The sequence below is a fragment of the Orbicella faveolata genome, unplaced genomic scaffold (assembly GCF_042242905.1).
Source record: "Orbicella faveolata isolate gen_17 unplaced genomic scaffold, um_ofav_v1 contig_47, whole genome shotgun sequence".
In the NCBI taxonomy this organism is placed as follows: domain Eukaryota; kingdom Metazoa; phylum Cnidaria; class Anthozoa; order Scleractinia; family Merulinidae; genus Orbicella; species Orbicella faveolata.
In genome coordinates this window covers 25223216-25367394 of record NW_028301577.1, presented here as the reverse complement: position 1 = coordinate 25367394, position 144179 = coordinate 25223216, and the positions used below count along the sequence as shown (strand labels likewise).

Here is a 144179-nt window from a genome sequence, read left to right as displayed (position 1 = left end):
GGAACACGGTCTGATGAAGTCAATGATGTTACAACATCAGATTAACCGCATTGGTTTTTTAAGTTTGTATCTAGCTTACGCCCGAAGAAGGACATGTGTTTCCAAACTTGTAACTCGCGCTAGCTGCTAAAAAGAGCTCATCAGTATTCAAGCGTGAAACCGATCCATTTGGATGTCTCATGAATCTTGGAACTGTCTTTCCAAGCAATACTTAAGATGTTTTGGATGAATTCGTTCTCCGTAAACTTATTTTGTTCATCAAAGATTGATACAACTTTTAAAAATTTTACAGAAGAAATGTGTCATTGCTGGCCAATTTATCTCTTGATTTAAATCTTAGTAGCTAAAAGTATCGAGAAACAACATCTTCAGCGTATCAAAAATGTTTCGTCAGATCCCGGCATGAAGACTCTTCTTCTCATATATCAGTTGTCATGGTCTAATGTTTTCAGGGCTGTGTTTCAAAAAGCTTTTGCTCTGTTTACCGTAATGTTTGCTAAGTGAGAGCCACGCCCCAGAAAGAGGAATAGTGATTACATGTCAGTCTAATTCTTGACAACTTGTTCCTGTTTAATAGCGGCTTTCTTTGAGAAACGTTCGAGCGGAATCTTCTGATTGCCAAGGAGACAGCAAAATAACAAAACATCTTTAGTTGACGTCATCCGCCCATATAGGCCAGTCGTCTCTGGCGTTGCCTTCATTTTCAGTCTCCAAGCTAGTACTGCACTTCTTTTCTTGCTGTGAATCTCCCAGTGTATTGCTGCTGTCTTACATTTCTTTGACATTTGTGAATGCAGGTTTGTTTGTCTTTATTTTAAAATGCAGAGTGCTAATCTGGATAGAGTTAAAGTGTAGCGTTTTAGTGCTTCAAAAGCGTTGCCGTTTGGTAATTTTTGGACGTCGATCAAACGTGATTGTTGACTCGAGAAGTTTTCCGTTATCACTTACAAACATTGGCATAATGGCTACACCAGTTGTTAGCTCTTTTATTAAGCATTGCTGTGCTATTACATTGGTTGTGTTTGCCCATCCGCTATCAACACTACTCTTCTACAAAGCTAAGAAAGTTGTTTTAGGCTTTATCGATCACTTTTGAATGCTCATAAAAGTTGAGTTCGAAAAACGCCTAACGCTTTTAGAATTGGGGAGAATATATTCTTTAGAGTCAAGCAAAATGAACAGTAACCGATAGCTTTTGATGTTTAATCTAGCGGTTTTTATAATCGGGGATCACTATCTCAGCAAATGAACATGAAGACAGACCAGTTCACACTGAAGACAGTTTGTGATTTGTTGGTAATAACTTTCACCCCTTTACTGCCAGTCATTGACTTTCATTTCTGTCAATCGCCATGGAAATCAGCGTGACCAACACCGCTGAGCAGAGAAGAAACTATTTCTCAAAATTCTTGATTTCATCTTAACGACAGTTTTCTGTGACTGGTTTGGCGTCGCATGATAAGAACTTGAAGGAGTAATCTATTTCTTAAGTACGGGTGGAAACTACTGCAAAACTACGAACGTCGAAAGTTTAACATGATTATGATTGACTCTTAGCTTACATTCATTGGCATTTCATAATACTCCAGGAAATGCGGTTAAAACTGAATAGTCTCAAAAGCAAACATTTGGCGAAACTTCGATTGCAGGTTAATGCGAGTAATATTAGACTTTAAAACTAAGGCGCTCTGTTCAAAACCACAAGTGGAAATCGAACCAACATAACTGAGTTCTTAGGAATTACCCAAAGTGAACTCCACCACCGATAAATTTTATTTCATCGTATACTGCTTCATTTCAAAAGAAAAACAGATCATAGACGAGGCCAATATAATGGGTCCAAAATTGGTGTAGCATGTCTAATTTAAGTGTTTTAAAAGTAGTTGCGAAATTACAGCAGTTCAACTCAAGAGACACTATCTGATGAAGTCAATGATGCTAACTAACTCGGTCTCTATGTTATGTATCATTATCACGGTTTTTAGTCACCAGAACTGTGTTTAAAAATAGCTTTGTTTTCTTTACCGTACTGTTTGCTACGCGAAAGCCACGCCCCAGAAAAAGTAGTAGTGGTTAATTTTCAATTAATTTCTTGACAACTGGTTCCTTTTTAATAGCGGCTTTCTTTGAAAACCTTCGAGAAACTTCTAATTGCCAAGGAGACAGCAAATAACAAACCATTGTTCAGTTGACGTCATCCGCCCCCCGCCTCAGGCGGTGCCTCCATCTTTAGTCTACACGAAATCCAATTACTCTTCCAAGTTTATTGCTGCAATTTTTCTTTTTCTGACTTGTGCGAATGCAGATTTTTTTCTCTTATTTTGAAACGATAAGTGCTAGTCTGGATAGAGTTTTTTAAGGTGTAACCAACATGCTTGATTGGAGAAGAAGGTATTACACAGAGTTCATTCTGTTACCACCAAGCGACCCAGCTGATGGCATCATTTAATTATTGCAACAACGTTTTGATTGATTAAATCATTGAAACGTGAAAGAGTGCTCTAATTCTTCGGTATGGGCTAACATTCTTGCAAACTACATACATGATTATGACTGACTCTTGGTTCGTATTCATAGGTAATTGGTAAGGACTAGAACTTGAGAAAAATTAGTCAAAAAGCTACACTTGCTCGGTGAAAATTTCATTGCAGTTTTATGCAATTAACGATCAGGTTTTGTCTCTGCAACAAATAAACTGAAGCACTTTGTTCATAGAAAATAGTGAAAGACAAATGGACACAAAAGAGTTCTTAAGAATTAGCCAAAGTGACCTAGAGCGTAATAAATTTTGTTTTCTCGCATACTGCTTCATTTTAAAAGCAAAACAGATCATAGACGAGCCCAATATAATGGGTACAAAACTGGTGTAGCATGTCTAATTAAATCGTCAGTAACACTGTTGCCAAATCTTGGCTTAACGTAAAGGAACACGATCTGAGGAAGTCATGATGTTACAACACTAGATTAACAGCATTAGTTTTTTAAGTTTGTATCTAGCTTACGTCCGAAGAAGGACATGCATTTCCAAACTTGTAACTCGCGCTAGCTGCTAAAAAGAGCTCATCAGTATTCAAGCGTGAAACCGACCCATTTGGATGTCTCATAAATCTTGAAACTATCTTTCTTAGCAATACTTAAGATGTTTTAGTTGAAATCGTTCCCCGAAAACTTATTTTCTTCATCAAAGTTTAATGCAACTTTTAAAAATTTTACAGAAGAAATGTGTCGTCATTGCCGGCCAATTTATCTCTCGATTTAAATCTCAGTCACTAAAAGTATCGAGAAACAACATCTTCAGCGTATCAAAAATGTTTCGTCAGATCCCGGCATGAAGACATTAACTCGTTCTTCTTCTCATGTATCAGTTAACAAGGTCTAATGTTTTCAGGGCTGTGTTTCAAATAGCCTTTGCTCTGTTTACCGTAATGTTTGCTAAGTGAGAGCCAGGCCCATGATAAAGGAATATTGATTACATGTCAGTCTAATTCTTGACAACTTGTTGCTGTTTAATAGCGGCTTTCTTTCTTTACATGCAAGGAATTGACACCTTTATCCAGAATTGATTTGCGTCAATAACGTTGTTAGTATTTGAAAAGCATATTTTCACTTTTTTCCATTGAAAACCTACATTGCCATCATCGTCATCATCATCATCAAACTACACAGTGAAACACTAATAGTGAGACACCTATGTTGTGGAAATATATTACGCTGCGCCTTTATCTTAATTGTTTGTTTCAAGGTATTCCTTTGTTTGATTTTTTCTGATCTTTGAATGTGGGTCAGACGAATGATAATTTTTATATATTCAAAACTTTTGGCTCTGTCGGAACTCTGGTGGATGCTTTATGTGAAAAACCTCTCTTTAATCTCTAATATAAGATCGTCGCGAATTCGCCTTTGACAGAAGCACCCGCAGAGACACTCACTGACAGAGTTGTTGGAAATTAGCCAAAGTGAAGTTGAACTCAAGAAAATTTTGTTGGAAAACATATTGCTCCATTTGTTTGGCATGTCTAATTTAACCGTCACCAAGTTACACAGTTGTAAAATAATTTTTAGAGAAGGAAAGTGTAATTGCCTGTCAAATTTACTATCTTTAAATTTCTTGAGCGTTTTGCTATGGCACATTTGAGTATTTTTTCCATGTGTTCTGGTTCAAAATCTCAGTAGCCAAAACTATCGAAAAGCAACATCCCTGGTATCAAAAAAGCTATGTCAGATGCTACCATGTCTATGTATTATGGTCTAAAGTCCTCAGGGTTGTGGTGTAATTACAAACTTTGCTTTGTTTCTTCCTGATGTTTGCCGCACAAGAGCCGCGCCCCCCAAAATAAGATACTGTCTAAATGTCAATTTAATTCTTGACAACTGCCTTCTAATTATTTTAGGCTTGCTCTAAGGTTAAACAGACCGTTCTTGATAAGAAGAAGTCATCCGCCTTTCGGTACAGACGTTCCTTGTATCTTCAGTCTTCAAGCACTTGAATATTCCTGTCTCGTTGTGAATTTACCAGTGAATTGCTGCTGTCTTTGATATCTCTGGATGCAGGTTTGTGTTTTTGTATTTTAAACTGAACGTTTAGTGCTAATCTGGATAGAGTTTGTATAGCGTATTATAGTGCTGTTTTGGAATATTTCCTAATATTTAATTTAGACGTTTTCCCGTTATCGCTTCATTCACTTGCGAACATATTTTGTTCTTTTATCTAGGACTCTCGCTGTTGTAAGCTTTATTGATCTTGTTTGAATTCTAATAAGAACCGAGTTCCAAAACCATCTGACGCCTTTAGATGTTTTCAGAATACATTTTTTTCAGAGTTGAGCAACATTAAAACGGTAACAAGTAGCTCTTGATTTGTCAAAGCGATTTCTGTATTCCGTGTTCACTATCCTGACAATTGTGAACATGAAGGTAGACTAATTCACCAACAGATTGTCATTTGTTCGTAATCAGTTTCTTCTTTACCACTTATCTTGTAACTTCGCATCAAAATCAGTGTAACCAACATGTTTGGCCAGAAAACAAGCTATTACATAAAATTCCTTCTTTTCAGTTCCCAACTAGTCGGAACTTGATGACATAATTTCATCATCCCAACGATTCAAGTCGAACGATAGCACTCCGCTAATTTCGGTTTGGGCGGAAACTACTGCGAAACTACAGTACGTCGATTGGTCTTGGCTTCACAGTATTCATCAGCAATTGATAAAGACTGGAAAATGTGATTAAAAATTCGCCAGAAAGTTTAGTTTTGAGCAAATATAATTTAGTTTCACGTAATTAACACTTGGACTTAAGGCTCGGAAAGACATAAACTGAAGAAAGCTGTTCATGTAGACGCAAAATTCTTGAGAATAGTTAAAGTCAATGATTTGTTTTAATAGGATACTGCTCCCTTTTTAAACCAAAACATATAACAGAGTGTCCCTGGCTTATTTGAACTGTCGCTTACAAAGTTGCGAAATCATGGCAATTCAACTGGAGAAATACTATCCGATGAAGTCAGTGATGTTGAAACTTTGGATTATCAGCATTTATTTATTAATTTTCTTTCTAGCTAACGCTTGAAGAGGGATGTGTGTTTTTGAACTTGTAAACTCGTACTAGCTGCTAAAAAGAGGCAAGTGACAGATCAGAATCACCGCTCGAAAGTGAATTAGATCATTTTCATGCCTACCTTTTTAAGCTATCACTGAGATTCTTTTGAAACCTTTCTCCAAAGACGTCATTTTCCCCATCAGAGTTTGATGCAACTCTTAATTATTTTACAGAAGGAATGTGTTATTGCTGGCCTACTTATTTTCGTATTTCTGGAGGGGTGTAGTTAAACTTTTTGTTTTTTTGAAGTATTCCGCCGCCAAATCTCAGTAATCAAAACTATCGAAAAACAAATCATCCGAGTATCAAAGAAGATTCGTCAGATTGCAAAAAAATACTTACGATGTGGCAATTAAATTCTTGACAACTTGTGCCTGTTTGATTGCGGCTTTCTTTGAGAACGTTCGAGAAACTTCTTATTGCCAAGGAGACAGGAAATACCAGACATTATTTAACTAACTGCATCCGCCCATATAGACCCTTCGCCTCAAGCTGTCCCTTCATCTTTTACTATTCCTTCCTCTCTTGTGAATTTCCCAGTGCATTGCTGCACTTTTCCTTTCTTTGAAATCTCTTAATGTAGGCTACTTCTATTTTTTTAAGAAAGAGCTAATCTGGGGAGTTTAAGTGTAGCGTTTTAGTGCTTCAAAAGCGTTGCTGTTTGAGAATATATGGACAATTAAACGTCTTTCTTGTTTTAAGTAGTGCCGGGTAGAATGGCTCAAATTAATAGCTGTATCAGTTCTAAACCGTTTCGTGCCTGGCTGTTTATTTGGCATGTTGATCCTGCCAAGCCCATTCTACGACAATCGATTAAAACCGTTCGCCTTTAACCTTTGCAATTGTTCACTATCAGTTTAAAACAACGCGAAGGTATCTATAACAGCGTCTCACTCCTTGGCATTCCATTACACGCAAGGAATTAGCACCTTTATCTAGAATTGATTTGCGTCAATAACGCTGTTAGTATTTGAAAAGCATATTTTGACTTTTTGCCATTGAAAACCTACATTGCCATCATCGTCATCATCATCATCAAACTTCACAGTGAAACACTAATAGTGAGACACATATGTTGTGGAAATATATTAAGATGCGCCTTCAGCTTAATTCTTTGTTTCAAGGTATTTCTTTGTTTGATTTTCTCTGATCTTTGAATGTGGGTCAGACGAATGATAATTTCTATATATTCAAAACTTTTGGCTCTGACGGAACACTGGTGGATGCTTTATGTCAAAAACCTCTCTTTAATCTCTAATCAGTAAGATCGTCGCGACTTCACCTTTGACAGAAGTACCCGCAAAGACGCTCACTGACAGAGTTGTTGGAAATTAGCCAAAGTGAAGTTGAACTCAAGAAAATTTTGTTGGAAAACATACTGCTCCATTTGTTTTGGCATGTCTAATTTAACCGTCAGCAAGTTACACAGTTGTAAAATAGTTTTAGAGAAGGAAAGTGTAATTGCCTGTCCAATTTACTATCTTTGTATTTCTTGAACGTTTTACTATCGTACATTTAAGTATTTTTTCCCTGTGTTCTGGTTCAAAATCTCAGTAGCCAAAACTACTGAAAAGCAACATCCCCGTATCAAGGAAGCTTTGTCAGATGTTGCTATGTCTATGTATTATGGTCTAAAGTCCTCATGGTTGTGGTGTAATTAAATAGCTTTGCTTTGTTTCTCCGTGATGTTTGCCGCACAAGAGCCGCGCCCCTAAAAATAAACTGTCTAAATGTCAATTTAATTCTTGACAACTGCTTTCTGATTATTTTAGGGTTGCTCTGAGGTTAAACAAACCGTACTTTATTAGAAGAAGTCATCCGCCCTTCGGTACAGACGTTGCTTGCATCTTTAGTCTTCAAGCTCTTGAATATTCCTGTCTCGTTGTGAATTTACCAGTGTATTGCTGCTGTCTTTGATATCTTCAGATGCAGGTTCGTGTTTCTTTATTTTAAACTGAACTTTTATTGTTAATCTGGATAGAGTTTAAGTATAGCGTATATTAGTGCTGTTTGGGAATATTTGGACCATCGAGCTAGGAGTTTTCCGTCATCGCTTGCGAACATTCTTAGCTCTTTGATCTAAGACTCTTGTAATAAAGCCGCCGCGTTGGCTGTGTTTCTGTATATCGCTATAAACGCAAGTATTCTACAAAGCGAAGGAAGCAGTTAAAAGCCTTAATATCGATCGCTTTTGAATCCTTTTAAGAACCGAAACGTTGCCAAACTAAAGCTTTTAGAAGCGTTCAGAATATATTCTTCAGAGTGGAGCAACATTAACATGGAACCAATAGCTTTTGATACGTTATCTGGCAACTTCTGTATTGGCGATCACGTTATTTTCCTCATCAGTGTTTGATGCAACTCTAAATAATTTTACAGAAGGAATGTGTAACTGCCAGCCTACTTATATTTGTATTTCTGGACGGTTTTATATTACAACATATTTTTTCATGTGTTACCGCCCCAAATCTCAGTAACCAAAACTATCGAAAAAAAAAATCATTCGCGTATCAAAGAAGTTTCGTCAGATTGCACGAAAGACACTCACCCTTTCTTGTTGCTGTAGTCGTAAATAGTTTTTCCTTCGTTTCTCCGTGATGTTTTCCGAGTAAGAGCCACGCCCCAGTAAAAACAGTACTTACGATATGTCGATTTAATTCTTGACTGAGAGACAACTTGTTCCTGTTTAATTGCGGCTTTCTTTGAGAACTTTCGAGAAACTTCTTATTGCCACGTGAAGGAGATAGGAAATAACAGACATTCTTTAACTGACATCACCCACTCATATACACCCCTCGCCTCAAGCTGTCCCTTCATCTTTTAGTCACTTTTCCTCTGTTGTGAATCACACAGTTTATTGCTGCCGTTTTTCTTCCTTTGACATCTGTAAATGTAGGTTTGTTCTATTTTGAAACGTTCGGGGCTAGTTTAAAGAATTTAGGTGTAGCGCGGTTTAGGTGCTTTAAAAGCGTTGCTGTCTGACAATATTTGGACCATCAAACATGTTTGTTCCGTCAAGAAATTTTTCGTTATCACTTCCAAACATTGGCATATTAGCAACATCAGTTGTTTTCTCTTTTATTTTGCATTCTTGTGATACCACATTGCCTGTGATTACCCATCGCTATAAGCACAAATCTTCTGCAAACCTTTGGAAGCTGTTGTGAGTTTTATCGATCACGTTCCTACAATTGTAGCTCTTAGACGTTTTAAGGATACATTTCTAGAGTAGAGCAAAATGATCAGTAACCAATAGCTCCTGATATGTTAATCGTTCAGCTTTTGAGTACTACTCTCAGAGGATTTGCTGGAAGACAAAAAAACTCAGAGATTTAGTGTTGACCGATTGTGGTAACTAGTTTCTCCTTTACTGACTACCAATCATCGACTGTAATCTTCGTTACTCATCGAATTCAATAGACTCAGTACAAATAACATCTTTGACCAGAAAAGAAACTATTGTATAAAGATCATTCTCTTTCCTAGTCGCTATCTTGATTCCATTTTGCGAAAACTTTGCCTAATTTAATGGAGTAACATAATGAGCGTAACTAACTACGCACTGATTCTTTAACTGGGAGCATAAGTGACTAATAAGGGCGAAAATCTCTGCTGCAAAAACTACGCACTTTGGTACTAAGGCATAAGCAATTGGTTAAGAACTCATTTGAATTACAGTTTTATGTAAATGATATTCTATATATTACTGAGGCGGAACTATAGAACTTAAGATCCTGTCTATTTAAATCATATGACAACTGCTAGATGTGCAGGAATTTTATTAAAAGAAAGCTAAATGATTCCGATAGCTGTGTAGCCTACTGCACAGACCTTCTTTGGAAAGGAAAGATTGAGTAACCCGCCCAAAGAGAGGCTAATCAGCGGGAGTAACAATATAACTGGCAGCTGTTCTATTGTCCGCTTTTTCAAGTAGTTAGTAGAATGGTTCAAATTAATAGCTGCTGTAACAGGTCTAAACCGTTCCGTGCTTGGCTGTTTATTTGCCATGTTGATTTGGCCAAGCGCATTCAGCGCCAAGCCATTAAAACCGTGAAACTTTAACCTACTCAATTGGTCATTATCAGTTTCAAGCCACGTAATGGTCTCTATAACGGCGTCTCACTCCACGGCATTCTATTACACGCTAGGAATTGACGTCGAAAGTTTGACATGATTATATGATTGACTCTTAGTTTTTATTCATAGTTATTTCATAATACTCTAGAAAATGCGATTAAAAATTACTTTGAAAAGCAAACGTTTGGTGAAAATTCAATTGCAGTTTTATGCAAGTAACAATTAAGCTTTTAAGGTTTCGCCTCGGTAAGGTATAAACTAAAGCGGCGCTCTGTTCAACTGAAAACACAAGTGAAAATCAAACCAACATAACTAAGTTCTTAGGAATCAGCCAGAGTGAACCCTAACGCCGATAAATTTTATTTCATCGCATACTGCTTCATCTCAAAATCAAAACAGATCATCGACGAGGCCAAAATAACGGGTACAAAATTGGTGTAGCATGTCTAATTTTAAGTGTTGCTAAAAATAGTTGCGAAATCACAGCAGTTCAACCAAAGACACCATTCGGCTGATGAAGTCAATGATGTTAACTAACTCGGTCTCTATGTTATGTATTATTATCACGGTTTTTAGTCTTCAGAACTGTGTTCAAAGATAGCTTTGTCTTCTTTACCGCACTATTTGCTAAGCGAAAGCCACGCGCCAGAAAAAGTAGTTGTGATTCTTTTTCAATTAATTTCTTGACAATCGGTTCCTTTTTAACTTGAATTTTTATATCAAAAACCAGGGGTTTGGTATTTCGAAAAAAAAAGCACGACGTGTTTTTAAGTTTTAAATACATATAACTCGGATTTATACCGTAAGAATAAGGATTTTAAACACCACATTGTGTACAGCTCATATTTTTACCACAAAATTGGACTTGTTTTCTTTCTAAAAACACAAGGATTTTTTACTGCAAATATCCGAAATTTTTAATTTCTAAATACGTAATTAACTCTTTCCTCTGATAAATATTGAAACTCACGATGAGCTTGTCTTCTCATTACGGCACAGTTCAGTGTGCCAGAACATCTTCGGTTGTATTGTTGTTTGTATCTTTTCATACTACGAAAAAGTTAAACAATAGAATTAAAAAACCGGCTTTGGACTCAAATGACTAAAATAAAAACAACAAAAACAAAAAAACACTCTAAGAGCGTTTCGCCTCAGTCTAAAAATAAGACTCTCTTACAGAAAAAAGACAGAGAAAGAGAGAGAGAGAGAGAGAGAGATTAGGTGAAACCGGCTTCGTGACTAAATACAATGCAATAATATGCGATGTTCAATTCATTTCCACGCCTCATTCTAATCAGTGATGTTACTTTCAAACAGATCCATTGAACGAGAACTCTCATATACAAAATGGAACACCTCAAGGACCTACTGACGCCTAAAACCTTCAACAAGATCAGTTACGTAGCAGTTATTTGTTGGATCGTTTATGGAGTAATCCTGCTTGGCATCTTTGCAGAAATGGAGAACAGTGACAGTTTTCGCTGTGAGGCGAAACTTGAAAAGATGGACGTCGTCCGAGGAAAATGTTCGGATCAGTACAACAAACAATACAACAAATCTGGTATTCCTGTATATGGATTTGTGATTGCTAACTTTTCTCTCATTGGCATTGTATGTGTGATCTACTCCCAAGTTGTAAAGTCAAGAGTCGATGAGGTGAGAGCCAATCGCCAGAGACCCGATGCTGAAGGACAGAACAGACCTAAAAGACACAAGGTGTTTGTGGCCTATTTTTGTCAACTTGCCACCAGATTTGCGATAGGAATTATTTTTATAGTCCTACAGACTCGAGTTCTTTATCCTGACAGCTTTCCCTCCGACTTTCATTGCCAAACAGCAGGAGGCAGTCAAGCGGCGAATGCGTCATCAACCAGCAACATTCAGAACAGCACCACGTACGAGTGTCACAATCAACAAGCAACAAAGAAAACCTCCTGGATGAATGCGGTGACTGTCGGCAATGGTGTGTTAGCGCTTATTATTCTAATTGAGATCATCTGTATCTTGGCACTACGAGTGAAAAGAAGAAAGAAATTTCTCGAAGATTTGGAGTTTGTGAAATATTATCTTTCCTCTCAAGAGCCTCAAGAGCCTCATGAGCCACAAGAACTTGTATTACTTCCGGAACCTGAACAAGAGCAACCAGAACAACCTTCATCGGTCGATGAATTCATCAAAAGGCAGCGGGAAAAAATCATACAAAGCACGGAGAAAGATCGAGGTCTCAAGGCCCCGTTTAAAGGAAAACCCGGTGAAGACAAAATAAATAAAGATCACAAGTTAGATGACCTGTACACAAACTTGAGTCTTATTAAAGATAGAGCGCAGTATAAAATCACCGGTAATAGACAGGAACAACTGAAAGTGTTCCCAATGCCGCAAGAAAAATTCCAAGAAATAACACGAGAAGAAATTGTTGACGCCGAAAACAAGAAAATTCTTATCGTTGGTCGTCCCGGAATAGGCAAAACTCTGTTTTTAACAAAGTGGATAAGGGACTGGGCATCCTGCAGCCCGTTAAGTGGTGAACTTCATTTTGCCTTTTTCCTGAAGTTCCGCAAATTCAACTCCGAGGAAAAACCGCTCAGCCTTCATAATCTTCTCTCCAGGTCAGAATATCCACTGACACTGAGTGATGACGTTTGGGAACACGTCCGCACAAATCCCGAGAGAGTTCTGATCTTTTTTGACGGCTTGGACGAGTTTCTCTATAGGTCAAGTGTCGCTAGTGAGAGGTCCGACTGCAAGAATTGGCAAAAACCGTGGGAAAAACCAATGCCTCTCTCTGCTCTCTTCTACAACATAGTGAAAGGCAATCTCCTCCCCGGAGCAAGCGTTCTGACCACTACCAGACCCACTGCCGTGGCAGACGTTACTGATCTTTCTTTCGACAAAATAATTGAAATTCTTGGCTTTGCACCCGAACAAGTTCAAGAATACGTGGAGAACTTTGCAAAAGATGCGGCGCAAGATGTAGCGGACGCAGGAAAGAAAATATGGGAGCACATCAAGACGAATATGAACATATTTTCACTTTGCTATATTCCTGTCAACTGCCTGATAATTTGCTCATGCTTGTTGCAAGTTCTGAAGTTCCACAGCGAAAAGGGTTTAACTGGTGTTGGCCTCCCAACAAACCTCACAGAAATCTACCAAATATCCATGAAATTTTTCTTCTTCCGGCACGATGAGCAATATCGCGACAAATACCTCCGTCGAGAGGACATTAACTCAAAACATTTGCCTCTTGAAGTGGAAAAGAAAATCAAGCCACTGGCCAAACTTGCTTTCGATGGGCTGACACAAAAAAGACTAATCTTTGGACAAAAAGAAGTCCCCAAGGATTTGGTGGACAGCGCCCTTTTTCATCGGCTACCAGATCGTAAACCTGACCCCTTCACGGACGAAGCTCAATACTGTTTCATTCACCTCACCATGCAAGAGTTCCTCGCAGCCAAGCACATAACCGAAACCATGAAAGGAGAAAAATTGAGAAGATTCGTTGCTGACCACATCGACAATGGTGAATGGCAACTCGTTTTGCAGTTTGTCGGTGGTCTACTTGGTGAGCAGTCTATCGACTTATTTACCGACCTTCTTCCTAAGAACACAGAGGAGAAAGATGAAGGCGAGCTGATGCTTGACGGTGCATTGACGGGACGCACAGTTACCTGTTGGCCGACTGACAGCGAAAAAGATTTAGCGGTAACATTAATGAAGTGTATGTACGAAACCAATAAATCAGGTTCAGTTGTTCAAAGTAAATTACAAGAGATTAGCTTTAATGCTGTAGATTTTAGTGAATGTCACCTCGCACCTGCTGACTGTACAGCAGTGGTTCATTTTCTTAACAGCGTTCAACAAATTTCGCTCATAAAGTTGTCCCGTAATAACATTGGCTCGTTGGGTTGTGTAGAGGTTGTAAAGTTGTTTGACAATAGTAATTGTCAATTAAGCAGCTTAAACCTCGAGGCAAATAACATAGATGATGAAGGTGTAAAGCAGTTAAGTAATGCTCTTGTAAATAACAATAAGTTACGCAGCTTAAACCTCCTTTGGAATCATGAAATAACAAATGAAGCTAAAAAGCGAATTGAACAGGCTAATCCCAATTTCGAGGTCTTCATTTAAATTGTTTTGAAATGATTGCCATTGTCTTTCAAAAAACTTAATCGAATAAACAAACTGCTAGGATTGTAGTTGTTGTGTAACCGAGTGCAGAAAACAAAACAGAAACTGTAAAATACAAAATTCCATGTAAAACAGTTTTTCATCGCAGTGACTTGTGCTTTAGGATACGAATCATGTTAAATGAAGATTTTCTGAGCTTAAATGAAGTAGCCTGACAACTTCATTACAAGGTGCTTAGATAAGATGTATTTTTGTGTTTGTAATTTGACATGGAAACACATCTTGTGTAAGATGTGGTTTTACGGAGTTTTTGAAAAAATAAACGTCACTCGCTACTAAATAAAAGAGAATAAGCTTAAATGTAACTCAACTTGAAAACAGCACAAATTTCTCAGGCAAAACACTTTAATGAGCTACTAAAGTCAAAGGAAAAATGACACAAAAAGAAAGATAAATGACATGACGGTTAGTCTTAGCTGTTTTTTTCGCCGGTAAGAATTCCAGTGCTTCGGCTTATCTTCATACGCCATGTTTACAACAAAATTGTCTTTTAACTCCGAGGACTTCAAGCGGACGTAGCTTTCACCTTTGAAAGTATTACTCTCTTAACAAACACGGCTCAAACAAGCGCGAACATAATTTTCTGGTCTTTCCCACAAGCGTGAAACTGGCAAACTGAATGAAAAAACAACAGTTGACAACACTTGACTGAGATGTAGGATCGAAATTAACCAATCAAAAACTTGTTGTGTTTCCTGAGAGGTCCTCCTCGAGAGTTGAAAAGCAAATGGCGCGCTCAAAACTACACAAAATAGCTGGACCATTAAAAATCAAGGGAGGGGATAGTTCAGTGAATTCATGAAGTTTTTTCTATCCTTAGTTCTGTGTACAGGAATGTCTTTTTGAGAGCAGAAGCTCTGCAGAATCTTTATAAAAGTGAGATAAATTTAGATCTAAATATGATCCAGTTTGCTTGCAAGCGAAATTACAAATTTTGTACCTTACTTTTCCTTACACCTGTCCTCCCTTTGTTTCTAATGGTCCAGCAAGCCAATCTCTTTCTATTAATTAGATAAATATGCCTGATATGAGGAATCAACTGAATTTGAGACATTAACAGTAGTTTAAATTATCTTTAATTATTAATATTAGATCAAGGCGACATGTTTGTCTGACATGTAAATTAAAATCACCAGATACATCTCTTATTTACTGACTTAAATTAATCAAACACAGTAGGCAAGAGAGCCGGTGGGGCAAAGCTGTCCCCTCATAGCCTTTCTTAACTATTTTGGTGAAAAAACTTAAATGGTGTTCTCTGATATGAGCTGATTTGCACCATGTTGTCGTTAATGTGGTTAAAATAGTCTAAGTCACTGTGTTAATGTGACATCCTTGTATTCAAATATATATATTTCAACTGTATAATAGTTATTGTAGAATAGTGATGAACTTTTAGTACCAAGATGAACTTTTAGTATCTCACAATTACTTGATGAAATTTAGCTTAAGTCACCAACTATATATGTAATTAAGTGGAGCCAAGCTCCTGATTTTTCTTGTTTAAATTAAATGTTTATAAGGAAGCTCTGTGTTGTGGTCACTTAACAAACAGATCACACTTTTCTATAGTTTACACTTTGATAGTTGTTAAATGTTCAAAACTGAAGTGGAACCACAAGCCACAGTTGAGCTGTTTCATTGCTAAGCTTTGAACATTTCATGACATTATCTCTATGGTCTATAGATAAGAGTGTAGACTATGGAAAAATGTGTTCATTTTGCTTTAAGAATGAACAAAAATCTTGAGCAAATTTGAGTGAAAATCGGTATGAAATTGCATACAAGGGTGATAATTTTATCAAGACAACCTCCAGTCAGTTTTCTTTCTTTTCACTCCCATGTTGGCCAAGATGATATATTGAAATCACACCAGAATGAAAATCATCAGAATACCCTTGTTCCCTCCTGGGTTACTGTCTTAACTCAACTGAGCACTGACCCCTCCACCCCCCCCCCCCCCATCTGACTTGTTGCTGCCTCCAATTGATGGCCACAGACAAAGGCAAAAATACCAAAGAGCACTGCCCTTGAATAAGCATCTCTTTCATTCACAACAATAAGGTGCTTATTAATGAAGCTTCATCAGACTGAATTGTTCTAGGAGTATTTACTGTCCAGTGGCCCGGGTTGTTTGAAAGATGGACAATGCTATTCCAGATAAATCACTGTCCAGCGGATAGCGTGATTTGTTTTCATATCACTTATCCATTGGATGATTTATCTGGTGGGTAGTGCTATGCAGCTTTCGAACAACAGGGGCCCGTTTCTTGCAGGTCCTGAAACGTTTTTGCACCCGAAAAAATGTAGCAAAATCTCCAACCGTATAACTTTAGAGCTGTTTTATGAACAAATTCTTATTATGAACAGAGGTTCCCTTCATACAAGAAGTTTCAGGCGTATACACCTCTTTGTCTTAAAATACCGGTTGACTAAAAATGGCTTTGTGGGCCTGAAAAGTTTCTGAGGCTTTCGAGAAACTGGCCCTTGGGCCCTGGATTACAATGATTTTCAGTTCCTAGTGACTATATTTAGCTGTTAACTTTATCTTGTTTCCATTTACAAAATTGTCATCAGGTTTTTTGAAGAGCACCACTCTCAAATAAGTGCTGCCCCTAAATACTAGTTTTCAGTAGCGATGAAGTCAGAGTCGTAATTCGAAGTGTAGAGCGATATGATCCAGTGAATATCAAACTGACAGAGTTGGAAGCAGAACTCCCATTCTGCTTATGGCTCTGTCACTTATGATCCAGTCAAAACTAGATTGTCAGAGTCAGAAGCAGAAGCGGTAGAATAAACCAAAATTCCATCGAGCTTATGACTCTGCTTATGACTGATTTTCAATTTTCACTTGGTCATTTAATAAGCCCTCTTAGAACTCTGGCTACGACTCCGACTCCGTCAGTATTGAAAACCAGCCTTAAAATACACAGCAACTCTAACACTAAATATTTAAAGAGTGCTGTGGAGAGGAAATAGAGGAAATATCATAGTCAGTGTCTAACATAACAGAGATATTGAGAGAATAAAATAACTTCATCAACTACAGTTTATCACTGGCATCGCTCAGCTTTATTCTGTTACAACATGTTTACACATTTGAAGATTTCAAAAGTAAATGCCAAACAATAAAACAGTATACTCTACTTTAGTGGAGTCCCAATTTCTCAAATCCTAAGTTTATTAAATCTGTTGATTAAATTACTTGAAACAAAAAGCCTTTTATCACACTCAAATTTTAAGAAAGGTGTAATCCACGTTCAAGCCTAGTGGTCCACATGGCTGGTGCTATTTTAATTTCTGTAGCACGAAGCAAGTAGGAGTAGTTCTACCCCAAATCTTAGATGCGATGATAGTCCTAAATGGGGTTACCCCAGCACTAGTTCATCAGGACCCATTTATACTTGCTGTTTAAAGAGAGGCAGCTGAGAGACTACGGTGTTTTGTCCAAGATAGTCTGCACAGCAAGCGCTCCCATACGAAGGCCTTTGTCTACATTCTGGCCACACACAAATTGGAGTGGGAGTGAAAATATTGATGGAGAAGACCAACCCCTGCTTCTTCAAAGATTTTTGCTCCCACTCCAATTTGTGCACAGCCAGAATATGGAAAAAGCTTCTCGCATGGCAATGCTTGCTTCGCAGGCCAGGTTCTGTTCTGCTGATAAATTTGGCATGATATCTTGAAATAATACCTTGTTTTGATAAACAAAGATCTGTATCTGTAATGAAATGGGTGTTGTACAAAAAAACTGTTCACTTAGTAGCGATAAAACAAAACCTTAGGTTCATATTATTTAATGTACCTCATTGCCACTTACAGTTTTTCAAGCTTTAAATTTCCAAAATAATTTTTGTCTGCCTAACTGGATCAAGAAATTGGAATTCCATTGTTCATTTTAGTTAATGTGTACTCAAATTCATCACATTTGTTAACAAGGACAGTATCAGCTTGAATCACAGACAGGCCATAACAAGTGTTGCCATGTTCCTTGATTAAATTATGCATATTGTCTTTAGATTAATAAGATGATTGTGTCTGTGGCTGTTGGTAAGGCCGGTCATACTGGCACCCATATCTCTCCTGCCAGTTGTACCGATCTTGCCTGTCCTGTTTTTCTGGCCTGTACTTGTCGATCATAATGTTGCTGATTTGTCGACGATAGCGGCCTTGACCTGGAAATTAGTAGAGAGTGGGTAAGTCAAGCAATTAAAAAATTAAAAAGGCTTCCTAAAATACTCATTGAGTAATACGGGTTATGCCTTTTGCACTAACAGTCTCCATTTATCTGGAAATAACACTGGCCCAGAAAGGGGTCTTGCGTTTCTCAAGCCTTTTGTCACACTAGCAAACTGTTCACAGGCAAAATAATCAAACATTAAGCACTATATGTAGACTTAGTGTGAGAGACACCTGTAAAAGTTTTCCCAAGAGGAAAAGAAGTACTCTAAGCAGTTCATACCTTGTCTGTCCTTGAACTGAACAAATCCTCCATGTCTTGTGTCATAAATATGCTCATTGTTTTCTACCAAAGAGCTGACCTGAAAACAAGTCGTAAACACTCTGTATTAAAGTTGTTTGATAAGCTGTAAGTTGAAAAGCTAACAGAAGGGGTTTCATTAATGTTTTCAACAGGTCAGGGCAACTGGCTTTCACAGGTGGGCCAAACTATTTGATCTGAAATTCTTTATAAGAAATACTTTCCACTAAGTGATCAAACCAGCAGGTCAAAATAGTCTTCACAGCTGGTCAATTTGCCGGTGCCCAACCCTTAATGAAACACCTGGCTAATAGACTACAGTATTTCAGATTTTACCTTATCAGCTAATTGCAGTGCCAAGCTCTGAAGGAGAGAAGGCTCGGCTCCTCGGCACATTACAACTGTCTGAGTTGGCTCATCCCAAGAGGCCTGGAGTGAGAACACAACCTTTATTAGACTTGAAATTTGAATTCTTAATGACCACTCAACAAAGCAATTAAAACAAACAAAACAAACAATTTTTAATAGTTATGATATGAGCCTACCCTTACCAGCATACGATCAGTGACATTGCTGGCAAAAACTACGGGCTTGTGAAGCCTGTTGGTGCGGGTTAATATGTCAGAATTCCACTGATAGCATGGTTTTATAACAATTCCCCAGAAACCTGTTTTGATTTTCTCTGGTGAATTCCATTTAAACTCCAGCTTTGAAGCACAATAATCACATTTGATAGTTAGACACAGAGGAAAATTGTTTTATATTACAATTCTCTGACATCTTAGGAAACTTTGCAGTTAAGTGGTGGACTGCAAAACCTTAAATGGTTATCACAGAGGGCTCTAAGCAAGATTAGAAGACATGGGGTTCAGACCCTGATCCCAAGCGGTAAGTCTTACATGTGTAGCTTTCTCTGTGCAGATGTAAAGATTGATTTATAGTTACAAATTACTTATTAAACTGCTTGACTGTGAAAATAATAATAACTACTTCTAATCCGAGAGTGAGGTCTTTACGGGAAAATCTCAGACTGAGACCTTGCTGTATTGACAAAGCAATAGCGAGATCTACACAACAAAGTCAAGGTAATTCTCGTGGGCATTACAGGAGAATAATGCCCTATGATTAGCCAATCAGAGCGCCTGTAATATTGGATACCAGAACAAGTCATATAATAATATTAATAATTAAAAACGAAACAATATCACAAACCTGCAGTTCTTCATTGATGATCACCCCTGCGAAATAAATTCCCAGTAGTCTGGGAATTCCTAGGAATTCCTAGGAATTCTTAGGAATTCCAAGTTATTCCAAGACATGTAAATTATGCTTTATCCAAGACCTTGGAATTTCTGGGAATATTTGGGAATAGTGGAAGTATGACTGGGAATTATTGGGAATTCCTAGGAATTCCAAGTTATTCCAAGCCATGCAAATTATGCTTAATCCAAGACCTTGGAATTTCTGGGAATATTTGGGAATAGTGAAAAGTATGACTGGGAATTTTTGGGAACAGCTAAAACACATGAAATATTGTGTTTGAAATTTCTATAAATTTCCCAAAATGTCAAAATTAAAGATGAACTCAGTGCATGAATCAGTTTCTGTGAATTAGTAAAAATCAACAGGGTCATTTCCCTGGAGTTCCATACCTTTTTATTGTTGTCAAGCTCCAAGGTAATTATTTCCAAACAAATGTTACTACATTAATTCCAGTTTAAGTCTGACAACTCAACATAAAACTATAGCACTCATAACATTGCTTTTTAGATCCAACCTGATTTGTTAGTGTATATGTGCCCGTATGGACCCTTAAATCAAACACCCAGAGTTTAACTGATAGAAAAATGGATGCTCTCAGATCTGATAAATAGATTAGGCAAAAAATTCCTGTCAGCATAAATGTATATATATTATTTACAATTTCAATAAAACCAAAAGTATATATATGCATGTATATATTTAATATAATTGTAGATTCACACACATACCCATCACAGCCCACTGTTGAACAATTTTTGACTTGATCCATTATGACTTTAGGAAAAAGAGGAAGACATCTCTCACAGATGTCAGAAATGAAAAGCTCACAGTTTCCACACACTTGCTGTAAATTTGCAAAACTGTACTGTGACATTCTCTGGACAAATTACCCGTAGTTTCATTAAAACAAGGATATCTTTAGCAGCCTCTCATTGTCATACAATGTCTTGAAATTAAGGCCAGAATAGCCATACAGGCATATTCTTTGGCAGAAAATGTTCTTTTCTTGTGAACAATTAGTTTCACTTTCATCAGGGGAGTCCAGTGAATGGCCGTCAGTGTCAGAGTTCTCAATTTCTTCAGAGGAGTCAGAACTAGAAACTTCAACATCATTATCTGAATCACTGTCTGTGGACAAATCTGAGTTGTTGTGTGTATTACATCAATTGGTATTTCTGTGGTCTTTTCAGGTACAGTGTATAGGTAACTCAATTTCATCAAATGCTTCTGTGAAGTTTCAATTCTTGCATAAAGGTTGACTCCATAGTCCATCAAAGTCATCCACAACATTTCTGTCAACAGCCATCTCACTCAGGCAAGCCGAAAACTCTGAGGTGTTCTGTTCATGGTGCTGGAAATGATCTCCAGGAAAAAGTGATGCAAGAGAGGGAGATGACATCAACTGGTCAAATCTTGTAGATTTTGGTATCGGTATAGTGGGATTATCAATATGTTTCTTGTATTTCCTTGTCCTCGCGGTCACTTTAATTCATGACACAACAAAATCAAAAGAATAAAAAAGATTATGAGTCAGTGGGAAACAAATAAATAACTGACGTAAATAAATGACAAATAAAAAAAACCTACATCTTGATGTATTGAAAAGACTATAGATCTCATATAATGTTAATCCTTATAAATAATTCAAAGGAAAAAATGATAAGCATTCAAAATTTCTACTTGCTGCATCGTGCTGACTGGGTGTTGAAACACGTGGGCTCTCAAAATAGATTTGGTGGACTTACAACAAGCTTAAGCTTATTTTGCAGAATTTATCTCGTTTTCTCCGGTCGATCTGAAACCTTTTAGGTGAATTTCGGCTTTTGGGGTTTTTAAAGAGCACACAATGCATTGCTTAGTTTGATTTATTTAGAATTATAGCTTATCATAACAGAAAATCCCTATAAAATTGGATTCCTTACCTTTGCAGTGAACTTGATTTAAGTGCCTCACGATCCTTTGTTATCTTGACAACCGTCGGGAACAGATCAACTAGTTAAAGTACGTTCCAGTTTCCTCGATTTCTTTGTAAAAAGTTTGTGTAGTTTTTTCCTTTTGAAGCAAGACCCATCTTTCAAAAGACCACCAACACAGCGCGGAAAGGGAAGCAGAGTTACTATCGAAAGCGACTGGTCTGGCAACCTTGTTGCCAGTCTCACTCTCCTTCTTCTCCAGTTTCCATTCTCTCCTCAACTGATCAACTGAACCAATCACAGCACGCGAATTTTCACGTGACTATCCTCGTGACTGAGCGTGACAAAGATCGCGCGCCCATCTTTGAATTTAGCGTTAACGGTTGATCGCTCGTGCGTATTAATAGATTTCACTTCCAAAATTATATCAAAATGTTTTTTTCTGCGGTCCTGTGACTAGAAGAAAACAGCGTGAGTGTCATTAATGAGAAACATGTTATTCTTGGCAAAGATTTGGAGTTAAAAGAAAGTCTTACTGTGGATGTTTCAACAAGGAAAAATTCAAAGGGCAGATTAGCTGTATACAAAATTATTTGGTGAGTAATCAAATTCAAGTAACCCTATATTATACAAAGTAACTTCTTTTATTTAGACAAAAGCTTTTGAATGAACTTTGTCATCGCGAATCATACACGAGTGGGTCACTCAGTCATGGCATGAAATGAATTCTGGCTAAAGCAAGGTTGAAACAATTTAGGTTGCCCAGAGGGCATGCCTAAACAATTTGATTTGCGAATAACAAGTTGTTTCTCTCGCCACACTTGTTCAAACGAAACAAATATAGCAGTTCTCGCTGATCCCAGTCAAAGTTCTTGACAAAAACTCCTACGAGGCAGCCACAGTCTGCATGAGTTTGATATGTCTCCTGTGTGTTTCAGCCTGACTGTATGGCAATCCGTGTTGATCTTCAATTTTGTCCATCCGTATATTCTTTTGCGTTTACTCTATTATTTCAATGTTCCTTTAATGTTTTAAGTGTCTTTTTTAATATTTGTAATGTCTAAATTTGGCTAAAAACCGTGATATATATCCTCCAATTCGAGAGTTGTTGATACACTTATAGAAGAAGGAAAACCTTGATTTAGTCTACTGTAAGCTAAAGATTTATGTAACATATTTATCAATAGTATACAAGCGCCTTCACAATCATCAAGTCTTCTCTTTTAACATTTCAACCAGCTTACAGTCAGGCCTCAATTAGCTGCATGTATTAAACTGTGAGCACATAAATATTTGGATCTTAGTCTTACAGTACCTCATATATATCGCAGTGTAATGTATTTTTTGAAATTTTGTTTTAGGTGTCATACAACAAAGATGAAGATGAAGAGGCTAGCTGCAGAATCAACAGAAATAACTGAACAGCAGCTAAGTTTGCCCAAACTCAGCCTTTTTTTAATTTTAAGGAATGTCTCAGTTTTGTTCTTATCTTTGATTCCTTACAATCATGAAAATCCAGATATGTTTCACACAATAACAATAATTTAAGGTAAAATCTTGTGTATGGAAAATTGTTGGATTTGTAAAGTAAAAAAGTATATTATCTGAAAAAGTTCTCTTTTTATCAAACATGTAAAAGTTTGACCTTCATATCTGTTTTCGGTTTTACTTTTGATTCTTGATGTAATGAAAAAGAAACAGGATGATTATTCTTATGTTTAAATTCATGAGAGCCAATGTAATAAACCATTCATTTAAAACCTGTTTGATGTGATATCAGTGACTTTATTTGTTATTTTAATGCTAGGCATTTATCATCAAAATTTTGTCTGGCCTACAAATGATACAAAATTCCCAGTTTTTCTCAGATTTTCCCAAAAATTCCAACCTATTCTCAAAAAATCCTACAAATTCCAAGTTATTCTCAGAAATTCCTAGGAATTTTTGGGAATTTTAAGGAATTTTCAAGGTGAGTATATTTCAGTTGGAATTCCTAGGAATTCCTAGGAATTCCAAGTCAGCTCTATGTAAACTTGGAATTCCTTGGAATTCCTAGGAATTCCGAGTCCGAATTACCGTGAAAATTCACACCTTAGATTCCTAGGAATTCCTAGGAATTTTTTCCTAGGAATTCCTAGGAATTCTTAAAGTCATCTCACAAGGGCATTTTGCTGATAGTGCTGTGCACCACAGACGGAGGCAAATCAAACATTTCAGCCAATGTATACAAACTACAAGTAAAGACAACAAATAAACACTTGAGCTGACACTGGCACACCAATCACAAATAGACTGGATAAAGATTGTTGGATAACTGGCCATTTATACGAGAAAAATAAACCTCGGCTTCCACAAGCTGCAGCTTACATAAGACGTAAACTGGACCATTTATACTAGCGGGGCTTATATAAGATGTGAAGTGCTCCTATAAATGGATCACAGCTTATTCATGACTAATGCCTTGCTTTTGTGCTGGTTGTCATAGGAATCACAGAATTGTACCGGCTGTGACACAAGTGGAAAAATTGGATAGAAATACACCTTTATGAGTGATATTCAGAGCAAAATAAAGCAAACAGGATGCTTTCAAGAAGGAATGCTAATTTTGATTTTGACATTACCTAGTGAAAGTCATGCATAACAATTAACAGAGATTTTCATCAAGAATATGGTGCACAAGTTTTTCCAGTGGAGGTAGTGTGTATTGTAAACATTGCATGCATTGCTACTTTTCCCCATTCTTCTAAATGTTTAAGTACCTCAATGAGTCATACACGCTGTTATATGTGAACAAATATGTTCTCAGGCTTTCCTCTTGAATTTTCCTGTGAGAAAAAAAGAAAAGCCAATTTCACATTATTTGATGATCGATGTCACTTTCATATCTACTATGCACTTGATCATACATCCGATTTTTTACATTGAGACCTAAAGGCGGAAGCTAAAAACAGACTTTACCTTAGCAACATTTCTTGTACTTGCTCTGTTTGGCGAAACAATTTCCATACCTATCATGCCACAGAGAACGGTTTTTAACTTGGTGTATTTTTGCCTTAATATGTATCTTATTTTATATAATTATTATCTCAATAATTCTTATTTATTAGTTTTTTAATTCTTAGTCAGTCAGGACCCCATTGATAACAGTACTTTGTAGTGAAGGGTTATCCTGGGTATAATAATAATAATAATTATTATTATTATTATTATTATTATTATTATTATTATTATTATTATTATTATTATTATTAACAGTAACTGGACCAGGTCAAAAAATCTGATGATCGGATGAGCGCGAAGCGCAAGGCTGGTTTGAAATCACGAGCATGAATTTTTCTTTATTGTACAGCACGAGGTCCAATTACTAATTAATAATTGTATCTATCACAAAGTTTTGCAATTAAAAATGTCTTTTGAGAAATTCTTTTGAGCGAACACGTCTGTAGCGCTTTTCATGAGTTTGAAAGCTGTGGGAAACTTTGCAAAGGAAGGCATTGAAGCAAACATAATTGACGTGCAAATTACTTGGGTATCCAATTACAAAAAGTTCAAATTGGATACCTGTAATTGGACATCCACATGATTCCGTGCCAGTTACGTGACAAATTGGTGCACGGAGAACCAATCACGATCACGAATTTTGTTATGGATATTATTATTTCTATTACTACTACTATTATTACTATTATTATTATCATTATCATTATCATTATCATTATCATTATCAATATCATTATCATTATCATTATTATTATTAGAAAGAAAGATAATCTAACATTCACCAAGCAATCCAGGCAGCCAAACAACCAACAAAAAAACAAGCACAAAGTCAACTAGAAATGAACTTTTACAGGACAGTGAAATCTGGTTTTGTTTGAGGCGGGTCACACTGAATGTCACGTCTGGTTAGTTTTGTGTGGTAGTTCACACAAAATAATCACTACAACATTAGTTTGTCCTGCTGAGTCACCCATAGAAGAACTGGTCTTCCTGAAAATAACTTATAAACTGAAGGGATGTAACAAATAAAGCCCTAAGTGACTTTTGGAAAACTTTGAGGTAACCAGCATTGAAATACCTCCCAGCCATGGTTGCAGTTTACTCTTGTCTTCATTACTGTCTAAAAGGAACTCGTAATAATAATTTATTACTAGTTCTTTTTAGGCAAGGCTAGAGTAAACTATGAAAATTGCTGGTAGGTATTTCAATCCTGGTTGCCTCAAAATTTTCCAAAAGTCACTTGGGGGCTTTATTCCATGCACCCCTTCAAAGAAAACATCTGTCATATTTGAGATTCCCGCATTCTTTCCCGACCAATAATTAGTTTTTTTTAGGAGAAGATTGGTTTTAAGTTCACTTAGTTCCAACAGTTTCATGTTACCTTAACAGCTAATATGTAGTCCTTGCACTGTTTCCAGTCTCCCTTCTTCATGGCTTTGGATGCAGCCACTACATGTTCACGCATGCTCTCTGGAGGACCTGGAATTAATTAAGAAGTATGTAAGTCAGTGGCCTGTTAAATACCATGAAAATAGACTGCAAAACATCCAACAACTTACCAACATGAACACGAAAACAGAAATTAAGAAGTGTCTTTTTCATAATATATCAAACACAAAAGACCATGTTTGACCACATTTCCAAACACTGAGAAGAGAGTGGAAAATATGACGTGTAGTGGAGTATTTTTGATGAACTTCAAGGTGTTTAAAAATTTGGTCTAATACTGTCTTAAGTGTTTGATATAATCTTCTCAATTGAAACTAAAACTAAGGAGAAAACAAAGAAATGAAATCGTAAAAATCTATGCTAATAAAGATCAGATATCCAAACACCATCATGGTCATGATTTCCTTTATTTAAACTTGATGAATTATTTCTATTTTAAAACTCATTACAATGAGTCTGAGAATTAATTTTCAACAAACATAAGCATGACTGATGTTCTCCAAAATAAAATAAGACTTCAGTTTATTTATTAGATTGGTCATACGGTGACGTCAAGGGAAAACACTTATCACGACTGTTTCCTGTAGTGACAAAACATTTTCCATTTAAGGAACAAATGGCCAGCAAATTTACAAGTCAAGGAAAAACAGCTTCATGTACTAACCAACTAAAGTTTGCTTTTCTCTTTGTCGTAACTGATAGTGGAAACTCTTGCTAAAAATACATGGTCTGTAGTCATATGCATGGGCTGAAAGAAAAAAACCAAGCAGAAAAGTTACGCTAGTCTTGCAAGTCCCTTCTCATGCAGTGTAGAGTAGATATAATATAATACACCAAACTTCAAACAAAAAACAGAAGAGATCTTCCTGATATCAAAGCCAGATTTAGTGAGAGGGCTGATAGGGCCACAGTCGTTTCGTTTGTCTAGTAAATCTATCCCACAATGCAGGAAATAGAATATTACAAAGTCTACATTTTTACTTCTTGCCCCTAAGTTGTTGGACTTGTACATAACAATACTTGGAATGTTTTGTTTTGAATACATACCGGCCATCCAAGGGATTTCCATAAACATTGCTGAAGTAAGATAGACACACTCCAACAGCTCAAGGTTTATATGCATGTGGAATGGAACCTGGAATTCAGATAAAACAACAATGATGGGGATCAAAAGGGATACTGTTGAATCATTCAAGTAACTACCTCCTTTAAAAAGAGGATAGGTACCAGGGACAAAACTAGTTTCACACCACTACACATAATAGGAAGGCACAGTGACCTCATGGTTAGTGCGCTTGTTCTCGGATTGAGTAGTCTTGGTTCAAGCTCTGGCTGGAGAAATTGTGTTGTGTCCTTGGGCAAGACACTTCACTCTCAGAGTTCCCCTCTCCACCCAGGTGTATAAATGGGTACCGACAAATTTAATGTTGCAGGGTATTCCTTTGATGGACTAATATCCTATCCAGGGAGGAGTAGAAACACTCCTAGTCTCTTCATGCTACAGGAACCAGAGATAGGCTAAGGTCTGATGGGCTACTTAGTTCATATGCAGACTTCATCTCTTTACACACATTACTTCTCAAAACAGTAACACTAAGTAACAAAACAGCGACAACATAGCATCCAAGCATGACTTTCCTGCACAACATACACTGTATGACCACTGTAGAGGTACAAGACCACTCAGATTGACCAATCATAAACATTTACCGCACAGAGCATTTGTTGAACTGCAATAAAAATGTACGCAGCATTTTTTTTAGATCTCCATGAATGTGATCACCATTTGATTTCATCCATGCCTCCCCCCCCTCCCCCCAACAAACCCCTTCACCACCTTCTATTCCAGGAGGTCCATCCATCTGCCAACAGAAATTATTCTGGTTACAATACCTGTCTTCTCTTCTCAATCTTTTCTTGTTCTGGGGTTCTCTCATACTGTCTCTACTGCATTAAACCCTGAAAAGCAATTTCAAAAAATGCAATGCAATTTTTAGAATGATGTTGCGCTCTGTTAGAAACATATATCTTATGAGATGTTTTGGTGTGTAGTATTGCTGTATAGTTTTACAAGTTGTGCTACAGGCTCGTCAAAATACAGCACAACTTGTCAAAATACAAACATCGAATAAAAATATAAAGCGACACTACATGTACACACCAAAACATCTAATAAGAGATTTGTTATCCACCTGCTGTAGTCAAACAATTCATCAATGAAAGAAGGAGAGTGTGACAGTTTTGGGTGTGTGCGCCGACCTGTATGGCAAACAGGTTTTCTACTGTAAAAATAACTGTACAAAATCGCTGTATATTTGTACTGTTATTTGGATAGTATTTGCTGCAGTTGGATAATAAATATGGGTTATTGACCGAGCATGAAGTCAAGATGGCTGGATATTGGCCAAGTTCTTATTTCGGATGTTTATGGACTGAGACGGAGTGAAGGTCGTAAAGTTGCAAAAATAGAACAAGGCCAATATCCAGCCAGCTTGATCGAACAAGCTTAGGCAATAAAGGATTCATTATATGGCTTTCAGGGAAATTTTCTAGTGGGACATGGCACGTAGTCCCCAGCAGGCAAGATAGCCCCATCTTGCCCACTGGGGTAGCCAATCACAGTGTAGGATTTGGTTCATCTTGCCCACTCTTGGAGCTAGCCATATAATAAGTCATGATATTACTGGTATCTGTCTGTTCTGCATTTACTAAAAAGGCATTATATCACACAGACCTGTGCAAGAAGCTCTTTAGCCCTTCCACTTGACTGGACATCATGCAGTGCATTGTGGGCATCCTTGATCATGCCATGCCTGAAGGTACACAGGCCAAGTTGTACCATGGTCCTGTTGTAGAGAATCTGGATGGCGCAAAAACAACACAGATCATCAGAGAATAAAGACAATCGTCAAATAGTTGATTTTGTCTTGATGAACTACATGTATCAAATTCTCAGCAATGGCATTAAGAAATGTATTAATAAATTAACAAATAAAAAATATATGGAATTCATACAACATTTCAAACTTCTGACAAAAGAGAAGAGCTCCTAAATTTTCCTAAAATTTTAAATGTTAACTTAGCTAATAAATGCAGGTATCTTCAAGAGTATGGTAATTAATAATGAACAAAACATACAGAAAACAAGAGAAAAAGAATAAAATATATTTACTGCAAAAAAATCCTAAGAACAACAGTGAAAGAGAAAAGCAAACAAATAAATGACTGTAGGAGTTGCTTTTATTACAATACTGGGCAAGAAATTCTACACTGTATGTTTCATTTACTAAGGCTTAAGACAAAAATATTGACTGTGGCCAACTCTCATGAAACATGCAGCAGTATGAACATCAGATAGTCTTAACACAAGACTAGTCTGATATCACTTCTTCTACTGCTTTATCTACCACATGTGTAAAACTCAGCTCAGTAACCACAAATACTACGCTTGTGGAAAACATATGGACACAATGAGATATAAGTTTCTAGTTCAAGTAAGCTTAGAATTAAAACATACCAGTGCCACTTACTTACGTCTTTCGATAAATTTATGATAATTTTTTGGCAAATTGTCAATGGTTTCTAAGCTAAATTGCAAGACCTTTTGGAGACAGAGATGCCATTTTTCAGGTTAGTGTGGCATTTGACAATGCTACTTCCAATGGTTCTTCCATTTTGATTGCCCATTTGAAATGGGGATCAGGGTTGGCGTAGCAGTGAGAGTGCTCCCCTCTCACCAATGTGGCCAGGATTCAATTCTGGCCCGGTACCATATGCTTGCTCCGAGGGATTTTCTCCTGGTTCTCCCACTCTCAACATTTCCAATTTCCAGTTCAATAAGGATAGAGGATCATCTGCATGAAACCCAGCTTGGACTGATGAGGCTTCCTCTCTAAATATTATTATTTATTTCAAAAGTAGTCCAATATCAATCAAAGGGTAGCCAAAATGTTGTTACACAAACCTGCGTTGGAATGTCAGAATGTTGGATGGTCTCCTGTAAATGTGACATGAGCATCAGATCACGAGCCTCGAACCAGCGATCATGTAGAGCATGGTGATACACGTGACAGAGCATGGCTCTAGTTCGGATACGGTCTGAAGTGTTGTGTGAGTAGATGAACTTGCACATCTTATCTACCTTCTCAGATGAACTGGGTCCTTCTTTCTTTTGTTTTTCAGCTGGTTGTTCCGTTTCTGTTTTCTCACCCTCTGTTGAGTCCTTATCTGCTTCTGCATAAATAAGGACCAAATTAATTACTGAGTACATTGATGCACTATGATAACAGGGTTCGTACCCTTTTTCAGAAACAAATTTCCAGGACTTTTCCAGGACCTTTCCAGGACTCAGATTGATTTTTCCACGACTTTTTCACATTAACCCTTTCACTCCCATTATCTTAATGTTAATTCTCCTTACTGTCTGCCATACATCTCATATTTTTGTACTTGAGCTAACAGATTTCCAGAACTTTCCAGGACCAGTAGCCCTTTTCCAGGACTTTCCAGTCCTGGAAAATGCCACAATAAAATTCCAGGACTTTCCAGGTTTTCCAGGACCCATATGAACCCTGTGATAAGTTTAGCTCCAAAAACTTAAAGTTGGTCCCCCCTTCACTATAGTCCATGGCTCTGGTCTAGGAAAAATTACGAGGGGCCCAACTGAGGTTGCTAACCATGAACTCTAGGTGCCCAGCACTTACGCTTACAGTATATGACAAATGTAAGTTTTTCCAGTCACCCTGAGGTAAAGTTAGTAACCTGTGGCACCCAGGCACTTCTGGAGCACAGCCCTGATAGTCATTGACAGCAAGCATTACAATATTTTGCACCTTTCCTTTCCTTTGATACATTTATTTGTGAGCTAAAAATTTCTTCAGATGTGCCTGCAAAGTAAACCCTTGAAATGATTTCACAAAACACACTGCAACTCACAATCCACACACAACTCCCCCCCCCCCACCCCCCCCCCCGTCCAAAAACAAAGAAACAACAGAAAAGTATCCAAGGATAACTTTCACATGGTACTAACCAGTTTCCTTGTTTTCCTCATCATTTATAAGCTCAGCATCAATCTAGAAACAGAATGACAGTCATAATTTATTCTATGTAAAGCACTTCGCAAGTACATGTACTTTTCATCCCAGGTACTTATCATATGGCCAGTCAGAAGCCCGGCAGTATTTGCTTGAGTGTCATATATTAATAATTATTGGCTTTGCATTACTACACCACATAATTGGCTTAAACTCAAGGAACTTTTTCATCCCACTATGCGTCAAGCTATGTGTATTTACTTTGAGTTTTGATTGGTTCATTGAATTGTCTGTGCTCTTAATCTGTGGTTGGCTGCAGTAATTTCTCTGGTTTTGGTTTTCTGACACTCAATTGAAGGGGTACATGGAATAAAGCCCTGGGTGAGTTTTGGAAAACTTTGAGGTAACCAGCATTGAAATACCTCCAAGCCATGGTTGCAGTTTACTCTTGTCTTCATCACTGTCCAAAAAGAACTTGTAATGATAATTTATTGGTAGATAGTTCCTTTTAGGCAAAGCCATAGTAAACTATGAAAATTGCTGGTAGGTATTTCAATCCTGGTTGCCTCAAAATTTTCCAGAAGTCACTTAGAGCTTAATTCCACGCACCCCTTTAATTGAAAACTGCTCTAGATATAGTATCAAATCAAATGTGCATAAGGGGTAAAGTCTGCAAGTGAGACTTTGAACCCATCAGGTCAAAATTGTCTTAAGGCAAAGCTAGAGGTATTTCTATGTCCCCCTAGATGGGATTATAGTCCAGTAAAGGGTTCCCCACCCACCTTGTATGGTGAAGACAGGCCCCAAGAGAAAAACATGTCTTGCACAACAACCAGATCAAAAACAACACGGTGAAATTATTTTATATTATCAAATTTTAATCAGCACGATAAGACACAACTTTTAGCAAAGTTTAAAAAAAATTCTGTACATAGGGTTCAGAGCCCCCTTAAACTTTCAAAAATTTAAGGTGGCTCTGAACCCCATGAACAGATCTTTTTAAAACTTTGCCAAAAGTTTCGTCTTATTGTGCTCATTACAATTTAATAATATAAAAAAATTTTACCATGCCATTTTTAAATTATAAGCCCCTAAAGCTGTAATTAAGGGTGTTTTTAGTAGGTCACACGATTGCTATGGTAACCTATTGTGTCACAAAAATGATAACAATGTGTTAACCAATAATTGAGCAGTTTTTTTATTTCATGATTGTAGCATTCAGTGATAAAGAGTGGTTAGAATGACCCATCCAAATCTAACTGCTGGAAACTGTTTTGAGAAACCTTAATGCTAACCCAGGATTAAAAGTTAACCGAAGTATTCATTTTTCTTGCATAAAACTGTTTTTACTGCTTATGTTTTGTGTAGTTTGAGGTTAGTCAAGCTCAAAACTGAAGGACAAACAGTATAAACAGAAAACCCCACCAAAAAGTTACAAAACTCAAATCAAGATTCTCGCTAATCCTGGGTTAGCTTAATCGGGCTTTGAGCAACCTGGCCCTGCAGTCCAGCCCACTTATCCTTAGGCCACTACACCTCCCATTTAGGAATTCCTTTAAGTTTACAATACAAACCTTGTAGTAAAGATGCTCAATGTGGCGCAAGTAAACTCTGCAGATTTCTGATCGTGACCCATTTACTTCCAGGTAGCTTTGTAACTTTGTAATGAGTTCACAAACTATTTCTTCATCCCTCAGTCTAAATAAGAGAAAGCAAAAATAATGATTATTACAGGATTGTCAACCAGCAAAAATTACCAACTACTTCACCATCTCGGCCAGATAAGCTGTTGGGCTATTTTCATGGTTGTCACAGACATCACATTTAAAAATTCCCTGACTTTTCCCTCATAAAAATTAAACAATTTCCCTCACCAAATAAATAAAAAATGTCACATGTAAATTAGTAGTGGCTTCTGACCTCAACTTACAGCCATCCTTTCTACTCGTTCATTAAGACTGATAAGTTTGCAACAAATTTTCCCTCTTCATAAAGGAAAAATATCGCTGAGATTACAATGACCCCGAATGTTTCCTCTAGCCTTCAAAGGTATTAAAACAGCCGTGTGAAATTATTTCAATTTTCCCTGACTCAAAATAAAATTCCCTGACTTTTCCCTGACCTTGAAGAATTATTTCCCTGACCATTTCGTGACCTGTGGCAACCCTGATTTTTGTGATTTTTTAGGAAAAAAAAAAACAATCTGCCTACACCAACAAAACCACCAACGAGAACATTTTGTTACAACCCTGCTTGTCCCAACTACCCCAAGTGTAAATCTCAAAATACCTCCCAAGGTGGTCAAAACTCTCAAAATCAAGTTTCTCACACGAAAATAAAAATTATGGATGCTGTTGACTCTGAATATTGGAAGATAATTAGTTAGATACCTTGTCACATATTCAGTGGAATGGCAGTCACATCCTTGAAGCATTTTTGTGAATTCATCATCCATACGCTCAACAGTAATCAGGGGACAGCCTTGTACTTTCAAGGGTTGATCCAAATGCTAAAGGAATCATCACATATTAAAGAATTACGCTTAAAAAGACTAAATGAGGTTATGAGAACATCTCTATCAAGAAAACGCAAAGAAACTTATTTAAAAATCTTTCTATCCAATTATTGATGGCATTGAATGCAGTTAATGTAATTTAACAGAGTTAACAACAAAGAGCATCTGAGTTCCCATAGTTGTCAGCAGTGTTTTGATATGTGCATGCACCAGGACTCTATGTGCTCCCGACTGAGACTTGTGTTGGCAGCCTTCACAGTGATAGCGTTTACAGTGAGTATTGTTTTGCATGGGAGCATGTCTTGAAGAATTCCCCCTCCCTTCCCTCCCTCTTTCCACTATTAATTCAGTGTGACAGGTGCCTGTCTCCCCTTCCGGGTGGGGGTTCAGTTGCCAGGATTTGCCAGCCATGGGAGCGGTCTTTGTCTAGGAGCTGGCTTCCAACAGTGGAAGCTCCTGGATGTCTCAGGCACACAACCTCCATTCAGCAATGCAGTTGTTAATTTTTTGCAATATGATAAGGAAATTTAAGAATGACAAATTTCAACAATCAGCCAGCAAAATATTCCTAAAAGACACTTTAAACTTGTGTCTATTACATGTAGGATCAACTGTTTTATGCCGCTTAAGTTTCAAAGAAAGTGGTTGTGTACGAACCAAACCACTCTTAATAAGGGTGTGTGTACATTATACCAGGGCGACTTTCATTTCAGTACAAGTTCAATCCACATCCCTCTTGTGGTTCAGTATTCGTTTACATGATACCAACACAAACTGTCATACCAGAGTGAATCATACCTGTGTGATTTCACCCCAATTCCTGTTGGAATGGAGTGACATTTTCATTCTGATATGAAAATTTACTCATGTCTCATGTAAACATAGCATAACTGTTCTACTGGGATATCCTTTGAAGTGTCATCAATTTTTTTGTGTGGCAGTTAAAACTCACACTGCCATAAAGATGTCTTAATTATGTAAACACAGTATGACTTTTTCATCTCATAACAGAATGTAAGTCATGCTGGTATCGTGTAAATACCCCCTAAGAAAAAAGGAGTCCACAAATCTTACATCTACGTTCTCTGACTCTTCAGAGATGTTCTCTCCAACAGTTACTGTGTCTTGATTTTCAATGAGAATATTTATCAGTTCATCAATCTGCTTCAAACATCTGCAAATCACAACAGGTTCATTCAGGATTACTCAACATTAATATGCAAACTCTGAGGTTCTAAACCTTGCATTTTTCACTGCCATCAATCATAATTTAATGACAGACATTCAACAAATCATGAAAAAAAAAAAACATAAAATGGATTGAAAACAATAGTTCCAGTACTTCAATTTTTAGCCACAAGATGGTGTTATCTAAAACAGAAAATCAAATAGGGCTCATTACGTTTGGTTGTGTATCTGGGACAGATTCAATGATTTTCAATTCAAATGACCCAAAACACAACAGTCAAAACCATTGATAGTTTGCTACACTATCGCAATAGTTATTGATGTTTCATTTTCACTATCAATCCATCGCTATCACAGCATTAATATCGCAATTCAGCGATAGTTTGATATATTGTTACAGCCTTATTTATTAGTCTATCTGGCTCTACTTCCTACTTACTCCTGCCACATCTCTGATTTCATACATGTCGCCACGTTCGGATTGTAGTCGAAGATGGAGGAGATGATATTAAACAGAAGCTTCACAGTCATCCCAGCACCTACAATAAAGAATTTTACTTCCACTTAATCTTATGCACTCCACCTTGATATATCAATTTTTACTGTGCAAGTCAAAAAATCGTGAGTACTTGGATATGATTTTGACCGGTCAACCGTGTACTGACCAATCACAGTTAAGTTCCAGACACACGAGTAAACCTAAAAACCACAAACTTATTACTTAATTATATACATTTCACCAATAAAAGTAAAATATAAAACTTTAAGGTAAAAGCTGTTAAAAGCTGTTAAAAATTATGAGATATAAAATTATAGTTTTCTGATGTCTAATTGACTTTTTCTTTGCTCACAACAACATTCTATAAAATATATATCTGGTGTTCACAGTTATCCGAGTTTCACAGCAATGGGCAACTCATCATCTTTAATAATTTTATTAGTAAGCTCTTTATCAGCCTAGAATGACTGACATCTCATTTCTCTGTATAAATATACAATAAAAACCCGGCTATAAGAAACTAGAATTCTCAAGGTCAGGCTGAACAGGTTCTTTTATTTTAAGGTAGTTTTTCACAATTCAGCCTGATTAAGTATTTAATAGGTTCTTATTAACTTTTTCAGAGTTTGAATATGTCCATTTTTTTATTTCACATGGACAAAACTGGGTGTTTGTTAACGGCATGGCTTAGATGATCAAACAATCAAGGTCCAAGAAGAACATCAATACATTTCTATATTTTGTTATAAGATATTTACATTTTAAATTGAGGATATTGCACTGTAGCTTTATGGAAAACATAATCAGTGAAAATCCAAAAAAAATGTAAATCAAAGCAAACATATACACAATAACTCTTTTGTCAGAAGTTTCTCACACAATTAAAATCCAGAATTTAGACCATCAAATTTGGAGTGATTTTTGGTATAAGAACATATTTTCTTTGCCAGGCTGAACAGGCTCCTATATTTTTGGGTATTTAAATGCCAAATTTCAGCCTGTAGGTTCTTAAAACACTACATGTAAGTTCTTATAATTATCCGGGTTTTTACTGTATCAACATCCCAACATGTAAACTTCTAAGGAAAGCAAGGTAAAATTGTCAGCTACAGAATATTGTCTAACAATATACATATCGCTTGTTTGACACTTGTCAAGTGTCCAGTATTAATCGCTACATATTTTTACCAGACTTGACTTTTGATAGGCCAGATGCCAAAGAATGGACTTGTATTTCCCCTCATATAGTCTAGTGAGCTAAAAGCTTGTTCAAAATACGTATGTGCTGATAAAAACGAAAATAAATTACTGGCAATATGCCCATTTCTATTCTATTCTATCATGATCATTTCTATTATCACACAATAGCAGATATCCCAAACTAAAAATTATCCCAGAGATCACCACTTTTATCTTCTCTGTTTACTATAGTGGCACTTTAAACAATAATTAAATACTAGTGACAAAAGTGTACCCACCTAACTTGGCATTGTCGGAAATAACTCTCAACTGCTTAAGGAATTCAATCTGGTCTGTGCGGTCCGTGCCCTGAGAAACCACAACAACAAAATGCCCCTTTTAGTGAATACAAGAATAGGCCCTGTGCACTTACATGTACTAGGTCACATAGTATAAAATAAACCATGTAAAAAAAAACCCTAAGTTACACACTGGCAGGCAGTCAAGCTTGACTGTAGAGTGTTGGATGCCCCACTGAATAACTTGAGGCTCCAGCATGGCTGATTTCATATTCAGGTGATGTAGCAGCTCTCGTAACGTATAATATGATTGGCTTGCTACCCTAGCCAAAAACAAAAGACCAAACAATTGAAACAATGACTTAGACTTAAAAACAATAGAAGCTGCTTACAATACCAAACAAAAGCAGGTTATGAGAGCCGCTACACTACTGTCGTATTCTGCCCAGATCAGGAAAAGGGCCTATCAGCCAAAAAGAGATAGCTATCAATAATTTCGTTCCATAAAAACAAACCTGCCATTTTTCCTCACCCCTATTGCAAATCGCAGTTTGGCCTTACATACTTTCCTTTAAAATCTTTGGCTTTTTGAAAAAAATTTATCAGGTTTGAACAATAAAAGTCACAATCATCACTGTGTTTGGATCCCTGAGGCAGGGGGGAGGTACTCTACAAAATTCTATATGGGAAGGCTCTGCTCCAAGGTCAAGCCCCTTAGTCTTTTCCGTACCATTTTGACAGAAAAGGTACCTCTTTCATCTACTTTCTTCTGACCCATATTATGAATAGATTGTAGAAAAAGGAAGTCTTCTCGTCATTTTCTTGTAGTGCATAATAAATGAAATGATACAGCCATAAGGTGCATCTGTTTGAAATGTATTAATTAAAAGTCCCTTAAAACAAATAAATGATGATTTGAAGACCCTTTCATACACCTCAATTTGTGATATCCCCACCGTTTTATATACCTGAAACTTGAAAAAGGTACCCTGTTTTGGGCGGAGCCTCCCCTTATAAGCCATTATAGGAAGTACCTCCCTGCTAATTTTTACAATTTTATTGATCTTGTTTCTCCTTAGTTTTATTTTCAATTAAGAACTTTAAAATATATCAAACACTTGACGCAGTGTTTTAACACCTTGATGTGCTGAGCACATTCCTTGTTAAGCCTTAGTTCCTATCTATATACATGTAGCATTCATTCCTTTGAGTATCTCTTTCACTCACCTTTTTTCCTCTAGCAGAGAGTATCTCATGCAGTTTCTTTAATACAACTGCATAAGTGATTTCTGTGTCCTTTGGAAAGAGCTACTTGACCTTTTCCCAAAGAATACATCATTAAAATGGTTACAACCATGAGCATGTCTAAAACCAAAAATACATTTGGCTTAAAATTTATGTTAGTGAACAGAGGCTATGAAAGGCTTTCACAAGTGGCCCATGCATAAGGTTTTGACCTTTATTGTACACATAATATGACCGAGAAAATTACTTCATTGTGATTGGCTGAGAGAAGGCCAATTAACTGTTAATTTTGAATTTGCACTGCAGTGCAAATTAACAAGAAAGCTTTTGTAACTTTCTCAGTCATATACATGTAATAAATGAGTTATGGTGTGAAAGCTCAAGCAATAATTAAGGACTTTCAAATTGCTCCTGCCTAAAGGTTCATGCAATTTTGAGAGAATTTTCAAAAATCACTCGTAGTTTAAATCCTTAAAGTGCCACTAAGCCCCCAAATTTTTATTCCTTTAATAAAATCTACTAGTTTCCCTGATTACTTCAGCGAAAAAATTATTTCGATTGATAAAATCCCTGTGTTTCTACAGGCGTTTGAACATGTAATTTCTATGCTCACGACTTCACAAAGTGGGATCTGGGTCGGGCTACTAGTGACGTCACCTTGGGAACTGACCTAAAACACTCAAGAGATTTTGACTGAGCTTCGAGCACTATCAAAACATTTTTGGGTTATTTGTGATTCATATTTTATCAAAACTGGACAAGATTTTTGAGTGAAAGAACTGTATCACCTAGCATTACAATTCAGAGTCAAGTTACGATTTGGACGGCTGCAATATATATTTTTTTTATTTCTAGGTGCGGGTCGAGATTGCCGCATTGTAATGTAGGCCAGGATCTACAATTTGCCGGTCCATTTGGGTTATAAAGGTACAAATAATGGCTGAAGAGTTAAGTTACAGCTCTGAAAGAGTTATAAAAATGTCAATGAACATGAAGAGTTGGTAATTTGACTTTATGGAGCATGAAGATTTCCGCGTGTCAAAACATTTTTAGATTCAAACATAAATTTCCCTTGAAATACAAATTAAAATGCGATGCAGTCATAGTCCACTCCTGCCTACTTCTCGGGATCAATGATTGAAAATAGTTTTAACATAATAAGCAGAGATATATTCTCAGAAATGGAATAAAAACAAAACTGATAACAAAGCTTTTTTGCCTAGTACATGTATTGTTTGGCAGTATAACAAAATAATATATTTTTCGTTTAGCAGAAATGCCCAGTCAGAATGTCCAACCAGGCTAAACTTTTACCTGTCAAAACCTCAAATTTACCGCACAATTGTCTGTTGACCGACTGTTATTTGCAGGCTTGATATAGGATTTATTATATGGTTTTAGAGAGAATTTTTCTTGCAGGACATGGTGGGTAATCCCAAGCGGGCACGATAGCGCCGTCTTGTCCGGTTGGGTAGCCAATCACAGCATAGGATTTGGTTCATCTTGCCCACTCATGGAGCTAGCCATATAATAAGTTATAATATTACTGGTACATGTATCTGTCTGTTCTGCAATTGTCCTAGCCATTTACCAAAAAGGTATTACATCACACAGACCTGCGCAAGAAGCTCTTTAGCCCTTCCACTTGACTGGACATCATGCAGTGCATTGTGGCATCACTGACAGGCCAAGCTGCACCATGGTCCTTTTATAGAGAATCTGGATGGCACAAAAACAACACAGATCATCAGAGAATAATGAAAATTATCAACTAGTTGATCCTGTGTTGATGAACTATCAAAGTCTCAGCAATTGCATTAAGACATGTATGGAGTTCATTAATACATTTAATAAATATTTAACAAATTAAAAATACCGTATTATTCGATTAAGTGCCCAACCTCGAATAAGCGCCCACCCTGAAGGTGGAAAAAGTTAATAAGCATCCAGCCTCGAATAAGCACCCACCCCCAAAAAGTTCTTTTTGAACGCCCAATCTCGAATAAGCACCCACCCCCAAAAAGTACTTTTTGAATGCCCAATCTTGTATAAGCACCCACCCCCAAAAAGTACTTTTTGAATGCCCAATCTCGAATAAGCACCCACCCCCAAAAAGTACTTTTTGAATGCCCAATCTTGTATAAGCACCCACACCCAAAAAGTACTTTTTGAATGCCCAATCTTGTATAAGCACCCACACCCAAAAAGTACTTTTTGAATGCCCAATCTTGTATAAGCACCCACACCCAAAAAGTACTTTTTGAATGCCCAATCTTGTATAAGCACCCACACCCAAAAAGTACTTTTTGAATGCCCAATCTTGTATAAGCACCCACCCCCAAAAAGTACTTTTTGAATGCCCAATCTTGTATAAGCACCCACACCCAAAAAGTACTTTTTGAATGCCCAATCTTGTATAAGCACCCACACCCAAAAAGTACTTTTTGAATGCCCAATCTCGAATAAGCACCCACCCCCAAAAAGTACTTTTTGAACGCCCAATCTCGAATAAGCACCCACCCCCAAAAAGTACTTTTTGAATGCCCAATCTTGTATAAGCACCCACCCCCAAAAAGTACTTTTTGAATGCCCAATCTCGAATAAGTACCCACCCCCAAAAAGTACTTTTTGAATGCCCAATCTTGTATAAGCACCCACACCCAAAAAGTACTTTTTGAATGCCCAATCTTGTATAAGCACCCACACCCAAAAAGTACTTTTTGAATGCCCAATCTTGTATAAGCACCCACCCCCAAAAAGTACTTTTTGAATGCCCAATCTTGTATAAGCACCCACACCCAAAAAGTACTTTTTGAATGCCCAATCTTGTATAAGCACCCACACCCAAAAAGTACTTTTTGAATGCCCAATCTCGAATAAGCACCCACCCCCAAAAAGTACTTTTTGAACGCCCAATCTCGAATAAGCACCCACCCCCAAAAAGTACTTTTTGAATGCCCAATCTTGTATAAGCACCCACCCCCAAAAAGTACTTTTTGAATGCCCAATCTCGAATAAGTACCCACCCCCAAAAAGTACTTTTTGAATGCCCAATCTTGTATAAGCACCCACACCCAAAAAGTACTTTTTGAATGCCCAATCTTGTATAAGCACCCACACCCAAAAAGTACTTTTTGAATGCCCAATCTTGTATAAGCACCCACACCCAAAAAGTACTTTTTGAATGCCCAATCTTGTATAAGCACCCACACCCAAAAAGTACTTTTTGAATGCCCAATCTTGTATAAGCACCCACACCCAAAAAGTACTTTTTGAATGCCCAATCTTGTATAAGCACCCACCCCCAAAAAGTACTTTTTGAATGCCCAATCTTGTATAAGCACCCACACCCAAAAAGTACTTTTTGAATGCCCAATCTTGTATAAGCACCCACACCCAAAAAGTACTTTTTGAATGCCCAATCTCGAATAAGTACCCACCCCCAAAAAGTACTTTTTGAACGCCCAATCTCGAATAAGCACCCACCCCCAAAAAGTACTTTTTGAATGCCCAATCTTGTATAAGCACCCACCCCCAAAAAGTACTTTTTGAATGCCCAATCTCGAATAAGTACCCACCCCCAAAAAGTACTTTTTGAATGCCCAATCTTGTATAAGCACCCACACCCAAAAAGTACTTTTTGAATGCCCAATCTTGTATAAGCACCCACACCCAAAAAGTACTTTTTGAATGCCCAATCTTGTATAAGCACCCACACCCAAAAAGTACTTTTTGAATGCCCAATCTTGTATAAGCACCCACACCCAAAAAGTACTTTTTGAATGCCCAATCTTGTATAAGCACCCACACCCAAAAAGTACTTTTTGAATGCCCAATCTCGAATAAGCACCCACCCCCAAAAAGTACTTTTTGAACGCCCAATCTCGAATAAGCACCCACCCCCAAAAAGTACTTTTTGAACGCCCAATCTCGAATAAGCACCCACCCCCAAAAAGTACTTTTTGAACGCCCAATCTCAAATAAGCACCCACCCCCAAAAAGTACTTTTTGAACGCCCAATCTCGAATAAGCGCCCACCCCCCCCCCCTCCTCCAAAAAAAAAATAATAATAAAGTGCACAAGATGAATATGTGTATTGATTATTACGGTATTTCTTTAATGGCTTACAATCTCTAGTTGCATTGTCTGAAAATTTTATGACAACGTTGGAATTTTTCTCAGTTTCAACTGAAATGTCCATGTGGGCGCAAAGTTCTTTCAGCCTCAACATCTTCCGCTCAAACTTCATGGCAATAGCCCTTCTTGATGTCCGCACTTTGATTGTTCCTCACACAACAAGTCTGTTCTCATGCCTTCTTGACCCTGTTACTTTAACAGAAACCTCATTATTGTCGTAAGCTCTCAGAAATGTATAGAAAAGATAGGACAGTTCCATTGGCACATGTCCTACAAGCTCACTGCCAGCATTAGCTTCCAAATATGTCCCAATTGCATATTCATCATGTTGTTTGGCTTCCTTGCGATCATCCTCGTGGCAGTTAACTTTCTCTCCCAAAGTTGGAGTCCACGTAGATTTATAAATATGATGACCTCATATAACGGCATTAAAGTGGGTTACAAACCTTTCAATGTTTTGCGCACGTGTTTCCCGAGACCAAAGGACAAACCTTCTGCCTTGCAGTGCAGAGGTGTTGTTTACAAGGTCAGCTACGTTGATTACAACTTCGTGTACTATGGACAGACTGACAGAGCCTTGGAAACAAGGTTAAAAGAACATAAACAGGCAGTTCAGGTTGGAGACAACAATTCCAAAGTTGTGCAACACATGAACCAATTTTTCCATAGTATAGACTTCGACCATGCGACAACTGTAGACAAGGCTCATAATTTTTATGAGAGACTTCTTCTCGAGGCTGGGTATTCGCAGAGAGACAACAATGTGGGAAACAAACATATCGCTGTCCTGGACGTTTACAAATCCCTCGCGTAATCACGCGCAGCAGTCATTCGTTATGATTTTTTGCTAGCGTAGCGTGAGCAGATCTGTGAACCATTAGAAAGCTGTCACTCAGTTGGCTTTTTAAAAAACTGATGAAGACTGAAGTTGTTTGATCGAAACGTCCTTGAAGTTTTATTAATGTTGTTTCTAACGTTAACAAGAGTTAGTGTCAAGCACAAATTTTAATTCTGATGTCCATCCCTGATTGCACTTTTAGTATTTTCACCAAAATCCAGTCCTGGTACTAATTTTAAAAACGTATACAGTCCTGTGTACACAAGTTATCGCCATAATATTTATTGCAGCATTGTACAAGACAAAAAACAAAACAAAAAATAATTTGATGCTATTGTTGCATTCTTAATGTTTATTGTAAGCTGGGCAAGCTCCTGTAGGCAGCCATCTTTCCTTTACCACTCTAGCGGGTGCTTACGAGAACTATTCTCATAAGCAGCTAGATCTAGTCATGGAGAGCTTATTTACATCACCAGGGTGTCCACTTATGAGGGTTTCCACTGTACTTTTCTACACCATTAATTACCAACAGCAGACTGTTATTTCACTGTGACATCACAATTACTAATAATTGATAAAAAATTGTGATAAATAATAATAATAACAATAATAATAATAATAATGATAATAATAATAATAATGAACAAAGACTTCTGGTCTGACAATTTCATTGTGCCACAACAATTGCAAAAGGACCTCTGGTAACTGTAATAAAGATTGCACAAACTAGAAATGATAACACTATAATTACGGTTCAACCCCTAGCTATTAAATAGCCACACTCAAGCTCCAGAAAATGGATAGTGCCCGTTTAACAGAGGTTATAAAAACAACAGAAAAGCCTAGCCTCCTTGGGACTTTGGTTACTGGCCACCTAATAGGAGTGGCTATATAGGTGGCTGCTTAATATGGGTTTGACCATATTATACATGTATATATGTCATTGAGCTAGCATGAGGTCTGTATTGGGGAAATATTGGTCAAATTCCTTTTTTGCAGGTTTATAGATTCTGCCATAGGCTTTATTTAACTAACCCTTGAGGTAAATTTTGTTGTTATAATATGGCTTTCATTATAGTCATGCCTTTGTTCTGTATCTGCAAAACCCAATCAACCAGCTAGGATAACTTATTTTGTGCCTTGGGAGGGAGGTACTCAACAAAGTTGTATACCTGCAGGGTCTGCACCAAAGTCTTGAAAGTTGGCGAACAATTTGTTTGAAACTCCCCCTAAATGTTCTCCACCAGGCACTGTATTGAAAAATCCAATAAAAACGATAGGTCACCTTCCTCGCTAAAGAGATGTGATGGGCCGATCTTGCCCAATTTATGCCTAATCACACGCGTTATCTCATCAGTTCAAGCTACATTTTGCAGTAGCTGGAAGCAACGGTTATTAAAGCAATGCTTGAAAAAATCTTGATAGGTACAGAATATCGGGCAGATGGAACAATGAAATATATAATTTATGGCAAACTCACACAATTCTAAATGACACTGACTTAACACATTCCTTGAAACGTTGTTTTCGAGGTCATAATTCGCATCCTCGAGTATCAGTTTCATGCACTCTTTTAGCTACATCTTTTTTTCCTTCTGAACAATTTTTTCTTAATTTTTGAGTTATTTTTTTGTAAAAAAATACCTCTTAGTCGGCGCGTCGGGTATGTTATGGACGGGTCAATGGGTGAGTGAGTGAGTGAGTGAGTGAGTGAGAGATGTATGTATGTCACACCAATCAGATTGGATCTACTATGAACAGCCAATCAAATTCCTTGTTGTAAAGGTAAATGGTGCGTGAGAAACACAAGGTATGTATAAACACAAGGACTTTGGTAATTGAAAAATAAAGAGAGACGTGTATGTTGCCGTTTCTTGATTTTTAGTTCGGTTTGGAGGGGAGTGTGACAGTTACATACGTACATTGGGTTGTTTTAGAGTGCATAATTTTCAGTGTAATGGTGGCTAGTTATGAACGAGATGAGTCTTGAGTTTTGAAGCAGTTCATGAGTAGTAGGCAAATGGCACGAGATATTTTTATTTTTAATTACAAAGGGTAACTCGATACTTTTGTTTTTCACAAGGAGTTAATTCAATTAGAGGTCACGAATCGTCGGTTCTAGTTCTTAGGACATGTTTTAGAGGAGACGAGACTATTTAGATTTGAAGCAGTTCTAACGTTTACAATAGTAAGTGCAGGTAACGATTGTTTTGCTCTTATTGCATGCAAATATAACGAGATATTTTTATTTTTTAGTTACAATGGGTAATTTGACACTCTTGTTTTTCACAAGGTAGTAAATTCAATTAGAGCTGACGAATCGTCGCCACTTGTTCCTACGAGATGTTTGCTATTTTTAGTTTCAAATGGTAACTCGACACTTTTGTTTTTCATATGGGAGTAAATTCAATTAGAGCTGACAAACAAAAAAGAAGCTTTCATTTCTAGAGTACGTCTCTGCAGTAGCAGTTTAATATTTTTATTTGATGGGCATTTTATGACATTCTTTTCAGTCCGATATTTTTAAAGGTAAAAAGTATGAAAACTGTTCAAATGTTCTTTGAAGACTGTGTGGCACCAAGTTAAAGTGCAATTGAATGAAATCAGACTTTCAACGTGTCAGAGAGGTTTTTTCTCTTTCTTTAAATTTTCGGTGAAGTAGTGTTGTTGCGTTGTGTTGTGTAAAAAGGGTAAACTTACTACTCGTATAAAATGCGAAAAGTTCTCTTAACTTGAGTATTTTTGAGCAAAAATTCCTCATGGGGGCTGGAAGGGCTCCCGAGGGGGTACTCCCAGAAAAATTGGTTGGGGGTGTGCGGCCCGCTTCCCAAAACCCTTACCGTATTTATGACCAAAATCTGCGATATTCCTTACCCTATTTATGACCTGACCAAAAATTCGAAACCCCATTTACGACCTGACCCTCAAATCAAAACCCTGTTTCAGACCTGCGTTACAATTAGCTCCCTAGTTCAAACCAATGTTAAATTACCGTAAACATATAAATTTGTGAAGGGCTTTTGTTGATTTTCTTTTCGATAATGATGAAAAAGTGGCTTCTTCTTAAAACATACCCATATCAAGGCTAAAGGGCAGAAACCGTACCCTATTTATGACCAAAATGGGCAAAATCAGCTAAAATCGATACCCTATTTATGACCAAAACGGCTGAAAAACCATACCCTTCGGGTCCGCACAGACCTATATAGCCCATATAAGGGAGTCCCCCCCCGAGGGAAGGGCTACGTGATCGGTGAGTGAGGGAGTTATGCATGTGCGCGAGTCAGACCAATCACAGTGTGGGTTGTATCAAAGAACGAATAAAATTGCCTGTTAGAAAATAAGATGGTATCTACATTAATGTGGAGACGTGTCAGATTACTGTAGTTCGTTCAGTCAAACATTTTATGGCTTACTATTTAGTTATCTTACCATTACCGATGTAACATCGTATGTAGATCATAAACTCCCAGTTTCTTTCTTGCTGTACATCGCAACCAAAAAAAATTGTCAAATCAACCAAATCATTACTGTAAACAGTTCCATTAATGCTCCTATCTCCGAGACTTATAGTTCACAAAAAAATAACTCTTGCACGCCTTGCGTGCCTATGTTTAACTTTAAGACGGTAATTTGTACACCAAACTTATGCAATAAAAAATATGTCACCATACAATTCATTTTGCAACGATTTATTTCACTGTCATGAGGGAAATCTCTTGCGCTGTGTACGTGCACACCCTCATTTGCACGCGCTAATGACACAAAAGTCATGCGCAGTAGGGATGCGCAATGCAATATATATACCACAAGGAATAAATGCTCGTTAGTTAGTTGTATCAAAACTGGATAATCTGTTCCATGAAAATAAATTTGATAAAGATGGAATTACTTGTGCAGAATTTCACGCATGAAAGGAAAACCTTTGTGTTTTCTGCCACGTGTAGCATTTACTGAATAAAACGTTGACGCAAAATTAAAAACTCAGAAAAAACAACAGCAAAAACCTGCAGTGGCTTGCAAAACTAGGCGAGTTACATTAGTTACTTTCAACCCGCCGGTTATTGCAAGCAAAAACTTCAGAATTGACTTGTGTATCCTCTGGATGAAAAAAGGAATGGCCCTTTACCAGCCATATCAGGCTATTCCATTTTAATATCGACCCCTCTCCCTCCCCCCAGCCCCATATTGAGGGACTTTAAATCATATGCCCTCAGAAAAGTAAATGTTTTACCCCCAAGAAAGGAATCTCAAAGTGCCGACACACTTCCCTTCAGAATTTATTAACAAATAAAAGGTGCCGACACAGTTCCCACCAAAGAAATAGCCTTGAAAGGCTCCCCCTCCCCCTCAGATTTCCTAGACCCTCAATAGGGGGAGGGGTGCAGATAAAAAGCTTTGATCTTAACTGTTATGCACCAGTCAAAGTAAATCCCTACCCCTCCCCCCCCCAACCCGGGAAAGGCAGGGACATTAGCAGGACAAAAACTGATCGTTGACTCTCAAACCTGCCCCAGTACGCAGGGTCTTAGACGAGAATAGGCCTTATTCACGATAACCGTCATGTTTGTTTTTACATCATAATGCAAATCAGGCACGTGATTTCTGAAGAGGCAAACAAGCTAATATCAGCAAATTTCAGCTGGTGTCTTATCATGTCTGATACTTTTTTTCATATCCATGCTTTGGTTTCAGTATTGGGGTGAAAACATTCCAAGTTTTACAGAATTTCAGCACTTCTATAAAAAGAAAACGGCTTGCGTAGTTAATAAGTCAAGTTATCAAGAAACTTTTGCAAACTTAAATTAATAATAAAATCATTATTCCATAACTTGGCTCCCAAAAATGATTTTGGTGCAGATACTTGACCATTTAGGCGAGCCAATTTTCAGAAAAATGGGAACCATTTCAATGTTTGCCCCCTGGTGGACAACGTGGCTAATTTGCATTATAATACGAAAACCATCATGGCGGCTATCATGAATATGGGCTATTGCTTCCTCGGCATCCCAATGTATCAGAAACAGGCAATTGAGTCTAGAACTGTGTGTTGCAAAGAGACTGGGACCAGCCTAGAACGCAACCAAAATGGCGGAGAGAAACATGAGTAGCTAACTTGTTACTTTTTAATTTATTTCATCCTTAGTTCTTGCTTGCCATCCCAAACCGGTTTGAAACATTTTGAACCAAATAAAATTGGAGCCTCAGCATATACTTTCGTTGGTAGGCGGGGACAAGCGAGGAAATTGGAATGAAAATACTTCCCTGGGGGTAAGGCCATTGGCTCATTTTTTCGAGTCCTTTTGTCCAAGTCCCCGCCTATTCCCGGGTTGGGGGGGGGGGGGGGGGGCGGGGGTTACTTTGACTGGTGCATTACAAAATAAACAGTTGGCGGACAATAGGGTTGGCCATATCATACTACGGTAAAGAAAATCAGACGACAATTACAGTTAACGTTCCATATATCCAGTGCTTGAACTAATCTCGCCGTCTGCAGATCAGACCGTACACCAACAACACCCAGATCAGAATTGAATTTCTTACCTGATTTAGAATATTATACACCTCTGTGCACTCAGATATAATAGTTCCTGTTGATGACATCTGGTTTCTTCGGAGAGGAGATATTTAGTTTCAAGCTTTGTTGTTCAAACCACGCACCTAAAGTTAAAAGTTCCCAAACATCGACGCTCAATCCGCCATCTTTGTTTACGCTGCTCTTATTGCTTAAGCCGCTAATTTTTGACTCGCTGGCTCAGGAGATGGTCTTTGCCGGGGCTGGTCGGGGGATGGTCGTGGGATGGTGGGGGCATGGTGGGGGCATGGTGGGGGGTGTTACAAAAACAAAAATATCTACAAGAAATCTCGCAACACGTAATCGCAGGGAACAGAGGAGTCTTACTTTAACGTATTTCCATCTTAATTCACCGTGCAATTGCACCGGAAATCAATCTCGTATTTTTAAGCACATTGTAGATGAGAAAACTTGGCCTTTAATATCGCGTTACGCATCTGTCGAAACTCTATCGCCGCAAGATGCGCGAGAGTTCACTGTACTGACATAACGTCAATTTATTCTTGACAACTGGTTCCTGTTAAATATGCGGCTTTTCAGAACATTCGAGAACCAACAGACTATTCTAAAGAAGTAGCGTCATACCAGCGTCTTGTCTCCAAAGATTCGAATTGCTCTCTCACTGTGAATTTGCCAGTGTATTGCTGTCTTCTTTTCTTGACATCTGTGATTGCAGGTTTGTTTATCCTTTTACAAACGCTAATGGCTAATCTAGATAGAAATTACGTTTTTGTTGTGGCGTTGTCGTTTGGGACATGACATTGGCTCTGTTTGCCCATCCTATAAACGGAGTCAAGAAAGCTGTTGTAAGCTTTATCACTGAATCGTTTTTGAATGTTTCCGAGAACCGAGTTCCAAAGTCATTTTTAGCTTTTAAAAGTTCTCAGAATATATTCTTGAACATCAACCTATAGCTTTTCATATGTAATCTAGCGTCTTCTATGTACGGCGATCGCGAGCAGAGGAACTGCACATGAAGGCAGACAAATCCATAAACAGTTTGTCATTTGTTCGTAATCAGATTTTCCTTTACCACTAATCTTGTTACCTCGCATCAAAATCAGTGTAACCAACATCTTTGGCTAGAGAACAAGCTATTACACAGAATTTAATCTTATTGCCACCAAGTGAACCTGATGGCATGATTCATCTAACTTTCCGTGATTTGATCCGAGTCTCATCTTGGTTTGTGTTCATAGGCAACTGATAAAGACTAGAAAACTGTGGTTAAAATTAGACTGAGAAAGTTAACCGTTTGAATAAAATTTGATTTCAGTCTTATGCAACAGTTAGACATAACTAAGGCATCGCCTCGGTAACACATCAACTGAAGCGGAAAACAAAAAGGGACAACAGAGTTCTCGAGTATCAGCCAAAGTGAAGTCGAGCTCAAGAATTTTATACTGCTCCATTTAAAACCAAACAGAGAACACGCCCAACTGACCTTGGTTTAGCACGAGAAATGTTTGAAAACTGCCACTTTACACGAATAGCAGCGGTTGAACTAAAGAAACACTGTCTGATGAAGTCAATAATGTTAAAACATTAGCTTGCGAAAATATATTTCTTAGGTTTCTTTTCCAGCTTACGCTTGTAGAAGGACATATGTTTTCAAACTTGTAAACTACCGCTAGCTGCTAAAAAGAGATAATCAGTATTTAAGCTTCAACTCCATCCATTTTCATGTCTGATAAATTTTGAAACTATCTTCCGTTCTGTTCATTTACTTTTGCCTTTCTAGCGTGGCTCATTAACTATTATTTCCATGTGTTCCCGTCCCAAATCTCGGCAGCCAAAACTATTGAGAAACAAGATCTGCTTCTCAAAAAATTTTGTCAGATAGCATGCATGAAGTCAATACCTCGTCCTTGTTGTTATGTACTATTCAATGGCGGATCCAGACCTTAAGCTAAGGGGGCAAGGGACTGCTTGCCTTGCCGGCTTTTCTTCCTTCTGCGATTTGCTTTTTACACATAAACATAGGGGGCCCGGGGCCCCGGACCCTTCCCTTAGATCCGTCACTGTTATTATCATGGTTTATACTGAATCCTCAGTTGAGAATGTGGTTTTAATAGATTTGCTTTGTTTCACCGTGACGTTAGGTAAGCAGAAATTATCTAAACGATAAAACGTGTTTATTGCCTCGAGAAGTTTCCCAATAACCCCTCGGCAACATTATCTTACAGGCAATACTCGTTCGGTTAGCTCTTTTATCAAACATTCTTGTGTTATGACATTGGCTGTGTTTGGCTATCGCTATAAACACAACTCTTCTACGAGAGAAAGGAAGCTGTTGTAAGCTTGTGATCTATGTTTTCTCTATTGTACATTAAGATCAGTTCTTTTTCTCAGCTGACTAGCATGACTTCCATCATTGAGAAAACTCATGAAAACTTTGCCTGATTTTAATTGCGGGTAGTATGTGATGAGGGTAAATGAATGCTGCTGATTCTTCAACTGAGCATAGCCGACTGCTAAGGGCGGAAATCACTGCAAAACCAAGCGCCTGGGTTCAAAATCAATGTCAATCTTAGTTCTAAGTCATGAGCAATTGTTAAAGTACTGGGAAATTGTGTTTAAAAGAACCTGGAAAGCTAACCAAGACACGAATCACAATTCTGTAAAATGACAGTATATTTATTACCGATGTTGAATTGTCCAATTTAATATTTTGTTTACCACACCGGCTGAATTACCCATTTCATAGAACAACTGGTAAATGAGTTATAATTGATGAAAACAAAGTTAAATGATTCCTATCGCTGTGGAGCCTGCTGCTCAGGCCTTCTTTGGAAAGGAAAGCGATTGAGTAACCTGCCCAAAGAGAGGCTCATCAGCGGGAGTAACAATATAACTGGCAGTCGTTTTTCTTTGCTTTCTCAAGTAGTTGGTAGAATGGTTCAATTTGATAGCTGTATCAGTTCTAAACCGTTTCGTGCTTGACTGTTTATTAGGCATGTTGATCCCGTCAAGTGGATTCAGCGCCAAACCATTAAAAACGCGCACCTTTAACCTTCGCAACTGTTGACTATCAGTTTTAAGCCACGCGATGGCACTGATCTATGACAGCGTCTGACTCCACGACATTCCATTACATGCAAGGAATTGACACCTTTATCAAGAATTGTTTTGCGTCGATAGCGTTGTTAGTATTTGAAAAGCATATTTTTACTTTTTGTCATCAAAACCTGCATTGTAATTATCATGATCATCAACTACATGGTAGAAATATATTACGATGCGCCTTCAGCTTAATTCTTTGTTTCAAGGTATTTCTTTGTTTGATTTTCTCTGATCTTTGAATATAAGTCAGACGAATGATAATTTCTATATATCCAAAAGTTTTAGCTTTGACGGAACACTGGTCGATACTTTATCTGAAAAACCTCTCTTTAATCTCTAATATATGCAATATATGCAATATATGTCCCGACTTCGCCTTCGACGGAAATACCCATAAATTGGAAATTGGCCAAAGTGAAGTTAGCCTCAAAAAATTTAATTCGAAAACATACTGCTCCATCTTAAACCATAAAGAGATGATAGACCAATCTAAGGCGTACAGACTTTGTTTTAGCGCGTCTAATTAAACCATTACCTAGTTAATACACAGTTGTAAAATCATTTTAGAGAAGGAATGTTGAATTGCCTGTCCAGAGGGGAGTTTTATTGTATATTTGAGTATTTTTTCCATCTGTTCCGGTTCAAAATCTCAGTAGCCGAAACTGTTGAACAACAGCATTCCCGTATAAAAACGCCTAGTCAGATCAAATGAAGTCACTAACTCACTCTTGTTGCTGTGTACATTTATTATGGTCTAAAGTCCTCATGGCTGCTTAACTTGGTTGTTCTGTGATGGTTTCCGTTCAAGATCCACGCCCCCAAAATGAGATACTGTCTAAATGTCATTTAATTCTTGACAACTTCTTTCTGATTATTTTAGGCTTGCTCTGAGGTTAAACAGACCGTTCTTTATTAGACGAAGTCATCCGCCCTTCGGTACAGACGCTCCTCTTATCTTCAGTCTTCAAGCACTTGAATATTCCTGTCTCGCTGTGAATTTACCAGTGTATCGCTGCTGTCTTTGATATCTGTGGATGCAGGTTTGTGTTTTTGTATTTGAAACTGAACGTTTAGTGCTAATCTGGATAGAGTTTAAGTATAGCGTATTAGTGCTGTTTTGGAATATTTGGATCATCAAACCACGAGTTTGTCTGTATCTCTTGGGAACATATTTTGTTCTTTTATCTAGGACTCTTGCCTTTATTAATCTTGTTTGAATTCTGATAAGAACCGAGTTCCAAAACCATCTCACGCTTTTAAAAGTTTTCAGAATATATCTTTCAGAGTGGAGCACCATTAAAAGTAACAAGTAGTTCTTGATATGTCATAGCGACAGCGACATCTGTATTCCGTGTTCACTCTCCGAGCAACTGTGTACATGAAGGCAGACCAATTCACAAACAGTTTGTCATTTGTTCGCAATCAGTTTCTCCTACGCATCAAAATCAGTGTAAACAACATCTTTTGCCTGAGAACAAGCTATTACACTGAATTCATTCTTTTGTTCTCCCAAGTGAACCTGATAGCATGATTTCATCTCTGCAACAACTTTCCGTGATTGGATTCGAGTCGCATCCAGTGATAGAAACGTGAAGGGGTAATCTGACTATTTCTTGGGGATGGCGAAAACTACCGCAAAACGACGTATGTCGAATGTTGAACATGATTATGATTGATTCTTGGTTTGCGTTCATAGGCAATTGATAAAGACTAGAAAAATGTGATTAAAATTAGAGAGAAGGTTAAACGTTCACAGAGAACGTGCCCAACTGATCTAATGTGGAAAACTGGTTTAACACGAGAAACGTTTTAAAACTCCCACTTTACACAAAGTTGCGACATCATAGCAGCAGTTGAACTAAAGAAACACTGTCTGATGTAGTTAAAACATTGGCTTGTAGAGATTAAGTTTCTTTCCAGCTTACGCCTCAAGAAGGACATCTTTTCAAACTTGTACGTAAACTCGCGCTAAAACTTGAAGAGATATCAGTATTGAAGCGTCAACTCAATCATTTCCATGTCTGATAAATTTGAAGCTGTCTTCCAAGTTCTAATTCAGATTTTCTGTTGAGACTTTCTCCAATCAACTTATTTTCTTCATCACAGTTTGGTTTAAATAGCTTTGGTTTGTTTTACCGTGACATTGGCTAAGCGATATGTATGAACGATATGAACCTTTTTCACGGTTGCCTCGAGGAGTTTATCGCTTGGAAACAGCTAGCACATATATTGGCAACATTCGTACGGTTAGCTCTTTTATCAAGCATTCTTGTGTTATCACATTGCCTATGTTTGGCTATCGCTATAAACGCAACTCTTATATGAAATTATCCGAAACCAAGGAAGCTGTTGCAAGTTTTATTGATCACTATTGAATCCTGGTAAGAACCGAGTTTAACTGAAAACCATCTCCAGCTTGTAGAAGTTTTCGCAATATATTCTTTAGAGACAGGCAAAATGAACAGTAATCAATATGTGATGTAGGGGCATTTTTATTACGCATTCAGGGGCCGGGGCTTTTTGCAGACATGAGATAAAACTTGCAAATAGTTTTCCTGGTTACAGAGTTAGTAATCAGTTTCTTCTACATCACCAATCGTCAATAGTTAATTATGTTTTGTTACTCATCGAATTCAGTACAGTGCAGCCAGCCTCTTTGACCAGAGAAGAAACTATTGTATAAAGATCAATTCTTTTTCTCAGCTACTAGCATGACTTCCATCATTTAGACAACTCATGAAAACTTTGCCTGATTTGCAAGTAGTATGTGGTAAGTGTAAATGAATGCTGCTCGATTCTTCAACTGAGCATAACCGACTGGTTAGGGCGGAAACCACTGCAAAACCAAGCGCTTGGGTTCAAAATCAATTTGGATTTTGGTTCTAAGTCATAAGCAATTGATAAAGTACTGGAAAATTGTGTTTAAAAGTATCTGGAAAGCTAAACATATCACGAATCATAGTTCTGTGAAATAAAATTATACTGATTTCTTACTGATGCTGAATTGTCCAACTATTTTGTTTACCACACCGGAAAGATTGAGTGTCCCAACCAAAGAGAGGCTAATGCGGGAGTAACAATATAACTGGCAGTCGTTTTTCCACGGGCTTTTTTCAGTAGTTGTTAGAATGGTTCAAATTAATAGCTGTATCAGTTCTAAACCGTTTCGTGCGTGACTTTTTGGCACGTTGATCCTCCTAAGCACATTCAGCGACAAGCCATTAATTAAAAGCGTCTCAAAGCGTGCACCTTTTAACCTTGACAATTGTTGACTATCAGTTTCAACACACGCGGTAGCACTGATCTATAACAGCGTCTGACTCCTAGACATTCCATTACATGCAAGGAATTGATACCTTTATCAAGAATCGTTTTGCGTCGATAGCGTTGTTAATATTTGAAAAGCATATTTTTACTTTTTGTCACCCAAACCTACATTGTAATTATCATGATCTTTAATTAGACATACCAAACAAAGTTTGTACGCATAAGACTCTTTTATCATCTGTTTTTGGTTTAAGATGGAGCAGTGTTTTTTGAACAAAATTTATTGAGCTCAGCTTCGAAGCCACATTCGAAGACTAGAAGAAATTAAACATAAAAATGCCTTAAAACAAAGAATTAAGCTGAATGCGCATCGTAATATATTTCTACCATGTAGTTGATCTGCTAACTTCTTACACACTGAGTTGCGAAATAGTTTTAGAGAAGGAATTTACAATTACCCGAGCATTCGTCTTTGTATTTCTTGAGGGTGTTATTATTGTATATTTAGGTGTTTTTTCCATCTGTTGTAGTTCAAAATCTTAGTAGCCAAAACTATTGTAAAACACCATCCCCGTATCAAAAAAGCTTTGTCAGATGACATGAAGTCACTAAATCGCTCTTGTTGCTATTTATAATTATTATGGTCTAAAGTCCTCAGGGCTGTGATTTAATTTTTTAAAAGGTAGCTTTGCTTTGTTACTCCGTGATGTTTGCCGGAGAGGCGCCGCGCCCCCAAAAATGAAATACTATCTAAATGTCAATTTAATTCTTGACAACTTCTTTCTGATTATTTTAGGCTTGCTCTGAGGTTAAACAGACCGTTCTTTATTAGAAGAAGTCATCCGCCCTTCGGCACAGACGCTCCTCTTATCTTCAGTCTTCAAGCACTTGAATATTCCTGTCTCGTTGTGAATTTACCAGTGTATTGCTGCTGTCGTTGACAGGTTTGCGTTTTTGTATTTTAAACTGAACGTTTAATGCTAATCTGGATAGAGTTTAAGTATAGCGTATAAGTGCTGTTTTGGAATATTTCCTAATATTTAATTTGGACGTTTTCCGTTATCGCTTCATTCGCTTGCGAACATATTTTGTTCTTTTATCTAGGACTCTTGCTGTTGTAAGCTTTATTGATCTCGTTTGAATTCTGATAAGAACCAAGTTCCAAAACCATCTGACGCCTTTAGATGTTTTCAGAATACATTTTTTTCAGAGTGGAGCAACATTAAAAGTAACAATTAGCTCTTGATATGTCATTGCGACTTCTATATTCCGTGTTCACTATCCGGGCAACTGTGTACATGAAGGCAGACCAATTCAAAAAGCGATTGTCATTTGTTCGTAATCAGTTCCTTCTTTACCACTAATCTTGTTGCTTCGCATCAAAATCAGTGTAACCAACATCTTTGGCCAGAGAACAAGCTATTACATAAAATTCATTCTTTTCAGTTCCCACCTAGTCGGAACTTGATGACATGATTTCATTATCTCGACTACATCCCTGATTTGATTCAAGTCGAACGATAGCTCTCTAATTTCAAGTATGGGCGGAAACTACTGCGAAACTACAGTACGTCGAATGTTCTTGGCTTCACAGTATTCATGAACAATTGATAAAGACTGGAAAATGTGAGAAAATGTCAGAAAGTTTAACGTTTTGAGAAAATATAATTCAGTTTCGCGTAATTAACAGTTGGACCTAAGGCTTGGAAAGACATAAACTGAAAGAAGCTCTTCATGTAGACGCAAAATTCTTGAGAATAGTTGAGGTCAATAATCTTTTTTAATAGGATACTGCTCCCTTTTTAAACCAAAATAGATTACAGTGTCCATGAGTTATTTTAACTGTCGCTTACAAAGTTGCGGAATCATGGCAGTTGAACTGGAGAAACACTATCCGATGAAGTCAGTGATGTTGAAACAGTGGATTATCAGCATTTGTTTATTTATTTATTTTCTTTCTAGCTAACGCTTGAAGAGGGATGTGTGTTTTTGAACTTGTAAACTCGTACTAGCTGCTAAAAAGAGACAAGTGACATGTCAGAATCACCACTCAGAAATTGAATTAGATATTTTTCATGCCTGCCTTTTCAAACAATCACTAAGATTCTTTTGAAACCTTTCTGCAAAGACGTCATTTTCCCCATCAGAGTTTGATGCAACTCTTAATTATTTTACAGACGGAATGTGTTATTCCCGGCCTACTTATCTTCGTATTTCTGGAGGGGTGTAGTACAATGTATTTAACTTTTTTTTTGTTTTTCAAGTATTCCGCCGCCGAATGTTAATAACCAAAACTATCGAAAAACAAATCATCCGAGTATCAAAGAAGTTTCGTCAGATTGCAAAAAAAATAAACATACTTACGATGTGGCAATTTAATTTTAAACAACTTGTTCCTGTTTGATTGCGGCTTTCTTTGAGAACGTTCCAGAAACTCAGTTCTTATTGCCAAGGAGACAGGAAATAACGGACGTTATTTAACTGACCGCATCCGCCCATATAGACCCTTTGTCTCAAGCATCGGGTCAAGCTTTTCCTTCTCCTTTTACTCTTCCTTCCTCTCTTGTGAATTTCCCAGTGTATTGCTGCTCTTTTCCTTTCTTTGAAATCTCTGAGTACAGACTACTTTTTTTTTTTGTTTTAGTTGGTAGAATGGTTCAAATTAATAGCTGTATCAGTTCTAAACCATTTCGTGCTTGGCTGTTTATTTGGCATGTTGATCCTGCCAAGCTTATTCAGCGCCAAGCCATTGAAACTGTGCACCTTTGACCTTCGCAATTGTTCACTATCAGTGTAAAACAACGCGATGGTATCTATAACAGCGTCTCACTCCTTGGCATTCCATTACATGCAAGGAATTGACAACTTTATCTAGAATTTATTTGCGTCAATAACGCTGTTAGTATTTGAAAAGCATATTTTTACTTTTTGCCTTTGAAAACCAACATTGTCATCATCGTCATCATCATCATCAAACTACATAGTGAAACACTAATAGTGAGACACCTATGTTGTGGAAATATATATATTAAGATGCGCCTTCAGCTTAATTCTTTGTTTCAAGGTATTTCTTTCCTTGATTTTCTCTGATCTTTGAATGTGGGTCAGACGAATGATAATTTCTATATATTCAAAACTTTTGGCTCTGACGGAACACTGGTGGATGCTTTATGTGAAAAACCTCTCTTTAATCTCTAATATAAGATCGTCGCGAATTCGCCTTTGACAGAAGCACCCGCAGAGACACTCACTGACAGAGCTCTTGGAAATTAGCCAAAGTGAAGTTGAACTCAAGAAAATTTTGTTGGAAAACATATTGCTCCATTTGTTTGGCATGTCTAATTTAACCGTCACCAAGTTACACAGTTGTAAAATAACGATTTTAGAGAAGGAAAGTGTAATTGCCTGTCAAATTTACTATCTTTAAATTTCTTGAGCGTTTTACTATGGTACATTTGAGTATTTTTTCCATGTGTTCTGGTTCAAAATCTCAGTAGCCAAAACTATCGAAAAGCAACATCCCTGGTATCAAAAAAGCTATGTCAGATGCTACCATGTCTATGTATTATGGTCTAAAGTCCTCAGGGTTGTGGTGTAATTACAAACTTTGCTTTGTTTCTTCCTGATGTTTGCCGCACAAGAGCCGCGCCCCCCAAAATAAGATACTGTCTAAATGTCAATTTAATTCTTGACAACTGCCTTCTAATTATTTTAGGCTTGCTCTAAGGTTAAACAGACCGTTCTTGATAAGAAGAAGTCATCCGCCTTTCGGTACAGACGTTCCTTGTATCTTCAGTCTTCAAGCACTTGAATATTCCTGTCTCGTTGTGAATTTACCAGTGAATTGCTGCTGTCTTTGATATCTCTGGATGCAGGTTTGTGTTTTTGTATTTTAAACTGAACGTTTAGTGCTAATCTGGATAGAGTTTGTATAGCGTATTATAGTGCTGTTTTGGAATATTTCCTAATATTTAATTAGACGTTTTCCCGTTATCGCTTCATTCACTTGCGAACATATTTTGTTCTTTTATCTAGGACTCTCGCTGTTGTAAGCTTTATTGATCTTGTTTGAATTCTAATAAGAACCGAGTTCCAAAACCATCTGACGCCTTTAGATGTTTTCAGAATACATTTTTTTCAGAGTTGAACAACATTAAAACGGTAACAAGTAGCTCTTGATTTGTCAAAGCGATTTCTGTATTCCGTGTTCACTATCCTGACAACTGTGAACATGAAGGTAGACTAATTCACCAACAAATTGTCATTTGTTCGTAATCAGTTTCTTCTTTACCACTTATCTTGTAACTTCGCATCAAAATCAGTGTAACCAACATGTTTGGCCAGAGAACAAGCTATTACATAAAATTCCTTCTTTTCAGTTCCCAACTAGTCGGAACTTGATGACATAATTTCATCATCTCAACGATTCAAGTCGAACGATAGCACTCCGCTAATTTCGGTTTGGGCGGAAACTACTGCGAAACTACAGTACGTCGATTGGTCTTGGCTTCACAGTATTCATGAGCAATTGATAAAGACTGGAAAATGTGATTAAAAATTCGCCAGAAAGTTTAGTTTTGAGCAAATATAATTTAGTTTCACGTAATTAACACTTGGACTTAAGGCTCGGAAAGACATAAACTGAAGAAAGCTGTTCATGTAGACGCAAAATTCTTGAGAATAGTTAAAGTCAATAATTTGTTTTAATAGGATACTGCTCCCTTTTTAAACCAAAACATATAACAGAGTGTCCCTGGCTTATTTTAACTGTCGCTTACAAAGTTGCGAAATCATGGCAATTCAACTGGAAAAATACTATCCGATGAAGTCAGTGATGTTGAAACATTGGATTATCAGCATTTATTTATTAATTTTCTTTCTAGCTAACGCTTGAAGAGGGATGTGTGTTTTTGAACTTGTAAACCCGTACTAGCTGCTAAAAAGAGGCAAGTGACATATCAGAATCACCGCTCGAAAAGTGAATTAGATCATTTTCATGCCTACCTTTTTAAGCTATCACTAAGATTCTTTTGAAACCTTTCTCCAAAGACGTCATTTTCCCCATCAGAGTTTGATGCAACTCTTAATTATTTTACAGAAGGAATGTGTTATTGCTGGCCTACTTATTTTCGTATTTCTGGAGGGGTGTAGTTAAACTTTTTGTTTTTTTGAAGTATTCCGCCGCCAAATCTCAGTAATCAAAACTATCGAAAAACAAATCATCCGAGTAGCAAAGAAGATTCGTCCATCCGCCCATATAGACCCTTCGCCTCAAGCTGTCCCTTCATCTTTTACTATTCCTTCCTCTCTTGTGAATTTCCCAGTGCATTGCTGCACTTTTCCTTTCTTTGAAATCTCTTAATGTAGGCTACTTCTTTTTTTTTTAAGAAAGAGCTAATCTGGGGAGTTTAAGTGTAGCGTTTTAGTGCTTCAAAAGCGTTGCTGTTTGAGAATATATGGACAATTAAACGTCTTTCTTGTTTTAAGTAGTGCCGGGTAGAATGGCTCAAATTAATAGCTGTATCAGTTCTAAACCGTTTCGTGCCTGGCTGTTTATTTGGCATGTTGATCCTGCCAAGCCCATTCTACGACAATCGATTAAAACCGTTCGCCTTTAACCTTTGCTATTGTTCACTATCAGTTTAAAACAACGCGATGGTATCTATAACAGCGTCTCACTCCTTGGCATTCCATTACATGCAAGGAATTGACACCTTTATTCAAAATTGATTTGCGTCAATAACGTTGTTAGTATTTGAAAAGCATATTTTCACTTTTTGCCATTGAAAACCAACATTGCCATCATCGTCATCATCATCATCAAACTACACAGTAAAACACTAATAGTGAGACACCTATGTTGTGGAAATATATTAAGATGCGCCTTCAGCTTAATTCTTTGTTTCAAGGTATTTCTTTGTTTGATTTTCTCTGATCTTTGAATGTGGGTCAGACGAATGATAATTTCTATGTATTCAAAACTTTTGGCTCTGACGGAACACTGGTGGATGCTTTATGTGAAAAACGTCTCTTTAATCTCTAATCAGTAAGATCGTCGCGACTTCGCCTTTGACAGAAGTACCCGCAAAGACGCTCACTGACAGAGTTGTTGGAAATTAGCCTAAGTGAAGTTGAACTCAAGAAAATTTTGTTGGAAAACATACTGCTCCATTTGTTTTGGCATGCCTAATTTAACCGTCAGCAAGTTACACAGTTTTAAAATAATTTTAGAGAAGGAAAGTGTAATTGCCTGTCCAATTTACTATCTTTGTATTTCTTGAACGTTTTACTATCGTACATTTAAGTATTTTTTCCCTGTGTTCTGGTTCAAAATCTCAGTAGCCAAAACTACTGAAAAGCAATCCCCGTATCAAGGTAGCTTTGTCAGATGTTGCTATGTCTATTTATTATGGTCTAAAGTCCTCAGGGTTGTGGTGTAATTAAATAGCTTTGCTTTGTTTCTCCGTGATGTTTGCCGCACAAGAGCCGCGCCCCCAAAAATGAACTGTCTAAATGTCAATTTAATTCTTGACAACTGCTCTCTGATTATTTTAGGCTTGCTCTGAGGTTAAACAAACCGTTCTTTATTAGAAGAAGTCATCCGCCCTTCGGTACAGACGTTCCTTGCACCTTCAGTCTTCAAGCTCTTGAATATTCCTGTCTCGTTGTGAATTTACCAGTGTATTGTTGCTGTCTTAGATATCTTCAGATGCAGGTTCGTGTTTCTTTATTTTAAACTGAACTTTTATTGTTAATCTGGATAGAGTTTAAGTATAGCGTATATTAGTGCTGTTTGGGAATATTTGGACCATCGAACTAGGAGTTTTCCGTCATCGTTTGCGAACATTCTTAGCTCTTTGATCTAAGACTCTTGTAATAATGCCGCCGCGTTGGCTGTGTTTCTGTATATCGCTATAAACGCAAGTATTCTACAAAGCGAAGGAAGCAGTTAAAAACCTTAATATCGATCGCTTTTAAATCCTTTTAAGAACCGAAACGTTGCCAAACTAAAGCTTTTAGAAGCGTTGAGAATATATTCTTCAGAGTGGAGCAACATTAACATGGAACCAATAGCTCTTGATAGGTTATCTGGCAACTTCTGTATTCGGCGATCACGTTATTTTCCTCATCAGTGTTTGATGCAACTCTTAATAATTTTACAGAAGGAATGTGTAACTGCCAGCCTACTTATCTTTGTATTTCTGGAGGGTTTTATATTACAACATATCTTTTTCATGTGTTACCGCCCCAAATCTCAGTAACCAAAACTATCGAAAAAAAAAATCATTCGCGTATCAAAGAAGTTTCGTCAGATTGCGCGAAAGACACTCACCCTTTCTTGTTGCTGTAGTCGTAAATAGTTTTTCCTTCGTTTCTCCGTGATGTTTTCCGAGTAAGAGCCACGCCCCAGTAAAAACAGTACTTACGATATGTCAATTTAATTCTTGACTGAGAGACAACTTGTTCCTGTTTAATTGCGGTTTTCTTTGAGAACTTTCGAGAAACTTCTTATTGCCACGTGAAGGAGACAGGAAATAACAGACATTCTTTAACTGACATCACCCACTCATATACACCCCTCGCCTCAAGCTGTCCCTTCATCTTTTAGTCACTTTCCCTCTGTTGTGAATCACCCAGTTTATTGCTGCTGTTTTTCTTCCTTTGACATCTGTGAATGTAGGTTTGTTCTATTTTAAAACGCTCGGGGCTAGTTTAAAGAATTTAGGTGTAGCGCGGTTTAGGTGCTTTAAAAGCGTTGCTGTCTGACAATATTTGGACCATCAAACATGTTTGTTCCGTCAAGAAATTTCCGTTATCACTTGCAAATATTGGCATATTAGCAACATAAGTTGTTTGCTCTTTTAGTTTGCATTCTTGTGATACCATATTGGCTGTGATTGCCCATCGCTATAAGCACAAATCTTCTGCAAACCTTGAGAAGCTGTTGTAAGCTTTATCGATCACGTTCCTACAATTGTAGCTCTTAGACGTTTTAAGGATACATTTCTAGAGTAGGGCAAAATGAACAGTAACCAATAGCTCCAGATATGTTAATCGTGCGGCTTTTGGATAGTATTCTCAGAAGCTGGGGACTTTGCTGGAAGACATAGAAAACTCAGAGATTTAGTGTTGACCGATTGTGGTAATCAGTTTACCACCAATCATCGACCGTTATCTTCGTTACTCATCGAATTCAATAGACTCTGCACAAATAACATCTTTGACCAGAAAAGAAACTATTGTATAAAGATCATTCTCTTTCCCAGTCGCCATCTTGATTCCATTTTGCGAAAACTTTGCCTAATTTAACAGAGTAACATAATGAGCGTAACTAACTACGCACTGATTCTTCAACTGGGAGCGTAAGTGCCGCTAGTAAGGGCGGAAATCTCTGCTACAAAAATTACGCACTTTGGCACTAAGGCATAAGTAATTGGTTAAGAACTCATTGGAATTACAGTTTTATGTAAATGATATTCTATATATTACTGAAGCTGAACTATAGAACTTAAGATCTTGTCTATTCAAATCATATGACTGCTAGATGTGCAGGAATTTTATTAAAAGAAAGCTAAATGATTCCGATCGCTGTGTAGCCTGCTGCACAGACCTTCTTTGGAAAGGAAAGATTGAGTAACCCGCCCAAAGAGAGGCTAATCAGCGGGAGTAACAATATAACTGGCAGCTGTTCTATTATCCGCTTTTTCAAGTAGTTAGTAGAATGGTTCAACCGTTTCGTGCTTGGCTGTTTATTTGGCATGTTGATGTTACCAAGCGCATTCAGCGCCAAGCCATTGAAACCTTGCACCTTTAACCTACTCAATTGTTCATTGTCAGTTTCAAGCCACGCGATGGTCTCTCTAACAGCGTCTCACTCCACGACATTCTATTACATGCTACGAATTGACGTCGAAAGTTTAACATGATTATATGATTGACTCTTAGTTTTTATTCATAGTTATTTCATAATACTCTAGAAAATGTGATTAAAAATTACTTTGAAAAGCAAACGTTTGGTGAAAATTTAGTTGCAATTTTATGGAAGTAACAATAAAGCTTTTAAGGTTTCGCCTCGGTAAGGTATAAACTAAAGCGCTCTGTTCAACTGAAAACACAAGTGGAAATCAAACCAACATAACTAAGTTCTTAGGAATCAGCCAGAGTGAACCCTAACGCCGATGAATTTTATTTCATCGCATACTGCCTCATCTCAAAATCAAAACAGATCATAGACGAGGCCAAAACAACGGGTACAAAATTGGTGTAGCATGTCTAATTTTAAGTGTTGCTAAAAGTAGTTGCGAAATTACAGCAGTTCAACCAAAGAGACACCATTCGGCTGATGAAGTCAATGATGTTAACTAACTCGGTCTCTATGTTATGTATTATTATCACGCTTTTTAGTCTTCAGAACTGTGTTCAAAGATAGCTTTGTTTTCTTTACCGCACTGTTTGCTAAGCGAAAGCCACGCGCCAGAAAAAGTAGTAGTGATTCTTTTTCAATTAATTTCTTAACAATTGGTTCCTTTTTAACTTGAATTTTTATATCAAAAACCAGGGGTTTGGTATTTCGAAAAAAAAAGCACGACTTGTTTTTAAGTTTTAAATACATATAACTCGGATTTATACCGTAAGAATAAGGATTTTAAACACCACATTGTGTACAGCTCATATTTTTACCACAAAATTGGACTTGTTTTCTTTCTAAAAACACAAGGATTTTTTACTGCAAATATCCGAAATTTTTAATTTCTAAATACACAATTAACTCTTTTCTCTGATAAACATTGAAACTCACGATGAGCTCGTCTTCTTATTACGGCACAGTTCCGTGTGCCAGAACATCTTCGGTTGTATTGTTGTTTGTATCTTTTCATACTACGAAAAAGTTAAACAATGGAATTGAAGAACCGGCTCAAACTCAAATGGCTAAAATAAAAACGACAAAAACAAAAACAACACTCTAATAGCGTTTCGCCTCAGTCTAAAAATAAGACTTTCTTACAGAAAAAAAAGAGAGAGATTAGGTGAAACCGGTTTCGTGACTAAATACAATGCTATAATATGCGATGTTCAATCTATTTCCACGCCTCATTCTAATCAGTGATGTTACTTTCAAACAGATCCAGTGAACGAGAACTCTCATATACAAAATGGAACATCTCAAGGACTTGCTGACGCCTAAAACCTTCAACAAGATCAGTTACGTAGCAGTTATTTGTTGGATCGTTTATGGAGTATTCCTGCTTGGCATCTTTGCAGAAATGGAGAACAGTGACAGTTTCCGCTGTGAGGCGAAACTTGAAAAGATGGACCTCGTCCGAGGAAAATGTTCAGATCAGTACAACAAACAATACAACAAATCTGGTATTCCTGTATATGGATTTGTGATTGGTAATTTTTCTCTCATCGGCATTGTATGTGTCATCTACTCCCAAGTGGCAAAGTCAAGAGTCGATGAGGTGAAAGCCAATCGCCAGAGTCCTGATTTTGAAGGACAGAACAGACCCAAAAGACGCAAGCTGTTTGTGGCGTATTTTTGTCAACTTGCCACTAGAATTACGATAGGAATTATTTTTATAGTCCTACAGACTCAAGTTCTTTATCCTAACAACTTTCCCTCCGACTTTCACTGCCTAATAGCAGCAGCCAGTCACGCAGCGAATGCGTCATCAACCAGCAACATTCAGAACAGCACCATGTATGAATGTCACAATCAACAAGCAACAAAGAAAACCTCCTGGATGAATGCCGTGACTGTCGGCAATGGTGTGTTAGCGCTTATTATTCTGATTGAGATCATCTGTATCTTGGCACTACGAGTGAAAAGAGGAAAGACATTTCTCGAAGATTTGGAGTTTGTGAAATATTATCTTCCCTCTCAAGAGCCTCACGAGCCACAAGAACTTAGTCGTCCAGTGCCACTGAGAGTATTATTACTTACAGAAACTGAACAAGAACAACCAGAACAACCTTTATCGGTCGATGAATTCATCAAAAGGCAGCGGAAAAAAATCATAGAAAGCACGGAGAACGACCCAGGTCTCAAGGCCCTGTTTCAAGGAAAGCACGGTGAAGGCAAAAGAAATAAAGATCTCAAGTTAGATGACGTTTACACAAAGTTGAGTCTTATTAAAGATAGAGCGCGGTATAAAATCACCGGTAATAGAGAGGAACAACTGAAAGTTTTCCCCATGCCGCAAGAAAAATTCCAGGAAATAACACGAGAAGAAATTGTTGAAGCCGAAAACAAGAAAATCCTGATCGTTGGTCGTCCCGGAATAGGAAAAACTCTGTTTTTAACAAAATGGATCAGTGACTGGGCATCCAGTAGCGCGTTCACTGATGAACTTCAGTTTGCCTTTTTCCTGAAGTTCCGCAAATTCAACTCCGAGGAAAAACCGCTCAGCCTTCATGATCTTCTCTCCAGGTCAGAATATCCACTGACACTGAGTGATGACGTTTGGAATCACGTTCTCACAAATCCCGAGAGAGTTCTGATCTTTTTTGACGGCTTGGACGAGTTTCGCCATAGGTCAAGTGTCGCCAGTGAGCGGTCCGATTGCAAGAATTGGCAAAAGCCAATGCCTCTTTCTGCTCTCTTCTACAACATAGTGAAAGGCAATCTCCTCCCCGGAGCAAGCGTTCTGACCACTACCAGGCCCACTGCCGTGGCAGACGTTACAGATCTTCCCTTCGACAAAACAATTGAAATTCTTGGCTTTGCATCGGAACAAGTTGAAGAATACGTGGAGAACTTTGCTGAAGATGCGGCGCAAGACGTTCCGGACGCAGGAAAGAAAATATGGGAGCACATCAAGACGAATATGAACATATTCTCACTTTGCTATATTCCTGTGAACTGCCTGATAATTTGCTCATGCTTGTTGCAAGTTCTGAAGTTCCACAGCGAAAAGGGTTTACCTGGTGTTGGCCTCCCAACAAACCTCACAGAAATCTATCAAAGATCCATGAAATTTTTCTTCTTCCGGCACGATGAGCAATATCGCGACGAAGACCTCCGTGGAGAGGACATTGCCTCAAAACATTTGCCTCCTGAATTGGAAAAGAAAATCAAGCCGCTAGCCAAACTTGCTTTCGATGGGCTGACACAAAAAAGGCTAATCTTTGGACAAAAAGAAGTCCCCAAGGATTTGGTGGACAGCGCCCTTTTTCATCGCCTACCAGATCGTCAAACTGACGCCTACACGTACGAAGCTCAATACTGTTTCATTCACCTCACCATGCAAGAGTTCCTCGCAGCCAAGCACATAACCGAAACCATGAAAGGAAGAAAATTGAGAAGATTCGTTGCTGACCACATCAAAAATGGTGAATGGCAACTCGTGTTGCAGTTTGTCGGTGGTCTACTTGGTGAGCAGTCTATCGACATATTTACCGACCTTCTTCCTAAGAAAACAGAGAAGAAAGATGAACGCGAGCTGATGGATGACGATTCATTGAAGGGACGCACAGTTACCTGTTGGCCGACTCGCAGCGAAAAAGATTTAGCGGTGACATTAATGAAGTGTATCTACGAAACCATAGTCTCCTCTACTAACTATGACGAAACCAATCAATCAGGTTCAGTTGGTCAAAGTAAGTTAGAAAAGATTGGCTTTAATGCTGTAGATTTTAGTGATTGTCGCCTCGCACCTGCTGACTGTACAGCAGTGGTTCATTTTCTTAACAGCGTTCAACAAATGTCGCTCATAGATTTGTCCCTTAATAACATTGGCTCGTTGGGTTGTGTAGAGATTGTAAAGTTGTTTGACAATAGTAATTGTCAATTACGGGGCTTAAACCTCATGGGAAATAACATAGGTGATGAAGGTGTAAAGCAGTTAAGTAATGCTGTTATAAATAGTCAATTAAGCAGCTTAAACCTCGCTGTCAATAAAATAACAGATGAAGGTGTAAAGCAGTTAAGTAATGCTGTTATAAATAGTCAATTAAGCAGCTTAAGCCTCGCTGTCAATAAAATAACAGATGAAGGTGTAAAGCAGTTAAGTAATGCTGTTATAAATAGTCAATTAAGCGGCTTAACCCTCATGCACAATAAAATAACAGATGAAGGTGTAAAGCAGTTAAGTAATGCTCTTGTAAATAACAATAAGTTACGCAGCTTATACCTCTTTGGGAATGATGAAATAACAAATGAAGCTGAAAAGCAAATTAAACAGGCTAATCCCAATTGCGAGGTCATCTTTTAAATTGTTTAGAAATGATTGCCATTGTCTTTCAACAAACTTAATCGAATAAACAAACTGCTAGGATTGTAGTTGTTGTGTAACCGAGTGCAGAAAACAAAACAGAAACTCTGTAAAATACAAAATTCCATGTAAAACAGGTTTTCATCGCAGTGACTTGTGCTTTAGGATACGAATCATGTTAAATGAAGATTTTCTGAGCTTAAATGAAGTAGCCTGACAACTTCATTACAAGGTGCTTAGATAAGATGTATTTTTGTGTTTGTAATTTGACATTCAAACACATCTTGTGTAAGATGTGGTTTTACGGAGTTTTTGAAAAAAAAAACGTCACTCGCTACTAAATAAAATTGAGAGAATAAGCTTAAATGTAACTCAACTTGAAAACAACACAAATTTCTCAGGCAAAACACTTTAATGAGCTGCTAAATTCAAAGGAAAAATGACACAAAAAGAAAGATAAATGACATGACGGTTAGTCTTAGCTGTTTTTTTCGCCGGTAAGAATTCCAGTGCTTCGGCTTGTCTTCATACGCCATGTTTACAACAAAATTGTCTTTCAACTCCGAGGACTTCAAGCGGACGTAGCTTTTTACTTTTGAAAGTATTACTATCTTAACAAACACGGCTCTCTTAACAAACACGGCTCAAACAAGTGCGAACAGAATTTTCTGGTCTTTCCCACAAGCGTGAAACTGGCAAACTGAATGAAACAACAACAGTTGACAACACTTGACCGAGATGTAGGATCGAAATAAACCAATCAAAAACTTGTTGTGTTTCCTGAGAGGTCCTCCTCGTGAGTTGAAAAACAACTGGCGCGCTCAAAAATACACAAAATGGTTGGACCATTAAAAATCAAGGGAAGGGATAGTTCAATGAATTCATGATTTTTTTCCTATCCTTAGTTCTGTACAGAAATGTCTTCTGCAGTGCACAAGCTCTGTACAATCTATATAAAAGTGAGATAAATTTAGATCTAAATATGATCCAGTTTGCTTGCAAGGAAAATTACAAATTTTGTAGCTCACTTTTCCTCACACCTGTCCTCCCTTTGTTTCTAATGGTCCAGCCCTTTATTAAGATAGTGCAACTTAGTTGATAATAACAAGCCAATCTCTTTCTATTAACCAGATAAATGTGCCTGATATGAGGAATCAACTGAATTTGAGACATTCGTAGTATTTTAAATTATCACATCTTTGTATTCAAATATATATATCTCAACTGTGTAATAGTTATTGTAGAATAGTGACGAACTTTTAGTACCAAGATGAACTTTTAGTATCTCACAATTACTTGATGAGATTTAGCTTAAGTCACCAACTATATATGTAATTAAGTGGAGCCAAGCTCCTGATTTTTCTTGTTTTAATTAAATGTTGATAAGGAAGTTCTGTGTTGTGGTCACTTAACAAACAGACCACGCTTTTCTATAGTCTACACTTTTATAGTGTTGTTAAATGTTCAAAACTGAAGTGGAACCACAAGCCACAGCTGAGCTGTTTCACTGCTAAGCTTTGAACATTTCACGACATTATTTCTATGGTCTATAAATAAGACTGTAGACTATAGAAAAATGTGTTGATTTTGTATTAAGAACGAACAAAAAATTATACAGCAAATTTGAGAGAAAATCTGTGTGAAATTGCATATCAAGACAACATTACCTCCAGTCAGTTTTCTTTCTTTTCGCTCCCATGTTGGCCAATATGATATTATGTAATGAGATCAGACCAGAATGAAAATCATCAAAATACCCTTGTTCTCTCCTGGGTTACTGTATTAACTCAACTGAGCACTATGCCCCCCTCCCGAATGGTTGCTGCCTCCAATTGATAGCCACAGACAATGGCAAAAATACCAAAGAGCACCGCCCTTGAATAAGCATCTCTTTCATTCACAACAATATGGTGCTTATTAATGAAGCTTCATCAGACTGAATTTGTTCTAGGAGTATTTACTGTCCAGTGGCCTGGGTTGTTTGAAAGGTGGACACTGCTATCCACCTGATAAACCACTATCCAGAGGATAGCGTGGTTTGTTTTCTGATCACTTATCCATTGGATAGCGATTTACCTGGCGGGTAGTGCTATGCAGCTTTTGAACAACAGGGACCCGGTTCTCGAAGGTCCGGAGACGTTTTCGCACCCGAAAAGCTGTAGCAAAATCTCCAACCTTATGACCTCAGAACTGGTTTACGTGCAAATTCTTATTATGCACAGAGGTTCCCTTTGTACAAGAAGTTTCAGGTGTATACAACTCTTCTTCTCTTTAAATATAATATCGGTTAACTAAAAATGGCTCTGCGGGCCCAAAAAGTTTCCTGGGCTTTCAAGAAACTGGCCCCTGGGCCCTGGATTACAATGATTTTCAGTTCCAAGTGACTATATTTAGCTGTTAACTTTATTTTGTTTTGATTTACAAAATTGGCATGAGGTTTTTTGAGGAGCACCACTCTCAAATAAGTGCTGCCCCTAAATGCTAGTTTTCAGAATCGATGAAGTCATAATCCGAAGTGTAGAGTGATATGATCTGGTGAAAATCAAACCGACAGAGTCAGAAGCAGAACTCCCATTCCGCTTATGACTCTGTCGCTTATGATCCAGTGAAAACTAGATTGTCGGAGTCAGAAGCAGAAGCGGTAGAATCAACCAATCACAATTTTTGATTCCAGGCCTTGTAGTTGGTTGGTTCTTCCTCTTCTGCTTCCAACTCCGACAATCTAGTTTTAACTGGATCATAAGCGACCGAGTCAAACATAATCTGAACTAGTGAAACAATCTCAGATAGCGCAGAGTGTAATGTATAGCTCTGACGCAGTACTCATAACACAGTTCCTGTATAACCCTTACCATTCACTCCTGGTTTGTATTGACCTTGTTAGTCAGCTAGGGATTTTGATGAGACATAATCTTAGCAGTGTGTATGTTTGATGTGAGTATTTTTATTCACAGTCCAAGGATAACTTACAGTTAATTACTGTTTGTTAAGACAGTTTTCAAATTTTACTGTAGTGTTTTACATTGATTTTTGCCCATTTCAAATTAAATAATACATGTAAGTAGCGAACGTGACAATTTTACTCTTCATGCAAACGTTTGTAACTTGATACGTTCGTTTTCCTCGCAAAGGTATGTAACCTGATACTCTTGTTTTCTCGAAAACACAGGGAAGATGTGCTTGTATTCTTTTCACAGCTGGAGATATATGGAAGAAAGTTGAATGTCAGATGAAGAAATGGAAGAGGAATGATTTGCTTTATTTAACACGCAAATTTTCTTGGCCAATTAACAAGAACTAATCTAATTATTAAATTGTCACAGCACAGCATGTTCTGTTGCCACCTTTGGCGTTAACAATAAAACCACTTAAATTTAAAATACACACTGATATCGAAGTAAACAGCACTACTTGACCGACGTCGGTGAACGAGTGTCCTCAGAGACTGATAAAATTTATGCTTTCAGTAGGTGCCACAGAGTCTGCAGCAATATTTGAGCAGTTTCCTGGGTTTTTGTACAGTTTGACAGGTTTTAATGCCACTTACTCGGGAGAGGTTCAGCTGAGGGTATGAACTTTTTGGTCTCTTTGATAAAGACAATTAAAGGATGAAATAAACGCACTAGTGTAGTTTGGAAACAACAGATGATATTTCTTGAACCAAGTTAAGCGTAATTCCAAAAGACATGCAGTCACAGTAGCATTCTTGTATCGCGCTAATGATGCTAGAACGCATGCGTATGATATATTAGGGTTCTACCACAAGGAGAAGCACACAATGGTAGTGTGTGATCTTGTATGAAATGTATCTTCCATCTAATATGTAGCTGACACTAACGCTTATTAATCTGCGCATGCGTTCAGAGCAAATATTGGTTTTGTTCTAAAGAGAAAAGTACCACAAGGAGAGCAAGGGGCTTTCTGAAACAAATATACCGGTATAGCCTTTTAAAGTGATCCAAAAAGTAATGTAGGTACATATGCCACCCATTTTACGTAGTGCTCACAAGTACCTACACCATCCTACCCCCCTTGCTGCAAGCCAAATTAATTGAAATTAATTAATTGTACTAACGTTAAAGTTTACACCTTATTTCCATAGTGCCTTATTGCAATAGTGCTTTAGCAAAGTCAACCCCTAAACCATCCCAATAGTGCACTCTGCACTAAAAAATGATTCTTAAGACTCTAATTCCATCAAGCTTATGACTCTGCTTATGACTCTGATTTTCAATTTTCACTTGGTCACTAGCGCTCTCAGGACTCCAACTATGACTCTGACTCCGTCAGTAGTGAAAACCAGCCTTAAAATACACAGCAACTCTGACACTAAATACTTAAAGAGTGCTGTGGAGAGGAAATAGAGGAAATATCATAGTCAGTGTCTAACATAAAAGAGATATTGGGAGAATAAAATAACTTCATCAGCTACAGTTTATCACTGGCATCGCTCAGCTTTATTCACTTACAATATGTTTACACATTTGAAGATTTTGAAAGTAAATGCCAAACAATAAAACAGTATACTCTACTTTAGTGGAGTCCCAATTTCTCAAATCCTAAGTTTATTAAATCTGTTGATTAAATTACTTGAAACAAAAAGCCTTTTATCACACTCAAATTTTAAGAAAGGTGTAATCCACGTTCAAGCCTAGTGGTCCACATGGCTGGTGCTATTTTAATTTCTGTAGCATGAAGCAAGTAGGAGTAGTTCTACCCCAAATCTTAGATGCGATGATAGTCCTAAATGGGGTTACCCCAGCACTAGTTCATCAGGACCCATTTATACTTGCTGTTTAAAGAGATGCAGCTGTGAGACTATGGTGTTTTGTCCAAGATAGTCTGCACAGCAAGCGCTCCCATACGAAGGCCTTTGTCTACATTCTGGCCACAAACAAATTGGAGTGGGAGTGAAAATATTGATGGAGAAGACCAACCCCTGCTTCTTCAAAGATTTTTGCTCCCACTCCAATTTGTGCACAGCCAGAATATGGAAAAAGCTTCTCGCATGGCAATGCTTGCTTCGCAGGCCAGGTTCTGTTCTGCTGATAAATTTAGCATGACATCTTGAAATAATACCTTGTTTTGACAAACAAAGATCTGTATCTGTAACAAAAAGGGTGTTGTACAAAAAAACTGTTCACTTAGTAGCGATAAAACAAAACCTTAGGTTCATATTATTTAATGTACTGCATTGCCACTTACAGTTTTTCAAGCTTTAAATTTCCAAAATAATTTTTGTCTGCCTAACTGAATCAAGAAATTAGAATTCCATTGTTCATTTTAGTTAATGTGTACTCAAATTCATCACATTTGCTAACAAGGACAGTATCAGCTTGAATCACAGACAGGCCATAACAAGTGTTGCCATGTTCCTTGATTAAATTATGCATATTGTCTTTAGATTAATAAGATGATTGTGTCTGTGGCTGTTGGTAAGGCCGGTCATACTGGCGCCCATATCTCTCCTGCCAGTTGTACCGATCTTGCCTGTCCTGTTTTTCTGGCCTGTCTTGTCGATCATAATGTTGCTGATTTTGTCGACGATAGCGGCCTTGACCTGGAAATTAGTAGAGAGTGGGTAAGTCAAGCAATTAAAAAATTAAAAAGGCTTCCTAAAATACTCATTGAGTAATACGGGTTATGCCTTTTGCACTAACAGTCTCGATTTAACTGGAAATAACACTGGCCCAGAAAGGGGTCTTGCATTTCTCAGGCCTTTTGTCACACTAGCAAACTGTTCACAGGCAAAATAATCAAACATTAAGCACTATATGTAGACTTAGTGTGAGAGACACCTGTAAAAGTTTTCCCAAGAGGAAAAGAAGTACTCTAAGCAGTTCATACCTTGTCTGTCCTTGAACTGAACAAATCCTCCATGTCTTGTGTCATAAATACGCTCATTGTTTTCTACCAAAGTGCTGACCTGAAAACAAGTCGTAAACACTCTGTATTAAAGTTGTTTGATAAGCTGTAGGTTGAAAAGCTAATAGCAGGGGTTTCATTAATGTTTTCAACAGGAGGGCAACTGGTTTTCACAGGTGGGCAAAACTATTTGATCTGAAATTCTTTATAAGAAAAACTTTCCACTCGGTGATCAAACCAGCAGGTCAAAATAGTCTTCACAGCTGGTCAATTTGCTGGTGCCCAACCCTTAATGAAACACCTGGCTAATAGGCTACAGTATTTAAGATTTTACCTTATCAGCTAATTGCAGCGCCAAGCTCTGAAGGAGAGAAGGCTCGGCTCCTCGGTGCATTACAACTGTCTGAGTTGGCTCATCCCAAGAGGCCTGGAGTGAGAACACAACCTTGCTTAGAGTTGAAATTTGAATTCTTAATGACCACTCAACAAATTTAATTAAAACAACTAATTTTTAATAGTTATGATATGAGCCTGCCCTTACCAGCATATGATCAGTGACATTGCTAGCCAAAACTCAGGGCTTGTGAAGACTGTTGGTGTATGTTAAATGTCAGAATTCCACTGATACCATGGTTGTATAATAATTCTCCAGAAACCTGTTTTGATTTTCTTTGGTGAATTCCATTTAAACTCCAGCTTTGAAGCACAATAATCTTATTTTAAAGTTAGACACAGAGGGAAATTGTTCTTTATTACAATTCTCTGACATCTTAGTAAAATTTGCAGTTAAGTGGTGGACTGCAAAACCTTAAATGGTTATCGCACAGGGCTCTAAGCAAGATTAGAGGACATGGGGTTCAGACCCTGATCCCAAGCGGTGAGCCTTACATGTGTGGCTTTCTCTACGCAGATGTCAAGATTAATTTTTAGATACAAATTACTTAAACTGTTTGACTGTGAAAATAATAATAATAACTACTTATTATCTGAGAGTGAGATCTTTATGGGAAAATCTCAGACTGAGACCTTGCAGTATTGACCAAGCAATAGCGAGGTCTATACGGTAAGGTCAAGGTAATTCTCGTGGGCATTACAGGAAAATAATGTCCTACGATTAGCCAATCAGAGTGCCTGTTATATCAGATACAAGAACAAGCCATATGATAATAATAATAGTAATAATAATAATAATAATAATAATTGAAAAAGAAACAATATCACAAACCTGCAGCTCTTCGTTGATGATCATTTTGCTGATAGTGCTGTGCACCACAGATGGAGGCAAATCAAACATTTCAGCCAACGTATACAAACTACAAGTAAAGACAACAAATACATACTTGAGCTGACACTGGCACACCAATCACAAAAAGAACGGATAAAGATGGTTGGATAACTGGCCATTTATACCAGAAAAATAAACCACGGCTTCCACAAGCTGCAGCTTACATAAGACGTGAACTGGACCATTTATACTAGCGGATATTATATAAGATGTGAAGTGCTCCTATAAATGATTTCTGGCTTATTCATGACTAATGCCTTGCTTTTGTGCTGGTTGTCATAGCAATCGCAGAATTATGCCAGCTGTCATGCAAGTGGGAAAAAATTGGGCTTGCGCAGTGTGAGGTTGCATCTTAATTAAGCCCCAAACAAGGAGTGATACCATTTTTATAGTGTTTCCCATCTTATATAAGCCATGAAGAGCTCAAAACCCTTGTGTTACACAAGCCGTGGCTTACGAAAGATGCGAACTGGTACTGTTCATATGGTAAGTGCATGACTTATGTAAGCTGCAGCTTGTGTAAGCCATGGCTTATTTTCCTCATAGAAATGGGCTTTTTATTTTCCTGTTATGATGTAACATTAAACAGCATTGCTCCTGACTTGAAAAGATTTCATGACAATTATTTTTCTGCAGATAAAAAGTTCTCAAGAAAGAACTGATGCTGTCTTACATCAAACCACAGCAGGAATTTGAACTTGTCAAACCATCTTTCAATCCAGTCACCTTGTATATCCCCTTTATTATGATAAAGATTGCTAATTCTGACTGATTTCCTCAAAAGATACTGCTGCTTAACCTATGTATTCTGTAGGTTTCTTTACTATGACCATGATCAAGTTTGTCTTCCTCTGTGTTACGAAAAATTGCCTAAGTCTAGTTTTAGAACAATCTAGAGCTGGAAGTCATCCAGCCATGACCAATTTGTATGAGAACATTCTAGAACATTCTGATCCTTATGTAATTACTCAGATTAGAAACTGTGTCAAACTACTTAATTTAGCTTGTAATAGAAGTTTCTGGAACTTCAAAGTGCACCTTACCCCCAAATTTTTTTTTCGCTAAAACAAATCTAGACTTTATTTGAAGCATTTGGGCGAAGAAATTTTTGAATTTGGTTGAATCCTCGATTTTCTATGCCCTTTCAAAGTCGCGATTAAGTGTTTCACGACCGCGTTTTAGGGAGTCTGGGGCGGCGGTACCTGATGACGTCTACCCAGGAACCAAACACAATAGCGCCTCAGTCAACTCACTGTATTTGCTCGAGAAAATAGAATGCAAAACTAATCGTTCCGATGTATTTTGGAACTAAAACGTCCAAGTTGTGTCTCAGAATCATTTCTTTTTCGTCACTGGAGTCAGAGTTAAGTTTCGATTCGGAAGGCTCCGAAATAAACTTCGATCGAGCACGTTCGACAACTGTGAACTCACTGCTTAGAGCTTTGAGAGCAATTTGCAATATTTCAAGCGACGACGGGGAAGACGTCTTTGCGGACGAGCTGCTTGTATATTAGGAATGGAAAGCTAGATACGAAGTGGAGGAGCAGGCAAACGAACAGCAGGAAAGAAAACTCAAGGACTGCTTTGGATGGTAATTTCGTCAACTAAATATAAGATTCCCACGCGTGTTTATAGCCCGTTTACATTTGTCCTTACTGAGAATGTATTTTGTCAAGGTTCTGTTAAATCCAGTTTGTGTTTTACTTTCAGTTGAATGCTTCATATTTATAAGAGCGACGTGTGTGTTGCAGTTTTCGAGACCTGATGACCTCCAAAACATTGGCTTCGATCAATTGAAAATCGTATTGTCTGGACCTGTATTTTTGAAGCTGCGGGAGGCAAGGCGGAAGGAAACATTTCATACAATTACCGATTTCACATTGTCACACGTTTCAAGTCGTAACTCCAAATAACCAATGTAAATTGTTCTCAAAGTTTGCAGTGAAATTCGTCGGATAAGCGAAAAGGATGTGTTCCCTAAGCGGTCCGCAGATAATGTTACGCTGTCATATTTTCGACGCTATTGCACAGAATCTTTGTCACACTGCTGATTTCCAAACCTTCGAAAAACTCTGTGAGTCTAACAATTTTGTTATCATGTAATTCTAGAGGATTAATCTTCGACTTTCATCTAAATCGAAAGAGAAATAAGTGTTGGTTAGCGGCGTACAGTTGCGATCTATTTACGTATCAGTATAACGCTTCTTGATCATGACCGGATCACACAACTTTGCTGGTTATGTTATAAATACTGTGGGATTGGAAGATATAGGTTGTCGGTGGTATTTCTACAAATTGCTGGTTAGCTTTAAGCAGAAAATTTATGAAAACAGCGTTCGAAAGTCTGCGGAACAAATTCCAGTGAGAGTTCTTCAATGGTTCTCACAGATTCAGTTCGCTTGTTTCGGTTCGACAAAATCAACCATTGTTTACGTCTTTATTGCACCATTAGCCGATCATCGCCAGTAAATTGTACAGTATACCTTTCTTTAAATCTGGAATGTTGTTGCAACAGCCGATAGCACCTCTGGAAGGCGTTTCTGCGCACTTTTCGAATGTGTATTGCACCATCCTGAAGGAGATGAGAGGAAATGAGATATCCAACCTTCCTGGGTAGACGTCACAAGAGCCGCTGGACCCATTCTCCTCAAACTCGGTCGTGAAACAAAATGGCGGTGTTTTGGAGCTATTTTCGAGATTTCGCTGTGGCACAGAAAATCGAGGATTTAACGGAATCCAAAAATTTTTTCGCAGAACTATTTCAAATAATAAGTAGATTCGTTCTAGCGAAAAAAAATTTTTGGGGTTAGGTGCACTTTAAGCCTCATGTATGTTAGAGCGAGAGTTTCTGCTGTAAGAGAGATTGATTCAAATTTGAAGAAGCTTAGTGCTGTAAATTCATGAAGTTACCTTACGGAAATAAATTACTTTGTTGCTGTTACCAGCGATGCTGAGTTCTGTCTGGAAACAACCCTGCTCTACAACGATACTCGTAACACTCTGGTCAAATCTGACAAAATATGCAGTAATGTCCACACAAGGTGGATAACTAAAGGTTTATCTACCACGCCTGTAACACTGGGCTCAGTAACAAAACATACTCACCTTGTGGGAAACATTATTCTAAACTCCTAAAGGATGGCCCATCATTTTCTGGAGGGGGAAGGGGTTGGTTGGGCAATTTCCAATAAAAAATTCCTGCACAGTAAAAACTGCTGCAGAAAAATCTTGTAAGGGGAGCCATGGGGAAAAAAAAATTAAGGAAATTCTTTCTATTATTTTTATTTGGATTTAGACATTAAAACAATTCTTGCACAAACTATTGCCTGACTAAAAAAATCATGCACAGCTTAAAGGTGAGAAAGAAATGTCATGCCCCCCAAAATTGCCCAACCCCAACTCAACAAAAATATAATGGTCTGTCCCTAAATATCGGTAGAAGTAGCATGAAATGGTGTGATGTGATCTTGAGTAGAAGTGCTGTGCATGGTTGAGGAAAGAGGGCAAAATCCAGGGCTAGCTAGCAGAGAGTAAAAAATAAAATAAAGGATGATCCAAAGAAATACACCTTTATGAGTGATATTCAGAGCGAAATAAAGCAAACAGGATGTTTTCAAGAAGGAATGCTAATTTTGATTTTGACATTACCAAGTGAAAGTCAGGCATAACAATTAAAAGAGATTTTCATCAAGAATATCATGCACAAGTTTTTCCAAATGAGGTAGTGTGTATTGTAAACATTCTATGCATTGCTACATTTCCCCGTTCCTCTGAATGTTTAAGTACCTCAATGAGTCATACACGCTGTTATATGTGAACAAATATGTTCTCAGGCTTTCCTCTTGAATTTTCCTGTGAGAAAAAAAGAAAAGCCAATTTCACATTATTGATGATTGATGTCACTTTCATACAGTATCTACTATGCACTTGATCATACATCCAATTTTTTATATTGAGACCTAAAAGCAGAAGCTAAAAACAGACATTACCTTGTCAACATTTCTTGTACTTGCTCTGTTTGGCGAAACAATTTCCATACCTATCATGCCACAGAGAACGGTTTTTAACTTGGTGTATTTTTGCCTTAATATGTATCTTATTTTATATATACTGTAATTATCATCTCAATAATTCTTATTTATTAGTTTTTTAATTCTTAGTCAGCAGGACCCCGTTGATAACGGTACTTTGTACTGAAAGGTTATCCTGGGTAAATATTCGATTATTATCATTGTCATTATTATTATTATTATTATTATTATTATTATTATTATTAACAGTAATTGGACCAAGTGGAGTACAATTCAGGGAAAACTCACCCAAGTAATGTCAAAATCGGACAAGCATGAAGCGCAAGGCTGATTTGAAATTACGAGCACGATTTCTTCCAAATTGTATGGTACAAAGTCCAATTACCAATTACATGCAATTGTATCTATAACAAATTTCGGAATTAAAAATGTCTCTTGATTAATTCTTTTGAGCGAACACATCTGTAGCGCTTTTCATAAGTTTTGAAAACTTTAGGAAGCATTGCAAAGGAAGCCATTGAAGCATGCGTAATTGATGTGCAAATCCTGTGGTATCCAATTACAGGTATCCAATTACAAAAAGTTCAAATTGCATACCTGTAATTGGACACCCAGGTGGTTGCGTGCCAGTTACGTGACAAATAGGTGGGTGGAGAACCAATCATGATCAAGAATTTTGTTATAGATATTATTATTATTATTATTGTTGTTGTTGTTGTTGTTGTTGTTGTTGTTATTATTATTATTATTAGAAAGAAAGATAATCTAACATTCACCAAGCAATCCAGGCAGCCAAACAACCAACAAACAACAACAATGATAATTTATAACTAGTTCTTTTTAGGCAAGGCCAGAGTAAACTGTGAAAATTGCTGGTAGGTATTTCAATCCTGGTTGTCTCAAAATTTTCCAAAAGTCAGTTAGGGGCTTTATTCCATGCACTCCTTCAGTTAATGTTTTAATAGTTAGAAAAAAACATCTGTCATATTCGAGATAATCCTGCATTCTTTCCCGACCAATAATTAGTTTTTTTAGGAGAAGGTTGGTTTTAAGTGGACATAGTTCCAAAAGTTTCATGTTACCTTGACCGCTAATATGTAGTCCTTGCATTGTTTCCAGTCTCCCTTCTTCATGGCTTTGGATGCAGCTACTACATGTTCACGCATACTCTCTGGAGGACCTGGGATTAATCCATAAGGATATAAGTCAGTGGCCTGTTAAATACCATGAAAATAGACTGCCAAACATCCAACAACTTACCAACAGGAACAAAGTATCTTTTTCATAATATATCAAACACAAAAGACCATGTTTGAACACATTTCCAAACACTGAGAAGAGAGTGGAAAATAGGACACGTAGTGGAGTATTTTTGACAAAGTTCAGGGTGTTTAAAAATTTGGTCAAATACTGTCTTAAGTGTTTGATATATCTTCTCAATCGAAACTAAAACTAAGGAGAAAACAAAAAAAATGAAATCATGAAAATCTATGCTAATTAAGATCAGATATCCAAACACCACCACCGTCATGATTTCCTTTGTTTAAACTTGATGAATTATTTCTACTTTAAAATTCATTAAAATGAGTCTGAGAATTAATTTTCAACAAACATAAGCATGACATGTTCTCCAAAATAAAAGAACAAGACTTCAATTTATTTATTACACTTGTCATACAGTGACATCAAGGGAAAACATTTATCCCAACTGTTTCCTGTAGTGACAAAACCTTGTCCCTTTAAGAAAATGGCCTGCATATTTACAAGTCAAGGAAAAACAGCTTCATGTACTAACCAACTAACGTTTGCTTTTCACTTTGTCGTAACTGATAGTGGAAACTCTTGCTAAAAATACGTGGTCTGTAGTCATACGCATGGGCTGAAAAAAAAAAAAAAAGTAGAAAAGTTATACTAGACTTGCAAGTCCTTCCTCATGCAGTGTAGAGCTGATATAATATAATACACTAAACTTTAAACAAAAAACAGAAAAGATCTTCCTGATAAAGCCAGATTTAGTAAGAGGGCTGATAGGGCCACAATCACTTTGTTTGTCTAGTAAATCTATCCCACAATGCAGGAAATAGATTAGTACGTCTACATTTTTATTCTCTGGGGGGTGTTCCACCTGCTTGCCCCTAAATTGTTGGACTTACACATAACAATAATTGGAATGTTTTGTTTTGAACACATACCGGCCATCCAAGGGATTTCCATTAACATTGCTGAAGTAAGATAGACACACTCCAACAGCTCAAGGTTTATATGCATGTGGAATGGAACCTGGAATTCAGATAAAACAACAATGACGGGGATCAAAAGGGACACTATTGAATCATTCAAGTAACTACCTCCTTTAAAAAGAGGATAAGTACCAGGGACAAAACTGGTTTCACATCACTACACATAATAGGAAGGCACAGTGGCCTCATGGTTACTGCGCTTGTTCTCGGATTGAGTGGTCTGGGTTCAAGCTCTGGCTGGAGAAATTGTGTTGTGTTCTTGGGTAAGACACTTCACTCTCAGAGTTCCTCTCTCCACCCAGGTGTATAAATGGGTACCGAAAAATTTAATGTTGCGGGGTATTCCTTTGATGGACTAATATCCTGTCCAGGGGGGAGCAGAAACACTCCTAGTCTCTTTACGCTACAGAAACTGGAGAACAAGCTATGGTCTGATGGGCTACTTAGTTCATATGCAGACTTCACCTTTTTACACACATTACTTCTCAAAACAGTAACACTAAGTAACAAAACAGTGACAACATAGCATTCAAGCATGACTTGCTCGCAGAACATACACTGTATGACCATTGTAGAAGAACAAGACCACTCAGATTGACCAATCATAAACATTTACCTCACAGAGCATTTGCTGAACTACAATAAAAATGTAAGCAGCATTTTTTTTTAGATCTCCATGAATGTGATCACCATTTCATTTTATCCATGCCTCCCCCCCCCCCAACAAACCCCTTCACCACCTTCTATTCCAGGAGGTCCATCCATCTGCTAACAGAAATTATTCTGGTTACAATACCTGTCTTCTCTTCTCAATCTTTTCTTGTTCTGGGGTTCTCTCATACTGTCTCTGCTGCATTAAACCCTAAAAAGCAATTTCAAAAAATGTACTGCAATTTTTAGAATGATGTTGTGCTCTGTTAGAAATAGATATCTTATGAGATGTTTTGGTGTGTAGCATTGCTGTATATTTTTATGAGTTGTGCTGTATTTTGACGAGCCCTATGGGCTTGTCAAAATACAAACATCAAATAAAAATATAAAGCGATACTACACACCAAAACATCTAATAAGAGATTTGTTATCCAACTGCTGTAGTCAATAAATTCATCAATGAAAGGGGGAGAGTGTAACAGTTTTGTGTACATTCGCTGACCTGTATGGCAAACAGGTTTTCTACTGTACAAATAACAAAATCGCTGAATATTTGTACTGTTACTTGGATGGCATTTGCTGCAGTTGGATAACAAATACAGGTTATTGACTGAGCGTGAAGTCAAGATGGCTGGATATTGGCCAAGTTCTTATTTCATGTGTTTATGGCCTGAGACGGAGTGAAGGTCATAAATTTGAAAAAACAGAACAAGGCCAATATCCAGCCAGCTTGATCAAACAAGCTTAGACAATAAAGGATTTACTGTATGGCTTTCAGGGAAATTTTCTTGCAGGACACGGCAGGTAGTCCCCAGTGGGCAAGATAGCCCCATCTTGCCCGCTTGGGTAACCAATCAAAGCACAGAATTTGGTTCATCTTGTCCACTCATGGAGCTAGCCATATAATAACTCATAATATTACTGGTATCTGTCTGTTCAGCAATTGTTGTGGCCATTTACTAAACAGGCATTATATCACACAGACCTGCGCAAGAAGCTCTTTAGCTCTTCCACTTGACTGGACATCATGCAGTGCATTGTGGGCATCCTTGATCATGCCATGCCTGAAGGCACACAGGCCAAGTTGTACCATGGTCCTGTTGTAGAGAATCTGGATGGTGCAAAAACAACACAGATCATCAGAGAATAAAGACAATTGTCAAATAGTTGATTTTGTATTGATGAACTACATGTATCAAATTCTCAGCAACGGCATTAAGAAATGTATTAATAAATTAACAAATTAAAAATATATGGAATTCATATAACATTTCACACTTGTGACAAAAGAGAAGAGCTCCTAAATTTTCCTAAAATTTTAAATGCTAAATTAGCTAATAAATGCAGGTATCTTCAAGAGTATGGTAATTAATTGAACAAAGTAAATACAGAAAACAAGAGAAAGAGAATAAAATATATTTACTGCAAAAAAATCCTAAGAACAACAGTGAAAGAGAAAAGCAAACAAATAAATGACTGTATGAGTTGCTTTTATTACAATACTGGGCAAGAAATTCTACATTGTATGTTTCATTTACTAAGGCTAAAGACAAAAATATTGACTGTGGCCAACTCTCATGAAACATGCGGCAGTGTGAACACCGGATAGTCTTAACACAAGACTAGTCTGATATCACTTCTTCTACTGCTTTATCTACCACATGTGTAAAACTCAGCTCAGTAACCACAAATACTAAGCTTGTGGAAAACATATGGATGCAATGAGATATAAGTTTCTAGTTCAAGTAAGCTGAGAATTAAAATATACACTGTACCAGTGTCACTTAATTATCTCTTTTGATTAATTTATGACAATTTTTTGGCAAATTGTCAATGGTTTCTAAGCTAAATTGCAAGACCTTTTGGAGACAGAGATGCCATTTTTCAGGTTAGTGTGGCATTTGACAATGCTACTTCCAATGGTTCTTCCATTTTGATTGCCCATTTGAAATGGGGATCAGGGTTGGCGTAGTGGTGAGAGTGCTCCCCTCCCACCAATGTGGCCCAGGTTCAATTCTGGCCCACTGTCATATGCTTACTCTGAGGGATTTTCTCCTGGTTCTCCCACTCTCAACATTTCCAATTTCCAATTCAATCATGATAGAGGATCATCTACATGAAACCCAGCTTGGACTGATGAGGCTTCCTCTCTAAATATTATTATTTATTTCAAAAGTAGTCCAATATCAATCAAAGGGTAGCCAAAATGTTGTTACACAAACCTGCGTTGGAATGTCAGAATGTTGGATGGTCTCCTGTAAATGTGACATGAGCATCAGATCACGAGCCTCGAACCAGCGATCATGTAGAGCATGGTGATACACGTGACAGAGCATGGCTCTAGTTCGGATACGGTCTGAAGTGTCGCGTGAGTAGATGAACTTGCACATCTTATCTACCTTCTCGGACGAACTGGGTCCTTCTTTCTTTTGTTTTTCAGCTGGTTGTTCCGTTTCTGTTTTCTCACCCTCTGTTGAGTCCTTATCTGCTTCTGCATAAATAAGGACCAAATTAATTACTGAGTACATTGATGTACTATGATAACAGGGTTCGTAGCCTTTTTCAGAAACAAATTTCCAGGACTTTTCCAGGACCTTTCCAGGACTCAGATTGATTTTTCCACGACTCTAAAATTCACATTAACCCTTTCACTCCCATTATCTTAATGTTAATTCTCCTTACTGTCTGCCATACATCTCATATTTTTTTACTTGAGTTTAACAGATTTCCAGAACTTTCCAGGACCAGTAGCCCTTTTCCAGGACTTTCCAGTCCTGGAAAATGCCACAATAAAATTCCAGGACTTTCCAGGTTTTCCAGGACCCATATGAACCCTGTGATAAGTTTAGCTCCAAAAACTTAAAGTTGGTCCCCCCTTCACTATAGTCCATGGCTCTGGTCTAGGAAAAATTATGAGGGGCCCAACTGAGGTTGCTAACCATGAACTCTAGGTGCCCAGCACTTACGCTTACAGTATATGACAAATGTAAGTTTTTCCAGTCACCCTGAGGTAAAGTTAGTAACCTGTGGCACCCAGGCACTTCTGGAGCACAGCCCTGATAGTCATTGACAGCAAGCATTACAATATTTTGCACCTTTCCTTTCCTTTGATACATTTATTTGTGAGTTAAAAATTTCTTCAGATGTGCCTGCAAAGTAAACCCTTGAAATGATTTCACAAAACACACTGCAACTCACAATCCACACACAACCCCCCCCCCCCCCCCCGTCCAAAAACAAAGAAACAACAGAAAAGTACCCAAGGATAACTTGCACATGGTACTAACCAGTTTCCTTGTTTTCCTCATCATTTATAAGCTCAGCATCAATCTAGAAACAGAATGACAGTCATAATTTATTCTATGTAAAGCACTTCGCAAGTACATGTACTTTTCATCCCAGGTACTTATCGTATGGCCAGTCAGAAGCCCGGCAGTATTTGCTTGAGTGTCATATATTAATAATTATTGGCTTTGCATTACTACACCACATAATTGGCTTAAACTCAAGCAACTTTTTCATCCCACTATGCGTCAAGCTATGTGTATTTACTTTGATTGGTTCATTGAATTGTCTGTGCTCTTAATCTGTGGTTGCCTGCAGTAATTTCTCTGGTTTGGTTTCTGAAACTCAATTGAAGGGGTAAATGGAATAAAGCCCTGGGTGAGTTTCGGAAAACTTTGAGGTAACCAGCATTGAAATACCTCCAAGCCATGGTTGCAGTTTACTCTTGTCTTCATCACTGTCCAAAAAGAACTTGTAATGATAATTTATTGGTAGATAGTTCCTTTTAGGCAAAGCCATAGTAAACTATGAAAATTGCTGGTAGGTATTTCAATCCTGGTTGCCTCAAAATTTTCCAGAAGTCACTTAGAGCTTAATTCCACGCACCCCTTTAATTGAAAACTGCTCTAGATATAGTATCAAATCAAATGTGCATAAGGGGTAAAGTCTGCAAGTGAGACTTTGAACCCATCAGGTCAAAATTGTCTTAAGGCAAAGCTAGAGGTATTTCTATGTCCCCCTAGATGGGATTATAGTCCAGTAAAGGGTTCCCCACCCACCTTGTACGGTGAAGACAGGCCCCAAGAGAAAAACATGTCTTGCACAACAACCAGATCAAAAACAACACGGTGAAATTATTTTATATTATCAAATTTTAATCAGCACGATAAGACGCAACTTTTAGCAAAGTTTAAAAAAAATTCTGTACATAGGGTTCAGAGCCCCCTTAAACTTTCAAAAATTTAAGGTGGCTCTGAACCCCATGAACAGATATTTTTAAAACTTTGCCAAAAGTTTCGTCTTATTGTGCTCATTACAATTCAATAATATAAAAAAATTTTACCGTGCCATTTTTAAATTATAAGCCCCTAAAGCTGTAATTAAGGGTGTTTTTAGCAGGTCACACGATTGCTATGGTAACCTATTGTGTCACAAAAATGATAACAATGTGTTAACCAATAATTGTGTTAACCAGTAATTATTTCATGATTGTAGCATTCACTGATAAAGAGTGGTTAGAATGACCCATCCAAATCTAACTGCTGGAAACTGTTTTGAGAAACCTTAATGCTAACCCAGGATTAAAAGTTAACCGAAGTATTCATTTTTCTTGCATAAAACTGTTTTTACTGCTTATGTTTTGTGTAGTTTGAGGTTAGTCAAGCTCAAAACTGAAGGACAAACAGTATAAACAGAAAACCCCACCAAAAAGTTACAAAACTCAAATCAAGATTCTCGCTAATCCTGGGTTAGCTTAATCGGGCTTTGAGCAACCCGGCCCTGCAGTCCAGCCCACTTATCCTTAGGCCACTACACCTCCCATTTAGGAATTCCTTTAAGTTTACAATACAAACCTTGTAGTAAAGATGCTCAATGTGGCGCAAGTAAACTCTGCAGATTTCTGATCGTGACCCATTTACTTCCAGGTAGCTTTGTAACTTTGTAATGAGTTCACAAACTATTTCTTCATCCCTCAGTCTAAATAAGAGAAAGCAAAAATAATGATTATTACAGGATTGTCAACCAGCAAAAATTACCAACTACTTCACCATCTCGGCCAGACAAGCTGTTGGGCTATTTTCATGGTTGTCACAGACATCACTTTTAAAAATTCCCTGACTTTTCCCTCATAAAAATTAAACAATTTCCCTCACCAAATAAATAAAAAATGTCACATGTAAATTAGTAGTGGCTTCTGACCTCAACTTACAGCCATCCTTTCTACTCGTTCATTAAGACTGATAAGTTTGCAACAAATTTTCCCTCTTCATAAAGGAAAAATATCGCTGAGATTACAATGACCCCGAATGTTTCCTCTAGCCTTCAAAGGTATTAAAACAGCCATGTGAAATTATTTCAATTTTCCCTGACTCAAAATAAAATTCCCTGACTTTTCCCTGACCTTGAAGAATTATTTCCCTGACCATTTCATGACCTGTGGCAACCCCGATTTTTGTGATTTTTTAGGGAAAAAAAAAAATCTGCCTACACCAACAAAACCACCAATGAGAACATTTTGTTACAACCCTGCTTGTCCCAACTACCCCAAGTGTAAATCTCAAAATACCTCCCAAGTTGGTCAAAACTCTCAAAATCAAGTTTCTCACACGAAAATAAAAATTATGGATGCTGTTGACTCTGAATATTGGAAGATAATTAGTTAGATACCTTGTCACATATTCAGTGGAATGGCAGTCACATCCTTGAAGCATTTTTGTGAATTCATCATCCATACGCTCAACAGTAATCAGGGGACAGCCTCGTACTTTCAAGGGTTGATCCAAATGCTAAAGGAATCATCACATACTAAAGAATTACGCTTAAAAAGACTAAATGAGGTTATGAGAACATCTCTATCAAGAAAATGCAAAGAAACTTATTTAAAAATCTTTCTATCCAATTATTGATGGCATTGAATGCAGTTAATGTAATTTAACAGAGTTAACAACAAAGAGCATCTGAGTTCCCATAGTTGTCAGCAGTGTTTTGATATGTGCATGCACCAGGACTCTATGCGCTCCCGACTGAGACTTGTGTTGGCAGCCTTCACAGTGATAGCGTTTACAGTGAGTATTGTTTTGCATGGGAGCATGTCTTGAAGAATTCCCCGTCCCTTCCCTCCCTCTTTCCACTATTAATTCAGTGTGACAGGTGCCTGTCTCCCCTTCCGGGTGGGGGTTCAGTTGCCAGGATTTGCCAGCCATGGGAGCAGTCTTCGTCTAGGAGCTGGCTTCCAACAGTGGAAGCTCCTGGATGTCTCAGGGACACAACCTCCATTTAGCAATGCAGTTGTTAATTTTTTGCAATATGATAAGGAAATTTAAGAATGACAAATTTCAACAATCAGCCAGCACAATATTCCTAAAAGACACTTCAAACTTGTGCCTATTACATGTAGGATCAACTGTTTTATGCCGTTTAAGTTTCAAAGAAAGTGGTTGTGTACGAACCAAACCACTCTTAATAAGGGTGTGTGTACATTATACCAGGGCGACTTTCATTTTGGTACAAGTTCAATCCACATCCCTCTTGTGGTTCAGTATTCGTTTACATGATACCAACACAAACTGTCATACCGGAGTGAATCATACCTGTGTGATTTCACCCCAATTCCTGTTGGAATGGAGTGACATTTTCATTCTGATATGAAAATTTACTCATGTCTCATGTAAACATAGCATAACTGTTCTACTGGGATATCCTTTGAAGTGTCATCAATTTTTTTGTGTGGCAGTTAAAACTCACACTGCCATAAAGATGCCTTAATTATGTAAACACAGTATGACTTTTTCATCTCATAACAGAATGTAAGTCATGCTGGTATTGTGTAAATACCCCCTAAGAAAAAAGGAGTCCACAAATCTTACATCTACGTTCTCTGACTCTTCAGAGATGTTCTCTCCAACAGTCACTGTGTCTTGATTTTCAATGAGAATATTTATCAGTTCATCAATCTGCTTCAAACATCTGCAAATCACAACAGGTTCATTCAGGATTACTCAACATTAATATGCAAACTCTGAAGTTCTAAACCTTGCATTTTTCACTGCCATCAATCATAATTTAATGACAGACGTTCAACAAATCATGAAAAAAAAAAAACATAAACTGGATTGAAAACAATAGTTCCAATACTTCAATTTTTAGCCACAAGATGGTGTTATCTAAAACAGAAAATCAAATAGGGCTCATTACGTTTGGTTGTGTATCTGGGACAGATTCAATGATTTTCAATTCAAATGACCCAAAACACAAAAGTCGAAACCATTGATAGTTTGCTACACTATCGCAATAGTTATTGATGTTTCATTTTCACTATCAATCCATCGCTATCGCAGCATTAATATCGCAATTCAGCGATAGTTTGATATATTGTTACAGCCTTATTTATTAGTCTATCTGGCTCTACTTCCTACGTACTCCTGCCACATCTCTGATTTCATACATGTCGCCACGTTCGGATTGTAGTCGAAGATGGAGGAGATGATATTAAACAGAAGCTTCACAGTCATCCCAGCACCTACAATAAAGAATTTTACTTCAACTTAATCTTATGCACTCCACCTTGATATATCAATTTTTACTGTGCAAGTCAAAAAATCGTGAGTACTTGGATATGATTTTGACCGGTCAACCATGTACTGACCAATCACAGTTAAGTTCCAGACACACGAGTAAACCTAAAAACCACAAACTTATTACTTAATTATATACATTTCGCCAATAAAAGTAAAATATAAAACTTTAAGGTAAAAGCTGTTAAAAGCTGTTAAAATTATGAGATATAAAATTATAGTTTTCTGATGTCTAATTGACTTTTTCTTTGCTACACAACAACATTCCATAAAATATATATCTGGTGTTCACAGTTATCCGCGTTTCACAGCAATGGGCAACTCATTGTCTTTGATAATTTTATTAGTAAGCTCTTTATCAGCCTAGAATGACTGACATCTCATTTCTCTGTATAAGTATACAATAAAAACCCGGCTATAAGAAACTAGAATTCTCGAGGTCAGGCTGAACAGGTTCTTTTATTTTAAGGTAGTTTTTCACAATTCAGCCTGATTAAGTATTTAACAGGTTCTTATTAACTTTTTCAGAGTCTGAATATGTCTATTTTTTATTTCACACGGACAAAACTGGGTGTTTGTTAACGGCATGGCTTAGATGATCAAACAATCAAGGTCCAAGAAGAACATCAATACATTTCTATATTTTGTTATAAGATATTTACATTTTAAATTGAGGATATTGCACTGTAGCTTTATGGAAAACATAATCAGTGAAAATCCAAAAAAAATGTAAATCAAAGCAAACATATACACAATAACTCTTTTGTCAGAAGTTTCTCACACAATTAAAATCCAGAATTTAGACCATCAAATTTGGAGTGATTTTTGGTATAAGAACATATTTTCTTTGCCAGGCTGAACAGGCTCCTATATTTTTGGGTATTTAAATGCCAAATTTCAGCCTGTAGGTTCTTAAAACACTACATGTAAGTTCTTATAATTATCCGGGTTTTTACTGTATCAACATCACAACATGTAAACTTCTAAGGAAAGCAAGATAAAATTGTCAGCTACAGAATATTGTCTAACAATATACATATCGCTTGTTTGACACTTGTCAAGTGTCCAGTATTAATCACTACATATTTTTACCAGACTTGACTTTTGATAGGCCAGATGCCAAAGAATGGACTTGTATTTCCCCTCATATAGTCTAGTAAGCTAAAAGCTTGTTCAAAATACGTATGTGCTGATAAAAACGAAAATAAACTACTGGCAATATGCCCATTTCTATTCTATTCTATCATGATCATTTCTATTATCACACAATAGCAGACATCCCAAACTAAAAATTATCCCAGAGATCACCACTTTTATCTCCTCTCTTTACTATAGTGGCACTTTAAACAATAATTAAATACAAGTGACAAAAGTGTACCCACCTAACTTGGCATTGTCGGAAATAACTCTCAACTGCTTAAGGAATTCAATCTGGTCTGTGCGGTCCGTGCCCTGAGAAACCACAACAACAAAATGCCCCTTTTAGTGAATACAAGAATAGGCCCTGTGCACTTACATGTACTAGGTCACATAGTATAAAATAAACCATGTAAAAAAAACCCTAAGTTACACAGTGGCAGGCAGTCAAGCTTGACTGTAGAGTGTTGGATGCCCCACTGAATAACTTGAGGCTCCAGCATGGCTGATTTTGTATTCAGGTGATGTAGCAGCTCTCGTAACGTATAATATGATTGGCTCGCTACCCTAGCCAAAAACAAAAGACCAAACAATTGAAACAATCACTTAGACTTAAAAACAATAGAAGCTGCTTACAATACCAAACAAAAGCAGGTTATGAGAGCCGCTACACTACTGTCGTATTCTTCCCAGATCAGGAAAAAGGCCTATCAGCCAAAAAGTGATAGCTATTAATAGATTTGTTCCAGAAAAACAAACCTACCGTTTTTCCTCACCCCTATTGCAAATCGCAGTTTGGTCTTACATACTTTCCTTTAAAATCTTTGGCTTTTTGAAAATAACTCATCAGGTTTGAACAATAAAAGTCACAATCATCACTGTGTTTGGATCCCAGGGGGGGGGGGGGGGAGGGGGAGAGAGGGAGGTACTCTACAAAATTCTATAGGGGGAGGCTCTACCCCAAGGTCCAACCCCTTACTCCTTTCCATACCATTTTGTGATATCCCTACCCTTTTATATACCTGAAACCTGAAAAAGGCACCCTGTTTTGGGCAGAGCCTCCTCTTATAAGCCATTATAGGAAGTACCCCCTTGCTAACTTTTACAATTTCATTGATCTTCTTTCTCCTTAGTTTTATTTTCAATTAAGAACTTTAAAATATATCAAACACTTGACAAACTGTTTTAACACCTTGATGTTCTGAGCACATTCCTTGCTAAGCCTTAGTTCCTATCTATATACATGTAGCATTCCTTCCTTTGAATATCTCTTTCACTCACCTTTTTTCCTCTAGCAGAGAGTATCTCATGCAGTTTCTTTAATACAACTGCATGAGTGATTTCTGTGTCCTTTGGAAAGAGCTGCTTGACCTTTTCCTAAAGAATATATCAACCATGAGCATGTCTAAAAAAAAATTTACCTTTGGCTTAAAATTTATGTTAGTGAACAGAGGCTATCAAAGGCTTTCACAAGTGGCCCATGCGTAAGGTTTTGACCTTTATTATACACATAACATGACTGAGAAAATTACTTCATTGTGATTGGCTGAGAGAAGGCCAATTTATTGTTAATTTTAAATTTGCACTGCAGTGAAAAAAGCAAGCTTTTGTAACTTTCTCAGTCATATAATAAATGAGTTATGGTATGAAAGCTTGAGCAATTAAAGACTTTCAAATTACTCCCGCCTAAAGGCTCATGCAAGTTTGAGAGAATTTTCAAAAGTCACTTGTAGTTTAAATCCTTAAAGTGCCACTAAGCCCCAAAATGTTTATTCCTTTAATAAAATCTAATAGTTTTCCTGATTACTTCAGCGAAAAAATCATCTCGATTGATAAAATCCCTGCTTTTCTACAGGCGTTTGAACGTGTAATTTCTATGTTCACGACTGCACAAAGTGGGATCTGGGTCGGGCTTCTAGTGACATCACTTTGGGAACCGAGCTAAAACACCCAAGAGACTTTGACTGAGCTTCGAGCGCTGTCAAAAAATTTTTGGGTTATTTGTGATTCATATTTTATTGAAACTGGACAAGATATTTAAGTGAAAGAACTGTATCATCTAGCAGTACAATTTGGAGTCTAGTTACGATTTGGATGGCTGCGATGTATACTTTTTTCCATTTCTAAGTGTGGGTCGAGATTGCCGCATTGTAATGTAGGCCAGGATCTACATTTTGTGGGTCCATTTGGGTTATAAAGATACAAATAATGGCTGAAGAGTTAAGTTACAGCTCTTAAAGATCAATAAATTAAAGATGTCAATGAACATGAAGAGTTGGTAATTTGACTTAATGGAGCGTGCAGATTTCGGAGTGTCAAAACATGTTTAGATTCAAACATTAATTTCCCCCGAAATACAAGTTAAAATGCGATGCAGTCATAGTCCACCCCTGCCTACTTCTCCGGATCAATGATTGAAAGTAGTTTTAACATAAGAGATAAGCAGAGATGTTGGCAAACAATATCCAAAGGTGAGGTAACTTTTTAACTTGTAGTATATGCATAGTCAATTACTGTGTATGAATACAAGCTACACAAATTTGCATATTTTGTACTAGTAAATTGTGGAAAATCCTTCAACAAGATCTTGAAAAGAGGTTCAGAGTACTTTCAGTTAAATGAATACATTTTTACTTCACTGTTATTTTGAATGAAATGTCCATTTTACGTACGCTAACAACCTGGGAGTCCTCAATTTATTAGTTTGCGTTTCGGTTCACTGACAAGTGCATTCTTCTTTCAGCACGACAATCTCCGTCGGTAGCTATAGAGTCGAATCTTAATCATTTGTTTCACTTTCCTCATATATTTATAAATGCTTGATCCTTTCTAAGTTTCTAATTTAGATAATTATACTTATTTCGTTCCTCAAAGACGAAGCTCAAAGAACAAAACAATTCTGCAATCACAATGGCCATTGAGAAACTGGTTGGATTACCACCTCAGGCGTGCGTGTGTTTTCATTAAAATCTACAAATACACAGCTAGTTCACCTGCTCGAAGCCTAAACAATCTTAATCGCCTCGTTGCAGGACATTTTTGAGTACAAAAACGCGATGCGTTTAATTTACTGTGTAATTTCCTCACCTATAGTTTCATCTGGGACTCGGAGGATCGTTTGCGCTCGGAATAATCAGATGGCTTCAAGCTTACCCCAAATTTGTGTCTTATGCAGTACTTTGACAATGCCAAGCCTTCCACTAGAGATAGAGAATATACAAGCCATGAAAATCTCTAGGTTTTTACAGAAGTGGCGATCCTGATATCAAAGAAATCCTCGATACAGCTTGGCTTTAGCTTCGCACAGATCAGCCCACTTCTTTGGTCTTTTTCCCATTTCTGGTCGAGTTTCATTAAGATAGAAGTATTGAATGAAGAGGAATACTCTGTCCTACGCAACCCGTATTGCTACAGCCTCCACAAGACATCTTCCTTGCATTCTGCAATGATTTTGACACACACTATCGCATGTTTGCTATATTCTTCTCAGAAACAAAATATTGTTATTAATGACGTCAGAAGCCAACTCATCCCATTCTCCGCTATTCCTCAATCATGAACATGGAAAAGGGCAATTTTAAAAACTTTGAAAATTCATACAAAATTAACAAAAGTAGCTACAACAATAATTTTTTCGCAGTGGTGATCAGGAGAAAAAGGAAATTTATATTAGTGAAAAAAATTTTTTGGGTTAGTGGCACTTTAATTGCTTTCATTCATAGGATTATACATATTGCAGGTGTTCACGGTTTTGTAAGTTTGACTGTAATACTCAGGCTATACCAAACAATGTACATGCAATAATAATTTTCACACAGCTAGCGAACAGTGGATAACACACCACAGCAGATGAAGAGGAGCCCTTTACTTCTGTCCAGCCACCACTGTCATCTTCACCATCTTTGGTTTTCAATTTAGTTGTCTTCTTCTCTTTAATTTTCTTTTTCTGTTTACCTTTGTCATCTGGGCCTTTCTCTCTGCACAGAACGAAGACAGTGAGTGTAAATTCATCAAATCAGTGTTTTACAATATTGATTATACACTGTCAGGGACTCCAGAGTCCCTCTGAAAATTTGACGTAGAAAGATAACAATGTGTAGTTCTAAAATATATCCATACCTCCCCCACGGAAGGGAATTTTTCTAAGTCCCCCCACCCCTCTGGAAATTCCAATTGAGCTTCATACATTTCTTTAAAGTTTTTGGTCTTACAGAACCCCCACCCCCCAGGAAATTCCAATACCTTCTGTGGGAGGAGTATGGATATTTTCTGGAATTGAAAAATCTGAAGAAAGTGGCACTTAGCATTCAGAATCTCTCAACCAAAAAAAGACAGAAGGAAACAATTATGAGTTTTTCCAGATACCTATATACAGGAGCAATATTACTGTTTAAATATGTTCGTCGGTATGGCATTTTTGTGGCGCGTGTAATGCTGAAAAATGGACATTCTTAACAAGTGCACTCCTAGATTCATACTTACTGGATAAAATTAATTTATAACCTCTGTACGTTAGATGCCTTCAAAATTCTTTAGTTACACTATGTAAGAATCTCTTTTTCAATAACTATCCAAGATATTTAAGTAATATGTTTACTCTGCGCTCTACAACCTATAGTTTACGTGGTAATTATATTGTCTCTTCCTGATCCAAGAACAACAACAGTTTTACTGTTGGCCTGCATTCCTTTTCATATTTAGCTGCTAAATTATAAACTCTCTTTGGGACTCACGAAAGATATTACAATATGACTCTTTTCAGTAGCATTGCAGCTTGTCTCTAGTTATCATACAGATGTATGTACGTAGTTTAGCTCTCATTATTTTTAGCATATTTATTGTAAAGTATAGTATTTGTCATATTTATGTTATCGAAGATATTGGCTTATTTTGGCTACGTAAAATTCGAGAGGAAACAAAGTATATGTATGTACCATGTATGCCAAAAGTGTGTGAAACATGAATATGTTTCTTATTTACATTTTGTGTACTGAAAGATGCATACAAAACATAATTCTACATAGTGGAATCCCAATTTCTCGAACCCTCAGTTTTTCAAACCTCCCAATAACTCAAACCACCAGTCCCGATAACTCAAACCAAAAGTCATTTATTCTCTTAAGTCAAACGCTGTAATTTTACCCCCAATTTCTTGAACTACCTGATTTTTTGAACCAATTTTCCTTTCCCTTGGAGGTTTGAAAAATTGGGATGCCACTGTATATAATTATTACATATCTTTCATTTCACAATCTGCAGACTGCGTGCTAAACTAACTGGCTATGCAACCTAACTGTATGAAACATTGAAGTCTGAGCCGACAGTGGTTTTCTCGGTACTGACAAAGAATGCCTCGTTTGTTTCTGTTGCATACTATTTTCCCCCCTGAAAGGCAAAGCAGTGCTCTCCCAGGGTCTACAAGTATGCTGTGAAACTCAATCACCTTCCTACAGTTAAGTCTGCCTAGTGGCCTATCAGGCTGAGTCTTGGATAGATCTATCTTTTGAAAGCATAAAATCATACCCCCCCCTCTTTACCTCTTATACGAGACTTGATTTACCACCCTTACAACTGTTGCAACTTTTTCCTTTTACACTTTTTAAAGTCAAGTTTATCTGACAATAAACCACACATCAAGAGCTGGAGCTTTTATTACTGTTACTGATAATAATTGATAATAATTGATATTATATAGGTATTAAAAGATTGAAGGAGGTGGTGGGGGGAGGGGTAGAAAGGGCCTTCACATACCTGATTCTCAGTAAGCGAAATTTATTGAGAATCAGGTACGTGAAGGCACTTTCAACCCCTCCCCCTTCCCCCGCCACCCCCTCCAACCTGAATGGGGTTAGTAATAAACAGACTTACTTCTTTATAAACATCCAGTGTTTTAATTGTGTTGGACCTCCCTCGCCACCAATATCACTGTCACTTGAAGATGACATATCGTCACTGCTATCCCAATCAATACTGTCATCATCATCATCGTCATCTACATCACCTCCAGCCTAACGAAACCAGAGTTTGATACTTAGAGTTTAGCAAGAACCTTTACAAAAATAAAGAGCGATAATGATTTTTAAAACTAGAAAGGAGAAACTTACTTCAGTTGCCTTGGCAGGCTTGCTTTTATCCAGTATCACTTTCTTTCTAGAAAAATCCTCTGCCCCAAGGAAGTCATCATCTTCATCTTCTTCCTCTGAAGCTGTGACAACATTAAAACAAACAGTTTCATAACAGCACCAAGACATGTTGATCGCTCATGTACTGAGGATACCCAATGAAAGGATATCAGAAGTTGCCTCAAGATGGACTCAAATCAGGAGGAAGAAAGCCAGGCAGACCAAAGACCACCTGGCGAAGGTCAGTGATGAAGGAACTGAAAGAGATGGGTCTCTGATGGGGCGAAGCATAGACCAGGGTTCAAAGGCGAGGTATGATTATGGCCTTATGTCCCAAAGGGGATGAAGAGGATAAGCAAGTACTTGGACATGTTGACATTATCAATATGTGTCCTTCCTTATGATATCTAAATTTAACATGCAGCTATGATATGAATAATGTTTTGAAAATCCATTTGCCCAGTTGGTAAGAAATTTCAGTTCTCACTTGCCCCCACTGATTACTTGCCAATAAGGAAACCAGCATGGTGATCAGAGAATGAATGATTTTATCATCTTTGCTTTCAGCTCATTGTTTCCCTGGCCTTGCAGACTTGAGTTTTGCAACGGTTTTTGACTGGAAATTATCATTTATTGAACTGACATTTTCACTCACACACACATTTGAGACTACTGAGGCTAATTTGACTTGTCCACCAGGCCACTGAACTCCTATTTTCACTTGCCCAAGAGAAAAATTTACCTTACCTGGGTTTCTTCCTGTCCTGACATTTGGGTACTAAATTAAATAATTTTTGACTACTGGTCTAAAATTGTATCAGAGTAAGAGCTTAGAATACAGTTTGTCTTGACTTGTCATACCTGATTCCTCCTGACCGGACTCTCCAGATGCCACCGGGTTCTGTTAATTACATATTACAATTATTAACAAGTTGAACTCAAGATCTCTTGTGTGGCCTGAGATATTGACTTAACACGCAAACATATACAGTGAAACCTCTATTAAGCGGACACCTTCGGGACCTTCCCAAGTGTCTGCTTAATAGGGGGTGTCCGCTTAATAGAGGTTTCTAAAAATTGCGCGATGTTTGTTGACAATTAACATTCAACGGCTACTCTGTACTGTGATAAAGTTCCATTTTGTTAAGGAAGGTATCCAGAGTTCAAGTTCAATACCTTTCATTACCAATTTTAATTTGTTTTTTAAATGCAAAAACATAACAGCAAAACAGCAATGATAATACATGCGGTACAAGGACTCTTTCAGTGTTTGTCTACCAAGAAGGATTTGATTGTGAATAGCTGTGCTGTACTTAGGTGAATTTTGATTGCGGATGACAATCATGCAGCTGGATATCGGTCTAATCGACAGTTTATTGGCAGCTAAATGTATTGATTTGTCTTTATTAATCGACTACAGTATTTAACGGACGTAATCCAATACTATCTGTACATTGTCAATTCAGTCTGGTGTCTGCTTTATAAAGGTTTTTAACGATAGAAATTAGCCAAATACAATTTATTTTAGTGTCCATGTCTACCTGCGTGGATTACCCTGAAGAGTATGAAAGTTTTAAAGAAATTTAGACTCACCTCTCTGTATTTCAAAATGTCCTCTTCAAAATCCTTGTTATATTTCCTCAACTTTTGCCTTAAGGTAGCCAAAGCCTGTAAAAAGAAAATGTTCATATATACATACAAAGTGATTCATGAAATATTTGCAAAGCAACAATTTTAGCTTCTATCCTTCACTCCCCAAAGCCAATAAACTTGTTGCTTTACATTAATGAGAAATGAAATCAGAATTACTTTCCTCTAGATAGCTTGTGTCAATGAATGATGAACAACTTTCTGATAGAATGTTCTTTTCACTCACCCTAGCATTCACTTTGCTAAGCTTCTTGCGGCCTTCAGTATCTTCCCAGTTCTGACAGAAAAAAATTAGCAGTCCTTTTAAAAGCCATTTATAGTAAACTGTACACCGAAAACAATTAACACTTGCATACATGTACATGTACTTGTAACTCTAAATTTAGTTAGTTTACAATAATTACAAATTAAAATTAGAGCACATGATCGCATCTATAGGCTGATTTTTTTTAAGGCTGATGTTAACACAACAGAAAGATTCAGTTAGTTTGAAATGTTGTATAATCTTGAGTCATAGCAAAAAGTTCACTTTTAATACGTACTTTTGAATTCTCTCAAACTCATTTTTTTTTAAAAGATGGTGCCCAGGATATCCCCTGAGAGAAACCCCTGACAGCCACATGAATGCTATTTTCTCTTTGTTGTCAACTTGGTTATAAATAACTACATCTAAAATATAGCCAACAAAATGCAGTGGCATGATCTGCCAGGCAATGATAATGCAATGTTATTGCACAAGAAAGATGTTTTTCCTCTTGGAAATTAAGTGAAAGCTAAATCTTCAAATACATGTAACCCTTTTTAACTGCCTTTGATTGTTTTACCTCTTTGACGAAGTCTTCAAGCTCAGTTAGAGAGCGAACATAGAACTGTGGAATGCCTTCTTTATCAACTACAGCTTTTGCTTTGGAAAAAGCTTTTCCAAGATTCTCAAATTCTATAGGAAGAGGGGACAACAAAATGCTAATGAAATGACATACTATAAAATTCCCAAACAAATGTATTAAAGTGCCTATGAAGTAAAAAATAATTTCTGCTCATTTGAAATTTAACGCTTTTCAAAGAAAAGAAGAATGGCATTTTCCTTTTTGGAATATATTTCTTTGTTTTGTATTATGCAAATGAAGAAAGTAATGACGTCATAGGTGGTTCAACTAAACAGAGCAACCCTTAATCAAGAATATCTCTAGAAATATTAAAGTAGTGTTCTTTAAACTTGGCACCAGAACTGTACATCACAAAAGAAATAAAATGACACCTGTCGTGCCATCGCCATGACAACAGTAACACCACTGATCCTGTTTTAATAAAGACTAAAATTCCCAGATTTTATGTTAAACAAGGATCATTCACTCCCAACAATCTAAGGGGCAGAGTTAAGACAATATGGGAACCATGTGTGTTCTGAGCAAGACCCTCTTTCCCACTTCAAAAGGTTGCAAAAGTGGACATTTGGTTTTTCACAGAGACTGGAGCCAAGAGTGTTACCATGGCAACAACATAGTAGGTGTCATTCTGTTTCTTTTGTGATGCACATTTCTGGTGCCAAGTTTGACAAACACTGCTCCAACATTTCTGGACATATTCTTGATTCAGTATTTTACTGTTCAAGTAAATCTATTTGTGATGTCATCACTTTCATCATTTGCACAATACAAAAACCTGAATGTATCTCTAAAATGAAAAAAGATCTTCCAAAAAGGAAAATGCCATTCTTCTTTACTATGAAAAAGCCTTTCAAATAAGTGGCAATCATTTTTTACTTCATAGACACTTTAAGATTAACAATAACTACTGTAAAGACCATAAAGATGGATGTAATGAGAAATATAGAGTAAATGGGCAAACTAACCTGTGAGGACTTTAGAAATGTCTTTGATTTTTTTGTGATTCTTTAGCTGTTTGATAGAGTTTGTTAATTCTTCAAACCTGTGAAATAAAATCAATAAACAAAGGATAACATATTATACTTTCCAGGCAAGTATTAGAGTTATTCTACTTTGAATGATCACAAATTTGTTTAAGGATAACATAATATGACAATTCAGGGCTTGACACTAACTTTTGACACCACTTTCCATTTTCGAAAGTAGATTTCATATTTTACTTTCCATCTCAAAATTTTATTTTTCAAAATGAAGGCCATAGGAGAGATCCAAAATGGTGGATCGAATGTTCCATACCACATGTATTTATTGCACCCAGACCTATTCGGCAGCTCTCTCGATACTCCAGTATCGCAGATTGGTAAATGCTAGAATGGAGTAAACTCATCCATTTGAGGACAGCAAATCATTGTCGGATCTGGTTATTTTTATCATGTGATTATTTTCTATACACACATTTTTCAGTGAGTATAAAAGTTACTTTCCAGCATAGCCCAAAATTTACTTCCCAGATCAGTAAGTATTTTGGTTCATTTTTGATTTTTTACTTTCCAAGAAGTAAGCTGACTTTCCAAAGGAAAGAGGGTAAGTGTTAGTGTCACGCCCTGGATGTAGGACTCATCCTTCACAGCTGGTTTTTTTAATGACTTAAGACTGGTTTGCATTGAACATAGTTAATCAGTGCATGGAGCAATTACCGTTTATCCTTTTGGCTTCTAACAACTCTCTTTGTCTCTTCTTCATCATCACTGAAGACAAAAGATCTGAGGAAAAAACACAATTATTATCAAGTGTATCATAATGCACAGATGTAGCTAAGAAAGGACTATGCACAGATGTAGCTAAGAAAGGACTATGCAGAAACCTGTGCACATTCAAAGCATGTTGCACTACCCCTACACAAAGTCTTTCTTTTAGCTGGTAATAAGCTCACTTTCAGCTGGTGAATTGAGCCAGAGTAAGATCTCTTAGTATACTTGTTCAAGGCAAATAGAAAAGAGACAAGACCTATTTGTCAAGGAATACATTCTGTCTGGGAATGATTCATGCATGGCTACCCACTGACACTCATTACTAATCAATAAGAGGTTACATGCACAAGTAGGGCTCCGATGTAAAAAGGATTGGGGTGCTTGTCATACCGTTTAGGGGTTAAAAAGCAGTTTTGGTACCTCTTGAGGTGTTCAGCCTCAAAAGGTCCGCAGCAGGCGCTTTTGCGCTATCTTTTAGGGTACTGAGCCAAAAAAACATAACAGGAGAAATATGTAAATCAACCGACTTTTAATTTTGTCTCAGAATTGGCACCTTTTAGGGGTGAAAAGAAAAACCTCAAGCCACACCCACAGAACAGGATCTTTGTACCTCTTAGGGTTTCTTTCCAAAATTTCTGATGAGCACCCCTGCCCTTTTTATATGGGAGTCCCCCCCCCCCCCCCCCACCCCTCCTGAGATTTAGTGTGCTTGTTTCTCCTAAGCTACACCAAACCCCCTCCTTTGCTACGTTTTGGGGGAAATTTCAGAATTTCTCACAAGCATTTCCATCTAATTTCTAGGAGATTCTCATCTCTGGAGTCTGGGCTTGAATCTCACCCCCTCAAACCATTCAAATGAACTCAAATCAGTTTCTTGGCAGATTTTAGGTATTTTTCAGTTTGCAGCACGTCTAAAATTAAGACTGGTAAATAGTTGAGGTTGAAAAGATAAAAATGACGATAAAAATTATGAACTTAGACTAGATCCAATGTACTAAGTAAACTAAATATCTTCTCTCTGTCCTCTCTTTGTCACAATTTTAGATATCGGAATTTTAAAAAAATACGAACAAAAATTGTTCGAAGATGGACAGCTAAGAATACGGAAAAGAGCAACCTAAATCGTTTAGTTGAGGTTTTCTATAGCACCAAAGCTTAGTGAATCATGAATCATCAACAATAAGCTATGCTTATTAACAATATTTTTCTAGAAATATTTATACTTTTTTGTAGTTTTTACTTACTTCGTTGAAATAGTGGTTTGTTTCGCAACAACTGGCTGTTCATCTTCACTGGCAGAAGATTCGCTGTCCGAGCTTCCAGCGGCGAAAAATTTAGACTCTGCCATATTTTGTAAAGAACAAGATGGCGTCCCACGTGTCTCCGGTAATAGAGCCCACACAACAACAGATCAGCGGAAAATACAATAGTGCCAGGCTCCACTCTATTCCTCAGATCCGGGGATGTTTTGTGGAGGCTTACATGAATCACTACCCTTCTCACACGTGGAAAACTTTAATATACAGAAAATTATCAAAACATATGTTTGCTAGAAATCATGGGAAAGAAAACCAAAGTTGGAAAGCAAAGAAAAGATAAATTTTACCATCTTGCAAAGGAGACAGGTATGTATTTGACGTTTGTGAATTGTAGGTTTACGACAGTTTTGAAGAAACACGTTGAAATCGTTCTTTTAACTTCTGATCTTCTTGGTCGCGATCACCTCGAATACAGATTTTGTAATTTTGCAGCCTAGTTCCTTTTTCTCTGTTTTCTGTAACAGTGTTATTAAACCATTGATGCTAATACTTTCTATAAACGCTGTTTTTAGGTTACCGCTCTCGTTCAGCTTTCAAACTGATCCAGTTGAACAGAAAATTTGGCTTCTTGCAGTCGTCACGATGCCTCATAGACCTCTGCGCGGCTCCCGGAGGCTGGTAATAATTTTGAAAACAGAAAGAAGTGATTTGTTGCCAAATATTTCATAGCTGATAATTGTGTCTATTTTTTCACTCATGGGTTACTGTAGTTTGGTAGAATGTAAGTTGTTTAGCCCTTAATACTGTAGGTACAAGTCAATTGGCCCCTAGCTGGTTAGCCCCCTACCAGAAGAGGATCGGACTATCCCCTATGTACGCTTAAAGAACGAGAATTAGACAGTGCTTTCAACTTCCGGTTGGGGGCTAAACAGTTAGCAGCTACCAGTAATCGACTTAGGGGCTTAATGACCAAATACCTTTTGATAGGAAATTGAGATTCTAAATCAGCTGACAACTGATGACCTAATCAAGTTTGATCATGTGTTCTTATGGCACCTGTTGGGTCAGTCAACACTTTTGGCCCAATTGTTCATTGACATATCGGCAGATACTTGATCAACATGTCTACCAGCACTTGGCCGATTTGTCAATAGTCACTCGGTCAAGTGTCGGCCACCACTATCAATTGACACTTGGTATGCTGGTTGGCAATTGGCCGACAGCTTGTCCACTGGGTTACAATCATCCGTCAGCGGCATCATGGTTAACTGTCATACTGTTGTTAACTATGAGCCAATATAACAGCAGTTTTCAAAAATCAGCTCTAGAGGAAGTTGCTGTGAGTCTTCCTTATTGATCTCTATGGATTGCTGCACCAGCATCAACATGTACCTTAAATAATGCCATGAAATACAATGTCAGTCTTCCAGGTTGCTCTTCAGGTAGCTGTGACCAGGATGTTCTAGCTAGCCCAACAGTTATTTTAACTACCCCCTTCTCTCACCCCCTCCTCCCCCTTCCCCCCCCCCCCAAAAAAAAAATTAATAAATAAATAAAGAAGCCTAAGCTGTGTATTACGCTGTGATAAAAGACGACGGGCATTTGAGAACATGAGGGAAATGTAGAAAACACAAGCTGCAGACGAGTGTTTTCTACATTTCTCAAGTGTTCTTAAATGTCCAGAGTGTTTTATCACAGTGTAATACATGGCTTAGGCTTCTTCATTTGCTTTGTGATATAGAGGTAATGTGGTGAAAAACAATAAAACACGCTTTTTCTATGTTTTATACTCTGATAAAACATGGGTTTTTGACTAATTAGAGTGCGCGCAGGGTCCTATCTATATTATAAAAGTTTATAATAACTTAATCTGTACTTCTAGAATTTTCTCAAATTCAACCTAAAAATATTTTCCTCCTCATGAACAAGTGAAGGATGAGATCCATAAGCCTGATTTGCCCAGGACTATTAGATGTGACTTCTTTTGCACCCTGAATGTACATGTAGAGAATACTTCTTGATTTTATTGTTTACCTAACTATATTCTTGTTGTTTGTGCTGTCAATCGATTAAGGCTTCAAGTCGCATCAAAGTTTATGCCAATCTCAAGTATAATTGTTGGTGAGTAACTGGTGGTATGATATTCTTTATTAGTATAAATCTACTCTAGTGTTCTATCACAAATGCCATTCTCTGATTGGCTATGCTATTCACTATCTATTCTGTGATAGATAGTGAGTAGCATAGCAGTGTGCCCTTGATAACAAAATGACGGCCGTTTCTTGGTGTTTTTGAAGTGTCTGTGAAGAGGATTTAGATAAAGGTTTGAACAACTAGTAGATTTATACTAAAACAATTAGATTATTCGCTCTTGATTTCTATCGCACGATAGTTGACGAGGGCACAGCCCTCGTCAACTATCACACGATAGAAATCGAGAGCGAATGATCTAAATTATTGTGTCAAATATTTTTTCAAATATCCCTTAAATGTTTCACTTCTTGTTCTGATTGTGACTGTTTTATTCCAGGTGTTGACTTGGTTTCTATTAAGCCCATTCATAATGTTATAACAATGCAGGAGGATATAACCACAGACAGGTGCAGACAGGTAAACGTTTTAAAGGAAATTATGAGCATATAATACCTTGGTTTCATGGGTGACATTAGGCCACTAGGGACCTTAAGGTTACAGTATACCTTCAGGGGTGTCTCGCGCGCAAGCGATGTAGCGCGTGCAGTTTAAGCTGTAGATAACTAAACCCCTATATCAAATTAAAGCTTATGGAGCTGGCTATCAAACTATACCAACAATTTTGAAAGAAAATGAATTGTCGAATTTTTCACGACCACTAAATGCGAGCGCCCGAATCACCTTTCGAAAGCTACAAGTCAAAGCGAATTTCGTTTTTCGCCAATTTAATTTTTTCCTCGGTTTCAGGGCCCAAAGCGCTTAAAAAACGTGTCTGCGTTTTGGCATATTCGATTGCAGTAAAAAGTTACAGAACATTTTCAAAATAGGATTAAAAAAATGTGGAGTGGTCGTACAAAAATCGCTCTCGAAGAAAAAGTATTTCAAAATTAACAATTCCCAGACACGCTTTTGTAGTTTATATGTTAAACTAGCCACTGTCCAAATTTAAGAGCAATTGAACAAATTTCCTTTGAGTTATAACTCTTTAAAGTGTCTGCTTCAAGTGAAAAAATTTATTCGAGAAAACAGCGCTAAAAAATATTTTCTGCTTTGCGAACAAACTCCGCCCACAAACGCCTTCAACTGGCTTCTCAGGTAACTAAGCCAATCAGTGCAGGGAAAGTTTACTACCGTTAACCTCCTGGTGAAATTTACGCGCGAATCTCTAAAAAAACTCTTGTGTTTCGCAATGTGCTCAAGGAACCGAAGGCAGAGAGATAATTTTTCTGTAGCTCGGTATTTCTTGAAGCTGGTCTGGCAAAATGGGGAAGACTAAAAAGGATACGAACACTAGAGTGGCTGAGCAAAGGAAACAAACAAAAGACAGCGCGGAGAGCTACTGTGTGTGAGCAACTGTGCATGGATAATATTTCAAATGGTCTCAATGAGTCCGACGATTCGTCGATATCGGACTCATCAGAAGAGTCTCTGTCAGCATCCCTGTTATTGCTGTCAAGTTCTGAAATTTTTACAGAACCTTTCTTTTCTCTCACCACGAATATTTGCCCGCCTTATACGATGACTATAGCTTCATCTGCTTGGCGAACTTTCGCTTCTTCACTCATTGATGTATTTGCATTCGTTCTTCGCTGTTTTCGCTTTTTCGAACCGGTCCATGGTTTAAACGTGGTCTATGTTTACTTATAACTTAATAGAGACACGCCTAATATAAAAAATGCTGGGTAGTCAGAACAACAATGCTGATCAACTGAGTAGTCAATTCGTGACATCCATATAGGTAATTCCCGCGAAAATCGTCTCGGTTGATTGCATACGCGCCATAGGACTGTCAATCAAGAGGTAAACTTTTACTTCCGGTGAAAACGTAAAACCGCCATTTCTTCGCCAATATTTAGCCTTTTTCAAAAAAATTTTTCAGAAATTAGAGATTATTCTTCGACCTCTATTTTGACCCAAAAATCCAAATTTGAAGAAAATTGCCGACCCGAAGGTATACTGTAACCTTAAGCAAAGAGGATGGTGATTCTGAAGACCATGCCTCATCAAAAATGAATTTATATTTTACCAGCAAAATTTGCAAGGTTCAAGATCTGTTCAGTACACCAATGGCTCTAAAAATGTGTTCAGGCTAAATATGCAATGAGAGCATTCAATTTTAAAATAATGAAAATACAAAAAATTAGCTGTTGTCTTTTGCGTCCCTCAGGCTATGCAAAACTTGATCATTTCACGTTGTTTTACAGAGAATGGCAAAGAAATGTACATGTACAAAGATCTGTACCACACACGCACAGCCATTGTTCTGCTCATTAAAACCTTTTGTTTGGTGACATTTTTGTTGCCATGGTTGTCATGATTTGCTTCAGCTTCCTACCAAAAAGCATAATACTCAATTTTACAGGCAATCCATTTGACCATGTACTCAGTACTGTGTGCTAACCATACCTATAATTATACATGTGCCCCTCCCATGGAAGGTTTATTGGTTTACCCCCCTTTTAGTCTTATACATTGTCTAGTGAACCCCTGGCCCTTCATTTGGTAGGTATAGTCATTTCCTGGTATTCCTACACAATATCACTACTTGGTCTTTCTGTGTAGATGTTGCTGCGCTCAATCTGTGCTGTCAAGAACAAGGACAACTTTTCTCTCAGTCTAAGAAAGTCCACTATGCTGTTCCATATTTGTTAATTAACTTGTATATCAGACTACCGGTAGTGGATAGAGCAGTTTTCATTTGAGTGTTGTAAAGTATTTGGTTTTGCATCAATTATGCTACATGATTGGCTAAAAAGCTCATGACACTTTTTCATCTAATCAGAAGTAAAACCAAAACCAATCATAACTTGTTTGCATATGTCTTCCCGCACTCTGCGTCAGCTATGTGTAATTACTTCAAGTCTTGATTCGTTCATCGTATTGTCTGTGAACTGGCTATTGTGACGTCTGCAGCGACTGGCAAATTCCAAAACGAGACAATACAAAACGAGCTCTAGGTGTGTCGCGACAAACTAGTGGGTGGGACTACTTTACAGGTGGTCTTCAAGGGTGGACAAGTAAACCACGGAAAACCAAAGTTGACGGTTATCGGCGATTTATTGCATCAACATAAACGATCATAAGCTGAAATAACAATATGTAATGAATTTCTATCAATTTAGCGGAAAAGTTACGTAACAAATAGTCAAAACTTACACGAGACAAACTAACGATTTGGAATCGATAACATAACGAAATTGAATAACAATACATCAAAAAATAGCCAGCGTAAATACTACGCTAAGATACTAAATAAGATTCGATCACAGAAGTACACAACAAAAGGAACTAATTAACAGCTCAATGCTTTCGAGCCTAAAAGGTGGGCGTTCACTCTAGTAACGTTCAGAACACTTTTTAATTTAGACGATTATAAATCAATTAACATTGTACAATGTTCCTTTGTATTCCTTTGCCCGTGACTATAAAAAAAATGTAACCTAATCAAAATGACAAAGGTACTCACATATCGGTCCCGCTTGAGCCAAGGGTTAGGAAATCAAAAAAACATCAAAAGTTCAAGGTTGACAAGACCAGGCGAGATGGAAAGAAAAACTACTTCAAAGGGACGCTAACTCAGCTTTTATATGCGCGTGGTGACGCCTAAAGGTCCGATTACAAAACCAGTAAAAAAGAAGTAAACATTGTAACTACGTTCGCAACTAAGATAAAAAGACAATTATTAACTAATCAAAATTGACCTTTGTCTAGTGTCCTTAACAGCTATAGTTTACAACTATGTTGGTTTTGGTATTGCAACACTCAATTGAAAGCAACTCTGTACAGTGTTATACAAATAATAGACTTTGCAATATGTGCTGATTTCTTTTTTACTTCCTGGTTAATTCATTGTTCAGCTGATAAGCAAAGAGCTCCATACATGGAAAGCGGACTGTGTTTTGAATGACGGAGCTCCAAATGTTGGCTCAGCTTGGATACAAGATGCTTTTACCCAAGGTAATCGTGCTTTCATCCAAGTCAAGTGTAACATTGCAAGATTTGATGATTTAATACATTATGGCAGCTTAATAAATAGTTGTTGCTTACACAAAGTGCTTTTTTGTTTCCTTTATTAGCTCAACTTACCCTTAGCGCTCTGAAGTTAGCTTGTGATTTTTTACAAGAAGGCGGATGGTTTATAACCAAGGTATATGTACAGATGTACAGTTGTTAAGTGGTAGGGACGTTTTTGGTATAAGGTCTTTGATGTAGACAATTTCTGAACGTACAAAATTGTCTGCCCTGAATGCCACCACATTAATCCCATGCAACTTGTTTGCTTGTACTAATCTTTTCTTTTTTTTTTTTTTTTGTAATTCTTTAATGGGTCGAGTCCGGGTTTCATTTAAGGTATTTAACACCCCTAAATTTTGTCAAAAATGTGGCCATATCAGGTCAGTGACAGGAGATCAGGGCAGTAGCTTGACAAGACTTGTGATTGGCTTATTGTGAATTTGGATTCAGCACGGTGGCCTCGTGGTTAGTGTGCTCGACTCTGGGTTGAGTGGTCTGGTTTCAAGCCCTGGCCAGGGACAATGTGTTGTCTTTTTGAGCAAGACACTTAACTCTCATGGCACCTCTCTCCACCCAGGGGTACAATGCAAATGGGTACCAACAAATTTAATGCTGGGGGTAACCTTGTGATGGATTAGCATCCCATCCAAGGGGTAGAAATATTCCTAGTCATTTCATGCTACAGAGATAACACAAACCGAGATAAACTCTGGCCTGATGGGTCACTTGGCTCATATGCAGACTTAATCTTATGCCCTTTATAAAATTACCGTAATATTAGTTAGAATTCTGATTCTTTTTTTTTCTAGGTGTTCAGATCAAAAGATTATCAGCCATTGTTATGGGTCTTCCAACAACTTTTTAAGAAGGTTCATTCTACAAAGCCCCAGGCCTCAAGATCAGAGTCAGCTGAGATTTTTGTTGTATGTCAGGTGTGTGATCGAAGCAACATGCAGTTAAAGAGCGTACATAGACTTAAAATCTTCTGGGCAGCATTTCTTCTTCATTAACATAAACGCAAGCAGTCTTAATGAGCAAAATTCCCGTGGGATGGGAGAGGAGAAGGCTTAGCCTCCCCTCTAAGAAGAGTAACCGTAACTTACTCCTCATTGTTGTTATTTAGTAGGATAAGTCCAGTTCTGGTCTTGGTCACACAATGCTAAGAGAGTGTAGTGTTGTTTGTGGAACAGAAAGATGGCCAGAAGTAAGCCTTTAAACAATAAGCACTAGAGGTACATGTATATACTAGCTGTACACTCATGAATGACAGGCCTAACTTGCATTTGTTTTGTTTTCTCTCCCAAGGGTTACGTAGCGCCAGCTAAGATTGACCCCAAACTTCTGGACCCAAGACACATCTTTAAAGAAGTTGAGCCTGAAGAGAAGAAGAAAATAAGTATTCTTCAAGTAGAGGTATAAAGAGAAAGACGCAGTAATGTAAAACTGTCAAACAGTGAAGTTAAACTACTCACGCTTCCGTCTGTTCATCTGTGTGTCGTTCTGTGTAATATGTAACTGTCTGACTGTCCTTTTAGTGCTCCAGCCATCAGTCTGTGCTAGTTTTGCAGTGTGCACTGTGCTAGCTTGATGTTATTATTTAATGCTCAAGTGAGAAAGAGAATTTAACATGGAAGCATTTTAAACAAAGCTTGAGTGCACAATATATGTGTCTCTCTGCCACATCATGTAAATCAGAGTTTGCAATGATCTAAAGCAATTGCTTTAGAGAGAAAGATTGATATTGAAAAATTCAGGGGTGGATCCAGGAGTTTTCTATGGACAGGGTGCACCACTTAAGGAGTGGTGTAGCTGACTGGTGAGGTAAACAAATTTTAAAAGCAAATACGAAGAAGGCTTCATCTCGGGGGGGGGGGGGGGGGTTGCACCCCCTTCACCCTCTCTCTAGATCTGTCCCTGAATTAATAAATTCATTTGACAAACCCCTCCCTCAGAGGGGATTTTGTTTAAACCCCCCCCCCCCCTAAAAAAATGACTCTAGAAATTCCAGTGTGGCTGATATTTTCCTGTAGAAATTTTGGCTTTTAAGTCCTGCTCCCCCTGGGAATTTCTAGTAATCCTCCTTTGGGTGGGTAGGAATATTTTTTGGAACCATAAATTATCATAGACCACATACCAGGCATATTAAGTAGGTTCTTGACTATGCATTATGTTTACTTGTGTGTTTTGTTTGTTTATCAGAAACAGAAAAAGCGTGCTGAAGGATATGAAGAAGGCAACTACACTCTGTTTCGATCAGCCAAAGTGTCTGACTTTCTGCAAACAGAACATCCTCTAGATATCTTAAGTGTGGTGAATGAGGTTTGTTTGATGTTTAATGTTGCCTTAGCCTAATGCCGAGAAAAAACATTGTGAAATGATTACAAACAGGAATTAATTACAGTTATTAGTATTATATTTATAATAAGGGTTACCGGTACTCTTAGTTTTCTCTCTCTCTGGTGGAAGGAGCTGTTCTGACACTTAAGATATAGAATAAACAAGGCAAGGTTGATGTTAGTAACTGTGTATATGTAAACTTTTCACACAAAAAATACATTGTAGAATTACAAAAATTAAATTGGAATCATGTTGTACCTGTAGGTTGCCAAAGATGGTCTTTTAGAATATTTTAATTAGAACTATTTCTTTGTCTTTTCTTAATACAGATTGTTTTTGATGATGAAAAATATGGAAAACATGTCCTGACCACAGAGGAGATTAAAGAAGCCTGCAAAGATGTTAAAGTTCTGGGAAAGTCAGACATAAAGTAAGGTTTACAAAACAACATTAGAATCATACAAAGTGTGTGGTTTGGATTGAATTTGTCGGGTTGCCATGGATCAGCAAATGATCAGGGAAAAAAAGACTTCTTCAAGGTCAGGGAAAAGTCAGGGAATTTTATTTTGAGTCAGGAAAACTTGATATTTTGAAGAAAAGTCTGGGAAAATTTAATACCATTGAAGGCTGGAAGAAACATTTTGGGACACTGTGATCTCAACAATATTTTTGTGATCTCAACAATATCATGGGAGTTTGGAAAATAACATGTACTGAAATTTTGGAAACTACGAGTCTTGTACTTACGACATTAGTGTGTGTTTACCCTCTCAACACACACATAACTCTTCTCCTAAATACCATGTATATAATTTGAGAAGAGTAAGGCAAAAAAAAGTTGCTTTTAATCATCTTCTTTTTTGTTGTTAATAATGCAAGGTGTATAACGTCATGTGTTTCACCTGTGTGTCCTCAATCACTGACCCTTCATATTAATCCTTTTGATTCAAAAAGGCCCCCAAAGAGAGCTACATGTGTGTACAGTAGTTTACCTTTTGTTATCATTTTAAAATGCAGGAGTCTTTTGAGCTGGCACAAGGTATTAAGGAAAGAGTTCTATGGAGAAAATCCTAAAAGCTCAAGGTTTGTAAGCTGTAAACAACATATATGATACTTGAATGGTAACTACAATGCTCACCAAAATACCTTATGTGGAATAAAGGAGACCTAATTTGATTTGGCCTGTCCCCCTACCTACAGCCCCCCATTTTGGTTGGCCAAAATGATGAAGTGTCTTAAGACCTATGACACGCTAAACCTTTGCACCCCTCTGCGTCACATACACCTGAGGTGTACTGGTATTTGTCTTTGTCTAACAATTATGATAAGAAGTATTAATACTTTTTCCATTGATCAAAATTTAAGTAAGAAAATGAACAAAAATAAGGTAACATGATGTTTCGATGACATCTTATCGTCATTGTCAAATGAATTAAAATTAACAATAACAGCAAGGCATATTTATAGAAATTAGGATGTGAGGAAACAAATAATTAGCAAAGATGACATGAAAGCATTCAGGTAAAAAGTTTCGTGCAAATGGTATTTGTGTGTTCAGTTTCGGTCTGCTGTTCTTACCTAATCCAAAGCATTTCAAAGATCAAACATTCGAGTTTGCCACAGCATTTCTCTATGACTTTAAAGTTCTCAATTAAGTCACTGGGTGTTAAGCCATGCTTGTCCCTGAAATGTTTTCTTATCACAGAATGCTTATGTTCTTCTACATGTACGCACTGATGGAGGTGGCAGCAAGTGAACCCAAGCAAATTTGTATGGCACAAATCACATGTGAATTCATATACTACACTCATGGGAGGCTTTTCTTCTGTGACTCTTGGATGATCAAAATTCCCAAGAGTATTTACTCTCAAAATGAGCTGATTCTAATGCCACATGGTGATTTGACTAGTGAGTTATGGATGATCTAGTGACTCACTTTATAAAATTAGATTGCATGACCCTGCTGACCATTTTACTTTACGCTTTGTTCCCTGACAGGAACCAAGAGGATGAACAGAACACTTTAACAGAGACTGAAGAGGTCAGCTGATTACTAGGACTATAACATTAACTTAACATTTCGATTATTCACAATTATGACCATTCAATTCAATTCACAAATCTTTGACATCAGATTTGAATTTTTGGTTTGATTAAAAAATAGCCTTCACTAGATCTAGACCATATTTTCCCAACTTGATATAAAAGATGCTTTGTCTCCAGACTTTCAGCAGTTGATTAATAAATTGAGTTACCTATTGTGTTTTGATGGAGGAGCCAAAAGTTATTTTACCTATGCCATTTTATTGATGCCTTGTGACATAGAACTTCCCTTCTACCCCTGCCCCTGAAGATATCCAATTACAACAAAGCACATGCTCAAATCATGTTCAGTAGGTGTTGTTCTTGTTTCTCACACCAGCAGAAATTCTACTAGTATACTAATGCAAATGCTGTAATCTGATTGGCTGAGCCATTGCACACTATCAGCCATTAGTGTACAGTGGCTGGAGGTCGTCTACGAAATAGTGACATTTTTTTTCGTTTTTCCAAAGTTTTGGAGCAAAAGTTTGATGCAAATGGATAATAATATTAATTTTCTGAAAAGACTAAACGAAGGACATTTACGGTTTCTTGACTTTAAAAAAAGTTGAAATTATTGAAAAACAAATGATGCGTGCGTGTACACAACTTCAATTTTAAAAGACAATTCAATCCAAGCGATCTTTTTAAGGTGCAAAGTTTAATAATACATGGAGAAATAATTGGAAACCGATTTCTATGAGGTGATAGTTGATTTGACCTTTGGCTTCATCAACTATCACCTCATAGAAATCTCGAGCTTATAATCTAATTGTTAATTAGAGATTCATTATTATTACTTGATTCTGTATTCACTGTGAAGTACAAACTGCTCTCTGGGAAAAAGACATTTCTAAAGTATAACCAGAGCTGTGCTCTAGAAGCGTCTGGCTGCCACAGGCAACTAACTTCTGCTTTGGGTGACTGAAAAAACTTACTTTTTTCATATAAGCTTAAATGCTGGGCATCAAGGACTTCATGGTTAGGAACCTTTGGGATTCTTGTAATTTGTCTTAGACCACAGTCTTGATATCAATTGTCTAATATGAACAACTCCCATTTTAGGAAACTCTTCAAAAGACAATTGAAGGCTTAAGAGAAGAAGAAAATGCTCTTATTAAAAGGTAGAGACAAAATATTGATTAGAATAATACTTGGGGAGGCAAAGTGACCCCGGGGGTCTCCCATATGGAGAGGACAAGGATGTTTGTCGTACCTTTTAGGGGTTTAAAACGTGGTTTGGTTCCTCTTAAGGTGTTCAGCCTCAAATGCCCACAGCAGGAGCTTTTGCAGCACCTTTTAGTGGTGTTGAGCCAAAAAAAAAAAATTTGACAGGAATTGGTACCTCTTAGGGGTGAAAAACATTTCAAGCCACACCCACAAAACAGGATCGTGGTACCTCTGAGGGGCTCTTTTCAAAATTTCCAACGAGCACCCCCATTCTTTTTATATGGGAGTCCCCCCTTCGGAAAGTGACCTGGTACAACTGACAACTGTAGGCCCTTGCACGCCTGCAGGCCTATGGCCCTCCCTCTCGTTTCTATAAAGTAAGAGAATTCCTACTCCCCCCAGGATGGGATGCTAGTCCACTGAAGAGTCACTCTCAGCATTTAATTTACCTGTTCTTATTTATATTCTTTTAAATTCAACTTGGTCAAGACGGGCACCATGAAATCAAGATGCATTGTCCAAGAACAGTACACAATGTCCCTGACAGCACTTGACCCTGGATCACTCGTCATATGTCTAGCTGGTTAACAGGCTCTAAACTGGGTTGTAAGGTGCTGGCCAAGAGTAAATGGCCTACCATGCTCGGCTCACTAGGCTCACTGGGAGCCTGTTCACAAGCTGCTACCAGTGAAAACTAGCCTACATGGCCAGCATTCAAGGGGAGGGAGAGGGGGAAATTAGAAGTGCGAAGCGCGATGGGTTGGAAGAGATGGTTCCTGTCCTTTCCCCTTGATTGTGCTTCACGCCTGTAGTTTCCCCCTCTCCCTCCCCTTTGACCGTCAACCAGGCAGGCTAACTGAAAACCTGTACATCCTCTGCAATATTCATTCAGTTCTGGGATCATCTTGAAGAGACACCAAAGCATATGGTCCCAATATAACGGAATAACATTTTCTGTCTGTAGACAAAAGAGGAAAGTGCAGCAACAGAGGCAAAAACTACAGGAGAAAATGAGATTGAAAATGATCCTACCAGGAGACACAAAGGACATGGAAACTGACATGGAGATTTTTTCTCTTGCGAACATCAAGAGTAAACAGGTAGCATTTTGGAATCATCATGTAAAAATTCACTTGACTTAACTTCATGGAACAACTAGTAAAAAAGGGTTATAGTCAGACTCTTCAAACAAAAAGACCCCAGCGGTCTGTTACAGAAATTTTCAAGTTCTGCAAACATTGTAACGAACTGAATTTTCCAAATCGGATGAATTTAACAAACCAAGGTTGCGGTGTAGCATGCCTTTTGGGGATTTTCTTTCTTTTATTTCTCCCTAACTTACAATGAACATTAGAGAGAGATTCTTTCTTGTACTACATCGAAAAACTGTTCGAAAAATAATAACTGCATGTAAAATTGTAGCCTTGATTCACGGCGAACGACTGGGCATGAATTAGATGATACACGCGTTTTCTTGTGCTCGGCAAAATTATCACATGTGAAGCTTGAAACGTGAAGTCAACGAATCCTGCAATCTGATTGGTTCTTAGTGTGATTCGGATTTTCCTTTCTCTGACAACGGTCAGACTCTTCAAACAAAAAGACCCCAGCGGTCTGTTACTCGCGCATGATGTTTGTGTATTGAAAAGGTCACTGATGATAGAAGTAGTTTGAGAGAGGAAAAAATACATAAGTTAGTTACCGGCTACGGTCAGTACGTATAGTGAAAAACTTGGACCTCGGGCTTGAAAGATTTTCACTCTACGGACCTCCCAACCGGCAAATAACATACATTTATTGAGGATTTCCTGAACCTTTTCATTTCAGCATCTTGACAAAGTAGATGAAGTGGATACAAATGATGTGGAATTTGAAGATGAGAAAGAAAGCGAGGATGAAGAGGAAATAGAATCAGCGTCAGATGATGAAGATTTTGGTGATGATGTGAGTGAGAATTGTTCTGAAAAGGATGATGAACCGTTGGAATTTAACGAAAATGTTGAAGGAGTGGAGTCAAACAGCGAAAAGCAGCAGAGGTTAGTGATTTTTTTCTCTTCTCGTTTCTTTCAAATAAGTCCTACCGCTTGCTATTGTTGCTGTTTATCAGCCGTTTGAGCTTAGCGAGTGAAGAGTGCCACATGGGGTAGAATCCATCCCACACAGCCGGAGCCTATCCCGGTTTGATTCCTTGGCATAAAGCAGCTGGGAACTATGCTATTTGTCTAAAGGAGGTGTTAGTCAAATGACAGCTCCCCCTTGTGATGTCATCGTTTTCGAAAAGCGCCATTTTCGTGACGGATTGAGCCTGGTTCTCGTATGCCGCCGATATACATGTACCTGGGACATACCCGCCTGCTCGGCCTGGGAATCCGTTACGGCATATGTGAACATTTATCGCCGAATCATGATATATCCCCAGGCATTGACCGCCGGCTTGTCTGCGATAGACTACGAGTAGTACTTCTCGTAGTCTATGCCTGCGAAGTTAAGCTGATTTCAACTTGAGCATCATCATCTGCGGACGCAACGTACTCCAGTGAGACGATTCGATCCATATCTACAGGTAAAATGGTTGAAAATTGCACAATTCGATTTGCATTTCGAGCAAATTTGAATACGTCGGCGATCCATCGTAGATGCTCCGGAGACCCACTGGGACAGATCGGCGAACGCTGTCAGTTGCAACCGGCGACTACGTCACAGGTAGGTCGGCGGGATATGAGAACCAAGCTTTAGTGTGGACGGTAGCTCTAACCGTAGAAATAAGGCTACGTTTTGAAATTTCTCCGGCGTAGTCTGGACGCTACCTAAGTTCTCCTCAAGCAACAGGAGTCGCGCCCTGAGCACTCCGTACACTGTAACAGACTAACTATAGTGTAAATGATTTCAACACTGATATGAATTGCCGTTTAATTCTAACAGGAGAGATAAAAACCCGCTCTTGGTCGACTTAGAACCTGAAGTTCCTCTCACGGCGAAAGCAAATATGTGGTTTGAAAAGGTATGTGGTCTTAGATCATCACTGTTTTCTCAGGCTACATGTGTGTTACATGAGTTAATTGTGTTGGTTTGTATAAACTACTGACATCTCTCGTCGCTTTGGTAGGATGTGTTTAAGGGTTTAGAGGACGAGGCTGATGAAGACCTGGAGATATCTCAGATGGTGGAAGAGTACACAAATCAGGGAGGAACTATTCTAGGTGAATTAATCCGTACTGTAGGTAATTTAATTTGGGTGCTGCAAAAAAATGCCGCACATAGCTTTGGTTTCTTTCAGTCGTCTTCTTTCGAGTAGTAAGTATGGGAGGAAAGACGAAGGTACCACTCACTATATTGAAATACAAAGCTAGGCTCTGCATTTTCAAATCTTCAAACTAGCCCTTACATTTTTCCCAATCCTGTAATTTGGCTTATAATCCCGGTTGGGGAGGGGGGGGGGGGGGTTGGGGGGATGGTATTCTGTAGTGTTTTGGGTGGAGTGTGCTGCTAGGACTATTTAACCCTTGTTCGTATCCAGACCACGTTCAACTGCTTTCTGCAACCCTACTGTAGACTAGAAATAATTTCTATTGTCATTTTAACGTCCCATTTGCTGCGTGCACTGCTGCGTGTGATATTCATGTTCATTGTCAAGTTATTGTTTATTGTCAAGTCAAGTCAGATCTGTTACTCTTTACCCTGTACTCTTCGCTATTCGCTCTTCGCTCTTGATTTGTTGTATTTGTTTATTACAGAAAAGAATTCAGAAGCAAATGCGACTTATCAGCAACAGGGAATTAAGCGAGGAGCGGAGAAAACAAATAAACAAGATAAAAAGGCTCGTTGGAATGACGATGAAGAGGAAAGTGGCGGTGAAGGAAGCGATAGCGCCGACAGTGAGGAAGAAATTACACCAAACAAAACGAAACAACAGAACATTGATGAGAAAAAAGGCAGTTCCAAAGAAAATGAATTCGAGGTTGTCCCAGTGGAAGATAATAGTAAGTTTAACGGACCTTTCCGTCTTTGCTTTTTTTTTCACGGCTAGGCCAATGATACTGATTAAAATCGTTTTCTAGAAACCTGTCACACATTTACCTATCTACATCTACATTTTTAAGTCGGCAAAAAAACTATCTTAAGTTATCACGCCAACTGTAAAACTTGAAAATAAATCATAGATAATAATAATGAAATAATTACAGAAATACTCCGAAAATTAATAAGAATTAAATGTGTAAACTGATAAAACAGCAGGGTAATACATTCTAAGAACAGGTTGAGGTGAACCTGACGTGAAAATTCTTGTTTTTCTTGACAGGCGAATATTTGAGGAAGCTTACTCCTGAAACTCTAGCACTGGGACACAAGATGGCTTTTTCACGAAAAAATAAACGGGACTTAATTGATGCTGGATATCATAGGTGAATCGCGAACACGAATTCCGTATTTATTCGGAAGATCGGTTAAACTTAACGATCGTTACGAAGACGACCCGAATATGTCCGAATATCTTGAAAAGGGTTACTATAGTTCATAGGAAATCATTTAGTCTTCTAGTTGTTCCTGTTTTCTTAGTATTCTGCAAGGCTTTATTTTTCAAACGGTGGAAAACCCGGGGGGGGGGGGGACTCCCATATGAAAAGGACCGGGATGCTCGTCGGAAATCTTGAAAAAAAAAAAAAAACCTCAGAATTACCAAGATCCTGTTTTGTGGGAGTGGCTTGAAATTTTTTCCACAGCTTAGAGGTACCAATTCTAAGACAACACATTATCTCCTGTCATATCTTTTGGGCTCGATACCCTTAAAGGTACTGCAAAAGATCCCATTGTGGACCTTTTGAAGCTAAGCACTCTAAGAGGTACCAAAACCGACTTTTTAACACCTAAAAAGGTACGACGAACACCTCCGTTGTTTTTATATGGAGCCTCCCACCCCCCCACCCCCGGTGGATAGCGTTGTCCACCGGATAAACCACCATCCAGTGGATAGCATAAGAGCGTTGTTTAAACAACCGGTACCTGACTGTCATTCATCTTTGCCAGGTCGGTCAGGAAAATACACAACCCGATGGAGATTCCATTATCATAAGCCTTCCTTTTCCCTGTAAACGTCAACGAGTGCTGCACTGGCTTGTTACGAACATTTTCTCTCTGAGGATTGTCCATTTCACGGATATCGAACAACGTCGATTCCAGGCTCTCTCCTAAAAAACGACAAGGAAGGCAAAGGAGAGAGAGACTGGGATCGAGGTTGGAATTTGAGTTACGAGTTATGAATTGTAATTATTTTGTTATAATTGCGAATTTCTCTCCAGGATGTAATGATATTGGTACTTTCCTCTCAGATGGGCGTTTAACGATGAAAGTCTCCCGGCTTGGTTTGTGGAAGATGAATCGAAACATTATCAGCGACAGTTACCAGTTTCCAAAGAGGTTGTGGCTGATTACAAAGCAAGAATGAAAGAAATCAACGCTAGGCCGGTCAAAAAGATCGCAGAGGCCAAGGCCAGAAAGAAAAGAAAGGTAAAAATCCCGTGTCGCCTGTGTCAAAAGTCCCAGTTGGTTTCCCGCCATAATGTCCCGTGTCAGTCACAGATTCCAGTTTTTTCCCGCCATAATGTCCCTTGTCAGTCACAGATTCCAGTTTCTTCCCGCCATGATGTCCCTTGCCAGTCACAGACTCCAGTTCATTCCCCGTGACCGTCACAGGTTTCAGTTGTTGCTTCCAGTTTCTCAGCGATGATTTTCTTATTTCTTATTACTTACATGATTGATTTGATTTTGAGATTACTCTCCTCTGTTCTGTTATTAAACTTTTAGGTCGAAGCAATGATTTTAACTGCAATACGAATGCTGAAATACTAAAATACGAATTGAAATACGAATGCTAGGCTTTTAGAGTCTTCACTTACGCTACGGTTGGTTTTGTTTTGTTTTTTGTTTTTCCTTTTTCTTCTTCGTCTTTTTTTTTCAGGAAATGAAACGACTGGAAAGAGCTCGTAAAAAGGCGGAGGCTATTTGCGATACCGTTGATGTCTCCGAGAAAGAAAAAATGAATCAGATTAAAAGGTAGCAAAATGAATGCATACACACTGGGCAACTGTACATGTTCTACACCGGGACTGTACCGTGCATTTGACGCCCTTTTTACAGGTATTGCTGTTGCAATTTGGTGATTCTCTTTCTGTCTTTGTAGTTTGTACCAGAAAGCCGCTCTTAAAGGGAAACCTAAAGAAGTCAAGTACGTTGTCGCAAAGAAAAGGCAAGGTGCGTTACATTTTGTTGGTCTTAATATGGATTACCCTGCAGCTTGAAGACTTTTATTTCAGTCCTCCTTTGATTTAATTCCCCATTTTTTTTTTCTTTCTGTGAAACATTTACACCATCAGCCTGCACCGTGGACTGAAAAAAAATCTGAGAACACTATGGGAAACGGAAAGTCTTGCTAGAAAGAAAGCTTTCATTAACATCTATCCATCATCTAATATCCAACCAGCGCGAGTGGAATAACTGTTTCATTAAAAACGCCGCCAAAATATAGAAAACTAAAATAAAATTTAAAACAACACCCAAAAGATCACGCGTACGCTTGCCATATTTGTAGAGCCTGGTATAATTGCTCATATGCCATGATGGCTAAACCAATGAAAACTCTTGAATTTCATAATTCAGCGATCCAGTTTTTAATAATTTGCCTTTCGTGGCGTTCCCGCGCTTTTCACGGGTTGCAGGTTTTCCCGCGCTTTTCACCAATCTCGTGTTGTTGTTTTAACATTGTTGCGTTATATACAGCAAACGTGAGTAGCTGTTTAAAAACATCCTTGTTTTCCTCGTTTACGAGAGCATTTCGAAGCTTTATGCGCTATGTAAGAGAAATATGTTTGAAACGTTTCTTTTTCAGCTGCCAAACGTATGAAGAGACCCGCTGGTGTGAAAGGTCCTTATAAAATCGTTGACCAGCGAATGAAGAAAGACTTAAGAAGCCAGCGAGCAAATGAGAAAAGAAACAAAAAGAGTGGAAAGAGAAGGAGATGACATTTACCACAGAAGTTTATTTATTTCGTTATTTTAGTACCTTTTGAAAATTGTCCCAACTCAAAGGACACAGTCGTGAGCATTCCTAAGAAACGCCTAAGGGAAGAAACAGATCTCTTGATTAATCAGTACTCGGTGTGACAAAGGAGATTGCATTGTAGTTCGAACTGCCCTTTCAAACGTCAGATTTGACATCTCTGGAAAGCAAGACTTGTTAACAAGTGGATGGACCAATTCTAGACTCATTTCTGTCTTTTATAGAGCGATGAATACGGCTTAATTACAAGATTGTTATGGTCTAGCCTTGAAAAATCGATATCAGGTGGTGCGTTTGCAAGACAAATGAGGTTCCGCAAACGGAATATTGTAAAATTCTGATAATTAAAGCCTTCTGCCTCCCTCTGTCACAAAATCTGACACAAGATTCTGCTTTTAGTAAGCCCTCTCTCTCCCAAACCTCTGGGGTGTAACTCTTACAGAGAGATATAGCTTACCATTGTAAGCCCATATAAAGGAGAGTTTTCTGTGATTTATTCCAACATGCTTAGAGAGGTCACTTGTGTTCTGTATATAAACCTGTTATTAACATGCAGTATTTTTGTGCGCACCTAAACGTGATTCAGACACAGCATCCCTTGTAAGATTAAACCTGAACTTCCTTTAAAACGCCAAATTCCTTCCGAAAATATATGAATGAGCTTCCTTAACGCTGGCCTCAAGACACATTCGAGTTTGGTTTTCATTGGTAAGCATATGTGTGATCTTGTGAGGTTCACACAGTTTTTCTCTTCAAGGTTTACCTATCAATTAATCAGGGCACTTTGAAATCGTTTGGTTCTTGGCATGAAACGAAATGCGAAATCTTCTCTAGTTATTGAACGCCGCGTCTTTGCATAAGTTCTTGTCATAGACCGTCGGCAAAGACAGCACGCTTTACAAATCGAAAACTGATTAAAGCAAAACATAAGGTGTAAAAATCCGAACGGTGATTAAAGCCAAAAAATAAGATGCAGCTTACAAGGACTAGGAAAATCTAATTTTTACGTACAAATTACAAAATACAGTCCTGTAAATGCAGCATAGATTTCGTACAGTGTAGTGACTATATAATCTCGCACTGTTGTAGTTTTTTCATTGTTAAAACTTCAATGTTCCAGCGACAGGTGTTCTAGTTGATTCTTTAGCGCAAATAGTTTCGTCGCGTCGTTCGTCTGTTGATTAAGCTCTTGGCGAAGTTTTGAAACTTTACTTTCAAACAAATGCGATCTTTTCTCGGCAGCTTCAGCTCTTGTGGTGGCTTCGATGGTTCTTTCGTCAAGCATGTGTAATTTGTCAATGTAATCCTTCTCGCGTTCGTGAAATTCTTCCTGTTTCACTTGCAGGCGCTCCAGCAGGCTTTTCCTTGTAATAAATTTGCTTTGGAGATCGGCACTTTTCCTCTCCGCTTTCATCTCGGCGATATTTGCCATTTGAATCCCTCGGGCATACACCTGAGCCCGTATTTTCAGATCTTTCGTCTTGTTTTCAAATTCCTGGGCTTTAGTGCGTGTTTTCTTCAACGCAACTTCCAGCGACGAACATTTTTGGGAATTGCGCGAGTCTATTTCTCTGAGCTCTTTAGACATCAACATATTTGTGTAGAGTATTTCGTCAACTTCTTCTAACTTCTGGTGCTTGTCCTCCAAAAGTTCATATGTTTTCCTCAGCGTTTCTTTTTTAAGCGCTAGTTTTCGACGTTTTAATGCTATGTCTTCCCAAAGTATTTCCAATCTCTGTTGCTTTATCTTCAACACTTTGGCGGCCCTGCGATGGTTCTCTTCTGCTGCCTCGATTTTATTCCGCAAATCCAAAATGTATGATTTCAACTTCGGCATTTTCTCGGCCATAATCACAATTTCTCAGTTAACTCCTCCGATCGATGTCGTAGAGATGTTTTAAAACGTCTTTTACGAACGAAGATCCCCCGTGAAAGAGCGAAACAAGCATAGAACGTTATAATATCTATTATCTCAAAAGGAAGCACTAATGAGGGGTGAAAATAAATATTTCGGTGACCAATTAGTCATTATTATTGTTTGGAAACACCTGTAGATTTTTGTAGATTTTAAGAACTATTGACTACGAGAAAAACATGACTGAGAAATTTTAAACGCCGAGGCTAGAAATGTGATAGCGTAACGAGAAAAACAAGATATGAAGTCTTCATACCCACTCGACCCACTTCAAATAACTTCGAAACGATATTAAAAAACTGTTAAATTCGAGATATTTCGCTCTTCAATCCTCTTCAGACATCCACCATATTCGAGCCTCTTCAGGGCTGCCATAAGTAGCGGATTTCACAAATTTAACAGACTTTGCATCGAACTACCGCGATGAAAAGTTTACAGTGCGTCGAGTGTGTACAAAACGTCGACACATCCGTGATCAACATCGAATTTCCCCATTCATTATCATTACATTATCAAAGAGACAGGTCATGAGAATAAAGATATTCATCAAATCAGGGACATTGTCTTAATTTAGCAACAAATTCTCGCAACTCTTTTCTGAAAGAGTATGGAAATTCGTAATGAGAATTTGAAGCTTTTGACTGGTGAAAGGGGCTGGCAGGCGTAACAACGAGGCAGGTGTTCTTTGTGGATAAACCGCATGAGGTGTACATCATGTTCGAGTTTCTTCTCTCCTCTCTGACTTTACTTCCAGGTTGTCCGCTTCGGCTCTCGCGCTTATTTAAGGACGTTCGCGCGAAAACGTTCCACTCGATAGATTTTTTTTCAAACTTCTACTGCGGACAGATAATGAATTGCTTGCTTCAGAAATAAAAATAAAAAATTGGGGGGAAAAATTGGGGGTCACGGACTTCGTTTCAGAGATAAAGCGTGTGGAAAACTAGTCTGAGTTTGAAAAACTGGCGCGCGTAAATTAGCACGGTCTCCAGGGTTTTTAGCTTAAAATTTAATATCAAAGATGGATCAACGTAGACAAACTATCGTAGTAATATTTTGTATAAGTGGATCCGTTGCGTTAATAATTCCAAATGAAAATTCAAGCTTCTAAACGTAGAAAATCGGTACAGGAAATGATCCATTAAAAAACATAGGGGTCACCGAACGTCCAAGATCGTTAAGTTCAGGCAAAGCTATAGCAATGGCCATCTGCCCTATCATTGTTCATTTTATTATTTAGGGAGCGCTCGATGCATGACGTGGCGTGTGAATTTCCACAAATTATGTTAATAAGCCAGAACCCCATTATGATCGGTAAGGAGGGTCTTATCACGGATCGTCAATGGATCGACTACAGCTTTTACTGCACGAATGGTACGAATAGTGGTCGATGATCAGTCAAAATTCACCGTTATTCTTCCAGGTTTACTGTTATTCCAAAATGTCGGTAGTCATGAAACGGTTGCATTTTTAACCCAATATCCAAATTGCCTGGATTGCAATAATCGTGGCGCAGTCGGCAGCGCACGACCACTTTTCCATGCGAGTCGTAAGTAGTTCGTAAAACACAATTAACCAGTGTGGACTCGTAACTTAGCTTGCAGTGCACGAGCACTGCTCGTGTCGAGTCGTAACTTAGCTCGCACTGCGCGACCACTTTTCGAGTTCTGTCGTAGCTTGCTCGCAATCCACGACTACTTCTCATGTAGAGTCGTAACTTATCGCGCAGTGCACGACAATTGCTCGTGTGGAGTCTCGACTCGATTCGTAAGTTAGTTCGTAAAGAACAAAGACCGACGAGCACTTCGTCCGATGAAAGTTTTAAACATTTATTTCAGGGCGCTGATAACGTATCTACCTGCCAATCAATTCACAGCCATAACTGCCTTCGCAGTCTAGATATTTTCGACTGTAAAGCTAACATATTGCCTTACGACAGAAAAAAAAATCACTCGGCAATAGCCATGTCAGAGTAGACTTGGCAAGATCAGGAAAGATCCTCTTTAGATCATTGTAGATTCAAGTGAGTGATCTCAAGTTATAATTTATTTTCGGGCCTGGGGTCGGTTACAATATTGGAGGCATTCCTACAAATGAGTTCCTTCGGCAACCGTTTGAATATTCTTATATCACTCCAAGTTCTACGCAGTAGAGTTTAAAATTGGCACTGTGGAGACTTTCCTTGACTATTTTAGCTTTTAAGATGTCGTGCTTTTTAGTTTTATATTTATCGATCTTCTGGATTAATTCTTGTTTCCGCATCTGCAAACCCACCAGTTTCTCACCAGCATTTTCGAGTCGCATATTAACCCCTTGAAGTTTCCTTCTCAATATCAGAAACTCTTGGTATTTGGCGTCTTGCAAATTTTGCTCCGTGGGCCTTTCCTTCGCATCAAATGGTTCTTTTCTTTTCCCCTTGTCCTGTATTCCAAATTCCAATCTTTCTTCGCTCATCCGTTCTAATTCTTTGGATACTTTTTCCACTCTCTTCTCCGCTCTAGATGTCAAATCCAAAGCTCTTTTTAAACCTTCCCTGATAACAAGGATTTGTCCGTGTAACTCGATGTTCTTGTAAACAAGCTTCAGTTTCTCGACTTTATCTCTGGACGCCTCGTTTGTTTCTCGTAATCTCTCTTGGTACGCTTGAATTTTTCTGCTGTATGAAATGATCCACTGAATGTTCTCGCTTGCCCGCTGTCTCTCCAACTTGAGACGCCATTGTGCATCGGTGTACCTTCGATGGGCTTCTCTCATTCGATGCTCTAGCAGGTCCATTTGTGTCCTCAGGACCAACCTGGACACTTAACAAGCTGGCCACTGCAAAGAACGCCTGTACTTCAACCGATATACGAAGAGAGGCAAGCTAAACTCCACAACGTAAAAAAACGATACCTTATTTCAGCTCGTCACTTGTTAGGTACCTGTTTAATTGCCAATATTAATGCGGATATTAGCATAATTGATTTACCTGACCCGAACATTTAATCTTCTATTGATCGGTATAGAAGTCTATCGAAGTCGGAAGATGTAGCGTTTTGTGACTTTAACCTCAGGAATGAACGAAATTCATCTTAACGACAGTGTACTTTGACATTAGTATTTCTTATCATCTCGAAGTGATACGCAACCTCGTCGTCTTACTCTGTCTATCTCACCACCCTACCCCCGGCCTTATCCCACCCTACCCCACCCACTCTCCCCTCCATATATTATAACTTACAGTCGATCACATGGATCCGTACGATTTAGTTGCTGTTGTTGTCGTTTTATATATTTCCCATATCTTCACCTGGTATGCCTCTATACGCTGGTGCACCTTCGTGATCAAGAACTCGCATGTAGTGCAGTTATCTAGCAACCCGTCGTTGTTTTAACCTTCAAGTAACGCGAGCTATCTTATAAACACTTTCTGTTTAGCCGTTGGCAAAAAAAAATTATCGCTTGTGATTGGTTGATCGCCCGCCTGTCGTACCTTCGACAGGTATCGAACCTAAACATCACATGGGCGTCGAATTGCAGAACACGGTCACCTCTGACGACATAGCTTGATCTGGACACTTTGGTGGGTTTGAGAGCATTCGACAGTAGACCTTTATGAGGGTGCTTTAAGTGTGGTAGGTAGGCCTTGTGCATGTATAGTAATAGATGTCCAACAGTAGCAATTAAATGTAGACATGATGACAGATGCGAATGCTGCCATAACACTACTGGGAAAAAAGACCTGAAAAATATTCAGGCTTTGAACGGGATCCGAACCCACGACCTTTGCGTCACCGGTGCAATGCTCTCCTAACTGAGCTATCAAAGCCACATGAGAGCGGTCGTGTGTGGGTTGGCCCTTTATGTTCAATGGACGTAATACTCGGCTCAAGTATGTGAATTCCATAGTAATAGATGTCCAACAGTAGCAATTAAATGTAGACATGATGGTAGATGCGAATGCAGCCATAACACTACTGGAAAAAAAGACCTGGGAAAATATTCAGGCTTTGAACGGGATGTAGTGTTATGGCTGCATTGGCATCTATCATCATATCTTGAGAAAGAGTGCTTGTAAAATCATCAAGACCTGCCAAAGCTATAAAAGCTTCTTAAAACTTCAAAGTTTATAAAGCAAAAACTCAAGTAAATAAAGCTTTTTTATACGTAAACGATTCCAAGTGACTGCTTCCTGACAGAGGACTAGAAACAATGGTGTGGTCACTAGTAAAACCTGGGAACGAGCGCGGAACGCGGGGAGATAAGGTCAAGGGAAGGAGAAAATTTGCACGGTGCTCCAGCTTTTTCACTCTTTCCCATCTCCATTTGACATAAAACTAAAGTCAAAGTTTATGAACGCTTGAAAAACGATATTTATTCCACGTGGAAGTTTGTTGCTGATTCGTCTGGACCAAACTCTGGGGCGGAGGTACGCCTGATACTCGTCATCAGTTCACTGCCGGTTTTGATGCAAGGTAGCCTTTATCAGGCGTTCAGTTAGTTGGGGCGCCGTGCGAAAATGTCTCTCTCTCTTTTCTTTTTTCGCTCCACCGTTTCGCGCTGCGCACCCAACTAACTGAACGAAGAGGCCAAATGCAAGGTTCAAACCGAAATTAACGAGCAAACTTTTGACTGTGAATTCGATTTCATTGTAAGAATCCGTTAGTACTAGGAGTTCTTGTAAATAATACGCATCAGGGAGGGCCTGTCTACAACCGAAGTAGAAATACAACGAATAAAATTTGAGGACAAACCACTTTAATTTAAGTGATCAACAACAAGAAGTCGGTCATTCGAAGATATTTACTACTGGGTAGAATTCCACGAGTGTGCAGTTTGGATTGGAAATGATCCGCGAAGAAAAGTCCACCCCAGCAACTACAATTAATTTCTCTTGCGAACACATCGCGAACACAACGCGACGATGTTCTCGCAAACAGATGTTTGACAAAATGTCACAGTGTAATTTTTCTGTAGTCACGTGAGTTTGGGCTACTCCTGAAGGTCAATCACAAGGTCGTCGTCCCCTTCATATATGTTGCCATGGAAACTCGATGATCCAGGAGAATCTTCATTTTCGCTGCAAGAGTAATGAATACGACTAATCAGGGTTTTCGACGCCATCTTATTTGTAAGGTAATCCGATGGCAAATGACTTCTTCAGAAATTGAATTTTACACAATTTGTGAATCGCAACGTTATAATATTGTATTCACCAAGTTTGAAGGATGTAGCTCGGCTAGAAGACGCTCAGTTAATTTTTCTAATTTTCCATACATTTGTCTGTAAAATTGGCTGGGTAGACCCTGTCCGCGGGAAAAAAATTACAGACAAATGTATGGGAAATTAAAAATTAACTGAGCGTTTTCTATCCCAACTACGTCCTTCAAATTTGGTGAATACAATTTGTTACCTAGTATGGTAAAGTTGCGATTCATAGGCTGTGCAAAATTCAATATTTACCAAAATTATTTGCTATCCGATTCCCATACAAACACTAATTTTTGATCGCTTTGCCTACCCGGCAAGATGGCGCTAAAAACCGTGATTAGGCCTTTTAAAACAACACTTTCAAGTTAGCCTCTTCCGCGCGTTAAGTTAGTATGGGGCACAGCGCCAAAAACACGGGGGAGCGAAAAAAAGAGAGAAGGGCTTGGCGCGAGGAACGCTCTCCCACGCCACGCTTCTCCCCTATTTTTTCGGGTCATTTTACGCGCCATTTTTTTTAGCACCATTTTTTGCGCTGCGACCCAACTATCCGAATACCTGGAAGAGGCTACTATAGGCATGCTAGGTGTGCGTTCGAAGATGGCGGCCAAACAGGCCAACACGTTCCTATGGTTGAAGAAACATAAAACAACCAGACTAGAGGTATAAAGGGATTAGTTAGCTATTAGCTCTGTCAAAGGGCCAACGAGTGCGGCTAGTAGGCCTTTATCAACAAAAAATTGATAATCAGCTAAGTGTTTGACTAGGGATATCTCTACTCCTTCCCAGATGGCACGCTAGTCCAACACAGAGTACCTCCCCGTCCACCCCCCTACATTAAATTGGCTAGCATCCTGTCCCAGTTGTGCACCTGCGTAGAGAGGCACTGTGAGAGTAAAGTGGTCTTGTTCATGAACGAAACACAATTTCCCAGACCAGTGCTCGAATCTGGACCGTCTATTTATCTAACCAGGAGTCCACCATTTTGTTACGTAGTATTTTTCCGCGCCCCGTGAGGACAAGGAGGTGATGAGCGCAATGTCCACGCATGTTATATGTCAAACCATCGAATAAAGCATTCACTATTCCACTTTTACGTCATTTCCTAGTATTTCGGTATCTAGTTCCTGCATCATCCGAAAATCGTACCGATCACATAAGGCACGTGCGAATGACGGCAACAAAAATACGACTCTACAGTGCAACACAGACTCTGTCTATATGGCTAGCTCACTGAGCAGGCAAGATGAACCGAATCCGGCGCTGTGACTGGCTATCCAAGCTGGAAAGCCCGCCCGGGATCACCCCCTCTCCCGCGAGAGAATGGTTATTGACCAAGCGTGAGGTCAAGATGGCTGGATATTGGCCAAGTTCTTTTTTCGGCGTTTATGGACACAGACGGATTCGAGGTCCATAAACACCCGAGAAAAGAACGAGGCCAATGTTCAGCCATATACATTTTGCGCGTTCTCTTGACCTTGTGTGGTAAAATGGCGTAATAGTGAAAAAATACTGTTGGTTTATTGCATTTATTAATCAAGAACAAGTCGTGAATGATAAACACACCTATCTCTGTCATCATCCTCCACATTGAACATTTCCTGTGGAAGTTCTTCAGTGGCCTGTGGCATGTGAGAGGTGGTACAGCCGCTTGATTCAGAGAGTTGGTGAAGCCGTTCCAACTGTTGCTATCAGAGTAAAGTAAAATCAAGGGGTTCTAATGGCTATCTCTGCGATTCAATAGGTGAACCGTGTACGCAGGGAGGTTTAAGGTTTGACCATCGGATGTTAGTATAGGGAATTACATGATTTTCAGACTAACACAATTGAATTGTGGTTGCTTCGCCCGAAAGTCGGTTTGCCCAAATGCAGTTCACCCGGATGGATAGTCAGCTCTGAGGTCAGTGAATTAAAGAACGAGAAATAGACATATTTGGTGTTATTTTGTTTCATTTTGCCCACAAAACCGTCTTCCTTGCTCGTTTGGTTCAAAGAAAGAAAAGTTTAATAACATATCCTTCTTTGAACTTTTAGTTCGGGCGAAGGGACTTTCAGTCCGGGAAAACTGACACCGGGCGAAATGGCACACAGTTGCATGAGCATGTCACGTGAGTGCACATTGAAGTCTTTTAAAAATTTGCAAGTGCTATTTTCTCATTTTAATTTGCAGCAAGAGATTATGATCGTAAAGCCTTGTAATGGTTTCCAAGTATTAAAACAGGTTTCTAAATCGTACAACATCTTTCCTGCCACACAATGTACACGACAAACATAAGTATATTGCAAGTTTACCCTAGTATTTTACTCACACAAAAAAAGAATGTATGTATATATCTATGTATGTATACTTAATTGGCCACTCCCCATTGGGGCTTTTCAGGACCAATGTAAACAAAAGATGATAAATAAATAATCGAATAAACATAGCTAGGTTAAGAATCCCAACTGGCTGGAGGCAGACCAGTTGGCTATTTACAAGCGCAGCTGAGAAGTTGAACTCGGGGCTACCGAGAACAACATCAGCAAGCGGTCGGAACGGGTTTTTGAGCCCAGGAGCTACGGATTTGAAATCCGGCGCTCTAACCACTCAGCCACGCTGCCTCCAAGAATACACCTTGTTCCAAAATGGCAGCCAGTTTATCATTCTTTTTACATGGTAATTAGCCCTCTTTACCTCGTCAACATGTACAAAATACAAAAAAATTTTGAAGTGAAAATGAGGCAAAGAGGGCTAATTAACATGCAAACAAAAGAGCAATAAATTGGCCGCCATTTTGGAATAAGGTGTATTATGCTGTTATGTCCTTACTTGGTCCACCATAGCTGAATCGTCTCTTTGTGGATCAGGAACAGGTTTTGAGTTTGTGTGAAGCTGTTTGGGAGAAGAGGCCACTGCTGGATTGAAACAATAAATGCAGAGCTTCAGATAATTCTTTTCAACTGCTTCACGTATAATTACAGTTTTGTGGTTGAGCACTTTTATTTCACTTATATGAATGTCAATTATTCATGTACTTTAAGTCCAAACTTAGATAGAACATACACTAATCAAACTGAAACCAAGCTCAAGACCAATCCTAGAATGGATCAATCCTTTTAAATTTAACATGGGATGGTTCTGATGGGTAACGTAAGGTAACTTTATTTAGAGGACTTCGTAAACGTAGGGAGTGGTGGCACAAGCTCCTGAGCCAGGGGCTCATGATAAAAACGCACTATGGGTTTAGTGACATCAAGTCCACATAGTGAGCTTGGAAAAGCAGAGATTGAGAGGTTAGAAAAATGCTCAAGATAAACTAGTCTTGATTTCCACCGTTCTCTTGGGTCTGGCTGCACTCATTTCCCAAAACAGCAGCTGGTAGTCGAGCCTAAAGATAAACTGAAAACAAGTGAAACTCCCTTAACACCCAATTTGTTTTATGAAGCCCAGGACAAAGGGGCAAACAAAACTGCTAGGACTTATGTTGGAAGGTCCACAACTTACTGTGAACAGTCTTTCGTTAAACACTATGCATGAATTACGTAACCAAAACGTTTCTATTTGTTTGTTCCTCAGTCAGCAGCAAACCACAATCACAATTTATTGTGTTTTGTGTACAGTCAAGGTCAATAAACCAAATAACATACAAAGGCTTCTTTGGGTTTCATAACCATTCCCCTCTATTAGCTACGTTTTCATCTTTTATATATTTTCAACTGAAAGTTATGCACCAAGTGATAGACAGACAAAAATTAGCACTGATGTAATGTCCACGATTAAATTCCCTTCCTAAGTATTTGGGGTTTTTAAGATGACTGTAAACAAAAACAACAACAACAACAAAAAAAAACACAAACGAGCCAAGTGCCTCTGTTTGCGTGTTACTAGCTATGGCCCTGACGATAAGAACAAAAAGTTTGAACCTTGTTTGGAAATACGTATAACAGTCCTGTGTGCATTACAGTATCCTGACTTGGATCTCTTACTGATTCTCTCCTGACACTGGTTGCCCTGAAAAACACAAACCAGACAGCATTGAAAATGATCATGTGCTCTGGCAAATCAACATCTAGAAGTAAGCAATATATTTGGTTTCAAATGCAAGTGAATATATGAAATATCATATATTTAAACTGGGAAGAAAGATATGAAGACACCAATGATCACTGCAGTTATTCTGGATTCCTGAAAACAAAGAAATTACGCCCTGCTCAAAATAGACGATATAAAAATTTTAAGGAATGTCAGTCTCTTTTTTCCTCCAATCTCTTATCTCCCTGTTCTTGCTCTCCTCTCTCTACTTTTTTTTTTATCTTTTTTTTTTTTTTTTCATTCATCGCTTGGAGTGATTCTGAGGCCTTTTGGTGTTGTGAAATCGAAGTACACATGGCTGTTTTGGTTCAAAGTCTTGACACGGTTTTCATACAAGCTGTGAAATGAAATCCTGAAAAAAAATTCAGGCTTGAACAAGATTCGAACCCATGACCTCTGTGATACCAGTGCAGTGCTCTACCAACTGAGTAAACTAAAATATCAAGACAACTAGGAGCTGGTCACTTCGTGAGTTTGTAATATATCCATAGATGGTGAAGAATGCAAGTGAAATTAATCTTTCTCTGCAGTTCAATATATGATATTTCATATATTCACTTGCATTCTTTGCTGTCTAGGGGTATATTACGAACTCACAACATGACCAGCTCCCAGTTGGCTTGATAGCTCAGTTGGTAGAGCACTGCACCAGTATCGCAGAGGTCATGGTTTCAAATCCCGTTCAAACCTGAATTTTCTTCATGTTTTCATTTCAAAACTTATAAAATTGTGAATATAACTGTGATGATAATTGGTGTCTTCATATATTCGGTTTTGCAAACTGAGGTTAGTTTCTTGTTTCTTAACAGTGGCATATCAAGCAGAATGCGAGAAAAGAAGTACAATAACTTTTCCTTACATTATTTACGTATTTACACTGAATACTTTTCTTGTTGTTGACAGCAGCTGGTTCACCCCCCTGGAAAAATAGAATAAATATGTCATTAGAAATACTCAAATGAAGCAAACAAAGTCAGAAGGAGTTTCAAAAATATCAGTGAGTCAAATGTGCACTGTATCCTAATTTGCGCCTTAGAAATATTAAATATTATTATTATTATTATCGTCCTCACGTAATGTTTGCTTAGAGTCCTTAGGGCCGAGACCAAACCATGGTCCTGGGGCACTAGGGGATATCCAGTTTTTAGCTTGATAGCACCCTCCTCAAAATGTGCACTGTACCTAGCAAGGTTATCTTTTGTATTATTATTATTATTATTATTATTATTATTATTATTATTATTATTGTTATTATTATTATGTTAGCCAATGCACTGAAATCCACAAGAACAACAAGATAAAAGTGACCTTTTGAATTTTAATTCACAGCTAAAAAGCTGTGTGTATTGGTAATTCTCAAGGACCAAGATTTTGCATTATATGCTGATGCTGAAGGCTGAGGTACATAATAAGGACTTAATGACTGGCCCCACATACGGAAAACAGTGAGTTTTGTTTCCCCAAGGTTGAGGGGAAATAAAACTCACTGTTTCCCGTACATGGGCCAGCCATTAAGTTCAAGTTGTTGTTCCCCTAGGGAGTGAGTGAGTTTTGACCCACAACATGTGACATGTTCTCCTCAAAATGGGAAAACGTAACTGAGTTGAGGTATAACATCACAACTTCTCTGGTATCAGGTAAAAACCTTAAAGGACCCTAGTCAGCCACACCTTTGTTTTTGCTTACCTGCAAGAGTTTGGCTATTGTATTTTATTCAGAGCATGTCGAAATGAAGGAAATCACTGTGTAACTACTAATTAAAAGATAATTATACATACTTTCAGAAATACAAGCCACTTACAGTAAACCAATAAGATTTTGCTTCACCATGAAATATCAATAATTTCAATGGCATTGAAAATGTTGGAGGCTGACTAAGGTCCATTAACGCATCACACTGGGCTTAATTTGCAGACATTTGTAGCTTCTTCCCACTCAGAATATCGGAATATGAAATTTTGTCAATGAGAATAGAGATGATGAGCAAATAATTGAACTAACTAGCAGTCTCATTTTATGAGATGTTTGCTAAAATGTAATGACTAGCTTTACAGAGGTCACTGAATACAGTGGAATGCAAATGTATTGAACCCCCAGGGAAAACGAAAATGGTTTGAAAATTTGGGAAGTTTGAGAAAATGGGGGAAATCACTGTGGTTAACTCAGGGGAGGAGAGTGACTTTGGTTCAAGTTATCAGGAGGTTCAAAACATTGAGAATTTGAGAAATTGAGATTCCACTGTAGACATTTTTATCAGCTTACAGCTTCATTTGAGAAATTACAATTTCTAAAGGACACAGTTCATGGGATAACACAGCAATGCTCTGTAAATATGTACATTTTTAAGTCTTCATTATTTCTGTGACATTCTATATTTAGTATTTTCATCTTAATTTTTTTTTTTAATATTTTTTGAATATTTGTTTTGTACTTTTTATTTTGTGGAGGACCTCCCTAAAAACCACATGTTTACATGACGGGCACTTCCTCCTATAAAGATTTTTGCTATTCCTGGTACTGTTATTATTATAGGATGGTGGTCTATTGTAGATCTGAATATGCAATTTGCATGATGGTGTCATTTGACTACAACTACCAGAATCCTTCATTCTTTCTGTTTCTTATGCTAATTAGGGTAATTGTTATTTAAACCCCGCTGGGGCTTCAAAATTTAAACAATAAAGAAAAAACGAAAGGAATTCCGGTAGTTGTAGTCAAATGACAACAACGTGCAAATCTGCTATTATGGCCTGTATTTAACAACTGGCATCCATGCCCTTCACATGGAGAACAGAACCCTGGTACTCCCAGTGATAATAAAGTACCTTGCCCAAGAACAAAACACAATAACCCTAAACAGGGGCCACATGTCATGTAGCAATGAAAACTGTGTTAATTTAAGTGTGTAAACAAACCTACTCACAGCACTACTTGTTCCATCTGAAGAAGGATAGGGTAACATGCCCAAACTTTCTGCTGACATTCCATGGTTTACAACTTGTGTCTTCTTTGGTCTGCTGCTGTTGAGAAAGTACAACAAACTCCACACTTTCAATTCAAATAATCTACAGTGAAAACATGTGTACTCACCCCTCACAGTCAGAGCTTATCACAGTTCTATAAAATATCGCTGACCCCCACCCCCCTTGGAAGGTCACTGGAAGTTCAGAGGAGGCAGGAAGTCTCAAACACTTAACCTGGAATTTCTAGAGGGAGGGGGTGGGTCAATTCAAAAAACCTTCTCTGGAGGGATCTGGATATAAATTGGTCTAGAACAACAAACTGCAACTCTCCCTGGATGGTATACCAGGTTACTCCCAGTATTTTTTTAAGGTTGTCCTTGAACGGACAGTATCATGAGCTGCGCAAGTGTAAAGCTGCTTTTTCATATCGGCTAAAATATTTGTTTTTAGAGGGGATTTTAAATGCAATGTATTATTTTGAAGCTAAGGGAAGGCAGATATTTCAAAACTAAGTTATTTTGAGGTCTGTTAGCAATTTTAAAAATAACTCATAGCTTGCGCCATATTTCTGGCCTGTCGGGTCACAGTGTGATCTACACAAGTTCACAACAGTGCTAACTGACTCATGTAAATAATTTGTCTCTCCATAACATCTCCACAGATTTCTAAGTTGAATGCGCCATTAGAAGCTAGCTAAATGTAGATTTCAAGTACCTAATGGTTTGGAGGCCACATTACATTAATCAGCCAAAAAATCATGCTGTATTTCACTCTACTTTCCATCGAATTGCAACGAGATCCATTTATCTTTCAACCTGTCACAGTGCTAACCAATGCAACTCATGCAAATAATTTTCTTCTCCATTACATCTTCAAAGATTTCTAAGTTAATTACGCCACTTGAAAGCTAAGTGAATGCAGATTCCGCAGTACGATAAGATTTAGGGGCCATGATATGATAAATAACCAAAACATCATCCAGTTTTAAACCAAAATTACCTTCAAATTGCAACAGGATCCATGCATCTTTCAAATTTTATGTTATAAATACTTGTTTTCTGCAGCATATCTGCACAGAATTCTATATTCAATACGCCAGTAGAAAGGTAAGTGAATGAAGATTCTTAAGAAAGTGGTGTTCAAGATGCACTGAGTCGCTCAATTGGACAAGGTATAGTCACTCTGTAGTCTCCACTTGTCGACAACATTTTGAATTTCACACATGAGACTGAAATCGTCGTAAGATGTTTTCAAACTCTGGATGCATTGACATATAGTCCCACCATTGCGTGTTTGTTAATTGTGAGGTTATTGTACCTTAGATAAAGTCAGTTTAATAAATTCAAGGAGACGTTAAAGTAACATTGCCAAGGAAATAAATTGTGTTAATCAAAAATGCAAAGTTGAAGTGATTCAAAATACAAATTTTTGCAAAATCGTGGAACTTACATGTAAGTGTCGCGAAATAACACACCTCAGAATCGCGAAATAAACATGTCAAGAAAATTTCATGTCATAAGGTACCAAGTTATACACTGGTCAAGGAGGAAAGAGGCGAGTATTCAAGTGTCAGGCCAGAGTACAAAACAACAAACCCAGTACAGACTTGAGCTGGAGCCTCTTGAGTTGCTCGGGCCGGAAATAAAACATAACAATTAATACAAAAGGGTAATAAATAATTATTATTATTATTATCATTGACAGTGAAGCTCCTCACCTATTAGTAGTTTGTACAGGTGTTTCTCCAATAAGTACCTAAAAGATATATATCCATTTTGCAGTCACTTTTTGTCAAACACTTCTTAACCTTTTCTTAAACCATAAAACACTCTTTACAGTTTTATATGCTTGTCAGAGAGACTGGCTAAATTTGTCACATGACTATGGTGGTGATAATGAACGGCAGTTCTGACTGCTTCTGCGATCAGCAAACAAAGAAAATTGCCAATATCAGGAAAGTCAGCATGTCAAGAATTCGCAAGGAAATTAAAAGAAATAACCAGTGTCCAAGGATATGAAATTGCTGCTTTTGGTCTATTTTGCATGTCTGTGAACTTTGCATTGCATGCGATTTAAGTGCAGGAAATTGTTTTTTTTTCAGCCCATAAGATTTAACTTCTTATATTAAATGTTATTAAATGTTCAAATACTTTCACAAACAAGACCTCAAAACATTATCTGACTTGCATTTTGTGTCTTTTGAGACTTTTGAGCCAATGAGCAAACATAAATTTGCCCTAAATGACTAGGATGTGTTTTGAGTCTCCTTATTTACAATGGAAGGAAGCAGGACATGGGAGATAAAGGTACGGGAAGCAGGAGAGTAGGGTAAGGGAAGCAGGAGGTTCTGACCCCCCTGTCCCCCCCCCCCCCCCCCATACATGTAATTCAAAACACGGTAAGCGCATAAAGTTTAATATTAACTACCTTTGGTCCTTCACTATCGCTCACACCTGAGGATGAAGCTGTACCATCATCATCTAATGATGAGCAACAGAACATTAACAATGTCAAGTTAGTGTAGTAAAGAAAAGGAAAAGTTAAAAAACCCCAACAGGAAAAACCAAATCAGTAAGCACTGCACATTATCTTTTGGTGTACAGCTCTTTTGTTTATAATTTTTTTCACAAACTTGCAAACCAAAGTTTTGGAGTTTTCTCCCAACTTTTAAAAAATTACTTGCAATGTATTGATGTATCATGTATAACTTCCCAGAAAAGGTTTTTAGCCTACCAATGCCCTGTAATTTGTTAACTAGACTACCAGCAAAAATTTGCTATTCTCCTGCAAAAGCATTTATCAGTGTTGTAACCCCACAAAAAACTCTAATACTGACAACACATGAAAAAGGTGTTACCAGTGAAAATGTGTGGAATCATGAAACACCAAGATATTGAGCTGAAAATGAAACTTAGAATTCTCATTTCATTTTTTCCATTATGTGGAGAATTCAATTAAATGTACAAAGGTAGTGTATCTTTACCAGATGATGAATGATCCACACTTTCATATTGCAGAAGTCTGTCAAGCAGAAAACTATGTAAAAAAAGGAAAAGAAAATGATAGTTAACTTAAATTAACAGGGACTTACCAGTAGGTTGTTGCATTGCATGGGGATCTGGGACCTAGCACAATCCTAGGGGAGTAGGGTGGTGCCAATCCACGGCTTTCTCCACCAGAATTGCTTTCCACATTGGTATTTTTTGTTGGATGGTTTTCTTCCCATCCCTTCCCTGTCCCCCCCCCCCCCCCCCCTCCCCTAATAACAGCAAAGTACTCCTCTCCACCGCCGTTAAGATGTGACAGTTACACAGGTCTGTAGTTTTTACATGCATATTGCAATCAACTCTCCCAAGTAGTAGGGGAGCCAATTTATCAATTAAATCTTCGACACGCTCTGTGAAAAAATATATTAATACACTGTATGAGTCAAGTCGAAAGTCACTTAGGAGTTAGCCCTTATATTTTTGTTGTTTACAGACTAAATGATGCTTAAACCACAGGTACATTGAGTGAGGTTTTGACAGTCACAAGTTGCCACAAAAGTTGGTCCATGAATACAATGGTAAAGACATGTGATGCCTCCATTACACAAGTCATGCATTATTTATAAAATCACTTCATAATAATAAACAAATATCCTAATTCTTTAAGGTTGCATCACGTGTGAAATAAATAGAAAACCTAATTTTCACCATGTTCTGTAATAAACATATTTTGAAAAAGTTGTAGCTACTGACGTTCAGTAAAAAGCTTCATGTGTACCCTCGGCTTACCTGCAATCATACCCTCTCTCCCTTTATTAAAAAAAAAAGATGCCACCAAAAAAGATACCTGATTACAGGTCATGGGTAGTCATGACCTCAGCCTTGGGTTAAAACAAGCACAGCAATTAATACTAGCAGCATAGACAAGTCTAGCATTAAATACAAATTTCCATTTCTGATATTAAATGCTATAAAATCAGCAGTAACTACATGTAGATTGCACCTTTTGTCGCGGGAAACCCGAAGAAGTTTCTTCTGCACTCTTCTGAGTTCCTCTTGAAAATATTCTTGTTCCTGTTGTAATCAGTCATGCAATGAAAAATACTAACAATAAACCAATTGAATATTTTATTATTATATATACACGAACTGACTGTTTGTAAAAATAACTGACAACAAACACAGTGACTGTGAAAAAGCAAAAGAAAACAAATGCCATCATCAAATTATATGGAAAATACACCGCTTGGGTCCTGAATAAAGTTGGTATAAATTCTACAACTGGTGTATTTTCCAGTAAAACACTATGTCTATAATGTTATTGTAATACATCTTGATAACAAGCATTTCAATTGATTGTATTACTGGCATACACTTAGAGAGATGAAGGGGCACTGGTCATGTTAACAAGGCACCAGGATAAAGATTAAAGATAATAGAATTGATGTCGTAAATATGAAAAAGTAGTGTGGAGGTGTTAAAAAGATGGAGTTCTACTTACATAAAGCAGAAACTTCAGTTTCCTCTTTAAAGTCTTGTATTTGTCTCTGTAGTTAGGGCTATCTGTACAGTGGCTGTTAGTTTCTGACAAAAATACAAAAAACAAAGAGAACAGATCATCCATACAGTTATGTTTTAAGGGTATATATAACGTCTGCATCAAGCAAATGGCCTATAAAACCAGAGCTTTCTCAAGTTTCTGTAGTACTAAGCCACTATCCATCACAGGGTCACCCTCATCATTGAATTCACTGGTACCCATTTATACACCTGGGTATATGTCTTGCCTAAGAACACCATGCAGTGACCCCACCTAGGGCTCGAACCAGGACCACTTGATCTCGAGTTTTCTTTGTGTTCATGGCAAACAAATGTGTCAAAAACATTCAGATTTTATGGCATGCCTAAGTTCGAAAAATTCCTCAAATACAAAGCAGAAATAATGTTTGGAATTCCTTGACATCTCCAGGGCTGTCAATAAGGGCTATAACCCATAGTACCTCTTACAGCTGAGCATGCTTGATGGCCATTGATGTTGCAAGTGAACTTGCCTGTAGCTGATACAATTCACCCACAAAGTAACAAGTTTGCTATGCAGTATGGCTTTGAAAATCAAGGCCACCGATGAATCAAAACGTGACAACAGACCTGATCTCAACACAAAGATAAGTTTTTCTCAGAAAAATTAAAATGAGATGTTTTGAGGAAATTCTGTGATAACTTCAGACTGCCAAATACTGTAATGATTTGATTTAGTGCCCTTCTTGCAATAAGCACCCCCATTCGAATAAGTGCCCCCCTTCAAATGTGTTTTTATTAATAAGCGCCCCTATTCCAATAAACGCTCCCATTCTAATAAGTGCCCCTATTCTAATATTATTCATTGCTTCAAGGAAAATCAGCCTTGCCATACAGGGCTAAAACAGCTCAAGGTTGGTCAACAAGCCATGAGCAATTCACACAACAAGGATCCTTTCGAAGGGATCACCCAATCCCACGTCGAAGACGATGCATCGGAAAGTTTATATTTACATATCGATGTACCATAAGTGAAACTGTCAAAGCTATCAGCATTGAAATAGATTAAAATTCCCTCATGTCAACTAACATTCACCACGTTTTTTTACTGTCACAGTTTCTATTACTGTTCCTTTTTAAATAAATACTGTATTAAAACTTTGTTTTGAACATTTGGATGTTTCTCAAAAAAGAAATAAGTGTTCTGTCCCGAATAGATGCTGAATAGGTGCTGAATAGGCTCCCTCCCTTGAGGAACAGCGGATCATTATGGTATCTGGTTTGGATATATGCATATATCATCACAATGTGATGTTTCTGCCAATGATCTGTGGGATAAAGTGAGTAAGCTCACTTCATGAACTCTGTACATGCACGTATGCAAGCTTTTATCCTGTAGCCCTCTACCTTTCTTGGCATAATGTCGCATTGGTCATTTTTTTCACATATAGCTTTTAACTCTAGAATACAACGCTAAGCGTAAATACTTTCAAATGACTATTTCCTATTTCAAACCTATAAAAAAAAAATTAAAATTCTCGTTATAATTCAAGCATCGTCTCGATGCTAATGGGTTGTTTCAGTAGCAAGAAAAGCAAAGAAAATGTCTGTGTGAAAATTAAAACAGAATCAGTAATATCACGAAAGATAAGATTAAACCATTCGTTCAAATATGTTGCTGCATTAGGTTGTTTTTGAAGAGATAATCAGAACAAAACATCACACGAACTACAAACCTGGAACAGGCATCATGGCCGCCATCAAAATAATGCGCATCGAGGGAAACTGGGGTCGAAAATCTTGTCTCCGTTTCACCCTTGCCGCGTTGGATACGCCTTCCCCGCACACTACCCAGCCTGCAAGCAGAGCCTTTTCTCACAGTGCATCAAAAAAGAGATAAAAGAGGCTCTGCTCGCAGGGTGTATCCAACGAAACTTTCGCAAAAACAAAAACAAAATTGCAATAAAAATTGCGTTATGTAGCTGCCCAACGAATAACTTGATAGAGGAGGGGAATAGCGTTTCCAGCTTAGGACGTTTCAGCGTGTCGCACTGGCTACCAAACGCAACGCAAATCACAGTTTGTTCAGAGGCTATCTACCGAATAAATCAATTATCAAACTGAAGGCAACATCCCGAGATCGCGGGTTCAAGTCCCGCTCTGACTACCTGCTGGTGTTGTTTTTTGGTAGTCCCGTCTTCAGCTCTTGTGGTCCACGCTTGTAAAAGCCAACTGGTCTGCCTCCTGCCAGGGATTGCCAACCGTTTTATGTTCATTTACATTATTTTTTTCACAGCGGACTTTGGAGTTTCTTCATGGTTTCCCAGAAGCGACCCCGGGGAGCGACCTCATTGAGTCTTGTCATGTAAATCGTGAACTGAATCATAGTAATTATTATTATGCCGTAAATAAGTATTTATCAACTTCAACATTTATTAATTAATTTTCTTTGTAAACTAGTTATTAGTTATTGACTTTAGTTAGGTGTCCCCAGTTAGCTAACTGGCCCCAATTAGTATCACCCAACTAGTGGACTAATACATATCCTGCATTTTAATTGGCTACGCTACTAGAGGACTATTAGTAATTATTGTACATTGAATTCGCTATCTCTTTTCTGATTGGCCGAAAGCGTACGATGAATTTTCGAAATCAGCACTTGTGACGTCATAACTGCAGATTATACAATCATCATGTCAAGGACACTCAAGGTCACGGGTAATCATGTCATGTATGACTGCGGCGCATGATTTCTAAGGGTATTCATGTCAAGTTCGCGCTCTTTGTGTTGCTTGCCGTCAATGAAGAAGCAAAAACATGTCTTCCATTTTTTCCGTTCAATGTATAATAAAACAGTTATTGGATTCGGTTTTTGTGATATCCAGAACTGATCAAGGTCTCGATAAGGATTATCAGGATAACCCTTATAATAACCCTTAGGATAACCCCTACCTCGACCTTGATTATTCTGGATATCACAAAAACCTCATCTAATAATTGTTTTTAGTATCACCCAGCTAGTGGACTAATGGGCAAATCCTGCATTTTAATTGGCTACGCTACTAGAGGACTATTAGTAATAGTCCTCAAGTAGCGAAATTGATGCAATCGAGCGTGACGCTTTCTTTCGTTTTATTCCCAAATAAATATTCTTCAACTTGCATTTGCTAACTTTATTATTGCCTTTTCTGTTCGACTAGTTGGGCAATACTAAAACAATTAGACCCTTCGCCCTCAAGGGCCACGGGTCAATAGCCCAATGGGCTTCGCCTGATGGGCTATTGACCCGTAGCCCGGTCTAATTGTTAAATAGTCCTCGAGTAGCGAAATTGGCGCAATCGAGCGTGACGCTTTCTTTCGTCTTATACCCAAATAAACACTTCTTCAACTTGCATTTGCTAACTTCATTATTGCCTTTTCTGTCCGACTAGTTGGGTGATACTAAAACAATTAGACCCTTCGCCTTTAAGTCGGGCTACGGGTTTAATTGTTAAGTAACGGCCACCCGAAAGTAGCGGGCCCTTTTGCCTGCTAAATCCGAAAGTAACAGGGGCCGTTACTTTCGTAATTCTACGGTATGTAAGAAAGCCACCTATTGTAGCTAACGTCCTACATGAAAGTAATGTAAGATATATTAATAAATTGTAAATGATGTTAGTATTGTAAGTTTTGTTAGTATTGTTAAATAGTAAGTTATGTTAGTACTGTCAGTAAAGTAGGTAATTTTGTAGTAATGTTATTGTTGCAATTAAAAAAAACGATAAAAAAATAAAAAATGACATACTGAAGGACTAACTAAAATATTAGTCGAAGATTCTGGCCCATCAAGTCTCGTGTCTTCAGACTACCTTTTTCTCAGGCCCCACCGGTTAAGAGGGAACGAGAATGGAGCCTGGAGATAGCTTGAAACGTGGAGAGCTTGCGAGACACAAGAACTGCGCCCGTGAAGTAAAAGAGGCATGTTTCGCAGTGTTACTTGGCAAGATCCCTTGAACGGGTCGCAATACAAGGTTAATGAGTCTACAATTGGCTGTGGATATGCCGATGGTGTATGCCACTCATTTTATAGTCACTAGAAAATATTTATTTATCTTGACCTCTTCAAAGCGATATCGCCGAAGTTAAAATGCTTCTTGTCAATCGGTGAGCCCTGTACTACGAGCAGAATTTTACCCCTGTTCCTCCAGTTCTGTGCTAGGAATA

The 144179-nt window shown here is 38.0% G+C and overlaps 8 protein-coding genes, 1 long non-coding RNA gene and 1 pseudogene across 19 annotated transcripts in view; 3 read left to right on the top strand and 7 right to left on the bottom strand.

Moving 5' to 3' along the window:
* The window catches only part of LOC149097737 (protein NLRC5-like), a 114618-nt gene extending 45199 nt beyond the window's left edge, over positions 1 to 69419 (top strand). The window contains exons 1-6 of one of the 7 annotated variants that reach the window (XM_089278906.1): positions 49032 to 49161; positions 52429 to 52588; positions 55612 to 55759; positions 58531 to 58690; positions 61371 to 61530; positions 64940 to 69419. In XM_089278906.1, coding sequence (XP_089135032.1) covers positions 64970 to 68029 — 3060 coding nt within the window. In that variant the 5' untranslated portion in view covers positions 49032 to 49161; positions 52429 to 52588; positions 55612 to 55759; ... (1 more) ...; positions 61371 to 61530; positions 64940 to 64969 and the 3' untranslated portion in view covers positions 68030 to 69419. Of the gene's footprint in view, positions 1 to 49031; positions 49162 to 51517; positions 51755 to 52428; positions 52589 to 55611; positions 55760 to 58530; positions 58691 to 58812; positions 60725 to 61370; positions 61531 to 64939 lie in introns of those variants that run through there. The other 6 variants (XM_089278908.1, XM_089278904.1, XM_089278905.1 and 3 more) reach the window with 6 other exon arrangements.
* On the top strand, positions 691 to 15395 carry LOC149097740 (nucleotide-binding oligomerization domain-containing protein 1-like). 2 transcript variants are annotated; one of them, XM_089278919.1, is made up of 4 exons: positions 691 to 797; positions 4392 to 4551; positions 7374 to 7533; positions 10996 to 15395. In XM_089278919.1, the coding sequence occupies exon 4, from the start codon at positions 11026 to 11028 to the stop codon at positions 13807 to 13809; it is 2784 nt and encodes a 927-aa protein (XP_089135045.1). In that variant the 5' UTR covers positions 691 to 797; positions 4392 to 4551; positions 7374 to 7533; positions 10996 to 11025; the 3' UTR covers positions 13810 to 15395. The 2 variants fall into 2 exon arrangements, with proteins under 2 accessions (XP_089135045.1, XP_089135046.1); XM_089278920.1 differs by lacking the exons at positions 4392 to 4551; positions 7374 to 7533.
* Positions 16919 to 19434, bottom strand: LOC110052006 (eukaryotic translation initiation factor 3 subunit C-like). Its single transcript, XM_089278947.1, has 4 exons — positions 18901 to 19434; positions 18686 to 18778; positions 18332 to 18410; positions 16919 to 18044 (listed from the first exon to the last, which is right to left on the bottom strand). The coding sequence occupies exons 1-4, from the start codon at positions 18904 to 18906 to the stop codon at positions 17890 to 17892; spliced, it is 333 nt and encodes a 110-aa protein (XP_089135073.1). The 5' UTR covers positions 18907 to 19434; the 3' UTR covers positions 16919 to 17889.
* Positions 19989 to 39636, bottom strand: LOC149097739 (eukaryotic translation initiation factor 3 subunit C-like; annotated as a pseudogene). The gene is made up of 16 exons (XR_016204368.1): positions 39616 to 39636; positions 37918 to 38007; positions 36691 to 36760; positions 35153 to 35252; positions 34600 to 34699; positions 33401 to 33519; positions 32585 to 32708; positions 31007 to 31049; positions 29939 to 30207; positions 28709 to 28834; positions 27868 to 27933; positions 27022 to 27109; positions 26639 to 26722; positions 25907 to 26004; positions 24484 to 24533; positions 19989 to 24350 (listed from the first exon to the last, which is right to left on the bottom strand). The product of XR_016204368.1 is annotated as a eukaryotic translation initiation factor 3 subunit C-like (transcript).
* Positions 42032 to 48651, bottom strand: LOC149097738 (uncharacterized). Its single transcript, XR_016204032.1, has 3 exons — positions 48455 to 48651; positions 44083 to 44160; positions 42032 to 43474 (listed from the first exon to the last, which is right to left on the bottom strand). It is a non-coding gene; the product is annotated as an uncharacterized LOC149097738 (long non-coding RNA).
* Positions 69420 to 72458: 3039 nt separating the features above from the next.
* Positions 72459 to 102645, bottom strand: LOC110052004 (eukaryotic translation initiation factor 3 subunit C-like). The gene is made up of 29 exons (XM_089278918.1): positions 102473 to 102645; positions 101175 to 101240; positions 100443 to 100519; positions 99415 to 99527; positions 98817 to 98867; positions 98534 to 98608; positions 97802 to 97841; positions 96923 to 97023; positions 96687 to 96826; positions 94660 to 94795; positions 92100 to 92195; positions 91064 to 91133; positions 89527 to 89626; positions 88974 to 89073; positions 87775 to 87893; positions 86961 to 87084; positions 85389 to 85431; positions 84324 to 84592; positions 83087 to 83212; positions 82247 to 82312; positions 81403 to 81490; positions 81006 to 81089; positions 80293 to 80390; positions 79169 to 79218; positions 78966 to 79031; positions 75120 to 75207; positions 74229 to 74321; positions 73877 to 73955; positions 72459 to 73589 (listed from the first exon to the last, which is right to left on the bottom strand). The coding sequence occupies exons 1-29, from the start codon at positions 102574 to 102576 to the stop codon at positions 73435 to 73437; spliced, it is 2817 nt and encodes a 938-aa protein (XP_089135044.1). The 5' UTR covers positions 102577 to 102645; the 3' UTR covers positions 72459 to 73434.
* Positions 102646 to 102713: 68 nt separating this feature from the next.
* On the top strand, positions 102714 to 121839 carry LOC110051793 (pre-rRNA 2'-O-ribose RNA methyltransferase FTSJ3-like). Its single transcript, XM_089278922.1, has 23 exons — positions 102714 to 102853; positions 103060 to 103165; positions 104562 to 104608; positions 105018 to 105097; positions 108538 to 108637; positions 108757 to 108827; positions 109504 to 109626; positions 110000 to 110107; positions 110894 to 111013; positions 111361 to 111461; positions 112049 to 112114; positions 113030 to 113072; positions 114179 to 114237; positions 115248 to 115383; positions 116111 to 116319; positions 117206 to 117284; positions 117390 to 117483; positions 118018 to 118263; positions 118584 to 118686; positions 119611 to 119788; positions 120240 to 120334; positions 120462 to 120532; positions 121167 to 121839. The coding sequence occupies exons 1-23, from the start codon at positions 102787 to 102789 to the stop codon at positions 121298 to 121300; spliced, it is 2436 nt and encodes an 811-aa protein (XP_089135048.1). The 5' UTR covers positions 102714 to 102786; the 3' UTR covers positions 121301 to 121839.
* A 475-nt stretch (positions 121840 to 122314) lies between these two features.
* Positions 122315 to 123770, bottom strand: LOC149097736 (uncharacterized). The gene has a single exon (XM_089278943.1). It carries the CDS (start codon positions 123184 to 123186, stop codon positions 122446 to 122448), a length of 741 nt encoding a protein of 246 aa, XP_089135069.1. The 5' UTR covers positions 123187 to 123770; the 3' UTR covers positions 122315 to 122445.
* Positions 123771 to 125053: 1283 nt separating this feature from the next.
* Positions 125054 to 126261, bottom strand: LOC110051834 (uncharacterized). The gene has a single exon (XM_020757908.2). The coding sequence runs from the start codon at positions 126022 to 126024 to the stop codon at positions 125374 to 125376; it is 651 nt and encodes a 216-aa protein (XP_020613567.2). The 5' UTR covers positions 126025 to 126261; the 3' UTR covers positions 125054 to 125373.
* A 1708-nt stretch (positions 126262 to 127969) lies between these two features.
* LOC110066788 (uncharacterized) lies at positions 127970 to 141782 on the bottom strand. Of its 3 annotated transcripts, none has more exons than XM_089278938.1 (12): positions 141713 to 141782; positions 139960 to 140042; positions 139462 to 139532; positions 138455 to 138507; positions 137899 to 137951; positions 137189 to 137226; positions 135432 to 135528; positions 133368 to 133427; positions 132340 to 132427; positions 131246 to 131331; positions 130003 to 130124; positions 127970 to 128308 (listed from the first exon to the last, which is right to left on the bottom strand). In XM_089278938.1, exons 1-12 carry the CDS (start codon positions 141750 to 141752, stop codon positions 128221 to 128223), a joined length of 879 nt encoding a protein of 292 aa, XP_089135064.1. In that variant the 5' UTR covers positions 141753 to 141782; the 3' UTR covers positions 127970 to 128220. The 3 variants fall into 3 exon arrangements, with proteins under 3 accessions (XP_089135064.1, XP_089135065.1, XP_089135063.1); XM_089278939.1 differs by having other exon boundaries at positions 135432 to 135525; XM_089278937.1 differs by lacking the exon at positions 141713 to 141782 and having other exon boundaries at positions 139960 to 140133.
* Positions 141783 to 144179: the final 2397 nt, after the last annotated feature.

Excerpts from the sequence above, each read along its gene's own strand:
- LOC110052004 (XM_089278918.1), bottom strand. The coding sequence starts at position 102,576 with ATGGCAGAGTCTAAATTTTTCGCCGCTGGAAGCTCGGACAGCGAATCT. Across the intron at positions 97,842-98,533 it reads ACATTTTGAAATACAGAGAG|AACCCGGTGGCATCTGGAGA; the intron begins GTGAGTCTAAAT and ends TGTAATTAACAG. Across the intron at positions 96,827-96,922 it reads AGCCTGCCAAGGCAACTGAA|GCTGGAGGTGATGTAGATGA; the intron begins GTAAGTTTCTCC and ends TGGTTTCGTTAG.
- LOC110051834 (XM_020757908.2), bottom strand. The coding sequence starts at position 126,024 with ATGGACCTGCTAGAGCATCGAATGAGAGAAGCCCATCGAAGGTACACC.
- LOC110051793 (XM_089278922.1), top strand. The coding sequence starts at position 102,787 with ATGGGAAAGAAAACCAAAGTTGGAAAGCAAAGAAAAGATAAATTTTAC. Across the intron at positions 104,609-105,017 it reads AATCTCAAGTATAATTGTTG|GTGTTGACTTGGTTTCTATT; the intron begins GTGAGTAACTGG and ends GTTTTATTCCAG. Across the intron at positions 109,627-109,999 it reads AGATTTTTGTTGTATGTCAG|GGTTACGTAGCGCCAGCTAA; the intron begins GTGTGTGATCGA and ends TTCTCTCCCAAG.
- LOC149097740 (XM_089278920.1), top strand. The coding sequence starts at position 11,026 with ATGGAACACCTCAAGGACCTACTGACGCCTAAAACCTTCAACAAGATC.
- LOC110066788 (XM_089278937.1), bottom strand. The coding sequence starts at position 140,118 with ATGCAGACGTTATATATACCCTTAAAACATAACTGTATGGATGATCTG. Across the intron at positions 137,227-137,898 it reads GCGATAGTGAAGGACCAAAG|GTACTTATTGGAGAAACACC; the intron begins GTAGTTAATATT and ends TATATCTTTTAG. Across the intron at positions 133,428-135,431 it reads CAGATGGAACAAGTAGTGCT|GGGGGTGAACCAGCTGCTGT; the intron begins GTGAGTAGGTTT and ends CTATTTTTCCAG.
- LOC149097736 (XM_089278943.1), bottom strand. The coding sequence starts at position 123,186 with ATGGCCGAGAAAATGCCGAAGTTGAAATCATACATTTTGGATTTGCGG.
- LOC110052006 (XM_089278947.1), bottom strand. Across the intron at positions 18,411-18,685 it reads CACTGCAATTAGCTGATAAG|GTCAGCTCTTTGGTAGAAAA; the intron begins GTAAAATCTGAA and ends ACTTGTTTTCAG. Across the intron at positions 18,045-18,331 it reads TCAGTTCAAGGACAGACAAG|GTCAAGGCCGCTATCGTCGA; the intron begins GTATGAACTGCT and ends ACTAATTTCCAG.